Raw genomic sequence first — 132968 nt, forward strand, 5'->3', positions numbered from 1 at the left:
ATCCCAAAATTATAAAATTATTTTTCTAGTTCTTTTGATTTTTGTTTAAATTAAATTTCTAAGCTAATTAGAATTTCATATTCTGTTTATTAATTCCGTTAAAAAATTTATTATTCTTGGGGTGCCTGGGTGCCTCAGTCAGTTAAGCGTCTGTCTTTGGCTCAGGTCATGATCTCACGATCAATGAGTTTGAGCCCCGCGTTGGGCTCTGTGCTAACAGTTCAGAGCCTGGAGTCTTCTTCAGATTCCGTGTCCCCCTCTCTCTCTGCTCATCCCCGACTCGTGCTCTGTCTCTCTCTGTCTTTCAGAAATGAATAAATGTTAAAATTTTTTTTTAAGTTTTTAAATAAAATTTATTTAATTTTTAAAAATTTATTCTTTTNTTAAAAAAAAAATTTATTCTTTTTCTAGGTAAACTGGCATCTGATATAGAAATAATGCTAATTTTGTGATTCTTCTCCATTATTTTTGTCTGTAATCTTACTGTATAGTCTAGCACAGATAGGACAGTTTTGAATGATAACAATGAGTAATCATCCTTATTTTTAATTTTTAATGGCAGTGTCTTGTTCTAGTGTTAAGGTTTTATGTACTTCAGTGAACACTATTTATTGGGTTCAGGATGTTTTCTTCTCATATTAAAACAGTTAAGTGAAATAGTTATCACACCAGAAGAGTAAATGATAAAAAAAAATATGTGAGGGGCACCTGGGTGGCTCAGTCGATTAAGTGTCTGACTTTGGCTCAGGTCATGATCTTGCGGTTAGTGAATTCGAGCCCCCTGTTGGGCTCTGTGCTGACAGCTCAGAGCCTGGAGCCTGCTTTGGATTCTGTGTCTTCCTCTCCCTCTCTCTGACTCTTCCCTGCTTTCACTCTGTCTCTCTCAAAAATAAACAAACATTAAAAAAAATATTGAAATACAATTCTAAAAGGTAGAATGGAAATGATACCTGAAGATAGATTGTAATAATTAGCTGATGGGGCTGCTGAAAGTTTTAACATTCATTTAGTCTTGTATATATTCAGAATCAATGAGTTTGAGTACAATAAGAAAAACATAGATGTTACAGAGGCTGTGAAGGCTGAGAAATACTGGGACACCACGTGCACATGTCCAAATGAGTTTCACAGGGTAAATACTGAAGCTGATATGCACTTGGTTGGAGATAAAAACCCTTCTAGAAGGCAGGATGCCAGTTTACCAATAAAAACAAATATATTCTTAGCACTGTTTCAAGTAATGTTCATTTTGTCGAAGGTTAGAATTATCGGATAAGTCTGTTGTGTTGTGAATATACTCTTCTTGAATATATGCAGTGAATATGATTGTAGTTCGATGAATGTATTCTTAATGAATCTATTGATATTCATTAAGTTTTAAACTGAGCTCAAAATTTTCCAGTATAGGTTAAGAGTACAGGCCATGAATATGAATATATGCTGATGAAAATATGAATATAGTCTTAGTGAATATATTGATATTCATTAAATTTTAAACCAAGTTCAAAAATGCCCCAATATGGTCAAGAACATAGCTCATGAATGTGAATATAAACTATGAAATGTTCATGAATATATTGATATTCATTAATTTTAAACTACATTAAAACGTTTCCCAATAGGGCAAAGAAGAATATATTCATGAATATATTTATGAGGATATATTCATGAATATAATCATAAAGAATATATTCACATCTATTGAATATATTCATGAAGAATATATTTATAAGAAACTCAACCACTCTACAACTCTGCTTTTTGCAAATTAAATGGTTCTCAAAATGCTTTGAAGCAAATTCTGAAATTTCACTGAAATATTGAAAAAGTGAGAATATAAATTTGATATATTCAATTTAATTGATCTATTTATGAATTGGCTGCTAGTGAATGGTTTTGGCAAATTAATTTAGAGCCCTCTGTTTCAACATGAAGTGGACCATTATATATTACAGCATCGTTCTGGGAAAATCAAGACAAGAAAGAGAGAGAACTGAAAACAGCTGGGCTATCTTAGTACTCAGAAATTGTTTTGTGACATTAAAGAAATGATGGTCCCTCTTACAAGGGAGGCCTTCAAATCCTATATAAACTGTAAGGAGCAGAGTACTCCGGTAAATGAGTTTAATATGCCAGGCAGTGAATGTAGCCAGACACTGTTATTTTAGCTTTTGGTTTATTTCTCTTGGATTCACATTCATGAAGTTGTACAGTTTAGTAATAAAGAATGGGTTTTTAGGGTTGAACTACTTATGAGACTTTGAGTCTTTTTTTTAAATTGAAGTGTAAATTACATACAGTAAAATGCACATTTTTTTTTTTTACAAATAGTTTATTGTCAAATTAGTTTCCACATAACACCCAGTGCTCATCTCCACAAGTGCCCTCCTCCATGCCCATCCCCCCTCCCCCCCACATCCATCAGTCCTCAGTTTTTGTCAGCATTCAAGAGTCTCTCATGGTTTGCCTCTCTCCCTTTCCCCCACCATTCCCCCCTTCTTCTCCCCCTTGTTCCTCAGTTAAGTTCCTCCTAATCCTCCTATACGTGCAAACATATGATATTTGTCCTTCTCTGCCTTAAAATGCACACATCTTAAGTGTATAGAGTGGTAAATTCTTACATATGTATACAACTATGTAAATATTGTCAACTAAAATGTGGAACACTTCCTTCACCCTAGAAAGTTTCCTTGTGCCCCTTTCTAGTCCATTTTTACTGTGCACAGATAACCACTGTGCTGACTCTTGTCATTCTAGACTGTTTTGTCTGTCCTTAAAATTCATATACTGGGGGAGAAAATTCATATACCTGGAATATATAGTAAGTATTCTGATGTGCCTTGCTTCTTTCACTGACCATATTTCTTTTTTTTCTTTAAATGAGAGTACATTTATTTTTTCTAGGAGTATTTTACAGAAAATTTTTTATAAAGATGTTAAATAATCATAATGGAAAATACAGTATTTTACTAGTTTTTATTCTGGGGAATGGAAGTTCATTTTATCCCAATATTTTCTTCAGGAGTAGACTTTGTTTTTATTTCAATGAGTTCTTCTACTCGAGCCAAAACACTTTCAATCAAATCAAATGTGAAAAGAGCTGAATGTAGAACCTTAAGCTGCATTTCAGGTGGCATATTAGGGATCTCTTCTCCACCTACCGTTACAGAGCAAAGATCTTTAGATTTCTGGACAACTTGGCTATTTTCTTGGCTATTTTTAATTTCTGCTTCATAATGTGCGTTTGACATATTAAGTCCTGTATGGAGTGGCTTTAAGAAATTATTCTCAATCTTTCCAAGTTCTGTCCATAATCCAGTTTGATTGTCTTTTTCATTATCTTTGATAACCAAGTATCTCAATAAATTTAATGAAGCCATTATTATCCTATCTGAGTTTTGGAGTAAATCTGTCTCAGCACCCTCTGGGAGAAAGAATACCAAATCTAGAAGTGAAATCAGCTGTGGGCCTGTAAACCATTTGTTGTTATGTGTTTTCTTTAATGATACATCAATTTGATTTTTGATATTTTGAATAATGAAAGCCTCCACACCTGAATGATTACTTGTATTCAATAAGCACATAAATAATGTATATTTGCCTTGTGAATCCAACTTGTTAATATACAGCTGAAGCATAGCTAAACTCTTTTTCCTCAGTGTCTCAATGGGGCAAAGTGTCATTACTTTGACTAAACCCTGAGGTAGAATAAGAAAGCTCTTGATTTCTAAGTAGTGGTGAAATAGACTGTTGTCTTCTATTCTCAATAAACCATTCTCCAACAGATCCACTCCTTTGGAGAAAATGGACTCTTCTGTTCTTTGCAAAAAGACTTCAATATGCCCCATATTAAATTGCAATAGGTACGATGGGCTTAAGACCATTGGAAGCTGATCGATACTGATGCCCTGTACAAATACTAAATAGGCCAGAGAAGCCATAGAGTCTGCTGTTTGTCTTCTTCTTCCTCAAATTCAAGATAATCCCATGTCTTCTTTTTCCTTCCATGATTAAAAATCATTTTGGGGAAAGGATGTCCAATTGCTGATAAAAAACCTATTATTTCAGATGCAAAACATCTTAAAGGATCATCTCCAGCTTCTTTAGACTGCTCAAAGAATTGTGCTGTCAGCAAAGGGCATTTCAAGCTTTTGAAACAAAATTTCAGTAATTCATCCTTTAACTTTTCATTTTCACTTTCCACTGAATTTTCTTTTTTTTTAATTTTTTTTTATTATTTTTTTAATGTTTTATTTTATTTCTAAGAGAGAGAGAGAGAGACAGCATGAGCAGGGGAGGGTCAGAGAGAGAGGGAGTCACAGACTGAAACAGGCTCCAGGCTCTGAGCTGGCAGTCAGCACAGAGCCCGTCGCGGGGCCCGAACCCACGAACCGCGAGATCATGACCTAAGCGAAAGTCGGACGCTTAACCGACTAAGCCACCCAGGCGCCCCTGAATTTTCTTTGTCATTAATGACTTCTTCCACAAAAGGCTTAGTGAATTCTGTTAAGGCCTTGCAACACTGACAGAGGCCATACTCATCTGTTTGTATTTGTTCTTTTGAGTGTGGAACAGGAAGGAGAGATAGCTGACTCCAAAGAGTGGACAGTGCTAATCCAACTGAATATGCCTTGTTGTTATGAAGTTTCTGAATCACTGTTTGTAATGGCTGAAGTAAAAGAAGAATAATCTGAGATATCTGTTTTCCAGAGGGCTCTTCAGTCAGTTCAAGCAAACCCAACAATAATTCCTTTGGATTACATAACTTTACCAATAAATCAAGCATCAGAAGATAATATTTTCTTTTCTCATCTTCCTTATTCCACAGAAGACATCGAACAACAGAACCAACAAGATTCCAGCCCATATTCTTGATGATGACCCTATTCTTTTCATTTTGAATAATTTCTAATAGCTGCTCTATATGCCCTTCATCTATGCATCTTTGACCCGCTAACTGAAACAGGCCAAAATCTTCTTCTTTAAAGTCTTGTTCTTCTAGGATTTGACATCTCTTTATTATGGATTGAAGTTCTTCCACGGCCATTCCTCTTTATTTTTCCTGGTTTTGATGCGGCCAGGCCTCTTGCCACTCTCAGCGCCCTCCTCACTGACCATATTTTTGAAGTTTATTCATTATAGTGGTGTGTATCAGTAGTATATTATTTTTTTATTGCTGTCCATTGTATAAATATACAACAAATCTTCAACCCATTTTTTATTTGGGGCTGTTTCCAGTTTTGGACTATTAGAAATAAGTCTACTAGTTGTATGCTTGTGCTTTTATACTCATTCTCAACATCTTTTTTAATGAAAAGATTATCAGTTGTAGTGTATTAAAAACCTAGTAGGTATTAAATAGCATATCTACTCTGCTTTGAGACAAATATGCTGGTTAAAATGAAAGTTTCAGGGACGCCTGGGTAGCCCAGTCAGTTGAGTGACTCTTGATCTCAGCTCAGGTTTTGATCTCAGGGTTGTGAATTCAAGCCCCCCGTTGGGCTCCATGCTAGGTGTGGAGACTACTTAAAATAGTATTAATAAAATGAAAGTTTTAGCAACAAAAACAAAATAATTATGAATATAACTTAAAGGATTGTCATCCTGATATTTATTAACAGATCTTAGTTTAGGTATGGACTGGAGAAGTTGGAATGGGTTTTTTTCAGAATGGGCTTTACAGGCCATTTAGGGGTCAGGATCTTTTTTTCTTAGTGAAGTTCCAGATACATGTTGGGTGCTTTACCATACCTTCTCATTTAATATTCACAGTAAATTAACAAATGGGTGCTGCTTACATTAGATTGCTGACACATTTAGGTTGTACCTGTCAGGCACAACTCTTTCTTTTGCTACAGGATAATTTAATAGTTTTCAAACCTGGAGCTAATGATACTCTGGAGTTTACTATTTCCTTTTGTTGAATTGATAGTATTGGGGGCTGAGGAGTTTAGCCTCTGTTACCATCTGCAAATTGAGAGAGCTTAAACTCAAAATGGGAGGGACACTGGGAATCACATGACTTGCTTTTTGAGTTTCTTACTTCATCTTTATGATTTGGTAGTTCATAAAGGAATGCTGAGGCTTCAGACAGTTTGGTATTCTGAGATCTCATAAATCAAGCATTCTTCATGGCCTGTATTCACTCTGAGTTGATTGAAGTTCTGGATAGCTTGAACACTGTTCACCCCGAGGCTTCCTGCCAGCAACAACTCAACCCATTTAATTAAACACACACACACACACACACACACACACACACACACGACAATCTTTTGGAAAACAGTATAATTAAAATCTCTTAACATTCCATGGGTATTCAGAAATAACCATCTATTTCACATATATATCTGAGTAAACAATTAACCATTAAATGTAAATAAATAGATACTGAGTGGGCTAGATCTTGTGAATACTTTGGTTATATAATGTCTTGCATGTGATATTGTTTAGTTTGTACAAAGAATTCTGTAAAATATGTACTCCTTTGGAGCACATGGGTAGCTCAGCTGGGTAAGTGTCTGACTCTTGGTTTGACTCTTGGTTTTAGCTCAGGTCATGATTTTGCGGTTCGTAGGTTCAGCCCCACATCAGACTCTGTGCAGACAGTGCAGAGCGTGCTTCGGATTCTCTCTGCCCCCCTCTCTCTGCCCCTCCCCTGCTTTCTCTGTCTTTCAAAATTAATGAACATTAAAAAAAAATCTTAAAATGCTTAACTCCTTTATTAATCACAAAATTGTGAGCTTCTTAAGATAAGTACCCATGTCTGATGTAGATTGGCTATGCAATAGCATTTAGTACAATTTATTGTATATAGAAGATACTTAATCTTTATATTTAAAAAAGAGAAGGAGACACAGAATCTGAAGCAGGCTCTAGGCTCTAAGCTGTCAGCACAGAGCCCAGTGTGGGGTCACAAACTGTAAGATCATGACTTGAGCCAAAGTTGGATGCTTAACCAACTGCCCCTATATTTTAAATGAATAAAATATATGAGACATCAATCATAGAAATACTTTCTTAGGATTGATTATCATAATATATGTAAGAGATGCCAGCTGAAATACCAAGCCATTGAAACATAGATTTTCCTACAACATATACATTTTCTCTGTGATGTTTGTGTTGCTATTTTGCCCATTAATTAGTTCAAGGAGGTAGGTGTGAACCGTTGTCTGTATCTCTACCGTCCTAATTAAAATGTCCTCTTTTCAATTTTGTATCCAGTCTTTTTGCACTAAGATCCTCCTTCCCTCAGTTCCATAGTATATTAGATTCATTTCTGAGCCCTTTTCTTATCTGTGTCCTTTTTTACTATAAAATGGAAGAAAGTATGTAGCAACTTGAAAAGTTTTTAAAATTTTATGTACTGTTAGACTTGAAGTGAATGTCAGATCTGAGAGGGTCCTGAGAGATCATTATTCAATCCCTTTATTTTACTGATGGAAGAACCTTAAATTACTTCTAATTACTTCTCACTATAACTCACCCTCCACTGTTTTATAATTGCTTGATTGTAAGCATTTCTAGCCAGACTTTAAACTCAGCGGGAATAGGGCTATATCTCCCTTATTTAATACTGCATCTCTGGCCTGAGCACAGTACTTGGAAGAGAATAGATATTCAGTTATTGGTGTTGAATAAATAAATAAATGAATCAAGCTTGGTGAAGGAACTTGAAGCTGCTCACAGCTGTTGAATCCCATTTCAGCACACTAAAAGTTGGACATTTGTAATCTACTCCACCATTCTGGAGAGTCAGGACTGGTGGAAATGATTAATTTCCTTAAGTGCATGCCAAACTCTATAATTTACACATTTCCACACATCGGCTTTCAGCATGCAGAGGACTTCTGTATAGAACAGCAGTTGACCAAAGAAACACCAGAGAATGTGCTGCCTCATTTTTGCCATAATATATAAGCTCATGCTTGATAACATATAAGCTCAGGAATGGCATATGTAGAAGGGACTATAACAAATACCGTCTGTTTCAGTCTCCTGATTTCTCATTTCCAGTATAGTTCAGGCTCTTTAGCATGGCCTTTATAACTCTGTGCTGTTCCACCCTATTTTTCTTACTTCGTATCCTGTTACTTTCTTTAACCCATTCTGTTCTCAAGCAAATGAAAATGTTTGCTATTTTCTGTACACCCTGAGCTTCCCAATTTCTTGTATTCTTCCAACATTGTTTTCTTCCTTTAATTCCCACACTATTCTGTATATCCTGATCCTGGCCATTTGATCCACAAGTATTTATTGAGACCTCATTATGTGCCACGTGCTGGGTTAGGAGCTGAGAGTTTAATGATTGATAAAATTATAAGCCTTGTGGTCAAGGAGTTAACACCCTAGTGGAGGTGGACGTTTATGTAGGGTAACATAGGATCCCAGGGGAGCAAATGGAGTGGCACCTAAGTGACTTTTGGGGGAAGTGTTGAAAAAATGACTAAATCAGTGGTTCGCAAATAGAGGTGGGGTAGAGGGAAGCATTTGACAATCTCAAGACATTTTTGGTTGTTACAGCTTGAGAGAGAAGAGTGTGCTACTGGCATCTGGTGGGTAGAGGCCAGGAATATTGCAAAATATGCTATGCACAAGATCATCCCCCAAAGAGAGAGTTATCCAGCCCCAAATGCTGAGGGATGAGAATCCCCTAAATCAAGTTGAAAAGATTGAAGGGGGAATTGAAATACCATAGTTTGGGGAACTAGAATGAGTTTATTAACATGGTTGGAGCTGAGATTTTGAATGGGAAGAAACCAAGTTTGAGAAGTAAGCTTCACTGGCAGGGTCTAGGTCAAGAGGCCTCAAAAGCCATGTTGAGAAGTTGGGACATCTTCTCTTCAGACTTGCTAGAATGGTTTTTTTCAGCCAAAGTGCCCTGCCATTCTAGGAATTCTTAACTCTTGGTAACCCATTTATTAAGGAGTCATTAATGAAGCTATGTAAAGCAGTTCCTTGTTAGCTGGGTATACTGAAGGGGGATGTATGTATGTATTTAAATTCAAGTTAGTTAACATTTAAATTCAAGTTAGGGTAGTATTTTCAGGAGTACAACCCAGGGATTCATCACTTCAATATGACACTCAGTGTTCATCCCATCAAGTGCCCTCCTCAGTGCCCATCACCCATTTAGCCTTTCCCTCCACCCGCCTCCCCTCCACCAACCCTCAGTTTGTTCTTTGTATTTAAGAGTCTCTTATGGTTTGTCTCCCTCTCTGTTTTTATCTTATTTTTCCTTCTCTTCCCTTATGTTCATCTGTTGTTTCTTAAATTCCACATATGAGTGAAATCATATATTTGTCTTTCTTTGGCTTATTTCGCTTAGCATAATACAATCTAGTTCCAGCCACATTGTTGCAAATGGCAAGATTTCATTCTTTTTGATCACGGAGTAATAGTCCCTTCTGTGTGTGTGTATATGTATGTATGTGGTTGTGTATACACACATATATACATACAAGTCCCTTGTGTGTGTGTATATATATACACAACATACATAAATACAGGTCCCTTGTATATATATATGTAAATGTATATATACATACATACCACATCTTCTTTATTCATTCATCAGTTGGTGGACATTTGGGCTTTCCATAATTTAGCTGTTGTTGATAGTGCTGCTACAAACGTTGGGGTGCATGTGACGCTTTGAATCAGCATTTTTGTATCCTTTGGGTAAATACCTAGTAGTGCATTTGCTTGGTTGTAGGATTGTTCTTTTTTATTTATTTCTGAGAGAGAGAGAGACAGCGTGAGCAGGGGAAGGTCAGAGAGAGGGAGGTACAGAATCTGAAGCAGGTTCCAGGCTCTGAGCTAGCTGTCAGCACAGAGCCCAACGCAGGGCTCGAACCCACGAACTGTGAGATCATGACCTGAGCCAAAGTCGGATGCTTAACCAACTGAGCCACCGAGGTGCCCCAGGGTTGTTCTATTTTTAACTTATTGAGGAACCTCCATACCATTTTCCAGAGTGGCTGCACCAGTTTGCATTCCCACCAATAGTGCAAAAGTGTGCCCCTTTCTCTGCATCCTCGCCAACATCTGTTATTTCCTGAGTTGTTCATTTTTACCCACTCTGAGTGGTGTGAGGTGGTACCTCATTGTGGTTTTGATTTCTATTTCCCTGATGATGAGTGATTTTGAGCATCTTTTCATGGATGTCTTATTTGGAAAAGTCTCTATTCATGTCTTCTGCCCATTTCTTCACTGGATTATTTGTTTTTTTGGGTGAGTTTAATAAGTTCTTTATAGATTTTGGATACTAACCCTTTATCCAATATGTCATTTGCAAATATCTTCTCCCATTTCACCAGATGCCTTTTAGTTCTGTTGTTTCCTTTGCTGTGCTTTTTATCTTGATTATGTCCCACTAGTTACTTTTTGCTTTTATTTCTCTTGCCTCCAGAGACCTGTCTAGTAAGAAATTGCTGCAGCCAAGGTCAAAGTGGTTGCTGCCTGTTTTCTCTTGGAGGATTTTGATGGTTTCCTGTCTCACATGTAGGTCTTTCATCCATTTTGAGTTTATTTTTGTGTATGAAAGTGGTCCACCTTCATTCTTCTGCATGTGGCTGTTCAGTTTTCCCAGTACTATTTGCTGAAGAGACTGTCTTTTTTTCCATTTGATACTCTTTCCTGTTTTGTCAAGGATTAGTTGGCCATACATTTGTGGATCCATTTCTGGGTTCTCTATTCTGTTCCATTGATCTGTGTGTCTACTTTAGTGCCAGCGCCATACTGTCTTGATGATTATAGCTTTGTAATACAGTTTACAGTCTGGAATTGTGGTACCTCCAGCTTTGGTTTCCTTTTTCAGGATTGCTTTGGCTCTTCAGCGCCATCTCTGGTTCCATACAAATTTTGTTCTAGCTCTGTGAAGAATGCTGGTATTGCTTATTTTTTAAGTTTATTCATTTTTGAGAGAGAGAGAGAATGAGGGAGGGAGGGAGGGAGGGAGGATGGGTGCATGTACACGAGCCGATGAGGGGCAGAGAGAGGGGTCGGGGGACAGAGGATCCAAAGAGGGCTCTGAGCTGACAACAGAGAGCTCAACCTGGGGCTCAAATTCACAGACCGTGAGATCATGACCTGAGCCAAAGTTGGACACTTCACTGACTGAGGCACCAGGCACCCCTGCTGGTATATTTGATAGGGATTGCATTGTAGTATACACTGCTTTGAATAGTATAGACATTTTAACAATATTTGTTCTTCCATTCCATGAGCATGGAATGTTTCTTCATTTCTTTGTGTCTTCTTCAATTTCTTTCATAAGCTTTCTATAGTTTTCAGCTTTTACCTCTTTTACCTCTTTGGTTAGGTTTATTCCTGGCGTCTTATGGTTTTTGGTGCAGTTGTAAATAGGATTGATTCCTTAGTTTCTTCTCTTTCTGCTGCTTCATTATTGGTGTATAGAAATGCAACTGATTCTGTACATTGATTTTATATCCTGCTACCTTGCTGAATTCATGTATCAGTTCTAGTAGGTTTTTTTGTGGGATCTTCAGGGTGTTAGATGTAGAGTATTCTGTCACCTGTGAAGAGGGAAAGTTTGACTTCTTCCTTGCTAATTTGTATGTGAAGGGCATTTAAAGTGAACCCTACTTACAGTAGGGAAAAAAATTTATAGTAGCTAGTGACGGGACTTGATTGGGGCTCTGTATTGGGAGTCCCCAAGACTATCCTAGGCATAATGATTTGCTGGCAGAACTCACAGAAAAAAAAGAAAGCTGTTACAGTTAGAGTTTATTACAGTGAAAGAATATAGATGAAAACCAGCCAGGGGGGAAGGCAGGTGGGTGAAATCCAGGAGAAACAGGAGTAACATTTCAAGTATGCCTTCCCAGGGGAGTCACATAAAGACACACTTAATTCTTTCAGCCACCTGTGTGACAGAACCTGTAAAATATTGCTAGCCAAGGAAACTCAACCAAACCATGGTGTTTAGGGTTTCTGTTGATAGTCACACAAGCACTGCAGTTTACCTGGTCTCCAACCCTCTTCCAACCACACTGATTCAATGTGACTCAAGGCCTTGGACATATAAAAATACCTTTAACAGGTAAGATAGCCATGAATTTAGAGGCTGTTTCTTAGGAGCTGGTCATGGGGAGTTCTCTTTTCTTTGAATGTGCTGAGGTTGAGCTCCCCTAACCTGCTGAATTAACCCTTTACTGCATGGGCTTTTTAAATTTATTTTTAGGTTAAGGAAATGAAAAATTGTGGTAAAATATACATAACATAAAACTTTACCATTTTAACCATTTGTAAGTGCACAGTTCAGTGGCGTTTAGTATATGCATATTGCAAATTGTACAACCATCACAACTATCCATCTCCAGAACTTTTTCATCATCACACACTGAAAACTTAATATACCTATTAAACAATAACTCTCCATCCCATTCTCCCCCACCCCCAGGTTACTACTATTCAACTTTCTGTCTCTTTGAATTTGGCTTTCCAGATAACTCATGTAAGTGAAATCATACAGTATTCTTTTGTGTTTGGCTTATTTCACTTAGCATAATGTTTTCAAGGTTCATACACATTGTAGCATGTTGTATTAGAATTTTATTATTTTTTAACACTGATACTATGCAGGCTTCAACTTGAAAACATGACCTGAAATTTTTTATAGTTTTTTTTTTTTTTTTAATCTTGTATTTAGGGACATCTGCGTGGCTCAGTAGGTTAAGTGTCTGACTTCGGCTCTGGTCATGATCTCGTAGTCTGTGAGTTGAGCCTCACATCAGGCTCTGTGCTGACAGCTCAGCCTGGAGCCTGCTTCAGATTCTGTGTCTCCCTCTCTCTCTGCCCCTCCCCTGGTCATGCTCTGCCTCTCTGTCAAAAATAATTGACAAAATTTTTTTTAAAATCTTAAATTTAACAAAATTTCTATAATTGATGCTCTGTGCTAATCTTTAGAATGAATAAGAAGAGGCTTGAGAATTCATTTTGGGAACGTGGATTTTTTGATGACATTAGAAAAGAGCAGAATATAATACCCTTCACCAATTTCATTTCATTCAACCAGGTCAGGAAGAAGGATGTTTTTGCAGAATTGTTTTTTGCCTTCTTCAGTTTTCCTAAGGGCCTCTCTTAGTTCTTGGAGGTTTAATCCATTCTTTTTTGAAGTATTTATTCTATCATCTTTGAAAATTCTTTAAATTTGCTAACTGGTCTAAGTCTGGTAGACATTAATTTGTTAAAATGGATTTGTTTTGATTATGGCAGTTCTCTAGTATTTTTCGACAACTTGTTCAAATCCTGTGTTTTTGGAAAACTTTATAATTTCATTTTACATTCATCCTCCTTTTATGTGGTCAGGTGTTTGTGGCATCCAAAAAATCAGGGAGTAGTGTAAACAGGTTCCCAGAAATAGACACTAGTATTTGGGTGGAGGGGAGGAGAGGAGTTTGAGTGGAAACTGTCAGCTCAGTTGGTGAATATTTTGGTACATGACATCTTTTGTTGTTCACAGTGTCATGATTATAGGCTCATGGTTAATGAGCATTTGGTAGTGAGGATTCGTGTATTTTATCTATGGGGAGTAGTAAGTGTTGATAATCTGTTAGAGAATTTAATTTAGTTCACTCCCTTATTTAGGGCCTGAAGTGACTGAAACATGGTTCAAAACGTGGTTCTCAAACGGAGATTCTCATATTGGCTTCAAGACAGTCACCAAACACTTGATAAAACCAGACTCTCAAACCTAGCCACTTGGTTAGTGAATCAGAATCTCTAGAGTTGAGCTAAGTAAGAAACAGGGCCTACATTTTCTAACAGGAAATCTGGTCATTTCAGTACACAGCTTGATTTGGGAACCACTATTGCAGTGACTCTCTGGTTATGCATTGACTCTCAGTCAACGGAGTCAAGGTTCGACTCATCTTTTAAAGCCCAAATGAGAAGCACCTGGGTGGCTCAGTCGGTTAAGCATCCAACTTCAGCTCAGGTCATGCTCTCTCAGTTCATGAGTTGGGCCTTCCATTAGGCTCTGTGCTGACAGCTCAGAACCTGGAGCCTGCTTCAGAATCTGTGTCTCCCTCTCTGTCTTCCCCTCTCCTGCTTGCGCTCTGTCTGTCTCTCTGTCTCTCTCTCTTTCTCTCTCTCTCTCTCTCTCTCTCAAAAGTAGATAAACAATGTTTTTAAAGCCAAGTGAAATATCAACTATACTAAAATCTGTGAAGACCCTCAAAACAAAAAAAGAAGACTTAAGAAGAATCAGAAAAAAAAAAAATCTGGAAGAAGGGAAGAAAGAGAGATCAGATTATCCAGAAATTTAATTAGTGCTGAGCATCTAATGCATGCTAAAGAAAAGTCCTCTCCGTATCCTCCATCCCCCCAAAATTAGTAGATGAGTTTCCCCCAGAAGAACAAAATATTCTCTCAAATATTGGAACAGCAAGACTTGGTTTGGAGGTAGTAGTTGTGGTTGGTGGTACCATCTTCCTGGTGCAAAGCATCTACTTAGAGCTCACCTCCAGACAGCATTCTGAAGGAATGTTTCATTAAGAGTGAGTGAACTCATTTATAGTTTTGGTTACCATGGGCAGTCCTGAGATCCCATGAGCAGAGGCTGAACAAGTAAGGAGTTAAGGAACAAATAAGACTGAGATATTGTACCACACCAAGTGTGTGTTCATCCTCTTACTTCATAGGTAAGAAGGATTTTAAATGATACAGTATTAATTATAAAATAGATAAATAGGTTTGTAAATCAGAATATAAACTATAAAAATATATGGGAAAGTAAGGACATTTTTGTGCTTTTGCAAAGGGACTGTAATATTCCACCAAACCATATCAATTTTTTAGTTCCTTTGCATTTTTGAGGGAAATAGTCTCATTCCCTCCTTCTTGTATGTTTTCTAAAACAAATGCTCTGGCCCCAAATTATAGGTTTTAGTCGTATTACCAGTGTCCTGAAATTTAAGCCATTTTGATATCTATTCAGGATTTCTAAAATATTTCACTTCATGAGCAACACTAGGTTATTCACATTCCTAACCCATGTCACTAACTTATCATCTCATCTGGAACAATTATACCACTTGGAGTACTTACCATGCTTATTCCTAAAAATGAGAGTCAGAGTGGAGGACTATTAATATGATATATACATGGTAGCTTTAAAATTTTATCCCCATAAGAATATATTTCACAATAATAAGAAAGACCTGCCTTCCCTTTTACTGAGAATCAGTAAAGATAAAAGAATTAATTTATATATTCTGTAATTGTATCCATATATAAGAATTATATAATTGTTATCCATGTTTATTAACTTATTAGTACCTTTAAAATGTTAATTTAAGGTGTATCCGCTATGCATAAAGTACATCTCTGTCTGAATGTTTCATTTTTTTCTACAAGCTTTAGAAGTGTAGCAATAGTATAAACAAGATGGCTTTGTAAAACCTAGTAATTTTGGAAACCAGTGGCCAGAGATGAATTCTTATAATTGAACCTGCCCTGTAGATTCCTCTGCATAGAAATGTGAGGACATACTGGAATCAAAGGTAACTTGCGGGATTTGGACTTAAGCAGCTGAGGAGGTGGTAATTAGCCATTTATTAGGATATTAATTTGGATATTAATTGTCAGGATATGTACCTGATAAGCAGATTCTTAGGGGTGACTGAAAACATCATCTAGTGAGACAGTAATATGAGAAGACTGCCAGGACCACCAATAAACTCTAGTTTTAAAGGCAAAAAGAAGATGGTGAGCCCTGGCATAGGAAACTGAAAAATAGCAGTGTGTGATGGAAGCTAAGGAAAGAGACGATTTCAAGTGAGGCAGAGAACATCTGTTTAAACTGCTGAGAAACCAACAGAACAGAACTTGAGGGGGCCGCTTGGGTGGCTCAGTCAGTTAAGCGTCCGACTTCGGCTCAGGTCATGATCTCATAGCTCTTGGGCTCGAGCCCTGCGTCAGGCTCTGCTGACAGCTAGCTCAGAGCCTAGAGCCTGTTTCAGATTCTGTGTCTCCCTCTCTCTCTGACCCTCCCCTGCTCACGCTGTCTCTCTCTCTCTCTCAGAAATAAATAAAAAATGTTAAAAAAAAAAAAAGAGAGAGAGAGAGAGAACTTGAGGAGTATCAGCTGAAGTTCTTGATGTGGTTATTGGTGATGTTGGTTAGAGAAGTTCCAGTGGAGAATGGAGTGGTATGCGTATTTTCACACTGTTTTCTGAAATCTGGGGTTAGCCCACCTTCAGTTTATTTACTGAGGTGGGGCTGTATTTCCAGCAGCATCTAGGATACAGTCTTCATTATGAGACACTGCTACTCCTGTCTTGGAAAATTCTATCAGGAGAATGAAGGTATGTAATTTTAAGGTAGCTAAAAATGTTAACATCAGTCACTTTGAAATAGAATTTTCAGTTTTTCCATTAACTATACTTCTTTGGGTGGGCTATAAAGCATGAACCATACTATCAAATCATGTTCATTGATTGGAAAACCACTTTAAAATGTGATTGAATAATATTACTAGTCAGTGCATATGGAACAGTTTATATGAATGGAATGCCACTAATTTTAATCCTTTTCTAATGGTATTTACTACAAACTTCTGCTTGGTATAAACTATAGACATTTAAAACATGAATAATTGGGAGTTATTAAGAATTCTGAGGTATTATGGGTATTTTGTTGCACTGATATTTTTGAAAGCATTTTTGATATATCAGTATCAAATTATTCACTAAGATTAAGGTGTTCATTTTCCATGACAGTAGAAATTTTGTTAAAAATTATTTTTCAAATGAATTTTTTTTTTTTTTTTTTGGCAAATGCCCATGACATAAACATATATTTCAAGTTAAGATTTCTACTGGATCAGTTTCTTAAAGAGACGGTGAGCAGCATTTGTTAGAAGAGTGGGGTGGATGGGGCAAGTAGCACTTCAGAGAGTTACATCTTTTATCCTGGCCTCTGGGTGGGGTGCTAGAATGTTTCAGAATGGTTGTTCAGGGTGAGTACATATAATGTAATTTCAGAACCTTTCTGAGTCGCTTTGCTTGTACTTATTATTCTACTTGGAAGTTTCTTCTCCCCTTCTACCCTTTCCACCCCTTCCATCTGTGAATTCCTAGTAATTTTTCAGCTCTTTGCTTTTTTTTTTTTTTTTTTAATTTCTAGGAGAGAGAGAGACAGCGTGAGCAGGGGAGGGTCAGAGAGAGAGGGAGTCACAGACTGAAACAGGCTCCAGGCTCTGAGCTGGCAGTCAGCACAGAGCCCGATGAAGGGCTCGAACCCACAAACCGCGAGATCATGACCTAAGCGAAAGTTGGACGCTTAACCGACTAAGCCACCCAGGCGCCCCAGCTCTTAGCTTAAATACTTTCTCAGAGGCTTTCTCTGATACCCCAGAATAGAACAAATCTCTAGTTTTATGCTCTCTTAGCACTCAGTGGATTGTTTTTGCAGAATTTTTGTGAAAATTGCAACAGAATTATTTCTTGTGTAATTAGCTGTTTGTCCCATCCCACCCCATCCCACCTGCCTCCTTCAGTTCCATATAGACATAGATCATGGCTGACTTGTTCATGACAGTATTCTAGTGCTTAGGGGCGTTAATGTCATTCCATATTTGTTGAAAGAAAGGGTGCCACTGAAAAGACCATATGATTTCTCTTAAAAGAAACTCTGGGACCAAAGTTTTAAGGTGGCTACACAATAGGTCCTGTGGCTGGTCTAAGGCCTATTTACATGATTCCCAGGGATGTCTGGGTAGCTAGGCCTTGTTCTGTTACGCTGCTCTAAACTTAGTGTGTACTTGTTTTTTTTTTTTTAAATATTTTTATTTATTTCTAGGAGAGAGAGAGAGACAGCGTGAGCAAGGGAGGGTCAGAGAGAGAGGGAGACGCAGACTCTGAAACAGGCTCCAGGCTGTGAGCTGGCAGTCAGCACAGAGCCCGACGCGGGGCTCGAACCCACGAACCGCGAGATCATGACCTAAGCGAAAGTCGGTCGCTTAACCGACTAAGCCACCCAGGCGCCCCAGTGTGTACTTTGATGAATCTTTCTAAGTCTAAGGAGTCTGAGAAAGTTAAAGGAGAACCTAATTCTTTACTGAGTACTCGTTCCTTCATAAGTGTACTATGCCAAGTTGTATGTTATATTGTAGACCATCGAAATGGGGAAAAGAGTCTAATTTTGGTGAACAATTATCAAGTGATTATTCTAAGCATTTTACTGTATGAATTAATTTAATCCTTAAAGTAACACTATGAGGTTGGGATTATTCCTAGAATAATTTTACAGATTAGCAAACTAAGTTGCAAAGAGGTAATGTAACTTGCCCAAGGTCACTCTGCAAATGGCAGAGTTAGGATATAAGTTTAAGTTCTGTCTAGATGTCTAGCAGTGGAGTCCCATGCACTGTCCCATCTTACGTGGAAGTGGTCCCTTATACACATCCAGAATAGTCTGTTCAGTTTTATGCATATTAAGATAGGGCTTGGGGGAAAGCAGTTGAGTTTGTAGAAAGTTTCATGTGACCTTCATCTAATCAGACTTATCTGTAACTCTACCAGTGAGGCCCTTTTGGAAGAGTCAGACACTTTTACCTTTTACCTTTACCAGTCAGTGGAGAATGTTGCTAATACTCTGTTCTCTGCCTGATTGACCCAGTTTCCTTCTGTAGCCATCCTCTTATAAATCTTCTTTTGATTTACCAAGTCTCATCTCTCAGGTAACCTGAACATTGACACTTGCCAAATGGTGTCTGTGCCATCACAGTTTAAGTTCATCATTTCATTCTCTTTCATCTTAATTTCTTATCTAAATGGTCAGAGAAATAGAAACATAGGGAGAAAATTGTCACTGATGAGATACAGGAAGGTTAGCCATGAATTGGCAAGGCAACATGCCTCTTTCTTCTCCCCAGTAACCCCCATTCAGATCTGAGAAAACCCCCAAACTCAAGGAGTTCAGAGTTCATGGAGCTATTGTTAGTGTTATTTTGTATATGCAGTTTTTATTTTCTATGATCGTACAGAAATGTTCATAGCTATTTTGTGTTTACAGTGCATCATTTCTTTTTTTAAAATTTATATCCAAGTTAGTTAGCATATAGTGCAGTAATGATTTCATGAGTAGAATCCAGTGATTCATCCCCTACATATAAAACCTAGTGCTCGTCCCAACAAGTGTCCTCCTGGATGCCCCTTGCCCATTTAGCCCATCCCTCCACCCAAAACCGCTCCGGCAACCCTCAGTTTGTTCTCTGTATTTAAGAGTCTCTTCTGTTTTGTCCTTCTCCCTGTTTTTATATTATTTTTGTTTCTCTTCTGTTCACTTGTTTTGTATCTTAAATTCCACATATGAGTGAAGTCATATGATATTTCTCTTTCTCTGATTATTCACTTAGTGTAATACACTCTAGTTACATCCATGTAGTTGGAGATGGCAAGATTTCATTCTTCTTGTTTGCTGAGCAATACTCTATTGTGTGTATATATACACAATAGAATAATTTTATAGATTAGCAAACTAAGGTGCAAAGAGGTAATATAANTACTTTGGCTATTGTTGATAATGCTGCTATAACCATTGGTTTACATGTGCTTCTTTGAAACAGCACAGCTGTATCCTTTGGATAAATACCTAGTAGACAATTGTTGGATTGTAGGGTGGTTCTATTTTTTGAGGAACTTCAGTACTGTTTTCCAGAGTGGCTGCACCTGTTTGCATTCCCACCAGCAGTGCAAAACGGTTCCTCTTTCTCCACATCTTTGCCAGCATCTGTCATTGCCTGAGTTGTTCATTTTAGCCATTCTGGCTGGTTTGGGGTTGTATCTCATTGTGGTTTTGATTTGTATTTCTCTCATGATGAGCCATGTTGAGCATTTTTTCATGTACCTGTTAGCCATCTGGATGTCTTCTTTGGAAAAGTGTCTGTTGCCCATTTCTTCACTGGATTATTTGTTTTTTGCATGTTGAGTTTGAAAAGTTCTTTATAGTTTTTGGATACTATCAATTTATCTGATATGTCATTTGCAAATATCTTCTCCCATTCTTTTGGTTACCTTTTAGTTTTGCTGATTGTTTCCTTATATCATTTCTTTTATCAGTCTCTTTATACTCATCTATGTATCCAACTATGGGTGTTAAAGCACCTCAAAGTAACATGACAAAAATCAGACCTTTTCTCAGTGGCCAAGTCAGAATCTATAACTTCTTTCTTCTTCTTACCACCCTTATTCAATCTTTCATCTTCTACCTCTTACTTGATTTTCAAATCTGTCCCCTTCTTTCCATCCTTCTGATACTATCCAAGGCAGGTTACCATTATCTTACCTGAATTGCTGCATTGTCTTTCCTAACTGGATTCCTCCTTATAGTCTCTTTTTTAAAAATTTTTAACATTAATTTATCATCAAGAAACAGAGAGAGACAGAGCATGAGCAGGGGAGGAGCAGAGAGAAGGGGAGACACAGAATCTGAAGCAGGCTCCAAGCTCTGAGCTATCAGCACAGAGCCTGACATGGGGCTCAAACCCAACAAACTGCTAGATCATGACCTGAGCTGAGTCGGATACTTAACCGACTGAGCTACCCAGATGCCCCTCCTGCTTGTAGTCTTGATCTCTTCAACTATAATCAGGATGATGATTCTACAGTTAATTCCTTGTTTACAACCATGTAATACTTTTAAGTTATCTCTGTAATAAAGTCAAGTCATTTACATGATCTATAAGACCAACATGATCTAGCCCCTGCCTACTTTTTCAGACATAATCCCTACTCCAGAAGTAGAATTAGCCATTGTCCCTGTATATGGAACTTCTCTTGTACCACACTCAATTAATTGACTCACGTATTAGTAAACTCTAAGTTTCTTGAAGCCAGGAACTCTGGTCTTATTTCTCTTCATTTTTGGAATGCCTTACACAATGTATATTAGGTTTCCTAGGACTGCCCGACAAGTACCACAACCAAGTGGCTTAAAACAACAAAAATGAGAGGGTGTCTGGGTGACTCAGTCGGTTAATCATCTTACTCAATATCAGTTCAGGTCACGATCTTGCCTTGGTGAGATGAAGCCCCACGCCAGGCTGAGCTCGCACTGTCTCACTTTCTCAAAATTAATGAACTTTAAAACAACAGAAACAAAAACAAAAATGTATTGTTTCATAGTTCAGTCTAGAATTCCTAAATCAAGATGTTGACAAAACCATGTTCCTTTGAAACCTATAGGGGAATCCTTCCTTCCTCTTCCTAGCTTCTAGTAGTTTTCTGTCAACCTTTGGTGTTCCTTGGCTTGCAGCTGTCTAACTCCATTCCATCTGTGCTGTCACATTGCTTTCTTCCTGCATCTGTCTTCACATGGCTGTCTACTTATGACCAGTCATGATGGATTAGGGGCCCTGTTTACATCCATATGACTTCATGGAAACTTAACCAATTATAGCTGCAATTATAGATTATTTTTTAAAAATATTTATTTATTTTGAGAGAGAAAGGTATGGAGATAGAGGGAGAGATGGGGAGGAGCAGAGAGAGAGGGAGAGAGAGAATCCCAAGCAGGCTCCATGCTGTCAGTGCAGAGCACGATGCGGGGATTGAACTCATGAACTGTGAAATTATGACCTGAGCCAAAATCAAGAGTCAAATGCTTAACCAACTGGGCACCCCTGTAAGTTACTTTATGGGTAACATGGGTAACATGCTGAGGTACTGGGATTTAGGACTAAAACATATTTTTAGAACAGGTTTATAACACAGTATTTAGCATATAATAGGTACTTAATGTTTACAGAATTTAAATATAAATATAAATGAAATACATGTTATATATTCATGGCATAGAATTAAAACTTTTTTATATTATGATTTTTTAAATTTACTAGATACAGAGCATCTTTTAGATTTGTCTATTTCCAAAAATTGCGTCATGGAGCATGGTACTTACAACACTTGAAAATTAATAAATATATTAAAGTAAAAGCAAATATTATGTAATTTGAGTTCTTTATATTTTATATTTAAATTTTTTTTAATGTTTGTTTATTTTTTTAGAGAGAGAGGGGCAGACAGAGTGCGATCCAGGCAGGCATAGAGAGAGAGAGATACACATAGAATCTGAAGCAGACTAAGAGTCAGCCTGTGCTGACAGCTCAGAGCCTGACACGGGGCTCGAATCCACGAACCATGAGATCATGACCTGAGCTGAAGTTGGACCCTTAACCGACTGAGCCACCCAGGTGCCCCTGAATTCTTTATTTGCAAGCTCACATTTTGAAAAACACCTATTTGAGAGACAGAGAATCTGAAGCAGACTCTGTGCTGTCAGTGAAAAGCCCGATGTGGGGCTCAAACCCACAAACTGTGATATCATGACCAGAGCCAAAGTCAATGTTCAACCTACTGAGCCACCCAGGCGCCTCTGTAAGCTCACTTTTAGTGTTTGTACTAGTTTAGGTAACTTACATATACATTTTTTTCAACAATAGTTGGGTCTTACATTTTGGAAAGCACATTTTAGGCCTCAAGAGGAATAAATATCCTTTCCCTGTCCTTTCCCTGTGGTTTTAAAGTAGTATCTTTCTGCATATTATTATGCATTAGTGTTGGAATTTTTGTCCTCAGACATTTTTTGGTAAAATTCCAGTTGTTTGAATATTTTCCATGTGTAGCAATTATTATAAATTATATCCTTTAATGAAAATATGGGGAATTATGATTACATGATCTACTTTTAGAGTCTAAGAGTTGTAGTTAATGGAAAAATAAAAAAAATAAAAAAATAAAAAAGGAAGTATATGTCATTCTCCGTAAGTAAGAAAAACATAGAGGGGCGTCTGGGTGGTTCAGTCAGTTAAGCATCCGACTTTGGCTCAGGTCATGATCTCACAGTTTGTGGGTTAGAGCCCCGTGTTGGGCTCTGTGCTGACAGTTAGCTCAGAGCCTGGAGCCTGTTTCAGATTCTGTGTCTCCCTCTCTCTCTGACCCTCCCCTGCTCACGCTGTCTCTCTCTCTGTCTCAGAAATAAATAAAAACATTAAAAGAAAAGAAAAGAAAAACATAGGAACCTTATCTTTGGCTTTTTTAGGAGCTGTATTTCCTGTGTTTCATTTTATTTTCTTTTGTTTCTGGCTTTGTTCATTACTGGTCTGTTAGTTGGGACATCATCAGTGCTTTTTAGACCATACCCACGTTTCCTTAGATAGCATTGAAAATTACATAGGGGATCTCCTGAAAGAGGGTAGGAGTGTTGAGTGTGCTTAATTGTGATGAGTATCTTCTCCATTCCCGGATTATGTATATTCCATTAGCAATTGATGGAGTCAGTTTATCAAATTTTTTATGGCTCTTGCTTTTTGCAACTTAACAAACCTGTGCTTACCCCAAGGTCACAAAGATATTATCCTGTGATTTCTTCTGAAATTTTTTTAGTTTCAGGTTTTAGATTTAGGTTTAAGGTTCATTTTGAGTTAATTTTTTAACGTTTATTTTTGAGAGAGAGAGAGAGACAGAGACAGACAGTGTGAGTGGGGAAGGGGCAGAGAGAGAAAGAGAGACACAGAATCTGAAGCAAGCTTCAGGCTCTAAACTGTCAGCACAGAGCCAGACATGGGGCATGAACCCACAAATCACGAGATCATGACATGAGCTGAGCCACCCAGGTGCTCCCATTTTGAGTTGATTTTTATGTGTGATTTAACTTAAGGTTTTGTTTTCTTTTTGTTTTCAGTGACTATCCAACTGATTTAGCATCATTTGTTGAAAATTTTTTCCTTTCCTATTGAATTGCTTTTGCCTTTGCCGAAAATCAATTAACCAAATACATGTGGGTCTGTTTCTGAACACCCATTCTGTTCCATTGATGTATGTGTCTATTTTTTTGTAAGGATCCCATGATCTTGATTACTATAGCTTGAAATTATTCTGAGCCTCAAAATCAGGTATGGTGAGTCCTCCAACTTTATTATTATTTAAAGATTTTGCTTTGGTTATTCTAGATCCTTTGCGTTTTCATATAAATTTTAGAATCACCTATTTCTTTTCTTTTTTTTTTTTTTTTAAATGTTTTATTTATTTCTAGGAGAGAGAGAGACAGCGTGAGCAGGGGAGGGTCAGAGAGAGAGGGAGTCACAGACTCTGAAACAGGCTCCAGGCTCTGAGCTGGCAGTCAGCACAGAGCCCGACGCGGGGCTCGAACCCACGAACCATGAGATCATGACCTAAGCGAAAGTCGGACGCTTAACCGACTAAGCCACCCAGGCGCCCCTAGAATCACCTATTTCTTCTTAAAAAGCCAACTGGAATGTTGATTGGAATTGCATTGAATAGATACATCAGCTGATGATAATACCAACCTGTGGATTGTCTTTCAATCCGCAAATATGGTATTTATTTGTATTTATTTATGTCACATTTAATTTCTCTCAGCAGTGTTTTGTTGTTTTTAGTTATAGAAGTCTTGGACAATTTTGTTATTATTCCTAGGCATTTAATACTTTTGGCACTACCATAAATAGAATTTTTTAAAATTTAATTTTCTAATATTTTGTTGTTAGTATATAGAAAACAATTGATTTTTAAAACTATTAATCTTGTATCTCATTACTTTGCTAATAAATTCATTTATGAGTTCTAGCAGTTTTATGAATTCTCTGGAATTTTCTACATAAACAGCAGTATCATCTACATGTAAAACAGTTTTATTTCTGTTCTAATTTTTCTACCTTTTATTTCTCTTTATTACATTGTTTCAGTGGCTCTGACCTCTAGTATGATGTTGAATAAAAGTGATGCAAGTGAGCATTTAGAATCCTGATCTTGGGAGAAGACGATTCAGCCTTTTACATTAAGTAATATTTACTATAGATTTTTTATAGCTATCCTTTTTATGAGTTTGAGGGAATTTCTACTATTATTAGCTTACTAAGAGATGTTTGGGTTTTTTGGTTTTGTTCTTGGTGGTTTTTGTTTGTTTTTTAGAGAGAGAGTGTGAGTTAAGGAGAGGGGCAGAGGAAGAGAGAGAGAATCTTAAGCAGGCTCTATGCTCAGTGCAGAGCTTAACATGGGGCTCGATCCCACGACCCTGGGATCATGACCTGAGCTGAAATCAACAGTTGGACGCTCAGCTGACTGAGCCACCCAGATGTCCCTAAGCATTTTTAATTGTAAATGAATATTTAATTTTGTCATATGCTTTGTCTGCATCTTTTGAGATGATCATTTGGATTTTTTTTCTTCTGTGGACTATTAATATGTTGAATTATATTGAATGAGTTTTGAATGTTTAGCCAACCTTGCATTCCTGGGATAAGTCTTACTTGGTCAGGATGTATTACCCATTTTATATATTGGATTCATTTTGGTAAACTTTTTTTGTATAAAATAAGGGTCTTTATCTGTAATTTTCATTACAGTATCTTTGTCAGGTATTGGTATTAGGGTTACGCTATTTTCCTCAGACAAGTTGGGTAGTGCTCCCTTCTCCTATTTTTTGAAAATATTTGCATAAATTTGATATTATTTCTTCCTTAAATGTGTGATAGAATTTACCAGTGAAATATTTCTTTTGGAGAAGATTTTTTTTTTTAACATTCAACTTCTTTTATAGATACGTGACTACTAAGATTTTCTGTTTTTTCCTTGTGTCAATTTTGTCATCTATCAGCAATTGACATTTAGTGGTATTCAGACAACAGCAACACCAAATCCTTTGAAAGGTTCAGAATCTTATAAAGAGAGAAATCAAAAGGGCTGTGGGCAGATTGTTGCAACTGAAGTGAGGTGAAAGCCAACTCAACGTTCACTGCTATTTGGCTGGTATTCACGTTTACAAAAATGACATAATCTTTTCATATCCTTTTTTTTTAAAACTATAAAGAAATTTTTCTCAAACTTTTGAAAGAAAAATATTTTCATGGACTGTCTTTATGTCCAGTGCTGCCTTAAGTCATTTTTGTCATAATGTTAATTAAATATATATAAACATAAAATTTATAGTTCTGAGACAGTTATATACCAAAACAATCATACAGATTCAACCAAAGTTAAACTATAAAACCAACATAAACTCAAATTAACATTAGTGTGATAGGGAACCAGATTTGAGACAATATCTTTCTACTATTACAATGTCAGAAGCAGTGTAGTATGTTAATTTTAAGAGCATAGGCTCTGGAGAAAGACCAAAGTTCACACTTTGCTCTACTACTACTTTGTTCAGTGACTTAATTTGCTCATTCATCAAATGAGGGTAATAATTTACTTAATTTATTAGGGTTATAGTTAGGATTATTGGTATGTCAAGTCTTAAACAGTACCTGGTAATTAATAATATTGAATAAATATTAGCTGTAATAATAGTTTTATATTCTACTGAAACCTTAATGATCAATATTGGATGTAATAGTAGAAAGTCTGACTCTATGTTTAATGGGTTTCTGATTTTGACATTAATAGTATGAATCCTAATATATAGAATGTATGAATCCTAATATATAGAATGTTTGCTTGCCTAAGTTAACATACAGTGTGGTGATAATAACTTTATAGCTTTTTTTTTGCTAATTTGGGATAACAAATCTCATACTTAACCTAAACCCTGCTAGTCAGGACTCCTTGAGTTTGTTTTTAATCAAGTGTCATGTGATAACTCTGTGAAGCTGTGTGCCTAATCCAATCATAGCCCATATCAAATATGGGAAAATACTATCTGAAATTATTTTTAATTCTTGAAAATGTAGAAAAAGCATTATTTTTCAGCGTAGAGCTTATCAGACTGTTGAAAGAAATCAGTAGGTTCTAGAAAGGATTTACTTTTAGCGGCTTGGAAATACCTTAATTGTCTTATTATTGATTCTGTTTTTATTAATTTTAGACTATATTGCAGCATATTGACAGCTATTCCTTGTCAGCTTGGACTCAATCCATTTAATTACCCTAAATATCAGCTAATTATGCTCTTATAACTACATTGGTTAACATTGGTTGCCTAGCTGTGAAATATATTAATAGTGGTACTAGAAAAATATTTTCATTTTATGATACTCAAGAAAGTTTAAGAGCCTCTTCATGAGATTGCTAGTGAATTTCAGAATGTAATAAAAGTGACTTGTGATTACTGCCTATTGATTCTTAAAAGTTGGTTATTATTATGGAATTAAGTGGATAAGCTTTTAACAAAATTTGAATTTTATCTACATTGTCTTTTATTATAATTTTTTTTTTCTGGCTTGTGGGACCTTCATTAAGGGTACTGTTTTACTACTGTAGCTTTTACCTGAACAGTAAGTTCTTTGGAGTTCTGTATGCTTATACAATTTTGTGTTTGGATTCTGCCACATTTTTACCTATTTGAACTGTAACAATATCTTTATTCAAATATTCTGCCATAATGTATATTTTTTTTCTATGTATATATATATTTATTTCAACATTTCTTTCTATGAACATAGATATTTATTAGTGTCATTACCCTGTGACACTTAAAGTGCTATATCACTTTACCATCACATACGCCATTTTCATGATGTCAAATCACAATCCCTTTCCTTTGAAAATTATTAATGCAAAAGAGAAGTAAACAGGCCTCCCAACAAATTTGTAGTTAAGTCATGTCACTTTAGGTGATTATGGACAATAATGTGAGTATCGATGCAAAGGCAACACTCAGATATAAGGTGATTATTTAGATGACTCATAATATGCTTAAAATAATAATTTTTTATAGAATTAAAATAAGACAGTTATGAATATTTTGGAATAGAATTATAGACCTCCCAAGAATTTATTTGTGGAGTCCAGTCTGAGAAACAATTGTCCTGCAGCATGGTTCAGAGAAATTAAAGGATTCTCCTCTGAAGGCTCCAAAACCCAGAGATGAATGTTATTTTTTTGTATGTCAGGTAGTAGTTGAGTTCAGCTGTATGTAATCAAATAGTCCAACAACAATGGGTTAAGTAAGATAAGGTGCTTATCTTTCCTTAAGTAATAAAGAATTCTAGATAGTTCAGAGTTGATGCCATGACTTCATGATGTCCTCAAGGACAAGCTTGATGGCTATTCTCTCCCATTTCTAAGTTCTTAATTTAATGCTCCCAATATGGCCTTTGGAGATCCAGCTATCATGTCCTTGTTCCAGGCGGGAAGAAAGAGGACAAAGGGCAAAAGAAAAAAGGCAAAAATCGGACAAGTCTGTTTTTCAGAAGGCTTTCCCAAACCCCGCTCAGTGACTTTTTTTTTTCTTTAACATATTATTGGCCAGAACCGTGTCATATGACAATTCCTATTTCAAGGGAAGCTGAGAAATATGTTTTAGGTGAGCATATTGCTGCCCCAACAAATTGGGACTTTCTCTAAGGAAAATGAGAGAATGGATACTGGGTAGGCAAATAGTCTCTCTCATACCAATTAAATATATATATTAAGAAACTAGAAAAACAAAAATAAAAATCCTCAGTATTTCTTGCTTTTTTTTTTAAATAAATGTTTTTATTTATTTTTGAGAGAGCACATGAGCAGAGAGAGGGGGATAGAGGATCCAAAGTGGACTCCATGCTGACAGCAGCGAGCCCAATGTGGGACTTGAACTCATGAACCATGAGATCATGAGCTGAGCCAAAATTGGATGCTCAACCAACTGAACTACTACCCAGGTGCCCCTTTCTTTCTTTTTTTAAATTAAGTTTTTAATTTAATTTTTTAAAAAAATTTTTTTTAATGTTTTATTTATTTCTAGGAGAGAGAGAGAGACAGCGTGAGCAGGGGAGGGTCAGAGAGAGAGGGAGTCACAGACTCTGAAACAGGCTCCAGGCTCTGAGCTGGCAGTCAGCACAGAGCCCGACGCGGGGCTCGAACCCATGAACCGTGAGATCATGACCTGAGCGAAAGTCGGATGCTTAACCGACTAAGCCACTCAGGCGCCCCAAGTTTTTAATTTTAAGTCCAACTAGTTAACGGAGTGTTATATTAGTGTTATGTGTACAAGATAGTGATTTAGCAATTTTGTGCATTACTTAGTGCTCTTCGTGATAATTGTAGCAGTCTTTCTCTTTTATCTGCATTTTTAAAGTTATATGAAACAAATATAAATAAAAAAGTCCCTAAATTCCTAAAGTATGAAGGGAATCTAAAGATCATATAATCCTGACATTTTAGCTTAGAGGTAATCTGTGATTTGTTTGAGGCCACAGACATCAGTTCCAGGACTAGACTTGAAGTTCCTAAGTCATACACCAATAATTGCTTTTACTCTGCTGCTTTTTAAAATCTGGTTGCTTATGTATTAGTCTTCCATACACTAGACAGCTATGGTTTGGTTATACCACTGGCGAGAAAATCCTCTATTCCCTTCAATGATTAAAATAAAAATGATAGGAGGAAACTTCATGTTTCTTACTTGAGGGTCTTAAAATTTTTTTTAATGTTTATTTAGAGTGTGAAAAAGAGCTCAAGAAAACGGCAGGAGCAGAGAGAGAGGAGAGAATCCCAGGTAGACTCTGCACTATCATTACAGAACCTGATGTGGGGCTTGAACTCCACAAACTGTGAGATCATGACCTGAGCCAAAATTAAGAGTCGGATGCTTCACCGACTGAGCCACTTAGGCGCCCCCTTATTTGAAGGTCATATATGTTTACTTTGTTAAGCGTTGATGGCATTGCCAACATTTATATATTTATTCGTTCATCCTTCATTCATTCACTTATCATTAATAATAGATTAAAAGGTCTCAAAAACAGGAGTGTATAGTATTAATATCTGTATCCCCAAGTAGGCCCTCATTGATGAATGAAAAATTATAGCCTCTTATACTAAAATTTTAAAAATAAATAAAAATTTAAAAAGTTATAGTTCCTGTCCTCAGGTCATTCTCAGTCAAGTTTGGGAAACACACAAGAATGTCAATGATAACAGTACAGAGATAACTCAGGAGGTGATGGAAGTACAAGCGAAAAGAATTGGAATAAATTTCTGAGGCTGGAAGAAGGTCTGGAAAGATTTCAGTAGGAAGTGGTCTCAAGTTCAGTTTTGAAAGGATTTTCCAGATGAATAAAGGGCTGTATATCAAGCCAAAGAACAAGTGTTTAGAGGCCTAGTGGGGGGTGACAAACTTTAGAGAAGAGGAGACCATAAAAAATGTGGGGAAATCCCATACTAGTAGGAAATGAGGTTTGAGGGATTGACTGTGGTCATGACCACATCAAGAAGCCTCATAACATGTGAAAGGTTTTACTTTACCTAACTCTACTGATGAGGGGACATGGAGATTCAAGTGTGCCCTTTTGTATGACCACCTGACTTTGTTACCTCAGTGCAGAGTCCACCTACACTGAGGCACCACTTGTCACTCACAGCTACAGATGAACAGGACTGACTAACCACACAAGATCCTTGTTCTTCCTTCTCCACGCCCCCCATCCCAGTTCTTCCCAGAATCTCCCTTTTGGCAGAAATTTACTTGACCTTTCTAATCACATGCCCCATTTTACTTTTCTTCCCCATTATGTTGTCCTCACTCTTAACCCACCCAAAGACCCATAACAAGTGATTCCATTTGAAATCTGTCCAATAAAGAATGGTTTACTCCTATTTGGTAGTTGGTTATCCTAGGGTGCCCAGGAAGCTCAGATGGTGGAATACACCAAACACATCTTTTACCTCTAAATTGTGAGACGAAAGGCAAGTATTTCAGGAATTTCAGGCAGCAAGGAGGCAGAAAGACTGCTCCTAAGATTTGGTTAGAGTCCTGGCACCTGGCCCACCCATCTTTGCTTCTGGTCTACAGATTGCCTGCACCCCAGACCTCAGTAGGCACACTCTAGTGGCTCTCCTCCCAGTCCATTCTCCCTTCTCTGCTAGACTTTTTTTTCTTTAATTTTTTTTTTTTTATTTTTGAGAGTCAGAGAGAGACATCGCGAGCAGGGGAGGGTCAGAGAGAGAGGGAGATATAGACTCTGAAACAGGCTCCAGGCTCTGAGCTAGCTGTCAGCACAGAGGCTGATGCGGGACTCGAACCCACGAACTGTGAGATCATGACCTGAGCCAAAGTCAGACGCTTAACCGACTGAGCCACCCAGGCGACCCTCTGCTAGATTTTTCTTCTGCACTTCCACACTTGATTCTTTCCTCGGACTCTCAGTTGAATCATTTGCTTTCTGGTGCCCTGGAGAGAATCTGGGACTCATTCTAGAAGGGATCTAAGCCTTTGTTGGTTCTGCCATCAGTAATGAAGTTTCTGATAGCAGAGGATAAAGTTGGAAGTGCATCTTCTTGGTTAATAAATAATGCACACATTTTACTCTTAAGGGGCTGACTAAACCTCTCTTTGTGACTTTGGAAGTAAAATGTATCATGAAAAAGCTCACCTCTTTTTTATTTTTGAATTGTTTTTTTTCTTTCCCATGTTTTTCTTATGCAAATATTACTTTTTATGCAGATATTACTATAACATTGAAGGAAACTAACAAAAGTCTTCTTGTCTCACAGCCATGAGGCATCAACTGTTCTTTACTTTTCCCTGTATTCTTTTCCATTCCCTGCCCATGTGCAGCAATATTAACTTATTAAATTTTTGAAGTGCATTTCTTTTTTATGCCACGTGATCATAGTTCAAGGATATTGAAATAATGGAGATATGGGAATATCTTGGGTAATAATGGCTTCTTATTTTGATTATTTCCCTTTAGGAAAGACACTGCTGATCCTGTAACATGGAGGATTGCCTTCATACCTCATCTGAGAATCTGTCCAAATTGGTCAGCTGGGCCCACAGCCATGGGACCATTTGCAGCCTCATTCCAAACCTGAAACACTTACTTTCAGAAGGTTCCCATGGGAACCTCACAGCAATGTGGGGCTGTAGTGCTGGCCATGCTTATCACTGGCCACTCACAGCTACTTGCAGAGCTGGGTCCCAAGAAAGGGTCTGTTTCCAGGATAACAGAAGTTTTAACTCCGATAGTCCCAGTATAATTGGAGTCCCCTCCGAGACACAAACTAGCCCTGTTGAAAGGTACCCTGGGAGACCAGTGAAAGCGAAGCTAGACTGTAATCGGACCAGAGACTCTTGTGACTTCTCTTATTGTAGTGAGCCCTCTGAACTGGATGAAGCTGTTGAAGAGTATGAAGATGAAAACACCCTGTTTGACATGGTTTGTGAGTCCTCTGTTACAGATGAGGATAGTGACTTTGAACCCCAAACCCAAAGGCCTCAAAGCATTGCTCGAAAAAGGCCTGGAATAGTTCCATCTTCTCTCCATTCCAGCTCCCAGGCTCAAATGGTTGATGAATGCAGCAATGATGTCATCATTAAGAAAATCAAACAAGAGATTCCTGAAGATTATTACATTGTGGCGAATGCAGAGCTGACTGGAGGGGTAGACGGACCAGCCCTGTCATTGACGCAGATGGCAAAACCCAAGCCTCAGACTCATGCTGGTCCCTCTTGTGTAGGGTCTGCTAAGCTGATTCCCCATGTAACATCTGCCATCAGCACAGAGCTAGACCCACATGGTGTGTCTGCATCCCCCTCTGTGATGTCCAGACCGATCGTCCAGAAGACTGCCAGGGTATCTCTGGCTTCACCAAACAGAGGACCTCCCAGTGCCCATGGCACCAACCAGCAGGTGGCCATGCAGATGCCTGTGAGCACATCCCATCCTAACAAACAGATCAGCATCCCTTTGTCTGCCCTGCAGCTGCCTGGACAGGATGACCAAATTGCTTCTGAAGAGTTCCTGCCCCATCTGCCCAGCCAGGTCTCCTCCTGTGAGATAGCTCTTTCTCCCTCAGTTAACACAGAGCCAGAAGTGAGCTCCAGTCAGCAGCAGCCCCCAGTCGCTCCAACCATAACCACTGAGGCCACAGTACAGTGCATACCAGGTATGGCACATGAGGTGACAGAGAGTCCCTCATCCATGTACATCAGAGAATTCTGCGCCGTCAGCACTTATGAAACCATTAGCTCGGTCTGCTAGAATTCAGGCCTTTATTATTTTCAGAAAGATAGAACTAATGAAATACATTACATTCAAGTGTTACTCTAAAGGAAATTCATCTGAATTAAGGCCATCCATCTGGTCAGTGTACCTCAGGGCTGAGAGGACAGCTATAGGATTGTGCTGTTGATATTGCATGGCTAGATTTAAGGTTCATATCTGATCCTAAGCTGAACTTTATATAGTAAAGTTATCTTTGAAAAAAATTTTATTGTCTCCTATCAGTATCAAGGTATTTGATTACTGTTTGAAGCCAAAATGATGTTGGGTTAGGCATATGATGACAATAGAACTGGTGCTTTTCCTTTATTATTTATTTGTCTGAACCATCTTGGCATTTCTGTTCATTTTAGTTGGTGTGGAAGTTTAGAACAAGGTTTTTTAAAAAGTAATCAATAATTCTAGAAGAAGTATTTTATCTTTTATCTCAAAATTTAAGGTAACTTGCATTCCTGGAATAGGTGGGCCTAACTCAATGAATGAGAGGAGAGGGAAATGATCTTATGAGGTCTCTATCTGTAATTCTGATGTTCTGTAATTCTCACGTTCAGTACTTATTTAATCTGGGCTATTATTATATAAAGGGGGCTTGGGTGTCATGCATTTGGGTCCATTATTTGAATCTATTAAGCCAGAAGCAGAAACCTGGGCAAGGATGAAGAGACATACAGAACAGAGAGTAGAGAAAGCAGAAATGTGTGGCACATTTTGGTTTCATTTTAATCCCTCTCAAGGAAGTCCTGCATTTTGGGAAGAGTTTCCTAGAAGCCTGTGGTACCTGTCCCTTTACCCAATTTATGATTTTCCTCAGATAGTCACGGTATTATTAATAAAATGCACAATGAAAATATTCATATCCTAACTCAGAATTATGTTTTTCAGTTTACTCATTTTTCCTTCTTTTTAACATAACAGTTTTATCGAGATATGATTCACATACCATAAAGTATACTCTTTTAAAGTATATAGTCCAGTGGCTTCCAGTATATTTACAGAGTTGTGCAGCCATCACCACTATATAATTCAAAACCCTGTTGTCACCACAGAAAGGAGCCCATACTTAGCAGTCTCTCTTTCCCTCTTCCCAACCCATCAACCACTGATCTACTTTATGTCTCTATGGATTTGCCTTTTGTGCTCACTTCATGTAAATGTAATCATATCGTGTGGCCTTTTGTGACTGCCTTCTTGCACTTAGCTACTTTTTTAAGTGTTAATTTATGTTGTAGCATGTATCAGGGTTTCTTTTTGTTGCTAAATAATATTTCATTATATGGATATCCATATTTTGTTTTTCCTTTCATCAGTTGGTGGACATTTAGGTTGTTTTTCCTTTTTGGCTGTCATGAGTAATACTGTTAATAACATTCATATACAAGTTTTTGTGTGAACGTATGATTTCATTTCACTTGGGCACCTACCTAGAAGTGGAATTGTTGGGTGTATTGTATGCTTAAATTTTTGAGGAGGTGCCAAACTATTTCCCCAAGTACCTCTGCCATTTTACAATTACTAGCAATGTAAAAAGATTCCTGTTCCTTAACATGCTCACCAATACATGTTATTTTCCATTTAAGAAAATATTTATCCTATTAGATGCATGAAATAGTATCTCATTGTGGTTTTGATTTTTATTATCCTAATGACTAGTGGTGTTAATTGAACTCTTAAAAGTTTTACTTCAGTCATTTAATAACAATATGGTCTTTTAGCTAATCCTGGCATAATTTGGACACATTATTTTTATTAATCTGGTGAAAGTCTTTGTACTAGGTAGGAAATCTGACTCTTGATGCATATAGGATATAAGTAGTAGTACTTTTTCCCTTAAATAGTTGTATCTAGTTTATTTATTTGTATCCCCCCCCCCCCGTTTTTATNATAGAAGACTTGGCTTGACAGATTTTTCTGCATTTCCACTTAATTTATATTTGAGGGTAGAATTCAGAACTGTATTTTGCACAGGGGTCCAGTATACCAAAACAGCTTAGTAATAAGACTGTTGTATTATACATCCTTCCATGAACTTACCCAGCATCCTTCCACTAATGTACTGCAGTTTAGTAATTCTATTGTATTATCCCTTCCACTAACTGACCCCAGATTTTCTTCCATCTATCTGCCTAATGGCTAGGGAATGAGACGTCAAGGCTCTTTACTAAAGACAATATGAATATCTTATTATATAATTGTTTTTGAAAAGAAATTCAACCTATTTGAAAAAAATATTTTAATCTATTTATTTTTATGTAGATTACATTCTCTTCCTTCTCTTAATGAAATTGTATTTTTTATAAAAGCTATAAAAAGCAGGTATGGCAAAGTACAGCACATAACTAATATGATTGTAAACTGTGATTTAGCTTAACTCTGCAAGGAGAATTGGTTTGGCTTGGAATTGAACCTTTAAGAAAAACAGTATGAAGAACTGGTAATGAGAATTTTCTAAGGAATCATTTTGATGTTTTTTTAATCCATTGTTCTTTGGAAGGATATTATATTGCTAAGATATCATTAGCTTTAAAGAAACACTATTTGTACTGGAAACCTCACTGGAACAAATAAAAATCTGACGTTTTTCTTTTGTGAGAGTTCTATAAATATAGTTAACTTAAATTTACCTTTGTTCTATAGAGCCCAAATTTGGCTCTGTGCTCTAACATTTTATTTATTTATTTTGCATATTTATTATAGTGGGTAGTCTTTATTCTAAAGATAGATTTTTTTTTTAAATTTAGAAATCAGCACATCCAAATGCATGTGAATGATTATGTACAGATGGACCTTAGTTAATATATATAAGTGTACTTGGAACTAAGCAAGGAAGAAAGCTTTTGAAAAGAACTTGCTGTAAGCAAAATCAGGTACTCTTCTTAAAACGGATGTTGTATTAGCTGGAGTCCTTATCAGATCGTTATAGAAATACTGCATATCTTTGAATAATATTTTTAAAATAAATAATCTGACAAATGACTCTTAGTCAACCAAAAACAAAGAGAAGTTGTTTCATTTTTTTAGTTTTACTGATGCCATTTAAATTGTATTCTCGTAGTGTAAAGTCATCCTTATTTATGTTCAAAATTAAACTCTCAAGATGTTAATCAGGGTATGGATAAAATTATTTTCATACCGACCCTGTTCTACTATTCAATCCAAATCTTAGCAAACAGTAAATGAGGGAAGAGGGTCTATATTATTAAAAGAATTATTCACTATCTCCCAGAGGCTTAGTTTCCATTACATTTTGAGGTTTTTAAATGTAAATTTGGGGCATTTGTCATCAATTTAAATCTCTATTTCACTGTGAATTGGGTTTTTTGTGCATATTTCTCAAATATACACACATACACATGACACACATACTTTATGATTTTGTACAAGGACCCCTTTTATTTTTCTTTTGAAAATTCACATCTTGGGGCACATGGAGGGGCTCAGTTGGTTAGGCGTCTGGCTCTTGATTTCGTCTCAGGTCATGATGTCACATTTCCTGAGTTCAGGCCCTGCATTGGGCTCTGTGCTGACAATTTGGAGCCTGCTTGGGATTCTCTGTCTCTCTGTCTCTGTCTCTCTCTCTGTCTGCTCCTCTCCTGCTCACTCCTTCTCTCAAAAATAAATAAATAAACATTAAAAAAAAGAAAATATACATCTTTAGTTTTTCTAATAAATTATGGGTGTTCTCTATATATTAGAAATATTAACTCAGTCTACTTTAAAAAAATTTTTTTTTTTTTTTAGTTATTTCAGAAGGTAGCTGTGCTCACCACTATACCACCAATGCTNAATATGAATGCATCCCAAGCAGGCTCTATGCTATCAGCACAGAGCCTGATGCAGGGCTTGAACTGAGGAACTGCGAGATTATGACCTGAGCCAGAACTAAGACTTGGAGGCTTAACTGAGTCACCCAGGCACCTCTCTCATAGTCTGTTTTGTACATTGGAAATACATTTCTCTCCTTACCATTAAAGTAATTTTAGTGTAATTAAAGTAATTTTGTTGATGGCATTTTTTGAGATGGATTTTCTTAATTTTTGTGAGGGTTATTCTTTTCAGCCTTTATTTAGTTATCATCTTTTCTGCCTTTGGTTATTTTGCTAAGGAAGTCCTTTCCCTCCCTTGAATCAGATAACTACCTATATTTTCCTCTTTTTTGGTCCCCTGCACTCCCATCCTGTCTCCTTTTTTTTTTTTTTTTTTACCTTTAACTCTGTATTTAGAATATATTTTGGATTGGAACCTCACTTCATTATTTTTGCAGATAGTTAGGTGTTTCAGCATCATTTATTAAATAATTCCCATTTGCTACTGAATTGATTTATATATCACATTTTTGTTTATAATTGGGTCTGTTTTAGATTTTCAATTCTGTTGTTATTGATCTCTTTTCCTTCTAATTTTTTTATTATTTGATTATATCTTTTTTTAAAAAAGATTTAAAAAAAATAATCTCTGCACCTAACACAGGGCATGAACTTAAAACCCCAAGATCAAGGAGTCACTTACTACACCAATTGAACTAGCTGGGTGCCCCACTATTTGGTTATATCTTATATGAAATGAAATGCATTCATAGGAAAAGAAGAGTATAATTTAAAATATTTAATAGAATAGTTTTTGAAACCTACTCATGTAAAATCAAGTTTAGTATGTTTTTTGTTTTTTAGTTTAGTTTTTTTTTTTTTTTTTTTTTTTTTTTGAGAGAGCATGAGTAGGGGAGAGACACAGAGGGAGAAAGAGAGAATCCCAAGCAGGCTCCACACTCAGTGCAGAACCCAACTCAGGGCCCGATCCCATGGCGGGATGGTGACCTGAATCGAAACCAAGAGTCCCGACGCTTAACTGAGCCATCCAGGTACCCCAAGTTTAGTAAGCTTTTGAAATTGATTAACTGACTGAGCCACCCAGGTGCCCCTGAGCACTTAAGTTTTTTTATAATATGGGCAGATAGGAGGAGATATTTATATATGTCATTCAAGGACAGGATATACTAGAACAGTATTCTAATATAAAGGGTAGAAACATATATGAATATGTATGCTTGTGTGTCTGTATATGCATATGTATACATACATATCCATGATACTTTATATATTTCCTTATTCCACAAAACATAATATGCCTCTTCTTGCAAGATAGAACAAGATTAAATATGTTTTCTTAGCCACAGCCTTTTCTGTGCCTTCCTGCAGGAAAACCTGAGACATAAATTCTGAAAGATAAGAGAGGGAGAGTAAAAATTCAGGCTCAGTTTATGCCATCATTTCCCTCCTTATCACAGGATGCTTATATGAGGATACGTCAGGCAATGCTGGGCATTGAGATAGTAGTGCCTGGCCATTCAGAGTTTGGAATCAGACATGCCTAGCTTGATTCCCAGCCCTACTTCCTGCTGGCCTTGTGAACTTAGCTAAGTCATTTCATTTTCCTGAGACTGTTTTCTCATTTGTAAAGTAATAATAATGCCTATCTTGTAGGATTGTTTGAGGACCAAATGCAAAAATATAGGTAAAGAGAATACCTGACATATAATAAACATTCAACAAGTAAGTTTCTCCCATTACTAATATTTTTATTTTCTTTTTTTAATTTTTTTTTAATGTTTTATTTATTTCTAGGAGAGAGAGAGACAGCGCGAGCAGGGGAGGGTCAGAGAGAGAGGGAGTCACAGACTGAAACAGGCTCCAGGCTCTGAGCTGGCAGTCAGCACAGAGCCCGACGCGGGGCTCGAACCCACGAACCGCGAGATCATGACCCAAGCGAAAGTCGGACGCTTAACCGACTAAGCCACCCAGGCGCCCCTAATATTTTTATTTTCACTATCATCACCATTGTTACCATTATTAGTCCGTGTTCAATACTCTTTAAGTAGTCAGGTACATTCTGATCTTATGCATTTACATCCATTCATATACTAAAAACTGTTCCATGGACCAGTATCATCAACATCAGCTGGAAATTTAGTAGGAATGCAGAGTCTCAGGTCCTACCCCAGACCCAAGGAATCAGAATTTGCATTTTAATAAGATCTCCACATAACTTGTATGCACATTGAAGCTTGAGAAGCAGTGATATAGGGAATGCAGGACCCATATTATGGGGCACATTATTATTGCATCCAGCCACTCAGTAACTGAACACTCATCTTGTGTGAGAGAATTCCCTCCTTTGTGCATCTGCATTTCTCATTGGAGAGGCCAAAAACTTGGTTTCCAAGTTTGTATTTCAGTGAGGGCACAGTCTTGTGACCTTAGGCTTTGTCAGTCAGATGCACTCACACCAGATTCTAATCGGAAGTACCTAGAAGAATCTATACTGCAAATGCAAATCTTACCATTTCTAGAGTAGCAGGAGCAGCATCCCTGCAGTGGTTTCAACCCTAGAGGCCATTGGAGTTTGGTGGCTTCATGACCTCTACCAGAGCAAATCTGTGGTGGCTCAGGACATTATTTGTGGATTCCTCCAAACCTGATTTACTGGTATTTTAGGAAATTCTGTGGCCCTTATTAAATTCTTTTCTGCCTAAGCTCACTAGATTGGGCTTCCATTGTTCTAAACAGAGAATCTGGAGGAATATATATAACCTCTAAACGTAGGAAAGGTTGAATGAAAAATAATTTTCTTTTTGTCACTAGGTTTGTATTTTCAGCTAGAATTAATGGCATCCCTTTGGTAAGTAACCACTGATACCAGGATGACCTGTATTGTATGGTATCTTGCTGTATAACTTGTAAAATCCATAGGATGGTAAAGGTAGAGATAGCTTCTCCTCACACCAAATCTTCCCTTCCTTTCCAGTGGGAATTTTTGCTGAAATGTGTCCCTTGTTGGGGAGTGGTTGGAAGCACAGGTTAACATATTCCCTAAACCTAGAATAAGGGAAGGGGATACTTAGTACCTTGCTTTCAGCAAGGGCAGTTCTGGGAAATGAGAGAAATCGCAGTTGGAACTTTTTTTTTTTAATATTTTTATTTCTAGGAGAGAGAGAGAGAGAGACAGCGTGAGCAAGGGAGGGTCAGAGAGAGAGGGAGACACAGACTCTGAAATAGGCTCCAGGCTCTGAGCTGGCAGTCAGCACAGTTCGAACCCACGAACTGCGAGATCATGACCCAAGCGAAATTCGGACCCTTAACCGACTAAGCCACCCAGGCACCCCAGGAACTTCTTACCATTATGTTAAATATTGGTTAAAAGTTAATTTTGAATTACTAGTTTCTTCTTAGGTATACCTTTTTCCACACTAATTCACATGATACTATTCCCTGAAATGATCTATTTTATTTCTTTACCTTTTCTTAAGTTGATGCCTCTGACAAAGGGATTGAACACCAAAATCACCTGGAGGTAGCCCAAATAAGGAGGATTAAGAAAATCTGGACATTGATTTTTTTTTTTATTGCTTCATATATTTCATTTCTTCTTATCCTCCATTTCTTTTTCTCCTTGTATAATTTTGCCCTTGAGTTGCCATTGGTAGTGGTGGTAATGTCAAAAGTTTTATGAGATCTGGTGAAGAGGAGTGAGCTTTATTTCATTAGATTTCTGAGAGGAAAGTTAATGAACTAGATACTTACTAATTTATTATGCTCTTCATGCAGTTCCTTTCTCTCTAGTGCCAGGGCCTCACACATAACATTGGTGTGGTCATTGTATTGTTAATTTCTTGACCATGGGCATATATCTTAGGGAAAAATTACGTACCTTAGTGCGGAGTTTCTGGGGCTCATTGCTTGATGCTAGCAACATCAGCTAAGAAGCAAGAACCTTGTTTAATTCCTCTACTCACCTAATTGGACAATGAAAAAAATCAGGCCCCTTTAATGTGTTACTGAACACTGTGAACCCTTTCTGATCTGTCCCATCAGCCACCCTTCCCTTAGCCTTTTAGATGCCACCTTCCACCCCTCTGCTGAGTATCACAAAGTCTCATTGTTTCTCCACTTGTAGATCATCAGCTCTTGATTTTCCTACTCGAGTGTCATAGGATCACTTCTTCTCTAAGTGTTGGAAAGCACTTCCTCCCCACCTGATCAAAGGGCAGTTCTCAGAGTGGAGCTGTAGGGGTTGTTTAGGTTTTATCACACCTAGTAGAAAGCTTATAACAATGAGTTTTAAGGATCTAGGGATGGTAGTCTTTAGCCCCTGGCTGGTAAGCACTCCGCTCCTTCCTGCAATATAGTTCTTAGAAAAGAGAAAAGACTTGGTTTTAAATTAGTAGTTTCTAGTTTTATTTTCTACAGTGGCAGTAGAGGAGATATGTGTGGGGATATGTGATGAAGTACAATCATTCTGTTAAAAAAATTGTATTTTCGTGTCTTTTCAAAGTATGTAGGTTTTTACAAAGATAGTTTTACTAACGCAGTAATGAAAACCCATTATAACTTACATTGCATACAATATATAACTTACATGCATCTTATAAAGCTATAATAATTCAAATGGAATAATCTGGCAGAAAGATAGACAAGTAGAGCAGTGGTACAGGATAGAGAGCCTAGAAACCCACCTACACATCAATAGGAACTGTATGTGAAAGAGATAGCATCTCAAATTAGTGGGAAAAGGATGGACCAGTCAGTGAATAGTATTGGACATTTTGTCACGTATGTGGAACAAAATAAAATTAGGTCCTCACCTCACATCAGACATAAAAATGAATTTTATTTAAAGATCTAAACGTGGAATTATAAACCTATCTAAAAGAAATCTTGCAAAATAGTCTTGATGTTGGGAAGAGAGTTTAAAACATGGCACAGAAAAGGCACAAACCCTAAAGGAAAAAATTGGAAATGCTGACAACTTTAAAGTAAAAGTCTTAGCTGAGACAAGGGATATCATAAACAAAGTTAAAAAAAAAAAAAAGATAAGCAACCATTTGTGGGATGAGTTTAATGCACATCACCAAAAATATTCATACATATGATACATGTAAAGAACTGCCACAAATCAGTAGGAAAAAGGTCAAATATCCAGTAGGGAAATGAGAAAAGGAATTGAAGAAGCACTTCTAATAAGAGGAAACCCTTATGCAGTTAGTAAACATGAAAAATGCTCAGCCTCACTGGTAATCAAAGGGACACAAGACAACAACAAGGTACCATTAGAAAGGCAAAAATTATTAATTTTAACTATCCCATGTGTTGTTGAAAGTATGGAAAAATGGGAACATGGTTTTGGGAATATAAATTAGTACGACCATTTTAGAGAACAATTTGTAATATTTAATAAAATTTAAAATATGCATAGCACCCAACCTAGGAATTCAATTATCTAGGTATTTGCCCTAGAGAAATGTCCATAGATAGATAGACAGACAAAGAGAAGGAGAGAGGGATGTACAGGAGTGTACATTGCAGCTTTGTGATAACAAGTTAAAAAAATGTTGAGAATGTCACTGTCAAGAGAGAAATAAATTATATATATATATATTTTTAATATTTTTATTTATTTCTAGGANCCCAGGCGCCCCAAATTATATATATTTCAATGGAATATATGCACCAGCCAGATCTGCATTTACTAATGTAGATAAATCTTGAAAACACAGTTGCAGTAATAGAGTACCATACCTTTTAAAAGAAAATCCAGGTAGTAAAATACATTGTTCTTATGCACAGCCCCCCACATTAATTAGGAAACATGGAAGGAGATACCACAAATGATAATGGTTGCCTTTGAGGAGGAAGAGGAACGAGAAATGAACTGTATCTGAAACACGTTCTTTTAATCATGTAAAAAATATGACAAAATAATAACGTATTAAATCTGAATGACAGAAACATGAATTGTGTTATATCAGAGGCAACGTAAGTGCTGTGCTTAATTATGGAAATCCAGACACACAACTGCCTGGATTCATTTTCCAGCTCTGCCACTCCTTTTCTGAGTGAGTTTGGCAAGTTAGTTAAATTCTCTGGCTTCATTTTTTCATCTGTAAAATGAAGAAAATAGTGTATTTATTCTATAGAGTTGACACAAGGATTACATTAATCCATACAAAGCCCTCTGATTCATGGTAAGCATACTTTACTGTTACTCTGTTATTCTTTTCTGTATATTTAAAATGTGGTTACTTTTAAAAAAAATGTTCCTTTATTTATTTTGAGAGAGAGAGCATGAGTAGGGAAGGGACAGAGTGAGGGAGAGAGAGCATCCCAAACAGGTTCCAAACTAACAGAAGAGCTGTCTCTTGAACTAAGAGATCATGACCTGGGTCGAAATCAAGAGTTGGACAATTAACCAGCTGAGCCACCAGGTGCCTCTAAAACATGATTCCTTTCTATTTGTTTGTTTGTTTATTATTTTAATGTTTTTTGAGAGAGACAGACAGAGAGCATGAGTTGGGGAGGGGCAGTAAAGCAGGCTCCAGGCCCTGAGCTGTCAGCACAGAGCCCGATATGGGTTTCAAACCCATGAACCCTGAGATCATGACCTGAACTGAAGTTGGCCACTTAACCAATTGAGCCACCCAGGTGTCCCAAACATGATTACTTTTTAAATGTAGGTTATGATGGGCACCTGGGTGGCTCAGTCAGTTAAGTGACTTTGGCTCAGGTTGTGATCTCACGGTTTGTGGGTTCAAGCCCTGTGTCAGGCTCTGTGCTGACAGCTTAGAGCCTGGAGCCTGCTTCGGATTCTGTGTCTCCTCCTCTCTCTGACCCTCCCCTGCTCACGCTGTCTATCTCTCAGAAATAAATAAACCATTTAAAAAAAAAATAAATGTAGATTATGAAACATAAATAAAATTGTGGAATATTTATGAGATGAGAGCATTATGACATTATTATTGTTATTACAGAATATAGAAGTTTTTTTGGTAAGAAAGCAAATTTGACTTAACATTATTTTATAGTTTACTTGTTTATAGATAAGAGTTTGGGGATTATTCTTACAAATTTCAACACTATGGCTTCCCTCCTATGATTATAATGGGATGCTGTCATGGGGAACTTTTTCAAGTTCTGCTAGAATATGCAAACAGCAACCAAAAAACACCCCTAGATGGTCTCTATTATCTATTAGCACTTTTATTTCCAAAGTAACACTGCCCAACTTCCATGAAATAAGAGGTTGTTTCCATTATTTTACTGATGAGAAATGAGGCACAAAGAAACCAGGTGATTTGCTTAGTTATGGTGGGAGAAACTTGGTCTCCTGCTTGTTAACTAAGAGGCATTGAGTCACTGCTAGGTACCTACCTCTGCTTGTCCTTGTAGAGAAATAGCCTAAACCTCCAAATGCTCCTTCTTCCCCTTTTTTCATTTTCAGGTCATGCCTATCACTTACCCAAAGTTTAGGTTGCCAGGGTACATCTTAAAGATATCTATTTTCTCTGAGAATCATTTTTAAAAGGACCCAGGGTTTAAATAGAATAAATAGAAATAGGTTATAAATCGTTCATAGAAGGATTCACTGTCCCAGGAGTCGGGAGACATGTGTCTTGGTCTCTTCTTCTGCTAAGCATCTGGCCAAGTCACTTGCCCTTGAGTTTATCAAACATTTTTTTTAAGATCAACTATATGACAGAAGTGATGAGAATACAAAGATGAATGTCAGATTCCCAGCACCCACAATAGCATTGTTTAGAGAGGGAGGCCAATAAAGCAACAACTTGAGTTCCAAATGTATAGAAAGAGGTATATGAAATGTAGTAAACACATGAGGAGCAGTTTACTCAGCCTTATGGGACACAGGAAAGAGTATTTCAGGTAAACAGAACAAATGAGCAAAAACATTCGGCCATGAACATTTGCAGATTACTTATGGAAGCGTGGATTTGAGTGTGGCTGGAGAGTGGATTTCTAAGGGGTCAGGAGAGTTGCTGCTGAAGGCTGGAGCCTTCCATGAAGGGCTGTACGTGTGATGTCACAAATGTCCTATGCAAAACAGAGGGGCACAATTCTTTGTCTTACATCATACTGATAGCAGTGGGGAAGTAGAGGCTGGGACACAAGAGCTATTTTACAGGGTGATACAGTGATTCCAGTGGGAGATGGCAGTAAAGTGCTCATGAGACAACAATGCAGGCATTGGAGAGGAGGAGACAGCGATTGATGCTTCAGGAATTAAAACTACAGACCTTGATTACTCTGCGTATTTAGCCTCTTGAGATTTCTGTTGCTACCCTCATATTCTCTATCTGAAGGCACAGCACTGTTTGGGATAACACCAAAAATATTGGGATATTTCAGGACCCAGATATTTACAGTGAAGGCATAATTCTGTATATGTAGGATAAAACACTGTTTGGAGTTCTGAAGCGTGCTATGGCATTCATTCATTCATCCATTCATTCGACAAATACCCATTGGAAGGCTATAAATTGCCAAGTTCAGTTTGGGTACATTAGTATACCAACATTCAGGGCAAAAATGTGGTTCCCTTTGTCATACTGCCCACAGTCTAATTGAAGAGAGACATCCTATACTTGCCCTCTCAAAACATCCTCAATTAAGAACAAAAAAGTTTAAAATATTTTCTGAACCAAGATGCTATTCAACTTTAAATGACTTTGTAAGACTGAATCAGTTACCTTTAGATAATACATTTGTGAAGGCTGTTTCTAGAATGATATATGGTTAAATGTGGTTAAATGAACAATTAAACCACTATGGTAAGTGAAAGGTGAGTTTTAGCTGGAAATTAAAAGTGTGGAGGCTACAGACAACCCTTTCCATATCATTTGTTTGAAATACTTTATACTTAACTAATCTAACATGAGCCTAGTTATATTAAAATTGTAATATTGCTTATTTTTGCATTCAACTAGTGACCTATCTTTAAGAATTAAAAGTATAATTATTTACTAGTTTTCCAAAAGGCAAAATAAAAAATCAACCTAATGGCTTTCTGTTGTACAAATGCATAATGTTCTGAGAAATTTACTTTTATCAGCTTTTCTCTAGTGCTTACACAAACTTTTAAAATGTCATTTGTCTTAATATTTTACAAGAAAATCTTCCCAGTTGGCTTTTTACTTTTCTAAACTAAAGGCTTTTTTATTATACCAATGAAATAAGAGCTCTTATTTAATGTTCACCCAGATATAACAGACTTCCAGATATGCAAAATGTATCCAAATACGCCAGACTAGCAAATAACTATAAACATCAGCGTGTAATTTGTTTCAGTGAATTTAGATTTGACTGGGGCTGCTAGAAAGTTCAGAATCAAAGAGCCATAGATCTTGACTTTCTAGTCTTGGTATCCATTCCTAGTAGTCTAAAGAGATGAAATAATGTACGACTTCTGAGCAAACAAGTCAGTGTCAGAGCACTGAAGTCTTCGCTTTAGTGTCCCAGGATTGAAACATCTTCCTCATTTGTTTTCCTCAAGGAAGCAGCAGCCTCTGACCTTTCCTTAAGATTTTGCTACCTCACCATCTTGGGTCTCAGCAGGAATGGGCAGAGTACAGGTGATGCCCTGCATCGTAGGCCTAGCAATAACTTCTCTTTCAGTCTAGATCTCATTTTTGTAACTGATGGCTTGTGTTCCCAAGAGTGTATTAGAACCACAAGAAGTACTTATATGTAATGTTGTAAAAGTGATAAATTATGCTTCCATGGCTACAAGGTGATTTTAAGCTTTATTTTAGTTGAGAAGAGTGATCAAATTTATAATCAAGTAAATCTGATTTAATGATTAATGTACCTTAGTTACTTATTGTCTTCAGTTATGATACACATAGCTGCATCTTCAGTACTGCCCTAATATCTGCAGGATTGCTTTTTTAGGCAAAACAATTTTCTTGCCATTTTCAATTTTCTGTATTTTTATCAAAGTATTACATGTATGTGGCAATCAGTAAGATAATATTGTTAAACATAAACAGACTCTCACCTCAGAGCTCATCACCTCATAATCCCACTCTTCAAGAGTAATTTCATTTGAGCCAATTCTATTTTCAGTTCTTTCCCAAATTCTAAACAAGTTGTTTATACTTCTGTTTCTTCATTTATCAGCTTGAGAAAATATCTACACACTCATTACGAATGATGAGAATTTAACTCATTTTCATGAACCTTTCCATCTTTTATTTTTAGGCTATTAAAATCCTCAAGTACCCCATAGAAGAATAAAAGTAATGAAAAAGGAGATACATATGCTTTCTCAACCTAAGACTGAAGATATTAGTGTCTTCTATACTTCCTTCAACCATCTCACCTCCCTTCTAATCATCTTCTTAACCTGACCAAGTTGTCAGTATTGTTTCATCGTCTTTGGTGGCCATAACTGAGTCTTTCCTGCTTTATCCTTAAGTTGACTCTTCAACATTAAAAACGAGTAGCACCATTCAGGTCGCCTGGGTGGCTCAGTTGGTTAAGTATCCAACTTCAGCTCAGGTCATGATCTCACGGTTCATGGGTTCCAGCCCTGCTTGGGGCTCTGTGCTGACAGCTCAGAGCCTGGAGCCTGCTTTGGATTCTGTCTCCTTCTCTCTCTGCCCCTCCTCCACTCCCACTCTGTGTGTCTTTTTCTCTCAAAAATAAACAAACATTGAAAAATTTTAAAAAACAATAGCACCATTTATGTTATTTTGACAGTATAAATATTATTCGTTGTTATTAGTGTTCTAAAATAGAATCTCTTCATCCTGATGAATTTCACCACCTCTGGGACACTGAAACGAGGATGTTCCTAACAGTTCTTGTATGGATAAGCGACCTAATCAGTGTAAAGGGCTTACTTAAGTATGTAACCACATTATTATTATTATTATTATTATTACTGTATTTGTTGCATTTGAAATGTCATTGGTTGTAAAAATGTACCATTATTTTATATTCCACAAAGAAAGAAAAAGCATGCTACCAATTAAACTATAGTTCCCAGAATTGTGAGACAAATTTCATAGATACTAAAATGTAGAAGTGCGTCTTACAATCAGTGAAATATATTATTCTAGTTTTGGGGGGTTTGTGTTTCTTAAAATTTTGGGTATCATTTCTTGACAGAAGAACAGTTTGCTGTTATAGCTGTTTGATCCTCCCAAGATTTCCATTTTCCATTCCGTCTTCCTGCTGCAGTTTGGAGTAATCGATTTAACAAGCCTGAGAGAACCCTCCCACCCTGAGGATTCTCTAGGTTTTATCCTCTGATTCCTAGATTTCACTTGTCCCCTTTATTTTTCTTATTTTGCTGGACTCCATCAAATAATTTCCCAAGAATGGATAGGTGGGAAGTATACTTTTAAGTCTTTAAACTGATAAAAATTCCATTCCTCTGATAGGAATTTTATTATTATTTATTAATGTTTTATTTATTTCTGAGAGAGAGACAGACAGAGTGAGCAGGGGAGGGTCAGAGAGAGGGGGAGACACAGAATCTGAAGCAGGCTCCAGGCTCTGAGCTAGCTGTCAGCACAGAGCCCGATGCGGGGCTCAAACCCAAGAGCCATGAGATCATGACCTGAGCCGAAGTCGGACCCTTGACTGACTGAGCCACCCAGGCGCCCTTGATAGGAATTTTAAAACTTTCTTTGTACTTGTTCCTTTCACAAGGATTATAGTTATAGTAATCTCTCAAATCTCTCAGCATTTTTATTACAAGCTTAAAAATATATCTTCTGTACTTGAATTATCTTTTCCTTTAGTTTTTCTGTTCTTTTCTTTTTTTGTTTTTCCATCCTTCTCTTAATTGCTGCCAGTTTTCTTCTGATGCCTAGTCAAATAGTTCACATTTAAGAACACAGGACAGGAATCTGGTGTTGGTTTCTTCTGCAGTTGTGTAAATAGATTTGCTTACTTTGGGCCTTTTCCTGAGTGAAAAGTATGTGAGATGTATTGATTGGCAGAACTCTGGTTATAGAGAGCGGATGGAGAGCTGGTGCTTGGTCAGCAGGCCTCCAAAGATGAGTCTCAGTCACCAGCACCCACACTGCAGGCCATGCCTTCCCACATGATTGGGTTCAATTCCTTAGCAAAGTTTTGTCTGTTTTCTGTTTTGTTTTTGTTTTGGAAAGGGGTGTGGGTGGAGCAGCTAGAAGATTAGGGAGCCCAGTTTTCAGCTCCATTTCTCACTGTCCCATTCCCTTGCCAGTTGTCCCTAAGCCTAGAGCCTCTCTGAGGTTTCAACAGTGTGATTGGCCTCCTCCTTGGATGCAGCCTTTGTGTGTTCTAGGCCCTCATGACTGCATGTGGTCACCTTGGAGCTATTAAAAATAGTTTGTTTCTTGTTGCTTTAAAAATTATTTGACTTTTATCATTTTGATTATAATAGATCTTGGAATAACCTTTGAGTTGATCTTGTTGTCCTTTGAGCTTTCTGTATCTGGATATCCGTATATCTCCCAAGATTTGGGAAATTTTCAACTAATATTCTTTAAATATCTTTGTTAAAAATGTTTATTTTTAAGAGAGAATGTGGGGAGGGGCAGAGAGGAGGAGACACAGAATCTGAAGCAGGCTCCAGACTCTGAGTTGTCAGCACAGAGCCCAACGCAGGGCTTGAACTCACAAGATCATGACCTGAGCTGAAGTCGGATGTTCAACTGACTCAGCCATGCAAGGGCGCCATCAACTATTTCTTTAAATAACCTTTCTGCCCCTTTCTCTCTCCTCCTTCTGGAACTCCCACAATGCAAATGTTCATTCACTTGAGGATATCCCATAATTCACATAGGCTTTTTTTTTTTCCCACTGTTTTCTTTTTGTTCTTCTGACTGGCTGATATCAAATAATCTGTCAAGGTCACTGATTCTTCTGCATGATCAAGTGTGTTGGACGCTCTCTATTGAACTTTTCACTTTTGTTGTCACATTCTTCAGCTCCTAGATTTCTGATTGGTTCTTTTTCATGCTTATATTTCATTAAACTTTTCCTTTTATTCATGCTTTGTTTCCTTGGTTTTGTTTAGTTGTTTGTGTTGTCTTACATTTTGTTGCGTTTGTTTTTTTTTTTAATTTTTTAATGTTTATTTATTTTTGAGAGAGAGAGAGAGAGAGACAGAGTGTGAGTGGGGGAGAGGCAGAGAGAGAGGGAGACAGAAATCTAAGCAGGCTCCAGGCTCTGAGCTGTTAGCACAGACCCTGAGATGGTGACCTGAGCTGAAGTTGGATTCTTAACCAACAGGCGCCCCTCTTTTAGTTTCTTTAAGATGGTTATCTTGAATGTTTTGTCATGCAGATTATAGATTTGTTTATGTTTTTGTGTCTGATCTTAGTTGTTACTCTTAGAAAATCTCATGTTTGCCTGGACTCAGACATTGAGATAAAAGCTCTCAAAGAGGACAGCCTCTGTCTTTTGGCAACCTGTTCCTGGTGTTTTACTTTGGCCTCCATTCTCTTGGCCAAAAGTTTAGCATATTCTGCAGCCTCTTCCTTATTTTTCTTAGTACACTGTTTCTTAAAAGCAGTATGCTGACGTTTGTGTTGGAGGATGCATGAAGTAACAAGATGCTGAGTCTTGGGCACTTTGGTTCCAGGTTTCTTACCTTTGTTTAGGGTCTTTCTCACAAAATACTGGGGGACATCATCTTCTTTAGAGAGATTGAAAAGTTTATAGATCCCGCTCTTTTGGGCCCCAGGTAACAAGGCATAATAATATCACTGAGTCCAGGAATGTCCTTCTCCCCTTTTTTTTTTTACAGTGATCAAGTGGAGAACACTGAGATTGGCATTCACAATGTAACCCCAAACAGATATGCACTTTTTTTTCTCCAGTTCTCCTTGGTCTGTAGCAGGAATACCCTTGACTCAGTAGCAGGCGGACACAGCCATCGGTCAGAACACCTGCTTCATGGGGAAGCCTTGTTTGTCATTGCCACCACTGATTTCGACCACGTAACCCTTCCATTCCTCACCTAGGGCATCAGCAGCAACTTCTGTGACCATATGCTTCTCATAAAAGGTATGAAGCTTGCGTTCATTGTCTACTTCAATGAGTTCTTGGCAGCCAGTAGCTAGACAAAAGATGTTCAGCCTCATCGTGAAGCAGCCTCCTAACTCCAAGGTACCACATAAAAAGAGCTAGATCTCTGTTTTTTTGAGATTAGTTATGGGAGCTTGATTTGTTTCCATTGGTCCCTTTATTAATTTCTTTGTCATGTTTGGGTGGTTCTTCCTGATCCTGTAGCCTTACATAGTTGTCTGTACATTTGAAGTAACATCTCTTCCAGTTTTTACAGACTGGCTTTAGCAGGTAAAGATCTTTTCCTATTCCTTGCGCTGATGGGATTACCCCTGGAGTCACAGTCATGCTGGGCTGGACAGTTAGGAGGCTGTTGCTGGGTTACAGTCGGGTTGCAGTTGGTATTCTTGTTACTAGTGGCTCAGGTGAGTGTGGGTCTTATTTTGTCCCTGGCTAGGCAGCACTGTTTCCATACCTGGCGTGGTAGGGTAGTGCTAGACAGAGGTCCATTTTAGGATCCACGGTTAGGTCTTCAGACAGTGGCCCTATTAACTTAGTGTACAGACAGTTGTAGTTCCCATCAGGCCTCTGAAAAGGCTCCTACCTAGTCACTGGATGGGTCCTTAGATTGGCAGGACTGACCCTTGACCATAGCCTAGAAGGCTGTAACTGATCCACAGCACTGTTTCTGGTTCCACAGTCAAGGTTGAGGTCTGCAGACCTGACTGTGGAGGCACAAATGGATGTGTCTCCCGCCAGGTCCCTGGGTAGGCTACATTATTCCCTGTGTGTGGCTAAAGGAGCCAGAGCTGAGTATAGGGTCCTTTCAGGACCTGTGGGGGTGCCGACAGGTATTTCCCACAGGTTCCCTCCATCAGCAGTAGTACATATAGACTGGCTGAGAGGCTGGAGCTGAGTATTGGGCCCTTTCTGAATCTCTGGGCTTGCAGAGGGGGAGTATGTCCTGCTGGGGTTCTGCACTCTCAGGACTGCTGGCAGACTGTGGTTCTGAGGGGGTTAGAGTGAAATTGTGTCCTTTCAGGATCTTCATGGTTGCCAACATTGGTATCTGCTACCAGGTACTAAGGTCTTTGGACCTGCCAGACTGCTGGACCCTTTTGGAATTTCTAGTAGTACAATTAGGAGTGCCTCCTGTCAGGTCCTATGTCTCCCACCCGGTTCCAAAACCCACAAAGGCACTTTTGTCCATGAATGGATGCCAAATTATTGTTTATAGGAGTGATATGAGTCACGGATGTCTTCAGATATCTTACTGAAATCACCCCTAAAAACTTAAAAAAAAAAATAAGTGTTGCTTAATTTTCCACCTGTTAACTTCATTTGGCAGAAAAAAAGAATCCTTATTATCCAAGAATGTGCTGTTGCTGCTGTGAATTTGACTTTAGTGTTTGGTACATATTCGTTAAAAATAATGCCTGAAATTATATTTTACATAATATTTTTAGTGTCTAGAGTATATTGAGATTTACGTTACAGGTCACTAATGTTTTAACACCTTTATACTGTTATAATAACTGCTGCTAAATTATTACTCTGTGTAATGAAAAGCAGCTGTCTCATCAGTAAGAAAAAACTTTGCATTTTGCTCATACTTAGAAATGGGTAATAGAAAGCTAATCCATGTAGAAAAATAATTTAATTTTTATTTTATAATGAAGTTTTCAAAAATATGTTTCGTTTTTACCCACTGACCCAATTAGAGAAATTAGCATTTTCCTGTCCATTAAATTATTACTTCTTCGGTGGAATTTAATGAATATTTATAGACTAACCCAGAAAAAAAAGGAGATAATTTATTAGGGTTTTCTGCATTTCTATTTTTATGTGTTATCTGTTTTCCTGTGCATTATGTGCATACATCATTTGTTTCAAGTTGATTAATAATTTCTTTGTGTTTTTTACTTTATTATACATTTTCAGTAAAAGATGCCTTTACATTTTGAGCCTTACTAATTAAGATATGCAGTCCTATAAATTGAATGTAAATTTAAAGGAAGACCTGGTTTCTAATCAGAATTTCTTATAACTGTTTCTATTGTGGCATACATTTTATTTCTTCAGTTCATCAGATGTCACCTAATTTAGTGTGCTCGTTTGTTTTGTATATGTGCTGCCGAAGCGAGCAGTTGTTTGTTTTGGAGTCACTGAAGCCATAGAATTTTCGCAAAATCATGAAAAGTGCTTTTCAGATACTCACTTCTGACTGAGATAGTGATAAGCTGTTAACAAATGGTGATTTTTTTCATAGGTAGGGTCATATTTTGTTAGCTCTCTTTGATTACTACATGTGGAATAGCAATAAAAATAGCCAATACTTATAGGGTGCTTATTATTTCACTAATTGCTTGTGGTAACTCTGTTCTCACAACTCTATGAAGTCAGGACTATAATTAACTCCATTTTACAGATGAAGAAGCTAAGGCAAGAAAGGTTGAACTTGCTGAAGGTCACACAGTAAGAGGGTGAGAGAGCTGGGATTCTGACCTAGTCAGTCTGGTTCATGCTGTTAATCACCAGAGTCACTGGCCATGGTGATGCTTCTCTTGCGTGTTTCAGCAGTCCTCACTCTTAGCACTTAGAAGTCCCTCTAGGACGTGCACCAACTTTCCTTCAGTTTTCTTTATTTCTCCAGAAACTTCATTGCCCAAACTTCTGCTTTTACTCTCCCTTGTCTAGTCGCAATCTCCCATCTGCTTTTATTGTCTAATTGTCTCCATTAGGAGGGGATGAAAATCAAAGTTTATCCAAAGGAAGAGATATACAGGCATCCATAAAACAATGCCTATCATGCTGAGGTGCTGGATGTATTTTTGTTGAGTGTTAAAATAAATAATGCTAATACTAAAATTTCTAGAAAGAGATAACTTTCATTTCTTCTGCTTTCTTTCGGGAAAACTCAAACTGTTGTGTGAACAGTTTGAATAGAGGCAAGAATAGACATAGGGAATTTGTGTATCATCACCGGGTAATAAATCCAATACCAAATTCCTATTCAGGTCTTAAAATCTATAATTTCAGATGATCAAAGGAAATATGTAAGAAATAGTAACTTAACCAGGCATTACTGTATTAACAGTAGTTTTTCTCTTAAACATAAGACAGAGCATTATTTCCAGAGAAAAATAAAAATGCATCACAAAAGGAAACTGAAGTATACAGTTACGATAGAATAGACTAAACTCTTGGTAATTGAAGAAAAATAGTTGTAATTAAACTTTTAAATCAGAAGGATATACACCAAAATATATATAGTGGCCACCTTTGGGTGATGGATTTATGGACAGTTTTTCTTTTTTTCTCTATACCTTTATTTTCTGGGGAAAATTTTTTATCTTAAACCCTGGGGCACCTGAGTGGCTCAGTTCGTTAAGCGACCAGCTTCAGTTCAGGTCATGATCTCGCTCGTGGTTCATGGTTCGAGCCCTATGTCGGGCTCTGTGCTGACAGCTCAGAGCCTGGAACCTGCTTTGGATTCTGTGTCTCCCTCTCTCTCGCCCCTTACCCCCACTCGCACTCCGTCTCTCTCTCTCAAAAATAAACCTTAAAAAAATTTTTTAAGTACTACTTCCATGATAAAACTAATAAAATTATTTTTATTTAGAGGAAATATACATAAAATAACCTTGTCCTCATGTGAATACTCTTTAAGTCATCTAATTTTTAAACTTCAGATATTTCTAAATTTAAGCAAAGCATATTTAAGGATATTTAAACTCACCAAGGTGAAATGTAGTCAGGCTGAATTTCTGAACTGAGCAAGGAGTTATTTTTACTTTTGAAAATGATTTAATAGCCAATAAAATTTTACTTAAAAATCATGAAAGAACATACATAGGCTGATGAAATAATGCCTGTTTAACAGCGTTATGTGCTGTGTACTAATAGAGTCGTCGTAGACTAAACCGAAAAGGAAAGTCCCATGTGTAAAGCTGTGACTTCATGATCGAAACTAGAAAATGGGGGGCACCTGGGTGGCTCACTGCTTAGGTCTCCAGCTCAGGTCGTGATCTCAGTTTGTGGGTTCGAACCTCACTTTGGACTCTGCTGACAGCATGGGGCCTGCTTTGGATTCTCTGTCTCCATCTCTGCCCCTCTCCCACCCGCTCTTTCTCTCAAAAATAAATAAAACATTTTTTTAAAAACTGGAAACTATAATGTCACATCAGTAATGAATCCCTGTCTCTCCTACAACTGCCTTAAGTCCAGAAAAGTAAGAACTCAAAAACAAGATTCTTTTGGGAAATTGTCTATGATGTTTTGTATATGAAAGTCTGATGGCAGCAGCTCCCTGTATATTTTATGTATTACACCAGCTGCAGGTATTTCAGACCCATCAGAAGGTCCTCCTGATTCAATATCTCTGGCAGTATAATAAAAAAAAGTGGAGGAGAAATCTCTGCAGTCTCTAATAAGCAGTATATCAGTGAATACTGTCAGATTCTGTAGAAAATTCCACAACATGATTTATTACATTAATTACAGTCATGTGGGTTTCATGCTGCTAAGCCTGAAAATGCAGCCACATTCTACAGTTGATTTAAGAATATATTTTGGCCAAGACAAAAGGGGTCCTTATTGTGATTAATATAGTACAATATTTATTCTCTTGTTCTACTCCTTTTTTGCCTTTAGAATGCTTAATTTCTGTGACTTGAAATTAAGTTTGAGATTGAGAAGTTTCATCTAGTTTTCATTCATTTCTGTCATCTGGTCTCCTTTTTGTGTCATCTTGGTTTTTAAAAAAATTTTTTTTTATGTCTTTATTTTATTTTGAGAGACAGCAAGCGGGGGAGGGTCAGAGAGAGAGGGAGACACAGAATCTGAAGCAGGCTCCAGGCTCTGAGCCGTAAGCACAAAGCCCGATACAGGGCTTGAACCCATGGACTGTGGGATCATGACCTGGGCTGAAGTCGGATGCTTAACCAACTGAGCTACCTAGGTGCCCCGTTGTGTCGTCTTTATTATTACTGAATATTTCTGTCCTCTATATGTGAAGCCTGTTTGAATTAACTCCCTTTTGAGCAAATGTGGATAGCCCACAGCTGTCCCTAGCTAGCAGTGCTGACGCCAAGGCTTCTTAGGCTACACCTGCTCTTTTTGAGGGGAAGGAGCAATTGAGGAGAAATCCTCATTTTCTTAATGCAAAGGAAGCAGAATTCTTAGGGAATTCCATAGTTTTACCCTTGTTTAGTGCTGTAGTGAATTCATATAATCGTATAATCTCTTCTTCAGTGACACAGTAAGCTTGTCACATCACAGGATTCTAGGTGATGTGAAATGGAAGGTGTCCTAAGAGCTGTTTTAGATACAGATATTAATTCTGATTGCTTACGTATGTCTGTGACAGAATATATTCACTTATACACAGATGCCTAACACTGGTGACCGTTATAGATGCAACTTGGGAGAATTAAATATTAGCTACAAATTAAAACATCAGTAGAGGAGAAACTCTGGTGAAGTAAGATTTAGTAGGTTGGAATACATTTGAAAAAAATTTTTTTAAGTTTATTCATTTTTGAGAGACAGAGTACAGTCAGGGGTGGGGCAGAGAGAGAGAGAGGGAGACCAGAATCTGAAGTAGACCCCAGGCTCTGAGCTCCCAGCACAGAGCCTGCACAGGGCTTGAACTTAAGAGCTGTGAGATCATGACTTGAGCCAAAGTCAGATGCTTAACCGACTGAGCCACCCGGGTGCCCCAGTTAGAACACATTTCTAAGCAGTGATGTTTTTAAAGAGTTGAACTAGATGATTTATGTACCCAGTGCTGAGCTAAGTGGTTTATTTTTCTGTCTTATTCAAATAACTTTCATACAACTCTTAAGAGATAGATGAAACTATTACACCCATTTTACAGCTGATGAAACTGAAACTCAAAAGACTTACAGGGGTTCACATAGCTGGTTAGCATTAGAGCTGGGACTTGAACCCAGCCATTCCTACTGGCAGTGCTGCAGCCATTAACAAGTTGCTGCAGCATATCAAGTGCCTTGAAAGGGACCAAATAAGATTAGATTTGAAAAATTAGTTTTGGCAATTAGGGAACAGTGTTGAATTTAATAATTTCACAAAAGTTACAAAAGAAGAAGTTTGAATCCAGTGGACTTAAGAGGGAAATAATCGTTTAACTCACTCATTATTTTGTCAAGTAAAAATACTAGTTATCTTGTATGATATTTGATAGTATTTTTGACAGAAGCAGAAATCACTTAAACATTTATTATGTATTTATTTAAGAAGCCATTGTTTTGCCAGGGGAATAAAAATTTTCAGATCAGAAAATCTTTTCTCGCAGCAGGGAAGCAAGTGCTGGGCCAGGCTTGGGCTAAGGTTCACTGAAGAAAGAAGATTTTCTAGGCCTTGTAAGGGAAGAGAGAGAGGAGGCACTGTTTCTCAAAGCATGGCCTTTTGGACCACACCTATATTAGAATCATCTGAGAACTTGTTAAAAATGTAGACTCCTGCATGCTATGAGCCATTTATCAATTCCTCATTGGGAGACATTTGCAATGTCTCCTTTACACATACAGTATCTTACTCCACCATCCAATGCACACAGTTCCTCAGCCTGATTCATAGATAGAGAGGCAGCAGTGACTATGCATGGAAAAAAAAAAAAGGTGAGTGAGTTCATTCATTCTTTCTTTCTTTCTTTCTTTCTTTGCCTTTACTTGTTTAATAAGTGCTATTATTTTTTGTACTGTATTTTATTTCTAAATTTTTTAAGGAGAAAAATTTCCAGAAGCTCTAGAGTCACATAACATACAACTGAGAACAATGAACAGAAGACTGATGTTTATTTAAGTGATTTCTGCTTCAGTGAAAAATACTATCAAAAATCATACTGAACTGATTCATACCATTGTTCTAAATTATCGTGCTTTTGAATATGTATGTAAGAAATGTGTTTTACTCTATTGGAAAAGATTAACTGAGCATTAAAATAGTTTGCTGGGCAGAAAGCTGAAATAACATACAAGTCTGGCTTCAATTAGTGATGTTAACAATCCTACAACATAGCCTGTGTTTTAAAGTTGTAGGAGAAAGCATAAAAATATACAAGGAGTTGAATGTTTAAAGGAGAAAGAAGACAGTAACTTTTAATACATTTTATGGTAGTTATAAGATGATCTCAATTTATTTTCCACTTTTTTTTTTTTTTTGAAGATTTTATTTTTAAATACTCTCTACACCCAATGTGGGGCTCAAACTCACAACCCTGAGATCAGGAGTCATGTGCTCCACTGACTGAGCCAGCCAGGTGCCCCTTTTTTCCACTTTTAAAGTGAATACAGGGGCATCTGGCTGGCTCAGTTGGTTAAGTAGCTGACTTTGGCTCAGGTCATGATCTTGCTTTATGTGAGTTTGAGCCCTGTGTCGGGCTCTGTGCTGACAGCTCAGAGCCTGGAGCCTGCTTCAGATGCTGTGTCTCCCTCTCTCTCTGCCTCTCCCCTGCTCATGCTCTCTCTGTCTCTCAATACTGAATAAAAGTTTTTAAAAAATAAGTAAATAAATGAAGTAAATGCAGCTCACTTTTTTTTTTCCAGTAAATTATAGGAGTTAGGAGCTATTGCTGTTTTCAAAAATGAAATATAAATGTTAGCAAATATGATTTTTATAACACTTGACAAATAAAATTGGCCTATTTCCTGATTACCAATTAGGGCATTTTTAAAGTTAAAACCAAGATTATTTTCCTTGAACATATGAAAGAACCCTAAAAAAATTTAATTTCTTTCAAAGGAATACATATGTAGAAGAAGTAAGTACCTAAAGCAAACATCATCATGTCAGTATAATCTTTTCTTAAATTGAAGGTCAGAACTAGGGGGAGGGAGTTATCCCTTGATTTTACGGACATATTAATTGTAATAAGGACTTTTGTTAAAGTATTTTTTTCTTATCCTGATAGTAATATAAAGATATTGTCTTATAGCAGTTTGTGATAGGTCTTTTTTATTTGTTTGTTTTTGTTTAGTAAGCTCTATGCCCAATGTGGGCTTGACACCGAGACCCCGAGATCAAGAGTCAGATGCTCTTCCAACTGAGTCAGCCAGCCCATCCTTATGTGATAGGTCCCTTTATCCAAAGGAACTAGCCCTGAGAAAAGCTTCCAATCTCCTTGTAATAAGCTATTTTGTATAGTTATTATAGATGTTCATACCACCACCTGACTTGACCACAAGAGACTCTCTGAAGAGGCTTAATGAAGGATAAGGTGACTATGAGATTCTGATCGTGAGCCCCAGAATTTAATTTTATACCACTGACTTTTCTTTTTTTTTTTTAATGTTTTATTTATTTCTAGGAGAGAGAGAGAGAGAGACAGCATGAGCAGGGGAGGATCAGAGAGAGAGGGAGTCACAGACTGAAACAGGCTCCAGGCTCTGAGCTGGCAGTCAGCACAGAGCCCGACGCGGGGCCCGAACCCACGAACCGCGAGATCATGACCTAAGTGAAAGTCGGACGCTTAACCGACTAAGCCACCCAGGCGCCCCCATTGACTTTTGTTCTTAAATGCAGTCAGTATTGTTGGTCTAAAGTGGATTGTATAATTACCCACACTGTTAACTCAGTAACTTTCCTTTTAGCTTTGGTGTTAATTCAGTCAACAAATGTTTATTGAATGCTACTACTTCTCAAGTGCTTTTCCAGACCCTGTGAGTAAAGTAGAAAAGTCCCAGCTCTTACAGAGCTCACAGCCCACTGGGGAGAGACAGATGCTAAACAGGGTATCAAGTAAATATGTAGTATGTCAGATGGTGACAGATGTACAGAAAATAACACCTTCAGAGGAATTAAGAATGTCAGAAGTAGAGAAATATGTTGTTGATTCATTTTTAAAAAGCAGTTTCTTCAAATGTTTGGGATTTGGAGGTTCTTTGCACTTAGCATATTCAGTTTCCTCTCTTGCTGTATATATTTATAATGACTATATAAAGCACTCCATGTGGCTCTCCCACTGTTTAAGCTTTATATTCCCCACTGTAACCCTTCTCCTATAGAGACCAGGATCAGTGTTTCACTGTCCTTATGATAAGAAGCCAAACTCCCTCTCATATCATTCCCTTTGCACATGCAATTTCTTCCTGAAATGCTTTACCCTCCTGTTCTTCTTAATCAAATGGTACCCTTTCCCCATGGAACAGAGCTACAACATATCTTAAACTCTATTTGACTTCTCTTTTGTTTCTGAATTCCTATAGGACTGGGAGGCCATGCCGCAAACACACTACCTAATTGCACAGTGCCGTGTATGGTCATTTTAATTAATTTTACGTGTGTTAGTCATCTCTTCTAGCTTTGATGTAGTCTACATAATCATCAGGGACTTGCCTTTGACTCTACCCTCACAGGACTTCTTGAAATGCTAGGGAGGGAGCAGGGTGGGTACTCACAAATGTAGATTGATATTAATTCCCAATGCAGCCTCATAAAGATAAATCTACTCACCAGATTTCTTTTTACTTTTTTATTTTTCAAACTTGAAAATACAGTCTTATTTAATAAGCTCATGGACTTATCATTCACTGGTTTATAAAAAGAATTTGAACATCATTTCTTTATCAAGTGAAAAGACAAAATATTCTAATGAAAATAATTTAAATATCAAGAAATGTTTCTTACTGCTTCAGATGTATCGCTTTAATAAAATCACAAAAGCAATGTGATAGCTAAGCTTCTTTTTTGTTAAACTGAGTGCTACAGCAATAGAAGGAAATGGATCTGAATTTAAATCGAACATAAATCTCCTCAAATTAAATGAGAACACAAGATACTGCACTAATTATGTGTTTTTCCGTGCCATCTCCTAACAAGGGAGGAAATAATTGGATTAATGGGGCATGAAGACTATGTAAATAAGTACAGAAAGGCTGTGTGTGTAAAACTTTACTCAGGCTCTTTATAGGAGTTCCTAAGCCATTGCTGAGACTCTCTCTTGGGCTCTGTTCCAGGTCACAGATCTCTTGGAAGAAAGTAACCTAAAACTTTTCCATATCTTGGCTACATTTACAGAAGCCTCATTACAGGTTTTATAGAACCTGGCTAGATTTTATAGAACGACTTCTTCTTTTGAGAAGCTTAGAGTAAGTTTAAGTGGTAAATGTTAGACGGCTCTTGTGTATGGTACAGGCAAGAAGTAAGTAACCACATTCATTCAAAGAACCAAGGTCATCCATACCTTCTACCTGAAGAGTCTATTCACTCTTTCTGCTTAAAACCAAAGCCTACTTAAAAACAAGAGTTACTTGTATACTAGTGAGAACCAAGATCCCTAAAATAGTAGCCTAGCAGGGTACAGTATGGGTAGAAGGGAGCTAATATAAATTTATGAAAGTTATGGGGGAAAGGCAGACATTTTAAAAATGCATTTTTGAAGGCCACCCATGTCCAGAAGTTCTCCCTTTCCTACCATCCTCAAGTCAAAGCTTGAAACATTCAGTCATTAGAAATAGATGTGTAGGGGGCACCTGGGTGGCTCATTCCTTAAGCATCTGACTTTCTTTGGCTCAGGTCATGATCTCGCGGTTCGTGAGCTCGAGTCCCACATCGGGTAAGCTTGAGCCCCACTTCCAAGTGAGCATAAGCCCCACTTCCTCTCTCTCTCTCTCTCTCTCTCCCCCCCCTCCCCCTCTCCCTGCCCCTTGCTCACTTGTGCCCTGCCTCTCTCAAAGAAAAAATAAATATGTGTAGGATCTGTAGGTTTAAAATTCTTTTGGGCACCTGGCTGGCTTAGTCAGTGGAGCCTGTGACTCTTGATCTCAGGGTTGTAAGTTTCAGCCCCATGATACGTGTGGAGATTACTTAAAAATAAGATCTTTAAATAAAAAAATTTTAATAGTTCATATATTTATTCATTTTAGTCTTCATACTTTGGTAGCTCTGGAGTGCTGGAACATGTGCTGGGTATTCAGGATTCAGAGATGATAAATACATGAAAAATAATGTAATTAAGAGACCATAGAGACTATATAAATAAGTATAGAAAACCATTGCTTAAAAATTTTACTGAAACTGGGGGCGCCTCCCTGCCTCAGTCAGTGAAACGTGCAGCACTTGACCTTGGGTTTATAGGTTCGAGCCCCACATTGGTTGTGGAGATTACTTAAAATCTTTAAAAAATATATTTTTTTATTAAGACTGCCTCTAAGCATTCCTTTCTCCTCAAGGAGGTCACAACCTAACCGAGAGGTGTGAGCTGGAATAAAATAAATACGGCAGGATAATGGAAACATAATCCATTTTTCAGCTGGTGTCTCTTGGTCCTTTAAAATAAGATTAGCTCAAATCTCTATCCCACAGTTTTTACAAACTCGTAATTCCTTTCCTTTTGGGGGGTAGAGTGAGGGGGAAAGGTGAGGTGATGGTTGACTTGGATATTCCTCTTGTTTTCTCTGACTCTGACCTTCCACAGAGGTAGTTTAGGCATCATTCCACTGTCTGGGAGTGTTTTGCATCAGGTCAATTCAAATGTGCACTCAGCCCTACTTACACAAGGTAGAATTTATTAAAGATTTTCTTAGCATGGGAAGAGATAGGTCTGCAAACCTAAAGATAGGTTTATATCATAAGAGAACAGTGCAAACCTGACCATGTAGTTTTCTGACCAACTAGTTTTCTTAAGACAAAATACAAAATCATTAATAAGGCCTACAAGGCGTGGTGTGTTCTGACCCCCATGGGCTTTCAGACCTCCCCTCATCACTCTCCCTTTTTATTGCTCCAGGCACGCTGATATTCTTTCAGTTTCTCAAATTTAATTTCCATTGTGGGAACTTCTGGTGTGCTGTTCCCTCTGCTCTTCCTCCTTCTATAGTTTATGTGACTGGCTTCTCATTTTTAAGTCTCAACTAAAAGATCTTCTTAGAGAGTCCTTCATGGAACATCCATCCTTAAGTTGGTCATTTATTCTTCCTCACAATAACATTTTCTTCATTGTATTTATGTTGGTTTGTTTAAGGTTTCCTTATTTGTGTTACTGTCTGTTTTCATTCACTCTGTGGTAAATTCCACAAAAGCAGGGACTGTTTCCATTATACTCCTCCCTGTAGACTGAGCCTACTTAATTCCTAACATGTTTCAGTCACTCATTAAGTGTGCTTGAATGGAGTGAAGTGGTTCAGCAGGGATTGATGGATTCACTGTAGAAGAAGGAAGAGCAGTGTCAAGACTGGTGCTCAGCTTTCAAGCTTTGGCAAATGGTGAGTGAGTGGTGGAGGCACTGATTAGGTGGAAGAGCAGGTTTGTGGGAACAGAGCCAAAACTACATATAATGATTAGGCTGTTAGGAGCATTACGTTCATGGGAGCCATAGGGAACATGATTCTGATGCCTACTTATTCATTGTCTGCAAAACTGCATCTCTAATTGTTAAACACTTGATCTGCTTAGAAAACAGTAACTTGTACTTCTATGTTTTGGGCTGCTACCTTGTCTTCTGCATTCAGTTTACTAGGCCTTTGGGTTTTTATTTTTAAATAACAAATTTTAAAATTTGTTATTTAATCACAACTTCCTATATATAATAAGACCATTTTGCTTATCTCAGTGCATCCTTTCTTTTCCATCAATAACACTGACTCATTCAGCTTGCATGCTGAATGATATGAATACTTGAGGAAATTGAAAGTGATCTTTATAGAATCTTCCGTTTGTGTTGAAAACAATTTTATCATTAGCATTAAACAGTAGAACTACTTAGAATCCAAGTTCTACTTCTTACCACATACATTCAAATAAAATTTCACTACTAAGTTTTTGATGAATGACAAAATCTTGAGGAATGTAACTCTTCTTCATAGAGTAGATTTCATGTGATGAGAATGCATTCATTGAACATTTATGGGATCCCTGTTAAGTGCTAGACACCAGGTTAGGGGCTAAAAGTTGCAGCAGTCTCATTCATATGCAAAGAACTGGATCTGAATTCCAGCTTTTTTTTTTTTAAATCACTTCAAAATAAGAAACAGAAACAAACATTTTTCTTAGAGTACAAGTCTTCTGCTAGAACCACAGTGTACAAAGACTGCGAGAACCAGTGATCAGTTGGGGATTTGAACATGACACCACGAGACATGTGACTGTCGATCTCAGATGGAGGTGTGAGAACTCAGTTTTCCACCGAGGATGGTATATACTGAGCACTAAAATTAACAGTCACTTTTGAAGAACTGGTATGGAGTATTTGGGTTGGTCTTGAGAGCTTCCCTCAGCCCCGTTTGACACCAGAGAATAGAGGAGGCAGACTGTGTAAAGGAATACTTACATACTTGCCATCTTTGTGGGTGGTGGTCTGCCAGTGTAATAAGGCAGTGGAGATATACTTGAATTTGTGACTTGAAAGGGCACACTGTGTACCAGAAAAAAGATGGGTGGACAGTGATCAGCACTGAGATATAGCCTAGTACCTTACTACCCTTCACAGATAAAGAAATAATCATTTAGATATCCAGACCCCTGCCCAATAAAGCAATTAAGAGATCTATAAGGAAGAAAGACTATGCTGACCTTTGACTTTTCTTTGCTAGCATTGAATTCTAGATGATACTTGAGCAATGCTGCTATTGTCCAGGGTGTGTGGGAGGGGTGGGGAGTATGGGTGGAGAGTCTTGTACCTAGTCAAACTGTTGTTCATTTATAAAGACAATAAAATGCTTAAAGACATACTAAAAAATTCAAGACCTCAGGAAAATATTGTTTTCATAAATACTTTCTGATTAAACTGTTAGAGGACAAACTTTAGCTAACTGAAGGAGACTTGCAAAACACTGGTGGTAAGCATTGATTCTATATATTTAATTGCAAGATTGAGAACAAATGTGGAAGTTATTAAAAACAGAATTGTATAAATTATTTTATAAATATTTATAGTAAGTATCATAAGCCACAACAATGTATAAGTGTATGATTTTTCAAAAGTTGGGAGGGCACAAGAGAGAGAATGTGGGAAATGGTATAAACCAAGATTCAAAAGATATTGCTTAAAGCTACAAATTCAAGTAGGGTATTCAGATACTTGAAGATATAAAGGTAACACTAGAAGAACTAAACCAAACAGTAGAATAGAAGCTAACAATTATAAGGACTAAGAAATATAATGAAATTGAAAATAATTACTTGGAGGAAGAAATATATGGTATATTAATTTTGACATTGCTTGTAGTGGGGTATCAATAATGTATAAAAATAGAGGATTTGTGATATGCAAAGTTATCAAAATAATGATAACCACTAGAAAAATTAACAAGAGAACATAACATAAACTGGGAAAGGTTTTCTTTACTCCTAAGAGGAGATTCCTGGAATAGATGGTCACTTTTCAACCTCTGGCTGTTGTTATCCTGCTTGTGGATGAAGCCAACACAAGGAAGAGGGTTCAGCCAAAGAAAAAGAGGAGCTGAGCAAGAGCCCTGATACAACCGTAAAAACAGATCCTGACATATATTATGATCATAAGAACTAAGATTAAATGAAACAAATAGAAATGAGAAGATTAAGAGAATAGATCCTAAAAGTTCTCACCACGATCCTAAAAGTTCTCACCATGAGGAGAAATTTCTTTTCTTTTTATTGTATCTATATGAGATGATGGATTTTAACTAAACCTATTGTGGTAATCATTTCACTATATGTAATTCAAAACATTATGCTGTAATGTATAAACTTATACAGTGATATATATGTCAATTATTTCTCAATAAAACTGGGGAAAAGTCTATCCATTAATGTGTAGTGTACAAAATAAATATAATATTAAAACAAAGAAGTGAAATAAACTCAGTGTTGACTTTAAGAGTGGATCACAAACCAAAACCCAGTGATATCCTATGCACCTGTTGTCATCAAAGAATATATTCATTTCTGAAAATCAGTTTGCAAATGGCACACTAAAAAACGACAGAGCTTTTGAGGGAGACTGCTCAAAGTGTATGCAACTTTGAAATCAGATCACTAACCAGCCAAACTAATTCTAATAAAAATACTTCAGTAGTTTAAAAGACATGATAGACTTCTAATAAATAATGACATTCTTTAACAAATATAGGAATTTGCTGCAAAAATAAAAAGTTTTAAAAGTCCAGTTAGGTAAATAATGAGCCACAGTCACCACTATTATTAACAGCAGGATGACTCTCTAGAAAAATGTCAAGTTGGTGCCTACTTTCTTAGACCAAAATAAATTCAGATAATTAAATATTTAAAGAGTAAAAATGAAATTTTAATGAAATAAAGTGAAAATGGAAAATGAAATAAAAATGTTTTAGAAGAAAATATAAGAACTATTTTATAGCTTCATAGTGGGGAAAACATCTCTAAGTATACCACAAAATATAAAAAAACATTTAACAGAGAGATAACTTCAATACCATAAGTGTGTAATAGTCACAAATACAAAAGGTGAACTAGAAAAAAGTATATACTTCTACACATATGCATCATTATATAGCACAAAGAGCTAAATATAATGATGATAAGGTTAAGTAAATGATTTAATAAATATTTATAAGACTAAACATAAAAAGGACTAAATATAGTCCTAAATGTATCTGCAACTCCTATAAATCAATATAAAAAAAGAAAATGGTCAGAGGCCAAAAAAGAATCCACAGAAAGAGAATGAGAAAATATAGGAGGCATTTAATAAGTATTTGAAAGAAATAGTCAATCTACAGATGGATGTTCTAGTGAATGGCAAATCAAAATGTGAAAAGTAAAACTATAAAGCCCTTGGAAGAAATAGATCTTCCATTACTTTGGAATAAGCATGATTTGTTAAATAAGATGCAAAAAGCATGAAACACAAGAAAAAAAATTATATTTGGGCTATATTAGGATTCAGAACTCTTATTCATTAAAACACCATTAGGAAAGTGAAAAGGCAAGCCACAGATTTGAAGAAGATATTTACATTATGCGTATCTGATAAAGACTCAAACAGAATATGTTAAAACCTCTTACAAACAGTAAGAAAAAGGCAGACAATCCAGCAGAAAAATGACTTGAACAGGCATTCCACAAAGAATATTTAATAAACATAAAAAGAGATGTTCGACTTCATTAGTCATCAGGGAAATGAAAATTAAAACTACAATGCAGTACCACCCACCCCCAGCAGAATGGCTTAAATAAAAAAAGACTACTTAGTTGTTGCCGAAGATAAGGAGCGATCCGGAACTCTCACGTACTCAAGTTTGTAAAAGTAAATTGGTACAACCACTCTGGAAAATTGTCAGTATCTTTTAAAGCTGAACCTGTGATTTCCTCTGGCCCAGTAATTCCACTTCTAAGTAAACACCTGACATGATCATTTCATAGAATGTTCCATAAAAGTTTCATTGGAAATAGCCCCAAACTGAAAAAACTATCCAAATGCCCAATAGAATGGAAACAAAAATTGTGATATAGTACACAATGGAATGTTACACAGCAATGAGGGTAAATTATCTACAGCTACAAAACAATATGGATGAAACTCACAATGTTGAACGAAAGAAGCCAGATACAAAAGAGTTCATCCTCTAAGATTCCATTCATATTAGTTATAATAGTAGTCCAGCCAATTGTATTATGTTTCATCAGGATAGCTGTTATTCTTGATGGGAAGGAATAACTGGAAGAAGGGGCCTCGAGAAAGACCTCTGGGATGCTGGTGGTGTTCTTTTTCTTAGTCTGGATACTGGATTCAATTTGTGAAAATTAATTGCATGCACTTAATGACTAGTATACTTTATTGTATGTATGTTGTACCTAATAAAAAGCTTTTAAAAGGAAGTGGATCAGAAGTTTTTCTAAAACTAGAGATAAAAGATAAATGTAACAGTTTTATATTATTAATCTTTTCTGGTCTTACTTGATTGTATAATTAGGTGAAAAACTATGACTTGACTTTAAAGCCATTTACTTCCCCTTATTCATGCAAAATGAATGAGGGTTTCTCTACTCTTCCACCTCCTCTTATGGCACATTTCAGGCTATTAGGAAAATATTTTTTTAGTTTTATTTTTCTATAGCTACAATGGCTCTCAACTAAAAACTGAGACTGAGTAGAAAGAGGAGAAAGACTTGAAACAAAACTGGGCTGAGGATGTTGAAACAGTGCTAATGTGTCGGCCAGCTTTGTGTTAGCAGGCTGCTAAAAATGTGGATGGAGGAGATGGCAGAAGTGAGAGAGCTGACTGCCTCACCCAGGAAGTTTATAGATGAATGACTCCAGACACTTCCATAGTCTTCTTCACCAGTTCCTCTTACAGTATATACTGACCAAGGCTGCTTAATTAAGTCCAACAGACTTAAACTCTTTTACTCACATACCCCTCAAAAGAACTTTGAGAAAACTGTCCATTTAAAATGGAAAATGGAAACCCAAAGGTTTTCAACAGTCTATTTTTATAAAAAAGAGGCAGAAAATATTGAATATTTTATAAAGTGAAGATGAGGATTGACTGTAACTACAATTAATGTTTCATATATATGATAATAGTTATTAAGCATCTTATGAACAAAAGCATGCTGAATCTGAAAGAACTGGGTAGAGTTTTAAGCCTCTATCTTGAACATCCTGATAGTCCTGCAGAATATTCCATTTCCAGTGAAAAGAACTAACCTGACTAATTTATAACCCCTTCAGAAATCCTGAATACACCCAGTTCAGGCCCAAATATCCTCTTTCTGATGGCAGATTTCACCTATATCAGAATATGTATAAGAACAAAGAAGGACAAGGCACACTGTAGGTTTAATCTTCAATGTATAAGTTTTGTTTACTTCCTCAAAGTCTTTTGCACCCCAGAATATATGTACCATAGTAGACTGGGGATGGCAACATTTGCAAACTCAGTCTTCATCTCAGACAATAAGTTTTATAAAAGATTTCTGTGTGAAACTTGAGAAACTGGAAATTTTTTCCCTAAACTTGTCCATGACTGTTTATTTCTTAGAAAGTCTCTGAAGTTTGAAGACCACTGTGATAGATGTTTAAACAATTAGCCAAAATGAACAGATGTGCTGGCCCGTTTGGCTTTACATGTAAACAGCCAGGGAAGCCAGCATGGTAAAAGGTTACATGCAAAGTGTGCCTTCCATCTTTTTGAGGGAAAGATACACATCTTTATTGGTGATATATAAACAATTTAAACTGGAAGAAAATAGCATAATCAAAAGTTCAGCCTAACGAAGCATAAAATACACTTTTGTGTATTGAATTTTAGAAATATGATCCTTCAAAAATATGCCTATAAAAATATCTAATTAGCTAGCCTAGTGAATTGTAGCTCATTCTGTTTTATAAAGTTATGAGGATTTTGGCAATTATATGTTAGTCATTTTAAAATAACATACACATTCATAAATGTGTGTAGTTATACAAAAAGTGTATTTTATGAATAAAATTCAGTTTATTAGAATTTTTATTTTTATTATTGTTTTGGTGATTTACAACGACTTCCAATGAGCCACCTTACAAACTAAAATTTTCCTAAATAAGACAATCAGGGTAGACAAAATATTTTACCTCTATTCCATAGAATCAGAAATTACATTTTTATGTTGTTTTAAATTAAGCTTGATGCTTGCCTCTCAACAATCAGTAGGATAGCCCAGTTTTCTATTGTGTAGTTTCATTCTTAGAATTTTCTCTTTTTGAGTTACACCCATGTCCGGCATAATAGTGGTGATTTTTGACAAATGCTTTTATTGTTAATGTTGAGTCCAGATTTAAATTACATATTACTGAAAGGAAACCATTTAGATGATATCATTAAACTTAATTTAAAAAAAAAAAAAACGAGTAAAAATAGAGTAGGATTTCCATCATAAAACATAAACACTAGAACTTTATTTCTCAAGGGAGTTTCTCCCAAACCTCATCCTGAGTATGGATTCCTGCCAGCTGGGAATCTGCTGTTGATCAAGCATCCTGAGCAATCCTAAAGCACACTCAAGTGTGAGAACGGTACGCTAGAGCAACATCACTTCACCATGGATGATCCATAATGAGAAGAGGCATCGCAACTCTAGTTCTTGGTGGAAGAGTATAAATAATAAATAAAATTATTTGTCAAGAAATACATCCCTTTCCTTACATCTGGATTTTAGTAGCCTAATTCAAATTTCGTTGTCCTGTCTGTTACAGAGATAAAGTTTTATCTTTCATTTATTTAAAAAAATTTTTTAATGTTTATTTTTGAGAGAGAGAGAAAACATGAGCAAGGTAGGGGCAGAGAGAGAAGGGGAGACAGATTTCGAAGCAGGCTCCAGGCTCCCGAGCTGTCATCACAGAGCCCAGTTCAGGGCTCAAACTTGTGACCTGTGGGATCATGACCTGAGCCAAAATCCAAGGCTTAACCAACTGAGCCACCCAGGTGCCCCATCCTCATTAGTTTACAAAATATCAAATATGTTACCACTTATTACAAACTGCCCTGCAGTTACATATAGAATATAAGTTGTGTTTACCTAAATTGCCATAGAGTGTTGAATTAACTACTGCAGATAATCTGTTTAGTAACTTTTAAATGTAGATCTCTAGTGATCTAGTGATCTAGTTATCTTGATTATCCAACAAATTTGAATATTTTAGTTTAATTCAATAAAATGGAACCAGTACAGCCTCTGGTTTCACAAATGAAGTGATTCAAAATGAGTGTGTCAGCTTTAATGGGGCCCTTGCACACTGCAGTAGGGTGAATAGCACATTTTTTTCCCCTCACATTCTTTCTAAAACAAAGGTTGTCTCTCAACTCACTCTTCCCACACACTTTCATGCACAAAGGTTATGTGCCAGTGACACAAGAAGCTTATTTTGATTGTAATGGGCCATACTCTTGTCTAGTACATCATTTGTGAAACTGAAGTTGGCTATTATAATGCAACGGGTATGTAAATAACATTTGTAAGTGATCTCTATAAAATGGATTCCTTCTTTCCCTTTTCATTATAAGAGGAAACTTTATTTCAGAGTAGAAAGTGCATTGTCTGAACTCATCAACACCCTCTCTATCCCTCCCCTCCCCAATTTGTTGCAGACCAGGATGAAAGAGCAGCTGAGCTCAGCAGGGAGCAGAATGAGAAAACCATCCGGAGCACGCAGACTGCGCTCCGCAATTTCCGCGAGTTCCTCATCTCCAAGTATCCTTCTGAAACAAGAGAGATTTATGTCATCCCTTGCAAGGAGTTGGATGCCTACCTGGCCTCTTTCTTTGTGGATGCCAGGCAGAAGGATGGGTCCGAATATGAACCCAACAGCTTGGCCAATTATCAGTGTGGACTTGAGCGGTACCTAAAAGAACACAGGTATGGCTACAGTATTACCAGGGATAAGGAATTCAAGCGTTCCCAAGAGGCCCTGAAACAGAAGCAGATTGAACTCCGCTGCAAAGGAAAAGGAAATAAGCCGCACAAGTCCATGAAGCTCACCTTTGCTGATGAGCTCATTCTGCGGAAAAGGGGACTGCTGAGCCGCTATAATCCCGAGGGTCTTCTCAACCTTGTCTGGCTTAACAACACAAAAGCTTTTGGGCACTGCACAGGCTTCCATGGATCTACCTTGAAGTGGGGTGATATCCGGCTCCGGGTAACAGAAACGGGGCTGGAGTACTTGGAGTGGATGGGTCAAGACACTGGTGACCTGAATGCCAAAACCAAGAGAGGGGGGACGGACTCACGTGTGTATGCCACCCAGCATGCCCCACAGACCTGCCCCGTACAGGACTATAAGGAGTATGCCCAGCGGCGGCCTCCTGCCATGCGCTACGAGGATGCCCCTTTCTACCTGTCCATCAAGCCAGTGGTGAACTTGGCAGCCCTGCATTGGTACAACTGCCAAGCCCTCGGCAAGAACAAGCTGGCCAAGATGGTGAAGACCATGTGTGAGAAGGGCAACATCCCTGGCAGGAAGACCAACTTCAGTGTGTATCAGAGCTGCAGCACCTTGTCCGAGGCCCAGAGCAACCAGCTGGTGCTTATCTGTAACAATCTGAGCCAGCAGGCCGCACAGTCGGTGGCCGGGCACTCCAACAGTGGCAATTTCATCGTCTCTGCCTCCTATGACTCTTCCTCAGACACTGCTTGACCAGGTGGCCTGAACAAGACCCCAGCTTGGTTACTGTGTCCAGAGAAACTGTGATTATACACTGCTTCTCATTCCGTTTCCTCTGCCCTCAGTGTTAACTTTATAAAAATATAAATATATAATATATTTTTCTTTTTACAGATATGCCAATGGAGATAGTTTAGTATTGCTAACATAGTATTTATAGGCTTAACACAAATGTACTTGTGGGTGATTAAATGTAATTACTGTTACAGCCTCTACAAAACCATAGTGGTTCTCAGGCAACACAAAGTAGAGAAGGAATTCCGTTTTTTAAAAAACTGTCAGAAAAGTAACTGAAAGTCGTCAACACTTGTGTTCTCAATGCCTGCTTTTCCTTCCCACCCCACCTCTCATTTTGAGTCTAGTTAATAAATGGCTTTATTTTTTTAATTTTTAAAATTTTATATTAATCAGGAAGAAACAATGCTAACTCTACTGCTTACGTAGAATTGTTTTCAGTCAGTTCTAGAATATGAGAGTGTAAGCTCTACAAATTATTTACATACTTTTTTTAGCTGAATTAGAATTTTAGCTCCTGTGCCTCTTTTTTGGTAATGTCTGAAAAATCTGGATGTTTAGATAACATCTTTTCTTTTGAGGGCAATAAAGGTGCCATTCTTTTTGGAAGCTATATAATTTTTAAATAATATGCAAAGTCCAATATTTTGGCAAAAAAGACTGTTAATAGCTCTTTACTGTTGTGCTTGAACCTGGATAGAATTCTTTTTTTCCCTAAGAAATCAGTTTAAATGAAGTGTGATTTTCAGATTTACAGAACTACCAAAGCTTTGAAAATGTTCCCAAGCATTAGATTGTATATCAAACATAAAGAGAAGGTAGAGAATGGGAGAGTCTTATTAAAAATCTAGAAGCACTAGTCAGGACAACAAAAGATGACTACTCTTCAAAGCCCAGATCCCCTGAATTACTTATTTATAAGCATTAAACTTCGGTCTCTTTTCCCTAGGAGATTACTCGACTCTGTAGTTGAGATCAAAAGAATATTGACACTCATTTTGGGTAACAACATTTTGTTACCGGATTTAGCTGAAATCAAAGCATTCTTGAAAATGTACAGTTTCTTCTACAGTAAATATAAATTTATCTGCGATACCCTGCAATTATAATAATAATAATAATTTTGGTTAAACAACTCTTTGTGGTAGTTTTCCCAAGGTCTTTATTCTCAAGTCTTAAAGCCTGTGGTGTATTTTATTTAAGATCCTTCAATAACAACATAAATTTAGACATTAGGGCAACAGTGAAGTTGAGCTAGGTTCCTGTCCTGTATAATCATTAACACATAGACTATCTGAGTCTTAATTGCTTTGTTGGATTCTGTCGGGAAGTATTTGTTCTTCAAGGCAACCTCTTAGTTCACATTAGCTAGGAGGGTAGGTGATATTTTATGTGTTAGTTTATTGTACAACCAGGACAGGTTTCATTTTTATTTGCTTTGCTAAATCATCACAGAGGTGAGATTTCCCTTGGGTAGGTAGCTTTTTCTAACACTAAGTCGTAAACACATGAAGACTCATTCCTCTAGACAGTGATCTTACCTTTGCTTCAGGAGTAGAAAGTCTTCTGTGGACTTTTTGTGGTGGAGCCAACCTCATTTCGTGACTTTTCCTATATAGAGGCAACCAGAAATAAGAAGAAAGGGTGGAAGATATCTTGCTTTATTTTTTTTTTTGTATTAGTAATGATAACAGCCACCATTTTTTGAGCTAGTGTGTGTGCCAGCACTCTGTCAAGTGACTTACATGCATCATTTATGTAATAGTTACTAACTGTGTGAAAATTAGAAAATTCAGGTAAGCATAAAGAACACACTCATAAATCTGTGGGCCCGAATAACCACTGTTAATATTTTAGTAGATATTTCTTTAGACATTTCAATACATATATATTTATTTCTATAGACATCATCTTTCATCCTTTCAATCCTTGAAAAGTTTAGTTATTTTCATTGTATGTTGAGATCAAGATAAATCAGTTATAGTTAAAGAAATGGTACTGTCATCTGACTCCAGAGTTTTTTTCTGTTTATCGTCCTTAGTTCCAATTCAGAATCAGTTTCCAGTGTTTTGAGCCAGAAATGGGGACACAGTGTTTTCCCATCTCTCGAGGCTATCTGATTAGAAGGAATACTGAGTGACCTTTCGTGCTGGCACATTGTGTCCCCTAGTGCCTCCTCTTCTGTTCATTTTGAGCCACAGGGCCTCTTTCTCCCAATTCTCTTTACAAAACTTTCCTTATTCTATAACCTGGTTTGTAAGTGCAGAGGACAGCCTACTGTAAAAGAAAAAAAATTTTTAAACTTTTTTAAATGTTTATTTTTGAGAGAGAGAGAGAGACAGAGTACGAGTGGGGAGGGGAACAGGGAGACACAGAATCCGAAGCAAACTCCAGGCTCTGAGCTGTCAGCACAGAGCTGGATGTGGGGCTCAAACTCAAGAACTGCAAGATCATGACCTGAGCCAAAGCCAGAAATTTAACCAACTGAGCCACCCAGGCACCCCTAGAACTCTTTTAAAAATAAGGCTGTTCTTGATGGGTTACCTCTCATGTTTGAAAAAAAAAAAAAAAAAAGTTTTCTGTGAAACACTTAAAATGTAATTATGCATTTTATTTTTGCATTGACATATTTTTTAAAATTCTTAATATGTTTTTGACAGCAAAGTAGGTTTGTCACAAGGAAGAAGGGCAGTGAGGATGTACTGAGAAAGCATAACTAGGGAATTTTGCATTCCTATTTGTGTTGATTGAGGCACTGTAATGAAAATCTCTCTCCTATTTCATTCTATTGCATTTTCATTCGGAATAATACAAATTGAGAATGTGAATTACTTTATTTTTATTTTGCTTTGATAATTCAAACCAAATAGGAACATTGTGACATTTAGATTTAGAAAACTTTTCTGAAGAATGGCTTGGTAGTTTAGCTGAATTATAGTATCTTTTTGCGTTAATGAAATTATGAAAAATTATCTGCAACTACCTCTAAATTTTGTGTTTTTATATAAACAATAGTGAAGACATGCTATTGCCAGATGTCATTTTTATTGTTACTTTAACTTAGAAGAAGTTACGTTCACACCATGGCAGTGGTACATGCCGAAATATCATACATGTGCTTCCGTGAAGATTCAACAGTCCAGCAGGTGTTCACTGCAACTGAATGTGCTGCCTTTCCAGTCATCCTTGTGGTTCATACAAAAAAATAAAATAAAATCATATTTGCAAGGTTTACACTTTTAGGTTAGTGTAATGTCATGGAAGGAGTTCTCCAGGACACCTCACATGACTCTAGAAGTTTTGCACTGTCTACAACAAAAGTGTCAAACCCATCCGTCAGCTTTTGAGGGGAGATAGCTGCAAAATTCAATCTTTCTTCTATATTCATGTGAGTGACTTACTGTTGAAAACCATGGATGGTAGCAATTGTTTTTAAAACCATGTCTGAAAAGGTTAGAGATATTCAGGATGTTTATCCAACAGAGCTTATTCTTAAAATTCCATTTATTCTCCTAGCTAGTAGGGGTGGTCTGAATATGATTTGTAATATCCCAGCTACTTAAAATATTTATTTTCTAGATCTTTTCCCTGTGTTAAATTTTTCCTATGTCAATTGATTGTCCCCTATGTTAAATCACTTCCTAATGCATGAAAGAATAGTCTGAAATTTTTCTAGTGTAGATCAAGTCTCAGCTTTTTTCATTTAGATCATTATTAGCTGAAAGTTTCATCACATTAATTGGTCTAAATCATATGGCTTAGCTATAAGATGTCATGACATCAAATAACTTCACTGAGATGAGAATTTACAGCCATATCAACAAATATTTGAGCACTTATTGTCTAGACACTGGGAAGGGTACAAAGATGTATAAAACAGTTCCTCCCCTCAAAGGATTGATTTAAAAAAATACTGTAATAAAAGTTTCATTTCACTTTTGAGAGCTCACCAAAAAAGTCTCTGCTGATACTGTTTTGCATCATTTCCCTAATTTGTACTCATGTAGTTCATCCATTACTCAGTCACTGAATATGTTGGTTTGCTGTGGAATACATAACACTGCTTTGAGTATTTTGATGAGAATCTTCCTTAGACCCTGTTTTAAAATCAGTCCGAAGGCAGAGCCATTCCTGCACCATCCGTTGTGTTCACAAAGGGGCACACATGTAGAAGAATGTGCAGATTGTTATCAATGACTATCATTTACCAAGTACTTGCAGTGTGCCAGAGTAGTAGGTGTTTCTGTAAGCTGTTTCACTTAATTCTCACAATAGTCCTGAGGATAAGTAGGATTATTTCTCCTTCATAAATGAGGAAATCCACAGAAGTCAAATGTGTTCCCCATATCACAGCTCTTACATAAGAGCTGAAACCGGATCCAGATCCTATTAAGTTCTGTCCTTTTCTGCTGAAGCAGCTTGTTCACAAGGTGATTTGCTGTCCATCTGTGGACTCTCTGAAGTGATAAATTATACATGAAACCCCTGGTTTAATAAAATCATCAATATTCATTCAACTCCAAACTGAGAGCAGTGCCATCACCTGGCATGTTTATTAGTACAACATTGTTTAGGCCTCATTTTAAAAATTATTTTGATATAGAACATTTGGCAGTTTGTTTCTCCTCTGACCATGAATAGAGAGCAAAAGTCTGTATCACTTTTTAAAGGACTCTTAACTTTGTCATGGAAGTAAGTGTGTGTACAAGTAATTATATTTTTTTAAACTGTCATTTGTTTTTACACCCAAATAAACCAAAAACTCAATTTCAAGAGAGTTCCTCATAAATCAGACAGGGAAAGGGAAGGTTGGGCTCTTAAGCCCAAAAGCCAATATTGCCAGCCATCAGTTACTGAATATTGATTGCCAGTCTCCCAGGGAGTTTGATCTTGCCTTCAAATTTGGTGCCAGCAAATTAACAATATTTAATTTTTTTAATGTTTATTTATTTTTGAGAGAGAGAGAGACAACATGAGTTGGGGAGAGAGGGAGATACAGAATTTGAAGCAGGATGTGGGGCTCAAGCCCATGAGCGGTGAGATCATGACCTGAGCCAGTTGTACGCTCAATCAACTGAGCCCCCCCAAGTCCCCCAACAATATCTAATAGGAGAATTTGTTGTCAATATTTTGTTTTTGTTTTTTTTACCTATTGAGATTGTTTTTAGGGCATTTGGCTGGTTCAAGTCAGTTAAGCATGTGACTCTTGATCTCAGGGTAGTGAGTTCAAGCCCCACGTCGGGTGTGGAGCCTATTTAATAAATAAAGATTGTTTTTAACAAAATATTTGAAGAAAGATAACTATCCTTATGATTCTCAGAATTAGAGATAGACTGAAACCATTCAGATTTTCTCTAGTTTTGCTATATCCATAGTTCAATATATTAGAGACAAACACTTCTGGTTTTAATCAGGCTTCTTGTTGACTGGTTTTCTCTATCTATAGGAAAGGAATATTTTGATCTATATTTCTCTGACCAAAATAGTGCTATTTTAACTCTACTATATGATAAGGAAAATAAATTTCTAAGCCTAGAGAAGTCAAGAGGAGTGTATGGTAATTTATTGTAATAAGCTAATTTTTAAAAGGTTCATTTATGGAAAAAATGTTATAAATACTAAAGAATTAACAAGGTCTTTGTCAATTAGTTTAATAGATTTTTTCTCAAATAGAATTCCTTTATATCAGATCTTAGCATATCACCACATGATAAAGTACAGCTAGAGAGTTGCTTATGAAGAAATCCCCCATTGCCACCTTTGTTTGGCACCCTCAGTCGTTTTTTTGTTTTTCTTAATGCATGGTATTCAACATTGCTTCTCCCTGCTTAGATCTGGCTGAGATGAAGTGATTTTCACACTTGCATTTTCACAAGGCAAAGTGATGAAGACAGGATGATTTTAAGAGATCCTTGCCATAGAATATAATTGGGAAATAAATATACTCCATATTTCATCTTTTGGTGGTTAATGTATTTCTAATGATATAAAAACAGAAAAGGGAATGATATTGGCTAACTGCCAATGACTCTGATTTCACTTCTAATCAGAGAAAAGGAAGATAATAAAAATTTCTCATGCTTCATCCTATTTGTAAATCAATCAATTTGGCCTGCCTGAACTGAGGGAAACACCTAGGTTGGTATGGAAGATTGCATTATGTTTTAAAAAGACAACATTTTAATACATCTGAGTTGTTATGTAAACTATGACTTTGTTGAATTACACTCAGTCTTAATGAAGTCAGTCCTCATTTGATCAGAATATTAGGTCAGAATATTAATGTAAACCATCAGCTTTGCTGAATTATAATCGTAGAGGCTGACCAAGAGAACCTCTAGGCCAGTGCTTTTCAGCGCTGTGATGAATAGGAATCACCATGCCCTCTTGGGAATAGAGGAAAGGAGGGCAAGGCAGTAGAGATTGCAGCGGGGGTCCTCACCCAGATTCCTCATGCTCCCTATGCCCCGACTAGACTGAATGAACTCCTGCCTCCATGACACATCCTTCGCACGGGGACGCTGGAAAATAAGATTGGAAACCTCTAACCTAATCCACCCCACTTTCTTATAGAAGAGAGAAACAATAGATGAATGCCCAGATGTACACTCCTTATCAGAGCCAGAACTAGAACCTAAGCACCCTGACGTCCATAGATAAGAGTTCGGGGAAAGAAAATAACCCTACATTTCCACTGTGAAGGAGTATCCTTTTCTTGTTTTCAAAACTGTAATCCTTCCTTCTAAAAAGGAAACTGTGGTGTTGATGTTGTAGGTGCCTGAAGTTTCTGTTAGGAGTAGATTCAAGCTGCAGTTTCCAAATAGGCAATTTTTGCATGTGAATTGTCACTTTTCATTGTGTAGTGTTGTATCTTGATTTTAACAACTTCTCTTCTTGAAATTTGATGGCATAATCTCTAAACACAATCATTCGCCTTCTTTAACGAGCATCTCTCAGCTTACCCCATTCATATTTAGTTTTCATTTACAGAGGGAAAACAAGCTACAGTTTTCAAGTATATGAATTCCAATTACAGATTATGAACTAAAAAGTAATTTTTGTTTAGTGTCATGTTCGTTTGCATATCCAGCAACATCATATCTATATTATTAGTTTTGAATGCAGTCTCTGAAAGCCTTTTTTATTCTATGGAAAGGTTAAAATATCATCTTGAAAGTTTGAGACATATCTTCAGTCCAAAAGGTCAAATATGTCAACACAATTGAGATGTTTCTGAAGTGAATTTAGTTAAACATAGGGAAGAAACAGAAAATGGGAACTAATGGAAGACCTATAGCAGGAAGATGTAGAAATACAAAGTATTTGTAAATTCTCCTGATTATCCTGCTTGTTCTTCTAAAAAGGAATTCAAGCATAAATGAACATTTTTCACAAATTTTTATTTTACAAATTATATTTACCAGATTATAGTTGGAGGAAAAAAAGTGAAATTCTAGGACTTTTTTTTAAAGTACAGTGGAATTAATTGTCTTTTGAATGCAATGTTGAATTTTGCTACACTTCTAATGTTCTCCTTTGTATTACACTGGAATTAGAGAGTATTTTTACCATGGTACATCCATTTCAGAGAGCTTTGTAATGCTTTGGCATAATTTATTTATTTGTGATAAGTAGAATTAGGAAGACATCAGCAATATAGAACCTTAACAGTAATTGTGCATACTGTATTTAAGTGATTTTTATGTCTGTTTACTTTCTGTAATTACATTTTATAAATCAAGTAACTTAGTATACTTCCACTAGAAATTAATTTATAATGGATTATTTATACTGAATGAAGTAGCAGGTCCATTTTAGTATTAATCCACTCAGATTAACTTTATCTAGCTGAATTTTTATATCTACAATTCATTATATTACAACTTTTTAAATAACATTTATAACAAAAGAACTTTTGTTTTATAAAGTATTTGTTACAAAAAAAACCCCATCTTGCCAAAAACCATTACAATTTCTATGCATTGTGTAATATTCAGTGATGTCACTGTTGAGATTTGCATGTTGTTGTCGGTGCCCTTGCATATCTGTGTTTGTGGTGTTTATGTGGGATTGTTAACCATTGCTGCTATCACTCATTGTAGCTAAACTGCAGAACTGTGCTAAGAGGCTGTGCCGGTCAACATTTGTATGTGTGACTTGTGAAAATATGTACTTAGTTGTTTAATATTTTGAGCCAGCACTTAGTGGCCTCTACAGAAGGAAACGTTGTAGCTATCTAGTGATGCCAACTTCAGCATCTTGTTTCACACGTGTAATTGCACGTCAGATTTTCTTCCATACTTTCCCCAACTCTTGGAAAGGAAATGTTTGCAAAATGAGAAAGCAAGAATTCTTAACTTTTCCCATACTCCTCCCACCTCAAATCTTTTTTTGTTCTTCGGATACTTGAACACCTTACAGAGAAATCCAATAGAATGCCAACACAGCAGCATAATGTACTTTTACTGGTTACTCTCTCCAGGTAAATGATGTAATAACAGGACTATGAGGTGCCTACATTATTTTTGTTGGTTACCATGGCTTATTGTCCGAACTGGATTTAATAAGAATATTTAGCTTTTCAAATGTATTAGCGACTGTGGAAACCTCAGAGTTCCCAAATAATTAACTTTTATATTCAGCATTCACATGGGCTTTGTAACATATTTGGCTGCCTTATAACCATCAGAATTTTTTCATGCCCACCTGTCTTTAGTTTTTCCTAATATTTCCATCTTGCATTAGTAATTCCAAACAAACCCTGCAATTCGAGAGAAAAGTATTTCAGTGGATGAATTCTATGTTTTGTTAAAATTCAACATAGGGGAAATATACATTTATACTCAAACTGGAAGGGAAACAGTCATAAAATGTTAAGAAAAGTAAGCTACGTCCTTAAGAGCATTTTAATACCAACATGTCAAAATTCCTTGCTTAGTGCAGGGTTTCATTCTGTCTGCTCAATGGGTTTATAATTATGAGATTCCTTTAATCTCCTGAATTATATAGAGGTTTTTTGTGTGACTGTCAGATGCATGGCAACAGCCAGTGCTTTATTTGGAAACATTGCTGCTGAAATTGCTGATTTAATTCTAAGAATATTAAAACGAATTCATCAAAGGCCCCTGCCACTCCTTTGCTTAAAGGAAAAGAAAGGCAGATTTTAATTGTGAGCCTTTTCTCCAGAACATGCTTTAAACATTTGCCCCTCAATGGAGGTGATAAAGCAATAAAAGGAAACTCAATTATGTATGTTCTAAAGAAGTTCTGTCTTTGTCCAGTGGCCTCCAGAGCAGCACTAAAGTATTTCTTGATTCCTGCATTGGGGGTTTTCAGGCAAGGCATTTATATGTAGAATTTCTTTTATATTTTGGACACCAAAGATTATGGCATGATATATCATGATGATTAATGGTTTCTATTAGATAGCTGTGGCATGTTTATTTGAATCCTGCTCTTGGATTTTTTTTACCCACTTTGGGTCTTCTTTATATTTTGTATGTCTGTCCTGAGGCTCTTATGCCCAGGGCAACTTTTTAATTAAATAATACATATGTATTTATTAGGTTTCTAATTTATAGAGTATGTTTCCACCATGACTTTAAACTTTTTTCACTGCTAAAATTAGACATAGATCTGCCAGATTAGTCCCATGGTGAGCAATAGTTTGTACCTTTTTCGTTGTAATCTGAAAATGTAACTGTAATCCCATAGGCCTGAAGCCTGGTAAGAGAATGACTGGAAGCATTTTGGATTCAACAGAATCACTTAAAAGACTCATTTATCTGTTAAGATAAGAACTTCGGTTGCTTATTAGAATGAATGCTGTATTCAACTTAAATAAGGTCTTCCTTGTGAAGATTTCTTTTATTCTACCACTTAGAAGTTAATTGGGAATAAAAAGATAGATTTCTCAGTTTATTCAGTGTAGTTTAACTCCAGACATTTATTTAAAACAGAAATATAGCCACCACAGCTAATACTTAGAAAAAATTTATGAAAAATGGTGCTGTTCTTTGAAGATACATTTATTTCCCAACCCCCCACCCCCATTTGGTAGATTGTCATTTTTGATATATTTCCTGGCCACTTGGCTTTTAGCTGACTTCCGTGAAAAAAGCACGTGTGCTTGATATTCACTCTAATAAGATTTTAAAATTCTTTTTAAAACTGCTGCAGTTATAAATTGCGAAAGAGGAGAAAGGTGAGTTGAAATGGAGGGAAATTTCTGTTAATATGTTAAAATGTGTGACTTTGATGCTCTTGGTTAATCCTCTGCCAGTTGATATTTGTATTACTATGATAGACCTTTTTGATAAGAATATACTGTTAGCTTCATTTTTATTTTGCTACTCACTGCATTTCACATTGCGATGTTTTCATCTTTATCAGCTCACTGTTTTTGCTTCATATTTGTCTGTGTACTTGTGCTCTAAATAAAATTCTAGTTTTATGTCCCAGCGGCTTATTCCATTGTGTGTATATTGGCCTCTAACGTCGTGTAATTTTCTATTGTTTTCAGTATTTGTTGGTACGGCCTAAAACCTATGGAAGTAAGAAAAAAAATCCAATAAAATCAGCTAATGAGCATCCGTGATGTCTCCGTAATGAGAGCATGCTTTAATCACAGTATTTTGTCTGTATTTGGATATGACCAGTCTTCCTTCACTTAATAAATGGTTTTCCGCAAAGCTGGCTGCTCTTTGTACCTACAGCAAATGTTTTTAAAAGCATAGCCACATTTTGGGGGAAAAAAACTGTCCTGGTCACTGTGCCTTAGGCCCCAGGAGATAGTCAGTGCATATCAGATGTTTCTAACCACTGAGGAGGGGAAATCTTGGAAAAGAGTTGTTTCTACTTGTGTATGCTCACACGCAGTCCAGAGGGTAGGGAAGACACTTTAGGACAGCTGAATTAATCCTATGCTTCCTGGAGCCCCAGGTCCAAAAACCCTAGTAATGAAACTGAAGTCTCCAGTGCAAACTCAGTCTGTGAGCTCTGTCAGACAGTTGTACATAAGTTATACCAAGCAAAGTAGACGTCAAGTTACAGACTTCCTCATTTTTAGGAAAATCTTTTTGCTCACAAACAATTCTCCATGTGCCATTTATTGCATTTAGCATATTTGATGATATTCTTTGAGCAGAATAGGAATGATTATTCAAAATGATTACAGCTGTTAACTTCAGACATCTTTGTTGTGTCACTAAAATTATTTAATAGATAAAAACATTAAAACACAAGAAAATATAATGTTCCTTAATACAGTCATTGGTTTTACCAAAATGCAAATGTATTTCTTTCATGTCTATGAATAATCCACGAGTCTTTACTCATAGAAAGCTGAATATTGTAAGAATGCCTGGGTGACTCAGTCATTGAGCATCCGACCTCAGATTAGGTCATGATCTCACAGTTTGTGGGTTTGAGTCCTGCATCAGGCTCTGGGCTGACAGCTCAGAGCCTGGAGCCTGCTGCAGATTCTGTGTCTCCATCTCTCTCTGCCCCTCTCCCACTCAGGCTCTGTCTCCCTCTCTCTCTCTCACTCTCAAAAATATATAAACATTAAAAAAATTTTTAATAAAAAAAGAAAGCTGAATATTGCAAATAGAAGCAACAGCTATATTTTTGTGTGATAGTATTTTAAATTGTATTAAAGTTACTTTATAATTAGTTGTAACTTAGTTTATGTTTTCCTGTTACTTCAAGAAACAAGGAACTCAGCTTTAAACTTGATTACAAGTTAATATATTTAAAATGGGACAAATTAGGGGCGCCTGGGTCGCTTAGTGGGTTAAGGGTCCAACTTCAGCTCAGGTCATGATCTCACAGTCTGTGGGTTCAAACCCCGCATCAAGCTCTGTGCTGACAGCTTGGAGCCTGGAGCCTGCGTCGGATTCTGTGTGCCCCTCTCTTTCTGCCCCTCCCCCACTTGCACTCTCTCTCTCTCTCTGTGTCTCTCAAAAATAAACATTAAAAAAAATTTAATGCAATAAAATGGGACAAATTTTATTTCCCCAATAGAGGACTGCTATTAGAATTCAAATTGAGGGGCGCCTGGGTGGCTTAGTCGGTTAAGCGTCCGACTTTAGCTTAGGTCATGATCTTGCGGTTCGTGGGTTCGGGCCCCGCATCGGGCTCTGTGCTGACTGCCAGCTCAGAGCCTGGAGCCTGTTTCAGAGTCTGTATCTCCCTCTCTCTCTGACCCTCCCCTGCTCACGCTGTCTCTCTCTCTCTCCTAAAAATAAATAAAAATATTTAAAAAAAAAAAAAGAATTCAAATTGAGTAATATTTAGCCTACAACTCAGAAAATATTTTCTTAAAATTTTTTAATTAATTCATAATTTTTTCTGAAAAGATATCAAAAAAACTAAAATGGCTCATATGTACAAAATACTTGGTGATACAGCATCTGAAAATATGTTGAAAGCAAACATTGAATTTGGTGGCAAGCATCCTCAGACCAAACTATTGTTTTTTAAAAGAGCATATTTTCTTTATTACAATTTATAATGCTTTTAAGATGTGGAGGCAATAAATAAATACTCATTGTGAGCAATTTGACAAATACTGATAAATAAAATAGGAAATAAAAATCACAGGAATTTTACTACCCATAAAAATAACTTAACATTTTGGTGTTTTATTTTACATCTTATGCTTAGATGTCCTTCAGAAATTGTAGTAAAAAAACATTGTAGTCAAACTGTATTTACTGTTTTGTACATTTGGAAAAGATCTTTATTTAGCCTTTGATTTTTAAAAACATTTTACTTTTTTTTTTTTTTTGAGAGAGAGCGCGCAAGCAGGGGAGGGGCAGAGAGAGAGGGAGACACAAAATATGAAGCAGGCTCCAGGCTGTCCTGGCATGGATCTTGAACCCACAGTGAGATCATGACCTGAGCTGAAACCAGATGCTCAACCAACTGAGCCACCCAGGTGCCCCAGACCATTAGCCTTTGAAAGTGTGATTATCATACAGCTACATAGCTTTCCATTGCATAATAGTACCAAAATTTAGTTTACAATGCTTTTGTTGGCTTGGATTTGTATCCAGTTTTTCCCTGTTGCATATTTGCCTTCAAGAACATCCTTAAGCATACATTTTTGTACATACCTATGATTCAATGTCTAGCATAAATTTCTATAAGAGGAATTCCTGGGTCAAATTAAAAACATTTATTTTTCCTGCATATACGTTTCCAAAATCCTAGTCATTTGTATAACTGGCAAATAATTATTCATACTATAAAGCTTAAAAGTCCCACAGAGCTACATACATACCAGTGTGATATGTATCCTTATCCTTACAAATTTTTTTCTAAACTAAGGCAAGTTCCCCCTATCTGAGTCAAAACTTAGATACGGACCTTTTTATATTTTTGCTAGTCTGATAAATGAAATACATCCTCTTTTGATTATAAGGTCTTATTATTATTAATGCTTTTGTTGTTTGTATTTCTTCTATGAATAATTGCCTGTCATATCCTAGGCACATTTTCTAGTGAGTTATCTTTTTCCAATTGATTTAAGGGAGATTTTCATATGTACTTTGTCACTTTATGTGTTATAAGTATTTTCTCCTGGTCTGTTTATTGTCTTTTAAAATTTATTCATTGCAGAACTTTTGAATTTTTATGTCATCCGATTTGTTAATCTACTTTTTATAGCTCTGGGCTGTATCATGCTGAGAAAGGCTTTTCTTACTCTCAAAATCATGAAAATTGTCTTTATGGAAAGAGTCTTTTGAAAAAAGATCCATTTGGAAATGCATTGTGTGTGGTATCAAATAGGAATATAATTTGCTTTTATTTTTGTTTTTCCAACTTAATAGCTTATTATCTCAATGCATTTATTGAAGAGTCCATCCTTTCCCCACCAATTCAAATTGGAGCCTTTTTTATTGACTCAATTTGCATATTTATACAGACTTCTGGACTTTCTTCTATAGCACTGATCTATTTGTCTTTACCAGAACTTAAACTATAAATTATTGCAGTGTTACAGTACATGTTTCTATCTGTCAGGGCAAAAGCTCCCAGTTATTATTTTCAAAATTTGCCTTCCTTTACTTATGCATTTACTCTCCTAGATAAACTTTAGAATCAACCTGACCAGTAATAACAAAGAAAGGGATTTTGATTGGAATTACACAACATCAAAAATTACTTGAAGAAATTAAACATCTTTACAATATTGAGCTTTCCCATCCAGGTACATGGTATGATTCTTCATTTATTAGGTTTATATATTTTTAATTTTGATTTTTTGAACGTTTTCTTATTGAATTTTATAGACATAAAAGTACACAAATAATGTACAGTTTGGTTAATTTTTATGAAGCAGGTATATTGCTATAACATAGAACATTACCTGAACCCAATAAAATTCCCTCATGTACCCTGCCTTAGTTACCTCCCTAAGATAACTACTATGTTAAGAGTCACTTTACCTGTTTTCATATTATGTAAGTAGACCATTTCATATACTCTGTTGTGTCTGGCCTCTTTTGTCTAACCTTGTGTTTGTGGGCTTCATCCATATTTTCCATGTTAGTTGATTCCAGTACTCATTCCTTGTCATTATTATATAATAATTCATTGTATAAATATTTTACAACTTAATATGTGTTCTATTGTTTATGGATTTAGGGATTATTCCATTTTGTGGCTTTCTCTTATTGTGCTTTTATGAACGCTCATATGCCTTTCAGTAAACATGTGCATATTTCTGTTGGGTATATACTCAGGTGTAGAATTGCTGGATCATAGAATATTTGTGTGTTCTGGGGCACCTGGGTAGCTCAGTTGGTTAAGTATCTGACTCTTGATTTCAGTATTCTACTTTTTTGAGTATATATGTTATTCTTTTTATAATTTCCTAGGACAGTTGATATCCAACCTTTCTTCTTTCCTGATCTCTGTATTCAACGCTATATCATTTCCTCTATAGATACTAACAATAAGTGCATCTCACAGCTTTGACATGTATATTATTATTATCATTCAGTTTGAAATATTTTCTAATTCCCATTGGTTTTTTTCTCTTCATCGGAGGTTTATTTAGAAGTATACTGTTGCTTAATTGTCAAAAGTTATCTTCTTATAATTGATTTATATTTTAATTCTGCTGATATTCTGAATGATTTGATCATTTGGAATGTTGAAATTTGCTTTAGGTCCTAGCATTTCTATTTTGGTAAAAGTGCCATGTATCTTTCAAAAGAATGTGTTTTCTGCAGTTGTTAGGTATGTAGCTCTTTGTGTATCAATTAAGTACAGTTTGATACTTGGCATTGTTTACATCTTCTATATCTATACTGTTTTCTGCATGTGCTTGTTCTGTTAGTTATGGAAGAGGATATATTAAAATGTTAGTTGTAGATTTGCCTATTTCTTTTTAAAATTCTTACAACTTTAGCTTTTTATATTTTCAGGCTATGTGATTAGATCCATAGAAATTTAGAATTGTTATATATCTTTCGGTTGAATTTTAGAACATTTCTCTTTAGGGGCGCCTGAGTGGCTCAGTCTGTTAAGTGTCTAACTCTTGATTTCGACTCCGGTCATGATCTCATGGTTCATGGGTATGAGTTCTGCGTTAGGCTCACACTGACAGTGTGTTGCTGGCTTGGGATTCTCTTTCTCCTTCTCTCTCTGCCTCCCAGCCACAGGTCTGCACTCTCCCACTTTCAAATAAGTAAACTTAAAAAAAATTCTCTTTATTTATAGGAATACTTCTTGCCTTAAAGATTGTTTTGTGTGATAATATAGCTATGCCAACCTTCTTTGTTGTTTACATGGTATATCTTTTTTCATCCTTTTGCTTTCAGGTTTCTACCCTATTTATTCCTGTGTGTAAGGACACATAGCTGAGTTTTGTTTATCCAGACTGACATCACTTATCTTTTAATTCAAATATCAATCCTGTAATAACTGATACTTTTAGGTGTAAATATATCCCAGGGGCACCTGGGTGGCTTAGTCAGTTAACCATCCAACTCTTGGTGTGAGCTTAGGTCATGATCTCACAGTTTGTGAGTTTGAGCCCTGCATCAGGTTCTGTGCTGACAATGCAGAGCCTGCTTGGGATTCTCTCTCCCCATCTCTCTGTCTCTCCCACTCCCCCCCCCAAAATAAATAAATAGTTAGATATAGATAAAAATAAAAAATAAACATATCCTACATTTTTTTTTTGCTTTGTCTTTTCTTTGTGCCTTGTTTTTAATTAAGCAAGTCTTTTTCATCCCATCTTCCTCCCATATCAACTTACACATTCTTTCAATATTGTAGTGGTTACCATGGAGATTAAAATATGCATCCTTGCACTGTTAAAGTCTACTTTAAATTAGTGTTTTCATCATTTTCTGGATAATGCAAAGACCTTTCAACACTAGCTCCAGTTACTCTCTTCTGTGCTATTGTAATGAATATTAATTCTCCATTCGTTTAAAGCCCCATAAGACACCATTAGTGTTATTTTAAACAACTATGTTCATTTAGATTCACCTACATATTCCATCTTTCCAGTGTTCTTTATTTTTTGCTGTATCAATGTGCTTCCATCCTGGGTCACTTCCTTTTCCTGGAAAATCTCCCTATGTTATTACTTACTACTTGACTGCTGATAACAAATACATTCATTATTTTGTATGACTTCCTCTGTATTTTACCTTTATTTTTGAAGGATGCTTTGCTTAGTATGAATTCTACACTTGCAGCAGTTTTCTTTCAGCATGTTAATCATCTGGCTTCTGGCTTCCATCGTATCAGCTGAAAAACCAAACAATCTGTTATTGCTCCACTGAAGGTAATTTGCACTTTTCCTCCAGTTTCTTTTAAGATTTTCTCCTTGTGTTTCCTCTGCTCAACTTGTAACACCCTGCACTGGACCATCCTGCCAACCACAGGTCCCTTTCTCCCTCCACTCAAACCCTGACATCCTGTGCTGGGAAGCCCTCTTGCATGGAAAGCTCTCATCACACTTCTTGGGCTGTGATAACTGGCACCAGGCCACTCCCATGCAGGAAAGCCTTACTCACTCCAGTAAGACTCTGACTTTTCACATAGGGCTTCTTCCCATATCTCCCACTGCTGTGTGGGTGTCCTCAGTCTGCTCAGACAGTCACACCACTACCCCTGAATGAGCTGTTTTATTTCTTCTGAGTTCAGGATCTGTTGTCTCCCCGCGGAAACATATTTCTTGCCCCAGTTTCCTGTACCCCTCACTGGGCAGTTCTATGCAGATGTCCTCTTTACCGTTCAGGCTTCATGCCTCACTGTAAGCCACCACAGCCCCTTCAGCACACACATACTCCAGTACAGATGTCTACTTTGCTCTGCCCCACCAACAGCTTTGAATCTGAGTAGTTCAGGAGGAAAATGGAAACAGAAGAAGGGAAGAGGAAGAAGAGAAAGAAGGGAGAGGATTCTGTAAGTTCCATTTTGTTAATAGATTCTAATGCTCTAGTAAAATTTTCCTACCTTTGCCTTATTTTCTTGAACATATTAAAATTACTTGAAAGTCCGTGTCTGACAACTCCCATAATCTGGATAATCATGTCTGAGTTTTCTCTTGTTTTTCATTTATTTGGTCTTATTTTATAGCATGTCTGTTAACTTGTTATCAATGATGGCCATTGTGTATGAAAGCTCATTGACGATGTTATCCTTCCTCCAGAGAGGATTTCAATTTCTGCTAGCTAGTAAATAAGGTAGCAGATCACCTTAATCCAGTTGACACTGTTCTTCAGATCTTCCTTGACTTACAGTGAGTTTATATCTTGATAAACCCATCATAAGTTGAAAATGTTTTAGGTTGAAAACACATTTAATATGCCTAACCTACTGAACATCTCTGCCTAGCCTAACCTTCCATGTGCTCAGAACACTGACATTAGCCTACAGTTGGGCAAAATCATCTAATGCAAAGCCTATTTTATAATAAAATGTTGAATAGCTCATGTAACTTACTGAATACTGTACTGAAAATGAAAAACAGAATGGTTGTGTGGGTACAGAATGTTATGAAAGTATCAGTTGTTTACCCTTCTCGTGTGGTTGACTGGATGTTGTAGCTGGCCACTACTGCCCAGCACTGTGAGAGAGCATCCAACCACATATTGCTTAACCCAGGTAAAGATCAAAATTCAAATTTTTAAGAACAGTTTCTACCGAATGCCTATCACTTTTGCATCATTGTAAAGTCAAACAATCGTTAAATCAGGGACCATCTATATTTCGTTTCTCTTATTCTTACAGTTAACCCCTTCCTGGGTCTCAAATGAAAGCCTGTATTGTTACCAAGTCTTCTATGCCTTAGAAGGCCCTGGATTACTATTGTTGACTCCTCAGTGCCGTGAGGTTTCCTCTTAGTGACTTCTCCTTTCTACTTGGTTTCTTTGCATCTTGCCCCTGTGTGTTTAGTTTAGGAGTCACCAGTTTCTAGAAGGAAAATTCCATGCAGAGTGTTGGCTCACTTTTCCATAGTTCCCTCCCTCCAGGATCTCCGACTCTCGACTACTGGCTGCTTGTTAGCCCTGTACTTGAATATGTGTGTGCTTGTTTCACTGGGATTGCTGTAGACTTCAGGCTGCTTGTTTCTGTTTGGGTTCTATGACCTGCATTGCAACCCTTCAGATGACTGAAGAGGAAAACATGATGATCAATGCAGAACTCCCCTCTGTGCATTTCCCTTCTCACCAGGATGTTTGCTCTTTGAGTTCCAGTTACTGTGGTTGTTTTCCAGGGCATTGTATCTAGCTTTATTCCCATCAGGAAAGATAGTGTAATACCAGCTGCTTCATGATAGCCCTAAGTGGAAGTCCTCCTGCCATCATTTTTGAGTTTTCATTCTTTTGTTAACTTGTTCTGATGCTGTGTCTTTCATGATTGAAAATGCCTTCATTTTGCCCTAGTGCTTGAATGATACTTAAGATAGGTAATAGAATTATTCATTTCATAGTCTTTTTCCCTCACAACTCTGAGAAGATAGAGTCATTATATTGTAGCATGTGGTGTCACAGATTCGAAATCTGAGTCTTGTTACTATGTTAGTGTCTTCCCCCCTCCTTACTAGAAAGAACATAGAATTTTCTTTTTGTTCATAGACCTGGGAAATTTCACTAAGATATGTTTATATATGTATCTTCTTCAGTATGTCTGTTTGACAGTTCATGAGCCTTAACATCCTAAAGATTAAAATCTCTTTGATTAATGGAACTTTTCATATATTATTTCTTTGACTATTTATTGTATTCTGTCTTTTCAATTTTTTTCTTTTGAACTCTTATCAGATGGATTTTGAATCTCCTGCATCAGTCAGTCTCCCATCCCTCTTACCCCACCCTCATCATTTAAAAGCTGTTAGGATTTTGTTTGCCCTTCAGGGAAAATTCCTTCCATGTCATTAATCTGTCTTTTAGCTGTGTTTATTCAAATACAAATAGCTCTTCTATCAACTATTGTTTAAGTATGTTTTTGTCAATCATTTTCAATTTCTACAGTCTTTTTTTGTTCTCCTATTTTTCCTTTTCCAATGAAAGCTGTCCTTGTTTTAAGGATGCATTGCGCTCTGTGGTCTATGTAATGATACATTTGTGATCTTTTAAACTTTTTATTTGATTTTCTGAGTTAACACTGTGGGAGAATAAGAATGTCGATTTGCTTGATCTGCCTGGGAAACTTAGTAACTTTCATGCTATTGGTTTTCCCCAGTTGCCAAGTAATGCTTGTGTGCTCACATTTAAAAATGAAAGTCTAGATGCATCATTGCTGCTAGCTCACCGGAATTTCCTTAGACGTTGCTAAAGGGTCCTGTTTGATACATCTGGATAGAGTTCACTTTTTTTTTAAATATTTTTATTTATTTCTAGGAGAGAGAGAGAGACAGCGTGAGCAGGGGAGGGTCAGAGAGAGAGAGAGTCACAGACTGAAATAGGCTCCAGGCTCCGAGCTGGCAGTCAGCATAGAGCCCGACGCGGGGCTTGAACCCACGAACCGCGAGATCATGACCTAAGCGAAAGTCGGACACCTAACCGACTAAGCCACCCAGGCGCCCCTGGATAGAGTTTACTTTTGCCAGTAATAGTTGAGCACAGGGTTTTGCAAATAAGCTTCACCCAGGTGTAATGAATGAGTGGACAAAGAAGCCCCAGGAATACGCTTCCCTTCAGGGTATATAAACTGAAAGCAACCTGGGAAGCCGGGAGCTTGCAAATGCAGACACTGGGAAGGTGTTACCTATGACAGAGCATGCATTCGGGGCATTTTTTTGCCTTTTTTGCAGCTGCTTTTGGTTTTTCCTTCCCTGTGTCCAGTGGGGCTGCCTAGGTTTCCTGAGGCAATGCCCCTTCTCTCTCTGACTCTGAGGGTAGTTTTTCATAACAGTTTCCCTCACTTTACACACTGTGCTTGCCAACACCTATGCTGTACATGATGTATGTGGTAGCCACGCATCAAGAACCAGGGTAATTGTTCAAATCTGACCATCCTTAGAGTGAGTACCTGACACCATCGATGGGGCCACTCCCCCTTCGATGTCCAGCTCTTCCCAACTTTGAGCTTGGAGTTTGCCTGTTCTCCAATGGAAGGAGAATTCAAATCCTTCTTTAGTGGTCCCCTCTTTGTCCCATATTCAGTTATAAGTTCTTACTTTTGTTTGTTTCTCCATCAGTACAGTCTCGTAAAAATGTCCTCAGCACCATAGCTTTCCCACTTCTACTCAGAATTTTCAAAGAACAGTTTATTAAGTAAATTTAATTTCATCTTTAAATACTCTAATGAAAGAACCGTATATGTCATTTAATCATTTTCACACAGTTTATTTCCCTTTAGGTAAGCAGAAGAGCATTCTTTACCAGTTTCTCTATGTACTAGGATTCTGTTTTCCTATATTTTCAGTATACAGTCTCTGTCCAAAGATAGAAATGAAGTTATTTAAAGCTATGTAATTTTTTTTATGTAATAATTAAACTTAAGCCTCATATCTTACAGTGTTACTTTTTTCTATTCCTATACTGTACTGAAATGATGGGGACTGGGCTGTGTTGCAAATATATCCTGTTTGTGGTTATTTAAAAAAATAAATAAATAGGGGTACCTGGGTGGCTCCATCAGTTAAGTGTCCCAACTTCAGCTCAGGTCATGATCTTGCGGTTCATGAGTTTGAGCCCCACATCCGGCCATGTGTTGATAGCTCAGAGCCTGGAGGATGCTTCAGATTCTGTGTCTCCCTTTCTCTCTGCCGTTCCCCTACTTGCACTCTATCTCTCAAAAATAGATAAACACTAAAAAATAAACAAACATAGTGAAACTGTAGTGGTTGTGTAAATAATTCAGACTTAGTTCTCACTAAAGGCTAATTCAGTTAAATGTTGGGGGTGAGCATATACTGTTCATAAGTGGCTAATATCTAAATTGTATTCCATACTGAGAACTTTATTTGTGTAATACCTGCTGCCTTTGCTGTGGCAGCCAGGACACAGAGTCAGTGGGAGCCAGGCCCACACCCTAGCTCCAGCACTTGCTAACTCTATGACTTGGGACAGCCCAGTGCCTGGCACAGAGAGGACACCTTGGTAAATATTGGATGAGTGATGTATGAAGTTACTAAATGTATGAGGTAATTCAGTTTCCTTATCTGTAAAATAAGTATAGCAACACAACTGCTTAGTGATTACAGATTGTTTATATACCTCTTGGCATATAGTAAGCTTTCAACTAATACTGGATGTAGTAATAATAAATTTTATACAAGAATTATTTCATTAATATCAAGCAAGGCCCAATATGAGTGACCTCAGTTTATGAAGGTGGTGAGAAGAATATGCTTATGACTCAGTCACTTTGGATAGCATTTTTAGCATTATTTCTTCCTCTCTTGCTAAAAGCATCTATTAAAGTAGATTGTGTGTTCAGCAGTTCAACAGCAAACTTAAGAGTGAAGAACACAGTCTCAAGGAACAGTACAAACCAACTGGAGATCTTCTGGACACAATTATATCCCAGTTCTAAGGAATAAAAAAGTAAATGTAAGACACATACTGAGAGAATAAGGGAGTTGGGTTCATGTGAGGAAAGTTATGTAGAAGTGAGCTTGGAATTAGAAATGGGAAAAAATACAGTAATTGGCCCAAAGACCATGGGGAGATTTCTCAGCTTCAGGTGAGGAGGTTGGTGTGGTGTCCTGGGCCCAAGTGGATGCTGGTGATAACAGGAGCTGGTGGTTGCAGGTCCTCCGTGGGAGCACTGAAAGGTGAGGTGAGTTAGGCAAAGTGGAACCCATTTGCAGATCACCTTGGTAATAGCACTAACTTTCCATTTTACTGTTTCTCAGCCTCTTAGTGCCTTGTTTGAACATAGAAACATTCCAAAGAGGATCAGAACCATTAGATAAATTACAGGTTGGCATTGCTTTCATTTTAAGGTGGTCTACCTTGATTTTTTTCTATCCAAAGACAACAGTTTAAATAATTTAAGTTTGGTTTTATTAGATCACAGGGTATAAAGAAAGGTCTAATGGTTGTGGACTTAATTATCTCTTTGGTAGCCAACAATTAAGGTGGACACTTTGAAGAAGACCAGTGTTCATCTGACATAGTTTGACCGTTGCAGTTTATAATCTGTTCCTTCTCCTCTGAGATGCTGTGAGGCCTTCTGGCAGTTCTCCCTTCTTTTCCATAAAATTATTCTCACTTTACCTTCCCTTCTGGTTCTAAGGTAGCTGATGGATTGTGGAGTCAGGGTTTAAATATCTCTTTGTTCATTTGTGAAAAGAATTAAAGAAATATGCCAACACCATTTAATTCAAGGCTGTCCAGGAGAGCACATAAGACACTCTCTTACAGAGAAATAACATCTCTGCATACACTGAGGGTCAAGAGAAAGGATGCGTAACTTGCCTTCCCTTATTTCCTTCTAATTTTTGTTGTTGTTGTTGTTCATATGAATACCTTGTTTTTCCAGTGAAAATTTTAGATAGAAGATTGTTTTTCTGCATTTTTTTTCCTTCTGTTATTGGAACACTGGCATTGGTGCATCAGTTGATATATGGCAAAAATACTGGGGTCAAATGCAAGTTTATTGCATTAATTCCATTCTAGAAATATTGATCCCTACTTTATTTATTCTAATATATGTATACTTAATAGAAATTTAATTTTTTAAAGTGTTGTCTCATAGGAGATTTCTGTTATTTAACATGATTCCAAGATGTAATTCTCTAAAGAAAGGAATGGCAAATTATTTTAATGCCTTTTATTGTTTTTGTTTCTAGCCTATTCTACTAAGCTCAACAAATTTCCTGTATTTAATATTAACGATGACTTGAATGATCTGTGTACCAGTGCAGTAAGCCCAAATACTACCAAAGCCACGCGATATGCCCTGAATGTGTGGAGGTATTGGTGCATGACCAACGGGCTCAAAGATCACACGGACATCACCAAGGTAAGAAACTCTTGAGTCTACTTCTTTCAGCCAACTTCACAGCTTCTGAGTGCCAGACATTGTGTTAAGCATTGTGGGGAACACCAAAGTGTTGCTTTTTGCTTAAGGAAACTTTGGAAGAACATGAAATCGAAAGAAAAATATACACAGTGCAAAGCAGAATTTTATAAGTGTTCTGTGAGTTTACAGATCAGAGATGCCAAAAATTCAGATGGATAAATTAATTTCAGTCTGATGAGACTAGTGAGATAGTTAAAGCTGTGTTTTGAAGGAGAGTTAGAATTTCACTAGAATTGGATGAAGAAGAATCTTCTAGGCTGAGTGACATAAGAAAGAATAAGATTTGGAGGGTAGACATACTTGCCTGCCTTGGAGACTTTCTATATGGGGAGACTGGACTATAAAACTAGATTCTGATAAACCTTTAAATGCCAAACTAAGATCTTATGAATATTGGGAAGCCGTTGAAGTTTTGTTTTATTTTTGTTTGTAAGGAGTAGTTTATCTGAATGATTATTACAGTGGCAGCTGGAAAGGGACTGTCACAATAGGGAAAGGTGACTGTAAGATCTAAAGGGTTAGCCTAAAGGGAAATCACTGAAGTTTTCTTAACAGGGAATAACATAATGAAAGAGATATTTGGGAAAAATTAATTGGAAGTGATTAGCAAAAATTTATTTAGTATTCTTGGTCCTCAATTTCTCCAGTTGTAAAATGAGCTCTTAAAATCTCTTCCAACTTGAAATGTTTGTGAATGGAAGGAAACATTCTTGGGCATATAGAGATAGAACAGAAAGGCGTGGTTTGATTTGGGTATACTGAGTCTAAATCAGACAGATGTCCAAATGGGCATGTCCAATTCCCAGTTGGGAATGTGGGACTTAAAACATGGGAGAAAAAGGGGCACCTGGCTGGCTCAGTCAGTAGAGTATGTGACTCTTGATCTTGGGGTCATAAATTCAAGCTCCACGTTGGGCTTACTTAAAAAAAAGTTTATATTGTGATGAGCACTGGGTGTTATATGGAAACCAACTTGACAATAAACTATAAAAGAAAAAAATAATTTATATTTATATATACCTACACACACAAGCAAGTATGGGAGAGATGTGAAAGCTGGAAGTATAGATTTAAAGGTCTTGCACGTAGAGGTCATATCTGAAGCCCAAGGCAAGTACATCTCCAAGTTCAGGTGTTGTGTTTAGGGCACCAGCAATAGATGAAATAAGAAATCCAGGCTTCTATTTCTTTATTTTTTTAATGTTTATTTACTTATTTTTGAGAGAAGGGAAGAGAGCAAGATTGTGTATGCATAGGGGACGGGCAGAGAGAGAGAACTCCAAGCAGGCTCCATGCTGTCAGTGCAGACCTCAGTGTGAGGCTCCATCTCACAAACCACGAGATCATGACCTGAGCTGAAACGAAGAGTCGGTCGGTTAACTGACTGAACCACTCAGGCGCCCCTTGAGGTTTCTGTGCCTGACAACGTGGGGCTATAGATCCTGTGAGTGGCCTTTCTGCTCTACTTGCAAAAGGAAAGGAAACATCCACAGTATGTGTGTGCGCACGCACACACACACCCACACACACATACACACACCAGCTGAAACTGGAACAGTGAGCAGGAGAACATATGAAAGGCAGGGTCCTCCCTGAGGACATAGATTGATAACATTATCAAGGAAGGGAAGAGACAGATAGATGCACTGAAGAATCCTGGATTTAGGAGAGGATACTAAAAGGAGCTGTAAGAGGCTCTAGGCTCTCGATTTGGCTCCTCACAGAGTCATATGCTAATAATTTTTGAAGTGAAACACCCAAAAGGTAGGGGCTTACTTTTTTTGCAGATTAAAGTCAACTAAATATGTGTTCATTAAAAAAGGAGGGGTGTGCGCCTGGGTGGCTCTGTTAAGCAACCAACTTCTTCTCAGGGCATGATCTCACAGTTCATGGGTTTGAGCTCCGCAATGGGCTCTATGCTGACAGCAGAGAGCCTGCTTTAGGTCCTTTGGCTCCTTCTCTTTTTGCCACCCCCTCTCTTGCACTATCTCTGTCAAAAATTTAATAAACATTAATGGGCACCTGGGTGGCTAAGTTGGTTAAGCATCTGACTTCAGCTCAGGTCGTGATCTCACGGTCTGTGAGTTCAAGCCCTGCTTCCGGCTCTGTGCTGACAGCTCAGAGCCTGGAACCTGCTTCAGATTCTGTGTCTCCCTCTCTTTGCCACACCCCCCTCAAAAATAAAAATGTAAAAAAAAATTAATAAACATACAAAAAACAAAAACACCAGCCACTCAAGGAAATAGATCACCATGAGTGAGGTTGCATAGACACAGCAAACAATAGATTTAGATACCAAGAACTTGAGATAGTAGATTATAGACTAATATATATGAAATATTTACAGAAATGATAAGAATTATAAAAATGAGCAAGCAACAACATACTTATCAAAATAATTTAGCAGATTTGGAAATAACAAAAAATTTCCACTTGGGGACATAACGAGGCCCAAAATTACCCTTCTGGTATAACAACTAGAAAACTGAGCACAATATGTGCAACAGATAGCAACAAAGCCTTTAGAGACAGGTAACATAGGAGAGTACTGAGAAAGGTCTTGTATCAGATGTTAATAGTTAGCTGGAGGCCAACTTCTGCTCTAATCCCACCCAGCAAATCTTCAAAGCTAGACCCAGGTGCATGACAAGGTGCTAGCATCACTAATAATCAGGGAAATGAAAATCAAAAACCACACTGAGATACCACCTCACACCTGTCAGAATGGCTACTATCAAAAAGACAAGAAATAACAAGTGTTAGTGAAGAATGTGGAAAGGGAACCCTTGTGCTTTATTGGTGGTAATGTAAATTAGTGTAACCACTATGGGAAACAGAATAGAGGTTCCTCAAAACATTAAAAATAGAATTACCATATGATCCAGCAATTCCACTTTTGGGTATTTGTCTCAAAAACAAAAAGATCTATGCACCCTCATGTTCATTGCACCATTATTTACAATAGCCAAAACATGGAAGCAACCTAAGTGTCCATCAATGGAGGAATGGATTAAAAAAAAAAATATGATGCATATATACACAGTGGAATATTATTCACCTATAAAAAAGAAGGGAATCTTGCCATTTCCAACAACATGAATGGACCTCGAGGGCATTATGCTAGGTGAGGTAAGTCAGACAGAGAAGGACAAATGCCATAAGATCTCACTTATATGTGGAATCTTGAAACAAAACAAAATAATAACAATCACAAAAGCCAAACTGAACTCATAGACAAATAGAAAAGATTGTGGTTGCTGAAGGGGAGGGGAAGGGGCATTGGGAAGGAGAGTAAAATGGGTAAAGGTGGTCAGAAGGTTCAAACTTCCAGTTATAAAATAAATAAGTCATGGGAATGTGATATACAATTTGGTGATGATAGTTGATAATACTGTATTGTATATTTGAAAGTCGCTAAGAGAGTAGATCTTAAAAGTTCCCCCACACAATACAAAAAATTTAACTATGTGTGATGATCGATGTTAACTAGTCTATGGTAATCATTTTTCAGTATATACAAATATTAAATCATTGTGTTGTACATCTGAAACTAATGTAGTGTTATATGTCATTTGTATCTCAATTTTTTAAGTAAAAAAAAAAAGTCAAGACATAGAAGGATTGAATGATCTTCAAGTAACTTAACTGTGTCCCAGAACAAAGCTTAAGAATATTTATAGGAACATAAAAATATCTAGAAATAAAGTAATAAAATTCACAATGTCTATCATCTAAACAAAAATTATCAGACCTTCAAAGAAGCAAGAACATATCCCTTAAAAGAATGAATCAATCAAAACCAACCCAGATCTAACACACATTTTAGAATTAGCAGACAAGACATTAAAGTTATCTTAAAGAAGATAAACAAATGGCCAATGAGCACATGAAAAAACACTCAACTTCATTAGACATCAAGGGAACACAAATCAAAACCACATGAAATTCCACTTCACATTCAATAGAAGACTACAATAATAATAATTTTGTAAAAAGATAATAACAAGTGTTGGTGCAGATGTAGAGAAATTGGAACTCTCTTACACTTCTGGTGGGAATATAAAATGATGTAGCTGCTTTGGAAATAGTCTGGCATTTCCCCAAAAGTTTTGAACGTATAGTTACTCTTTCACCCAGCAATTCCACTCCTATGCATATATCCAGAAAATTAAAAACATGTATCCATAAAAAAATCTGAGTTCTAGCACCACATTGGGCATATTTGCTGTAGTCTTATTCACAATAGCCAAAACATAGAAACAACCCAAATGGTATGATCAGATGAATAGATAAAATGTGGCATATCCATATAATGGAATATTACTTGGCAATAAAGATAAATGAAGTACTGACAGATGCTTACAGCATGAATGAACCTAGAAAATGTTATACTAAGTGAAATAAGTCATAAACAAAAGGACAAGTATGTGTTATTCCATTTATGTAAGATATCTAGAAGAGGCAAGGTCGTAAAGACAGAAGGTCTGATAGAGGTTACCCTGGGCTGAGGGAGGAGAAAATGTGGAATTAATGTTGAATGAGTACAGTTTGGAATGATGATGAAGTTCTGGAAATTAATAGTGGGAGTGATTGTGCAAGGTTATAAATGTACTCAATGCCAATGAATTGTATATTTATAGATGATTAAGATAGTAAATTATATATGTTTTACCATAATAAAAACATAAATCAGTACAAATGTACCTACTTTACCTTTATTAATAATTTTAAAATTCACCTGTTCTCACAGACCCCTTAACAATTTCTTCATCCCTACTAAACTTTTCTAGGCTTGAGGGTCTTGTCTTTCAAACTTAGTGAAGTCACTACAAAGACAGTTGTCTGTTACTTGGAACCTTTACATTCCCATGCAGGAATCCCTGAAAAGAACCTAATTTCTCCACACTTTCTAAGGATTAGATACATTTTGCAACCCAAGTGAAGAAAATGTCCCATCTGCCCCATAGAATGTACCTTATCACTACTGCACTAGTATTTCTTAGTCTGCCCTGTGTTACCGAGAGGAATAATGGGTGAGAAAGAAGATGTATTTCAGTCTTCTGTAATCTATTCACATGGGTCACTCAAAATAAACATTTTTAATAATAACTTCTTAGGAAAGAGGCCAATATCTCAGAGGATTAGCCAGTATTTAGTAAAAAGAAGGAATTATGGCATTCAAATCTGTATTCTTTAATCTTACCTTCTTGGTCTTATACATATAAGCACCATGCATGTATGCATATGCATGGGAGAGGGGCAGAGAGAGGGGCAGAAAGAATCCCAAGCAACGCAGAGCCCGACACAGTGATCAAACCCACAAACTGTGAGATCATGACCTGAGTTGAAATCAAGAGTCAGATGCTCAATCGATTAAGCCACTGAGGCACCCCAAGATATTTTTAATCTAGATGTGTCTTTAAAGATAGAGAGAGCTGACAGCAGACAAGGTAGGTAACAGCTCTTTTTTTTTTTTAATTTTTTTTTTTTTTTTAATGTTTTATTTATTTCTGAGAGAGACAGACAGCATGAGCAGGGGAGGGTCAGAGAGAGGGAGACACAGAATCTGAAACAGGCTCCAGGCTCTGAGCTGTCAGCACAGAGCCCGATGTGGGGCTCAAACCCACGAACTGTGAGGTCATGACCTGAGCCGAAGTCGGACGCCCAACCCACTGAGCCACCCAGGCGCCCCGGTAGGTAACAGCTCATGATCATGATTTGGTAGCTGGTAAGCCTCAAATTTAGTTGTTTGTTCAAGGGAGAAAGCAAGGAGTCAAATTAGACTTCAGAATATCATCTAAATAATTGAGGTGTACCCTCCAGTCTCACTCTGTTGCCTACTTTGTGACTTTCACGTAGTGTTTTTCATACAAATTATTTTCACAGGTGTGATCTGATCATCCCTGACCAATCTCCCTCAAGGTTACTATCTCAGTGACCTAGACTCACTTGTTGGAAAATAGAGCATCTTGAAGTTCCACACCTATCTTTCTTTCTGAATAAAGTAAAATTTGGTAACTGCAAGAATGAAGCCATTTTTGTTGTCAGCAATGGTTAATTCAAGATTCATTTTATTTTCCTAGAAGAGTGCTTATAGTTCATAAGCATTTCTCCACTTTTTTCATCCTCCTAGATAAGATTATCCACAGAGGGATTTGAGACATTTCCCAAAAATAACTCTTGGTTGGCTAGTCTTATAACTCTTTCAAGTGTAAAGGATTACTGTGTAGTTCTGGAACTTTGGGATTTACCATGAAAGTCAGATTTTTCTTATTCTGTTCTTTCTGGGGTCATCTGCCCCATGACCATGCTCTTACTTCTCTTTGGTCATTTTGACATCAAGGAAACCAAGTTTATAATCCATGGCAAATTTTGACATGGTATATCTATGCAGAGTTATTAATGAAGAAAAATAGTTTCATGCGATGTCTTTTTATTTTTTTATTTTTTTAAAATATTTTTATTTATTTCTAGGAGAGAGAGAGAGAGAGACAGCGTGAGCAGGGGAGGGTCAGAGAGAGAGGGAGATACAGACTCTGAAATAGGCTCCAGGCTCTGAGCTGGCAGTCAGCACAGAGCCCGACGCGGGGCTCGAACCCACAAACCGCGAGATCATGACCCAAGCGAAAGTCAGACACTTAACCGACTAAGCCACCCAGGCGCCCCATGCGATGTCTTTTTAACAAATTTAAGACCTGGTAACCGGGACAAATAACCACCAATCAAAATTCAGTCTGAGAAAACTAAGGAGGCAGCCAACGTGGGACAGAATGAATGGTTTCTTATGCGCAAACAATATAAATTGTGTGACTTGATATGTCTCCAGGAATTGCTTTTGCAGTGGTTTTACTTTGAAATCTGTGGTATTCTATATAAGTCAAGAAAAATATTCTGCATCTTAAGTAGTTTGGCTCTCCTGACTACAAGGTAAATTCATTGACTTAACCATGTTTATCAGTTCACTGTGGACCACTGATGTATTGCAAGCCTTCTGCTCTGTGTTGAAGACCCAGTCATGTATAAGATGTTGTTCTTGCCTTCAGGGAGCTCTCAGTCCATTTTGAGAGGCAGACATATAAATAGATAAGAAGCTCTGCAATATGGAGAAGGCCATAATAAGTGTTGTGGGATCCTAGGTGAGAGAATAACTTTGCTTAGGGAAGCTGGAAAAACCTTTATGTAGACAGCATAATTTGAGTTAGACCTGAAGTAATGAATAGATATTTTCCAAATAGAGAAAGTTAGAAGAAAAAAGCATTCTGGGCATAGGAAGTAGATGTGCAAAGACTTAGAGGCATAAGAGCACCTGGTGGTTCCTGTGAATGGCACAGATTTTAGTGAGGCTGGAAAGTAAAGTACAAGGAGAACAGCAGATTAGGTTAGAGAAATAGTGTGTGTACGAGTTCATGATAGCTGCATAACAAACCACCCAGAAGCTTAGTGGCTTAAAGCAACATTCATTTTATTTGCTCATGATTCTATGGGTTGTTCTCAGGTAGGTGGTTCTTCTACTGGTCTCACTTGGGGTATCTATCGCGTGGGTGCAGGGTACTGGATGGGAGACAACTTGTCTCTGCTTCACATGTTCCCATGGTCCAACTGGGCTTCCTCACTTGGTAATATCATGTACTAAGATGATGAAAGCACAGCCTGTTAGAACCTATAAGGCCAGAGCACATGAAACCATCATCTCTTGAGGCCTAAGTTTGGAATTCACACATTGTTACTTCTGCCACGTTCTTTAGTCAAGATAAGTCATGGCTAGCCCAGATTCCAAGGATGGGAAAACAGATTCCACCCCTTGATGGAAGGAGCAGCATTCCAGAGGGGTGTGGGAGGGGAGGAGTTGTGGCTGTCTTTGCAAACAATGTACCAGAGGGTGAAAGCAAATTATAAAGACTGGCTTACAAGGTGAACAGTTTGAAATTCATTCTGAGGGCAACAGGAAGCTAGCAGAGGTTGATTTGTTTGTTGCCATATTTTGTCTTATTTTAAGTACTACAGGAAAAAGATATTCTGCTCAACATCCCTTATTAAGGAGCCATTCCTCTCTTCCAGTCCTGATGGTTACTGAAGAAGCCATCATGTTAGTACAGCGGCCTACCTTTTGGTTGGTTGTTTGGATCAGGAGTGGACCAACCAGAATCTTTTCTTTAGATTTTTTGTTGTTGAAAACGAGAGTTGGAACACTGCCAGTACCTGAAGCTGTAAGATGCAACTTAGGGGGTGCTGAGGGGTTATGTGGTAAGCTGTGTAAAGAAAGCTGCTCTGCACAGAGAAGCAGAGATGGGAGAAGAGCCCTGATGGTCTTGGAGTCTGCTAATGCTCACATCCCTGCATAGGCTTGTTCAAATTTGGTTTATCTCTTGCAACCAAAGGAATCCCAACTAATACAAAGAGAGGTTAAAACACGCAAGTAGGGAGTTGCAACTGACAACATAAAAATCTGAAACCAGTTGAGTTTGGGAGTCATGGTTGTTTTAACTGGTTTTTACTGGTATGTAAGAAAGCTGTTGGTTTTCATATTTTGCATATAGCTACCCCACTGATAGCTTTTCAGCTGAATCTCTTGGAATTTCCTAGACCAACAATCAGATAATCAGAAAACAATTATATTTTATCATCTTTCTTTAGTATATACACATATGCATACATACGTGTGTATGTGTCATATTTTTTCTTGTCTTGCCTGGTTGGCTAGAACCTCCAGAACAGTGTTATATCACTGTAATTATATTCAGCAAGTCCATCCTATTCCTGATGTTATAAAAAAAATTCTAACATTTACATCTTAGGTATAATTTTTATAGTTCTGGTCTGTAAAATACTCTTCATCATAGTAAGAGGATTGGATTTTTTTCTTCCAATCTAAATTTAATTCAAATTCTTAAAAATTTCAAATGGATATCATACCTTCAAGTCATTTTTCAGTGCTCAGCAAGTCCATGTTACTTTCTCTATGAGTAAGTCAATGATATTAACCTATTTATTAAGATCAAATCATCCTTACACTCTGCAACAGTCCCTACTTGTCTTGGTGTAGTATTGCTTTCCTGCAGTTCTGAATCTGATTTGATAATATAGGCAGCCCTTGTTTTCCGCGGCACCATGTTAATTGCTGTTCGTGCATATCAGAGCTGTGTATTGGAGCCTTGTTCTCACTTTGCACGCTTCTAACATGCAGACGCCTTATTTAACGTGGCACTGTGCAAAACAAACATTGTCTGTTTACATTTATATTTGTATGCTTTTTTATATATATCTGCTAGACTTGGATTGGAGAAAAATGAAGAACCTTTCTTTTTCTTATGCTCCAAAACTGTTTAAATACAAAAGCTGAATAGACTCCATAAAGCCATCTCCTTCGGAGTGATATACATCTCTGATGATCATTCACTCTCTTTTGGGGGCTCTTCAGATCTTTTACCTCTTACTGAACCAACTTTGGTAATTTACATTTTGCTAGAAAATTATTCAGGTTACCCAGATTTTCAAGTTAATATGTACAAAGTATATAACGTTCTTTCATATTACTGATTCATTTTCTATAGTTACTGTTTTTCGCATTCCTAATGTTGTTTAAATGTATATTTCCTTTCTTCTTTCTTTCTCTTTCTTTCTGTCAGAACCACTAGAAGTTTGTCAAAGTAAGTCTCTTCAAAGATTACATATTTTCAGTTTTTTAAAAATTTTATTTCTGAGACAGAGAGAGAGCATGAACAGGGGAGGGTCAGAGAGAGAGAGAGATACAGAATCTGAAACAGGCTCCAGGCTATGAGCTAGCTGTCAGCACAGAGCCCGACAGCTCGAACCCACAAACCGTGAGATCATGACCTGAGCCGAAGTCGGACGCTTAACTGAATGAGCCACTCAGATGCCCCCATATTTTCAATTTTTTAAAAAATTTATTTTTGAGAGAGAGTAAGCGAGCATGGAAGTGGGAGAGGGGCAGAGAAAGAGAGGGACAGAGGATCCAAAGTCTGCTCGATGCTGACAGCAGAGAGCCTGATGTGGGCTTGAACCCATGAACCATGAGATCATGACCTGAGCTCAGTGGGTTAACCAACTAAGCCACCCAGGCACCCCATATTTTCATTTCTTAAACTGTTAAAAAAATTTATTTAAGTAATCTCTACACTCAACATGGAGCTCAAACTCATGACCTGGAGATCAAGAGTTGAATGCTCTTCCAACTGAGCCTGCAAGGCACCCCTACATATTTTCACTTTTTAATCTATCCCAATTTATATCTTTTCTAGTTCATTGATTTATGTTTTATTTTTTATTGATTCACACTATTGTTTTAAGATTTTTTAAAGTTTATTTATTTTTGAGAGTGAGCAAGCAGGGGAGGGGCAGAGAGAGAGGGAAAGAGAATCCCAAGCAGGCTCTGAGCTGATGGTGCAGAGGCTCAGTCCCATGAACCATGAGATTATGACTGGAGCCAAAATCAAGAGTCAGAGGCTTAACGGACTGAACCACCCAGGTGCCCCATGATTCACTCTATTGTTTTTTCATCTGGTTTACTTTCTCTAGCTTTTTGAGCTAAATATTCAGTTTGCTTATTTTCAAGACAATTTTCTAACAAAGTTATTCAAGAGTATAATGTTATGAGAGTGTATTTAGAAAATATCATGCGTTTTGATATGGAATGTTTTTAGTTTGGTTCATTTTAAATCTCTAGCTCAGTTCTTATTTTCTCTTTGACCCACAGGCTATTAGAAGAATGAATGTTACCTGTATAGTTTCTACTTTTATTATTTAAAAAAAAATTTTTATGTTTTATTTATTTTGGAGAGAGAGAGAGATCAACGAGTGGGAGAAGAGCAGAGAGAGAGAGAGAGAAAGAGAGACACAGAATCAAAAGGAGGCTCCAGGCTCTGAGCTGTCAACACAGAGCCCGATGCAGGGCTCGAACCTACCAGCTGCGAGATCATGACCTGAGCTGAAGTTGGATGCCCAACTGACTGAGCCAGCCAGGCGCCCCCAGTTTCTACTTTTAAAAAGTTTTCTGTTGGAGACTTTTTATCTTAGGATGTGTATATGGCCTGAAATGACTATGAGCAAAGTCTGGTTTTCTCTGTCTAGCTCCTCCTTGAAAATAAAGCTCTCTCACTGGCCAGGCTTCCTTTTCCTCCCACTACATCCAACTGAGAAGCCCTCTCTAATTGTCAGTGCAGTCATTAAGCTTTTCATATTTTTTGAAAAGGCATGGATATTGCAACCCTATGGGTCATTAAGCCAGTGATCTTTCCGGACCTATTCAGATATATTCAAGTGAGAAACCAAGGTCATTAACTTGCTCTGCAACCCAGACATGCCCATCGCCTTTCCCTAATGGCATGGTGTTTAGTGCCAGCAGAACCCAATTATATGCACAGATTTTGAGGAAATTAATGCTGGATGATTCAGAGTTTGCAAATTAAGTTCACAAATTCTTCAGAGAGAATGGTTGAATTTTCCCAAAGGAGAGAGAAGGAATGATTTGCTAGAAAAGAGAAGAAAGGGGGCGCCTGGCTGGCTTAGTCGGTTAAGCGTCCGACTTTCGCTTGGGTCATGATCTCGCGGTTCGTGGGTTCGAGCCCCGCGTCGGGCTCTGTGCTGACTGCCAGCTCAGAGCCTGGAGCCTATTTCGGAGTCTGTGTCTCCCTCTCTCTCTCTGACCCTCCCCTACTCACGCTGTCTCTCTCTCGCCCTCTCCTAGAAATAAATAAAAATATATAAAAAAAATAAAAAATTAAAAATTAAAAAAAAAAGAAAAGAGAAGAAAGGGCTTCTGGAGAAGAAAGGGCTTCCAGAGAGGAACAAAATAGTGAAAGTTACAAGGGCGAATAATAGTAACTAGTATGCATATGAATATTTATGTATGTACACGTGTATATATGTTTTTCACTGTTGACAAACCCTTTCACAGACTCTATTTAAGCATTACAGTAATCCTTTGAATAGGTCTTGAGTATTATGTCCCATTTTGCTGCTTGAAGCATTTAGGTTCCAAATGTGGAACCGAGATCTTCTGCTTGAAGTTCTTTCACTGCCTCATGCTGAGGAGTCAGCCCTCTTGAGGCCACAAAGTGTCTTGTCCACAGCACAGCCCCTGGTGAGGATCAGGAGAAGAAAGGGGTCTGGTTCTTTGGGTGTCCCCAAATGTGTAACCTCAGTGTTTGTCTCATTTGAGATCCCCGCGGCGAAGCTGAACGAGCTGCTCGAGAATTTTTATGTCACCGTTAAGAAGAGTGACGGCTCCGACTTCCTGGCCACCTCGCTGCACGCCATCCGCCGGGGCCTGGACCGCATCCTGAAGAATGCAGGTGTGGGCTTTTCCATCACCAGCAGCACCTTCAGCTCTTCCACCAAGAAACTCAAGGAGAAGCTGTGGGTGCTGAGCAAGGCAGGGATGTCAGGTGCTCGTTCTCGAAATATTGTCTACTTCTCTCTTTCTGATGAGGAGGAGATGTGGCAAGCAGGGTGTCTAGGGGATGACAGCCCCATTACTCTCTTGTCCACTGTGGTCAAGTACAACAGCCAATACCTGAACATGCGGACACTGCAGGAGCATGCAGATCTGATGTATGGTGACATTGAGCTGCTCAAAGACCCACAAAACCAGCCCTATTTTGCCCGGACAGACAGTGTCAAGCGGGAGAGCCGGAGCAATTCCACTAGAGTATGTCATGGGAAAATCTACCATGAGCATTCCAGGGGACACAAACAGTGCCCTTACTGCCTCCTCTACAAGTACATGTACATCCACCGGCCACCCACCCAAATGGAGGCCAAGTCCCCTTTCTACCTTACAGCCAGGAAGGAGGCCACAGACATGGGCAGCGTATGGTATGAGGAGCAGAGGATGGGACTGCGCTCTCTTCGGGGAATTGTCCCAAACTTAGCCAAGAAGGTCAAACTGGAAAACTGTGAGAACTTCACCTTTGTCTCATTTACTCAGGTCTCCAGGAGGCTTGGCTCCCACAGTTGCTGTCAGTGAGTCTTCTCTGGGTCCAGGCCACTGCCCTGCTTACCCTGATGGGCAGGAGCTCCCTCCAGCAGCTCCAAGGCAGCAGGGGACGATTGTGATGTCAAAATCAGGCTGGTCTCTGTCAGTGTGACCTGCTGTTTCTTTGACTTTGGGTTTGTTTGTTTGTTTGTTTGTTTTTTAACTGAAAGTAGATGAGTCTGGCATTTTATCTAAATGTGTGTCACCTTTGTTAAATTATAGAATCTAACACAATGTATAATTGTTACATACACAAGAGTGGAGGAAGTTCATTTTTTCTAGTGCCTTGTTAGCACAGATTTTTCTCAAAAAAAAAAAAAAGAAAAAAAGGAGACTGTTTAAGTAGTCATTAAAAACCTCCCAGTAGCCTAGTAGCTTTAGAATGTTATGAAGACTATATATACTTCGTTGAATTACACTCACAATAAGGAACTGGAAGGAGAGAGGCAGACATGTTAACTATTTCCAGGAGAAAAATTACACTCGACACTCCTCTCTCTATTTTGTTGATGGATGACTTGGTTCTGCAGAGCAAGCAGCTTTGGCTGCTAGAAGCTTGGGGGGGCTGCACTCAGTAGTGCTGATAAAGAGAGGTGGGGGCTACCCTCCCTGCTGTCAGCACAGGGAACAACTTGATCCCGGCATCAACAGAGACAGTTTTAATTTTATGGAAAAAGATTAATGCACCAGAAGATGTTTATGAGAGCAAGGTTTCCGGTGAACTAGATGGTTTGTACCATGAGGGAATTTCCAGTAGTGAAAAGAAAAAAAAAAAAAAAAGTAGCTTGGGAAAGCAATCTGTGATCAAAATAAGAAAACCTCCTGAAGCAGAAGTGCCTACGTTTTATTTCTCAGTATCACGTGAAAGCTATTTTCATCTGATTGTTTTTTTGGAATTGTTTTTAATCTGTTCTTTGTGTCTGTCATACAGTTGTTCTGTCAGCATCTAGCACGGGATCTGTAAAACGACTAACGGTAATTTTTCGGCTTAACCAGGAAAATCCAACAAAGCAAGCGGCGAAGAAAACCCCAAAATGTGTTTATTAAAGAGCTTTGAAATATGTTTGTCAAAGTATGACTTTCTCAGCCACAGTAGATGTCATCATTTGAGGTTGGCACCACTGCTTGGGACGTGATGACGTGGGCAGCCTACCAGGTAAGCAGGCTCAGCATCGTGGACGTAGTCGTAAAAACCAGAGCACGATGACAGAATGTTAATGCAGTTTGAAATTATTTCACTCAAGTAAACGTCAACCTGACCACATGCTGCTGAAACATCAGCAGAATTTTCTAATAACTACTCTGAATGATAAGTGAAAAAGGAGCCCAAAGAGTGGTAATTAAGAATAATAATTTCCAGAAATCTTTATTTTGTATTTGAGGAGAGACTGCTGCAGCTTTATACCAGTATGCTCCTGCGTGTGCTTTCTAATCCAAAATTAAAATTCCAATATAAGTTCATTTTGCCAGACTCCTAAAATCAGTCCTCTTTCTTTTCCAAAACATTATTTTAGTATTTATTCTAATTAATCGTTCTTAAATATCATTCACCAGTCATTGAAATACGTACTACTTCCTTTACCGGAAAAGACTCAGCCAATGCTGCCTTAAGGTTTAATGTTTTTCCCTTTTTAGTTAAACTGCACATTTACAATTTTGTTTACTAGTTGATCTTTCCTGAATATGGGTTCACTGGGGTATGTCTCCGTGTATATAAATAACAGGCAATACTGAATAATCAGTGTTATGACTTGATATTGCATATTGTTCTGTTGTGATTTTCTATAGTGATTGAAGGGTTTTGCTTAAAAAGAGACACAAAACATTAGGTATAGTTTTCTTTAGTTTGCTAAACACCCAAAGGTTGTTCTGTTTGTGGAAAGCAGATGGTCGTATTTTCTGTCAGTTCTGCACCTAAACAGAAACCCGTGTGAACTATTGGGCAGACAGAGCCTGCAGCCCAATTGAATAAAACCTCCATCTTTATTTTAAATAGAATTGAGATGTCGTCGCCATTAGGAATCACTAGGATCATTTCAGATTTTAACATTTCCATAAGCAGCAATAACTGACCCAGAGGTTGTCATCTTTCTGTTGAGAGTGGCTTTTCATCAGCTGAATAACCACCTCTGCCTCACATTTGTTGCTTGTCACTATTTGATATGTTTTAAATCCCCAAAGTTCTGAAGTGAATGATTCTAATAAAAAAATCAGGAGGTGGAATCTTCAGTGCTATCTGATGGAATGAAAGAATTGTATCTCAGCATCCTAAATGCCATGCATTACATGCCTCCCTTGGGGAGCACAAAAGTGAGAAAGAAAACACATTTATCAAGCACTCCTCTGTGCTACCCATTGTACTAGGTGCTTTGTTATGTATTTGTGTTAGGGGTGTGTGTGTGTGTGTGTGTGTGTGTGTGTGTGTGTGTGTGTGTAACATATACTTTAAATTTATATGTGGTAACACCTGGTAGACCTGCTGAAATGGCAGAGCACCTGTTCCTTTATATGGCCATGTCCATCCTCAAAGGATCTGAAGTGGGGGCAGAGTAGCTAGTTCTCTTTGGCATTCTGCCTTTCCAGCCAGCTCTAAGTCATGCCCACTGGGAACACCATGATTTTCTACTCTTGCCTAAGCCAGAAGAAAGGAGAATCCCAAAAGAAGGAAGGGGGTGGAAATTAAGGGCATTTTCTCCACTTAGCTATTTTACTCAAAAGTGGGAATGAAGAGCAGGAATTCACAAGCTCACCTAAGCACAGTTGTCTCTGGCTCTGCATCAGGAACTGTGGGGCTGCAGATATTACGGAGAGAGTACCTGTGGAGTGCTTCGGACGAACTCTTGCCCACAGCATCTGCTGCATCTGCTCTTAATTGAGCCCTGCTTGCTTGGTACCTCCTCTCCAGAGTCTAGCAGTTTTCCCCTTTGTAGTTTATTCCAGCAGAGATGATAGGGGGTCAGCTTGAAGGGTATGAGCCCATTAAACATAAAGGGTTTAATACAGCACTAGGCACATAGGAAGCATGCAGTATATGTTAGCTATTTTAGCTACAATTTTGGGAATGATAATATTCAACTAATCTGCATTACATCAATTATTTCTTCCATTGTGGAGATTCTCCCTCCTTTAAACTGTTAAACTTGAAGAGGAAGCCAAACCTGATAATCTGGTCACATTTATACCCATAAATTCTACCTCCAACACAGCCCAGCCCTGATACCTCAGCTGTAAGCAGAAACTTGTGAAGAATGGAGATGCCTTAAGAGGCTTTATGAAAAAGCTTTTGCATTGTTTAGTGTGTTTGCAAAGGGGAGTAATATGGAAGAACCTAACCAAAGTTGTAAAAGAAATGGCCTCCGTGGCTGTGTGGCATTTTCCAGCTCTGCATGGATTATATGCTGTATTAGTCTGCCCTAACTGATAAATGGTGTTTGAAGAAATGTGAAATTCTATTACTTTGATTTTTATTTAAATTCGACCTTATTAAAAGCATCAAGCACTATACCACTCTCTCAGCGTGTTCATAGACCATCATTGGGAGAATCTGGACAAAATAACCTTCATTTAGAAGCTGGAGCCCTTTTCTGTAGTAAGAAGAGGACTTGCTTGGGAGCTCCTTCACTGCTCACTTGGCAATTCTGGTCTCACTTCTATCAACTATAATAAAGTGGGATTGTTGGAACGGATCATCTCCAACATGAATACAATTCCTCAAGCTCATATAGTTAGGAAGTGGCAAAACTTGGAAGCAAGATTCCCAATTCCTCAAGATCATATAGTGAATCTCCTAAATTTTAAGAAGTTTCTCACTGTACCAGAACACTTTCTTCTGGAATAACAGTTTTCTTGAATTTTCATTTTTCACAACTTCTAAAATTATTTTTTCCTATTTCTAGGCAACAAAATATTGATTGCTTTTCTTAGTCTAGGCTAATGCTGGCCACATTTTAGTTACTTAAAGTAAACAGGATGTTTAAATATTGTGCTTATCAACATGCATCACTCTGTTGCTTTCACTGAAATCTGGATTGCTAAACCTTGTTGAGCTAGTAACCTGTTACCTTTAGGCACCAATAAATGCAGATTACGAAGACCTCAGAGTTACCTCATTTTCTCTATGTGAGCTCCAGTTTCATCTAAGTTAAGGCCCATGCACATTTAGAAACAGATAGCAAACAGTCCTGAACAGAAGAAAATATTAAAAGTTTCAAATTCACATATATCTTTAAATGTTTTTGCTTTGGGATTGAATGTTTAATGCTCTGTATCAGGAGAAAAACATTCACTTATATTTAGTCAGTGTTCTTACAAATCTTTTTTGTTTTTCCCCCCATATAAATTAATCACCTTAGCAAAATTATGAGTGGAGGGAAGAGATTGCGGGTGACGTGTGGCCGAAATCCCTTTGTGAGAGAAGAGGCCATGTGGGCATGTGGGTGATTAACTTATCTCTGGGAATTCCTATGTGTTCTGTGTCCATGACTCCTGACATCACCTAATTTTCCAAAATTCGTTTGAGGGAGGCTGCCCCTCCTTCTGGCAAAGTTTGCCTATTATTATGATGATTTTGAGTGCTTCCAGTTCTTTACAATCCAAGGAATCCAGAGTTGCTTCTCATGTTTAGTTGTTGATCAGAATCAGATTTCTATGCTCAATTAAAGTGCTTTATTATTTATCTAATGCAGTTCATATAGAAGTTAATAATTTCAGGAAATATTTATTAAAAAAAAAGATCACTGGGTTATATTGGATGCATATTGCTTACATTACTATTAAGAGCATTTATATAAACCCCCATTGAGATGAGATTGGGCTCCTAAATATTTTATGGTCAATATAACTGATATGATTAATTTGTATTTAACTATAGTTATTGTTATGGTTCAAATAAGTTTCTAGGCTCAAATAAGTTTCTAGAAGGTTCACATTTGACTAACATTATGGTAAGTGCTTCCTCCCAGCTGCCTCATATTCTCATATAGCCTCACACCAGCTCTGCAAGGTAGGTCTAATTATTCCCATGATACTTATTGAGAAACCAAGGCTCAGAGAAATTAAGTAAATTTCCCTAATTCTCACAGAGCTAATAAGGAAAACTTAAGTTTAAACCCAGGTCTTCTGACCACAAATCCAGTGCTCAATCCATTAGAGAAAACTTCCTTCTTTGGGGACACAGAGGTCCACTTATCACAGAACTTTTAAAAAATTAAACATAATTTCTGTTTGTTTGGGAATACTTCATTTCCCCAGGCATACTGTGGCATAGCTTGTATGTACTCTCTTAGTAATCTGTTGGTCATTAGTATGATTCAATAGTTTCTGGGAGGCGTGATGGTTTTCTGTGAACTTTCTACATATTGAAAAGTTTCTGTCTTTATCCAATAAATAACTTGTATTACCTATTATCTAACCCAAAGGGTAGATGATCATGCCAATTTATTCTAATAAAAGTCCAGTAGTTTACTTACTGCACTTGTTTTGACACTGTTATCACTGAATAAAATATAAAGAACTACCTAACCTATGTCACAATTATATGCTCATGTTTTTTACTTTTGCTTTTTAATTTTGGTGTCAAAGGATTTTTATAATCCTTAGGGTTAAGCACCCTCATAGCAAAATATACTTACCTTAGTCATTTGTCTTGTATTCTTCTTTCCTTTATTAGGGCATTTTTATTTTCTCGTTTGAGACTTAAAAAACAATAGGTTATAAGTACCTCTGAGATCATGTAGTCAAATTCCCTCATTTTACCAATAAAGAAATTGAAACCCAGAGATATTTACTGGGCCATCCAAGATCAGCAAGACAGTAATTAGATTCAGGACTAGAAAATTAATCCAGATCTCTTTCCTCCATACATAGCTGGGAAGATAGGGATTTTTAAAAATTAATTATTGAACTACATCTTGCTGTCAGAAGCCTCCATTGAGCTCCTAACTTCCCAAAGAAATACTCATAATGACCTCAAAGAAGGCCAAAGCTCAGTTCTAGAATCTAGAAGGAATTGGTACAATTTATGAGGCATCTAGTGGTGGACAAAGCAAAATCTTCCAGGTTGTAGCTCAGTACTTTTTCTGGCTTCATGTCATGAAATGGACACACTGTGAATTTAAAAATTTGAAAGATATCTAGTAACTCATTGTCTTCACCAACCACATCCAGCCTCCTTGCTCAAGATCAGATCTCCCAAGCCAGAGAAATAACTGACTGATCCTTCCTCTTGACCAGGAGGCAGACCATGAAGGTTCTCAATTGCTCCACCCTTCTCCCTGTCCCACCGCCTCTTCATCTAGTTCACAACTCCAAACCCTCAGCTAAAATGTGAGCAGAAATCAGAAAGATCTCTTAGAGGCATGGTGCATTCTGCGAAAAAAAAATGTCCTTTAGGTGAAGACAGATACAACTAAGTAGCAGAACATGCAAATACTATGATTTTTCACGTATAGTATTGGTTCAGAGAACCAGGAAACCAGGAAACAGGAAGGAAAAGGATGCCACTTCAATAGAAAAGAATTAAACTTGAAATTGGACTTGGAAGCATGTACATCTCCTTACCCACCACCACATATATCCACAAAATAGAGTTGACAGACACTCATGTGGACAACACAGCCAAGAGTAAGTTCTGCATCTGGGCAGAGAGGACCATATGTAAGGATGAGTATAGAGAAAAAAACAAATCAGTGTATATATACATATAAAAAATGACTGAACCAAGTAAAATAAACAGCTTCCAAAAGCATTTGAAAATGAAAGTGGTCTCCTATAAGATACAAGAAAATTGTAGGCCTCTTCTTGTTGTAACTGAACAGAATTGCTTCTGTGCAGCAAGTTATGTCAGAATGGGACTGGGTTCAGAGAAAAAGGTGATAGAATAAAATGAAAAAGAAGAGAGCTTAGAAGGATTTCAAGGAAGCTAAAACACATCAGATCCGCACTGGAAGCAGAAAAGAACACGACTGAGCTTGGAAACACGTAAATCAATAATACGAAGGACAGACTTGAGATTTTCTTCCTTTGGCATTCCAGGCCAAAAATAAAATAAAATAAAACCAAAGAGACCGGTACCTAAGCACATTCTGGCAAAAATGTTAAACTACCAAGGACAGAGAATGAAGAATCCTGCAGGCATATCCAGCCAGAAAGTCACCAGTTGCCTCTCAGAAAACAAAAGAGCTTTCTGGCTTCAGCCTTTTATTCTATAGCATCAAATGCCAGGAAACAATAGGGAATTTTGAGGAGAAACATTGTGGAATTTTGGAATTTGATCCACATTAAGATACAGAAAGGATTTTTAGTTATGACAAGCATTCAGGAAATAAACCATCTATGTACTATTCTAACCTACACAGTTTGGTTTAAAAAAAAGCAATTTTTCTTAATATAATTTCAAGGGACTCTGGAGTATTAAATATCAGATCATTTACCCACCAGAAGAAGGAAATATATGCTTTTAAATAGGTAATATGGCTAGAAGCCACATATCTGAAAGTGCCCTAGGTCCTCACATGAATGGGCTTCCCTAATGCAAGAAAATATACTTGAAAATAATTACCATTTGACAGCATTGTGTTTCTTCATTTTTATTACTGAAGTAATGCACTGTTCATTCCAGTATAAATAGAAAATTCAGATACATTCCTCACAGATAAAATTTAAATGGCCCTCAATTTCCTTTGCTACCACTTAAAGCACTATTCTTCGAGAGTCCTTTGCTTCCAAGTCAGAAAAGGGGTCCCCACCTCTGTTTTGGGGTCTGAGAGCCTGGACTAGAGCTTGTGGAGGCCATCCATGTACTTGTCCCCTCTCCTCAAATTCAGAACGAACAGGTGCCAAATTAGAAAATTACAGACTCTATATCTGTGTCTTAAAATGAGACTAGGGAAAACGAACCTTGTTTTAGAATATAAGAAGGGTCCAGTTGCAACAGCAGGAACCGGCAAGGCAGTGAGACTGATGTCTTTAGCTGTACATGAAGTTTTACATTCAGGTATTAAGGAAATAGAAGCATTAAAAAAAAAACCCACCAAACTAATTAATTACTTCTGGAGTCTACTGTCAAGGTGAGAACTGAAGCTGGGTTGTTTGGTTTGGTTTTTCATTCGCTTGCACTGGAAGGACTTGAAAAGACCCAGGAATGTTGAGTATCATTTGGCCTTACTGCTCAGTTCCTTCCTGGCAGTATAAAGGTTTAACTGTGCCCTAAGTTTCCTTGCAGTTTATACTCTAAATTAAATTTTCAACACAACCAGCATGTTTGCTTTAAATTTAGCAATAGAATAGTTAATAGGTTGCTTTGCATTTGCTTGGTTTTTCATTCTGAAGCACAGCAAACCTCTTCCAGATGGAGAGAGTCTCTTCTGGATAGGTTCCAAGCGTAACCTTTTCCCGGGTCCCCTGTTGCTTGGCTGTGACTGACAAAAGTCTGTTCACTGTTAACTGCTTAGATGAGAAACACAGTGCTTTCATTTAAAATTTTAAATATTTTCTATGTGGCTGTATGTTCCAAATGATAGCAACAAAGCTGTGTCCTAATGTTTTCACTATTCTGGATGTGTTTTTCTTTTCTTAGTATAGAGGAGGGTATCCATCATTTCTTAACACTGGAAACGTCATCCTGAATAATATAAGAAATGGTCAGTAACTTGGATGATTTTAATGTACCGCTTTTCAACTTTTTCTTTCTTCCCTCCCACCCCGATGTCTGCACATGTACACACATACGCATGTGCACGCAGGGAAAGCGTGTGTGGCATCTGTCTTCTGTCACAGAATGTCAGAGGGGGAGGGATTTTCCTGTTCATCTAGTCCAGCCCTCTAGTTGATAGTCTATTAAGTCTGTTAACAATTTGCAAGGTTCTGGGTTTGGTTTGGTTTTGCTTTAAGTTGTTGTTTGGTTTATGTATGTGCAGCTTGACTGTTTACCCCAGATTTTTGAAAATAAAAAAAAATTAATGTATATTTTATGTCTGTTTCATTAAGATAACTTAGTTGTTGAAACTTAATCAGCTGTATGTATGGTTTCCGAATGTTTTTCATGTTCCTAGAAGTAGTGTTCTTTGTAGTTTGCAATGTAAGGACATTTTGAGCCGTCCTTTGCCCATATGCTGTGCGCCTGAGCTAATGCTCTGAGTGACATTCTTCTGGCTGAACTTCTGTCTGGTTCACCAATTTGGATTTCTTCACTGGGCAGCTGGGAGCCCAATTGTGGGGGACCCATTTGGAAAGCCCTTGTAGGTGACAATATACTGACCATTATATATGCCTCAGATTAATGTTTTTCTGCTCTCTAAATTATTATTTTTGGTTTGGGGAGAGTATATTTAATCCTGAATACCTTTAAAATAGACATCTGTAGCTCTAAATCATTCCTGAGAAATGGACATCTGAGAAATCTTTCCAAATGGATGTCATGGTGATAAGAGTGAAAAGATGAGCTGTTTTCACTGAGAATTATTGACCCTCAGGCGCAATGACTCTCTTCTCATTATCCTACTTAGAGCAATGACTTTTTTTAAAGTTTTTATTTTGTGTGTGTGTATATATATATAGAGAGAGAGAGACAGAGACAGACAGAGAGAGCGTGTGCGAGCAGGGAAAGGACAGAGAGGGAGAGAGAGAATCCAACCAGGATCCACACTGCCAGCATAGAGCCTGACGCAGGGCTCCATCTCCCAAACTGTGAGACCATGACCTGAGCCTAGATCAAGAGTGAGATGTTTAACTGACTGAGTCACCCAAGCACCCCAGAGCAATGATTTTTTTAAAATTTTACATTTCCGGGCTAGTTTAAAAATGTAATGGAAGCTATAGACTATTTTCTCAGGAAAATGCATATATGCATGTAGCATTTTACACACATAAACCCAGGTTTAAATACTCCTGCATTCAGTTTTTTTTTTAAGAGCTGCCTTTTTGAGATGTAGTCTAAAAGATGTAAGGACTTACTTCAACATAATCCAGAGGGTTAGAGTTGGTGGCAATGTAGACAATACACAAATTGGCTTAGAGTAGATCATAGTTAAAGCAAATCAAGCAGTACGTGAGAGTTTGTTATACCGACATTCTTTTGCATATGCTTGAAATTTTCTATAAGGACGAGTTTAAAACAGCAACAAGCTCCTGTACTGGAGATTCTACTAACCTCCTCACAGATCTCATAGAATCGCAGAATCTTCCAGCTGAGAGGAAGGCCCTGAGGAGAGAGGAGAGTAAGGATANACCTGAAGTTGATTTTCAGGCGAGAATGCTGGGCTGGAGCAGGAAAGACAAGAACCAGTGACATATGAATTGTTAACTGTTAACATGACCTCATTTGCACCTACCAGATGGGAACACATTTTGTTCTCTCCCTTTAATGCAGAGAGTAGATCTGTGGAACCCTTGGGGCTGATTCTGGCAGCCTCCAGAGAGCTGTAGTTGTGATGTACAGATAGAGATGTGTTCCGCTCGTGCCGAAGGGCCGTGAAGATTCGCACGCCGGGCCCAGAGGTCCAAGGGCTGGGACAGCACCTGGCTTTCTGGCCTCAAAGACAAACCTCCTCAGGGGTCGTCACGGAAACCAGGTGCTTATGGAGACCTTGAAAGGACCAGAGAAGGTGCAGGCAAGCCCCAGCAAGGGATGCGGTCTGTGGGTCAGTGCAGCAGTGGCCTGGTGTGCCCTTCCTCACTTAGGTGTCAAGATGTGATTTTCCAATTCCTGGAGGACTTGTGACCCCGTCCATTTGACTCATTCAGTCTGTTCCGTCTCCTTTTAATTGCCCTCTCCCGGATTAGGACCCGGGGTCCCAGAGGTATATGCTCCGTCTTCCTTCCCCAGTACACTTCCTTTTCCTTTTCTCCCTTTCTGTTTCCCTGGCTCAGTTCTCCCTCTGCTTAGGAGCATTTTCACTACCGTTTGTGCTGGTAAGACAGCAGGGACAGACATTAAAGATACTAAACAAGATATATTTCAGCAATAAACAAGATTCTTGTATTTCTCATGGGATCCCAAAGAAATAATGATGAGAAATAAAAATTCCTGCTGGAGTATTTACAATGTACTCAGCTGCTGAAATGTTCAAAATGCAATCAAGGAAGTAATTTAGCACATTTCTAATACATTTAACTCTGGTCATAATGTTTAAGAGTTTGGCCAAATTTTAAAAACCCAGTGAATCTTTTAAGACATTACTAAGGAATCTAACCCCCATAATAACAAATGCATTTTTGACAGTTAATAGTTAATACTGTATTTGTGGTTTGTTGTTATTGTCTGTCCCTAGGATCATGGCCCAGAATTGGAAGGATGCAGTCTGACCTCCCTGTAGGCAGGGAGCCGGTGCGATCCAGATGTTTCCTTTTGTGCTGTATTCTCAGGACGTGTATGGACTATGTTGGGCCCACTGTCACATATTTCTTTTGCTCTCTCATGATTTCGTGGTGCAAGTCCCCAGCCAGGATACTGTTTCTCAGATGTCTGTCATTCATCTACCTCCTTCACAATTTTTGCGATAGCTGAGTCCACTCAGTCTTTTATTTGCTACTTTCTTTAAATGAATTCATTTGTTACTTGAATTTATTTTAAAGCAAATAATAATAATAACTTTCTTTTAAGCAGGGTTTCTCAAGTCAGACCAGTCAGGTTCAAATTCCAGCCCTGCTTCTTACTAGTTCTGTGACCTTGGGCAAGATATTTGACCTCTCTGGGCTTCAATTTCTTCATTTTTAAAAGGGAGACAACAATATCTATCTTATAAGGATGTGGTGAGGATTAAATAAGAATATTAATATATATGATGAAGCACTTAGAGCAATGCTTGCTACAAACTAACTGTCAAAACATAAGTAACTGTCAGCTATGCTTATTATTTATATTATAACATAAATGCTGTATTCCTTGAAATAAACAGATAAATATTGCAATTTAAAATATTTGTCAATATAAATTCCAAGAATGATCTCTGTCATCACCAGTGACACAATAACCACATTTTAGGAAATAGCTTGACACCCCCTAACCCCTGCCACCCCATCCTTTCTGAGATTATCTTCTCGTTGATTTCCATGAGAATTTAAGGTGTCGTGGTCTCCTGGTTTTTCTGGTGTGTCTTTAGAGTCTTTCTCAGCTCCTCATCCCTTGACTCTCTCATTTATACTGCTTCAATCTTGTATATTCTCTCAGAGCAATTTCATCCACTCCCATGGGCTTAGCATAAGGAGACCTACAATATCTAAACCTTTCTTAACTGGGGTCCTTCCTCTGAACCACAGAATGCAGAAAATGACTTGAGTGCCTATCTTCTCAGTTGGAGAACTGAGAGCTACATTAAGTACTCTGCTCTGTACATACAACAGTTAAAATCATTCCTAAGAAACAAGGTATAGATGCAGGGATGAGATGTGAATTCATTCCAGACAATGGGTGTCTTAGGGCATTATGGTTCACTTCCCTAGTGAAACTCTTGAGAAAGGCTCCTCAACCCCATGTCCCCACTCTATATTTCTTCCTAAGGAAATGGCACCTGTATCCACCTTGCTGCCCAAGCCAGAAGCCTGAAAGTCATTCTAGGGTCTCAGTCCTCCCGCTCCCCAATCCTCTGTCATCCCCTATAATCATTTTCCACTAGTGGATCCTTCTATCTACCTTAATATCCTTTGAATCTCTTCCCTTCCCATTCTCGCTGCCACCAGCTTGGTCAGTGCATACCACTTTGTCCTGTGATTATTTAAAAGCGACCTGAGTGGTTTCCTTGCTCCCACCAATCTACCTTCCACTGGTTCCCGGGAAAATCTCACTAAATACATATCGTATTCTATCTTTTCCCCTTGAATGGCTCTCCAAAGCCTTTCTGATAAGCTCCAACCCCTCCACATGGATTTCTGGCTGATGTTGTTTCAGCATTCCACCCCTCCCTCTGCCATCATGCCTGCTTCCTGGTCACCTTCTGCCTGGATGCCCTCTCTCTTCTCCCCACTCCTCTGCCATCACTCTCTTATTTTGTAAAATTCTTACAAAACTCTTCTTCTCCAGTTCTCATCTGGCATGCTGTACATGTGAGCTCCTCTGAGAAGCAGCGAGTCCTCTTGGCTTCTGCTGCCTCAGAAGTTGGCAGTGTTGAACAGAACCTACAAGCCAATCAGTGTCACTCTGCACCGTCTCCTGTTCCCAAGGAGCCAACTCTACTCCAAGGGAGCAGTTTTGCATCTGTGAGCATGTGACCCACAACGTGGCTAAACTGGGAGATGGGTTCTTGAATGAAGGTCTGTGCCTTCATCCCCATTCATGGGGTTGGAGGGTGGTGCCTCAGTTCATGGCTGCTCAGAGCCTGTACTTCTACTGTTGGGTGTTCTCCTAAGATAACATGAGTTAATAGCTCAGTTATGAAAAATGACGTGCTGGCACACACTCCTGTTTTCTTAGCAAACCTTTGGCTGCCAGCTTTGCTGTATTTGCTACAATATTGCTCCGAGTCTCCTGGGAGACTCCCAGTAGTAATCACATCTGTGGCACTGAGGTTTCCCAAAGGCTGCACTGGAGAGACATCCAAAGAGGGATAGCAGCTACATTACTTTTGATCAAAGGGCTTAACCTAGCACTTATGACTGGGCTTCAGGCAGTCTAGGAACCCCCTAAAATTACAGGTGCAGCGTTTTGTACATATCATTTGCAGAGGGTCCACTGCTGAGGACCGAGATGCCAGTGTTCCCTTTGGATGATCGACTTTTTTTTTCTTTATTCATTAAACTATTTGAATGCTTGCCATGCTGTATCAGGCAAGCACCGTCCTAAGCACTAGGGACAGGGGACAAAAACACACATAAAGCATCTGCCCTCACGACACTTACATTCTAGTGGGAAAGGCAGAAAATAAACAAGATAAGAAAGTAAATTACATTCTATGTTAGAAGGTGCTAAGAGCCACAAAGAAAAATAAAGCAAGGTTGTACTGGGAAGGGAGATGACATTTTAAATAGAGTGGTCAAAGAAGGCTTCATTGAAAAGATGACATTTAAGCCAAGACTGGAGGCTGTTGAGGGAGCAAGCTCTGTGGTATAAGGAAGAAGAGCGTGCCAGGCAGAGGGCACAGCAAGTGCAAAGGTCCCAGGGTATCCCAGGGTCCCAGAGGTATCCAGAGGACTCTCTCTTCAAAGTTGCTTTTGCTTGACATTAAGGCAGACAGCAGGGGCTAAGCATCATTTTCACCTTCCGGAAGAGTGGAAGGGCTGAGCATCTTGGGTCAAACCATTTTTTGTTTGATGGACCAGGCTGGTTTTCCTAACCAAAGACGCACAGAACGAGGATGGCTCTGGATCAGGAACTGACATTCATTACCATCCAGACCTGATGGTTCTCCAGTGGGGAGGAACTACATAGAATTTGGCTCAAGTTCCAATTGTCATTTGGCCACTGGCCATTTTCAATAGATAGCTTCTCAGTAGAAGTTTAGTAACTCCAAGGGGGAAGGAGAAAGAGTACGTTAAGATGCTGCAAGGGGAAAAAAACTTCACTTTGTTTTCAGCCAAGTTCTTTTTGTTCCAAGAACTAAACTCACCTGACAATATTTTGTGTATTTGTAGTCCACTATAAAGATTCACTACTCTTACTGGTAGTGAAATGGAAATTGATTAGAGAAGGAAAACGATCCTACTTATATTTTTAAAAATTTATTGTGGCAAAATATACATAACAAAGTAACCATTTTAAGTGTTAAAGTTCAGTGACATTAAGCACATGCACACTATCTGCAGCCATCACAACTGTCCACTCCCAGCACTTCTTCATTCTCTGCTCTGCAACTCTGTACCTATCAAACAATATCTCATCACTACCCCTGCCTCCCAGCCCGCTGGTAACCACTGTTTGATTTTCTGTATCTATGAATTTGACTACTCTAGGAACCTCATCTAAGTGGAATCATACAACATTTGTTCTTTTGTGTCTGGCTTATTTCACTTAGCATACTGGCTTCAAGGTTCATGTATGTTGTGGCATGTACCAGAATTTCATTCTTTTTAAAGGCTAAATACTATTCTATTGTATGGAAATACCACATGGTCATTATATTAATACACACACACACACATTTCCTTTTACACATGTAGAAAGACACTCTTCTGGTATCATCCTCAAAGGTTAGAACCTGTCTTTCCCATAAGCCCAGCAAATCTCTTCTGGAGTCTGATTTGGGCAACATGTCCAGTGCCGAACCAATTCCTGTGGTCTGTGAAATGCAGTGTGCTGTACACATTGCCTGGAGCGGCTTGGAGTGTGTGGGGAAGGCCCACTCCTGCTGCTTGGGGCAGTCAGCTTCCCCTGAGGCATGTAGAGAAGGCTATTGTAGAGAAGGGGCATGCCCAATAAAAATTTGGATATTGTTGGGAAGGGGAAAAGGAAAGATTAATGCCACAATTACCAAGATATCTACTTCATTACTCGCTGAGCTGCTGTGAAGATTAAGTGAATACGGTGTGAGGTTGCCTTGCTTTTTCTTTCTTTCTTTCTTTAAAGTTTTTTTTTTTTTTTTTTTTTTTTTTTTAGGTGGGCAGCAGAGAGAGAGAATGCCAAGCAGGCTCCATGCTGTTAGCACAGAGCCCAACAAGGCACTTGATCTCAGGAGACATGAAATCATGACCTGAGCCAAAATCAAGAGTCACACTTAACTGAGCCATCCAGGTGCCCTGGCTTTTTCTTTCATAGACATTCTTAGATGTGGAGATTTAGGAATTGGTGAGAGAAGAATGCTAGATAATGGAAAGTGAGCAAAAAGAAATTTGGGGGAAGGGTACAAGAACTAAATGGAAAAGAGAGCTGGTGTTGAGATGTGGTTGTGAACAGAAGACCTGGGTCTGAAATCTCAATAGAAATTAAGAGTAATATTCTGGTGTTTCTCACAAGGTCCCCTTTGCCACAAGCTGGCTGAGGAGGACCTAACTGGTTCATCTCCATACCTACCTACACTCAAAAATGCTCCACAGCTCTCAGTGTGCGCCAGGCTGGAGGTATTTGCCTCACCCTGGAATTCAAGACTCTCCAGAGGATGCATCCAGCCTATCTTTGGCCTCATTTCTTGTTGCTGTTGTGTGTGTGTGTTTTTAAGAGTTCAGGTTTTTGGGGCACCTGGCTGGCTCAGTTGAAGGTACATGTGACTCTTGACCTCATTATGAGTACAAGGCCTGCCTTGGGAATAGAGATAACTTAAATCGATAAATAATTTTAAAATGTTTAGACTCCTCTAATTCTTCTTTGCTCCATTTCCTTCTCCTCAACTGGGGCAGCAGTGGTGGAGGGAGCAGGACCCCCTGCTGGTGCAGCCGCTGCTGGGGTGGGTCCACCAGCCCCTACGTTGCAGATGAGGCTCCCGATGTAGACAGTAGGCAGGGCCTTTGCATGCAAGCCTGGCCAGAAGGGTTCAGCATTTGCATCGGCTGCTTTAATGAGGGCATTGATCGCATCTTCAGTGACTGTCACCTCATGGTTGTGCAGCATGAGGGCCGAGTAGATGCAGGTGAGCTGAGGTGGAGGCCACGGTGCTGGCATGTGCTGCTGGCATGGTGCTAGTTGCTGGATGAAGTGAGGGCCTCACTCCAATGCGGCCTTTGCTTCCTCGAAGACTGGAGCACTTTAGTGCCTTTAGCCTCATTTCTTATTGCAGGATACAAATTTATCCACATCTATCCATACAAGTCCAGCCAAATTGGACTTCTGCTATTTCACAATGGCCCCTATGCCTTCTCTGCCTTTGTGCAGGCTTTTCCTTTGCTTTCACTGTTGCTCTCCTATCTTTCCTGGCTGAGATTCTCTTCTCTCAAAAGCTAAGTTCAAATGTGGGGCGCCTGGGTGGCTTAGTCGGTTAAGCGTCCGACTTTCGCTTAGGTCATGATCTCACGGTTCGTGGGTTCGGGCCCCGCGTCGGGCTCTGTGCTGACTCCCAGCTCAGATCCTGGAGCCTGTTTCATTCTGTGACTCCCTCTCTCTCTGACCCTCCCCTTCTCACGCTGTCTCTCTCTCTCTCTCTCCAAGAAATAAAAACATTAAAAAAAATAAAAGAACTTTAAAAAAAAAGCTAAGTTCAAATGCTTATTCTCTTTTGTTTTAAAGATGTATTTATTTAAGAAATCTCTACACCCAACGTGGGGCTCGAATTCAACCTCGAGATCCAGAGTCACATGTTGCACTGATGGAGCCAACCAGAAGCCTGCCCCTCCCAATGTAGGATTCACTGGTCCAGCCAGGCTCATCCTCTCCTCGCTAATAAGGTGTGATCTGAAAGTTCACACCTATTAGTGTACTTGTCTCACCCATGCTAGACCATCAGGTCTATTTTACAGGGTGGTGAATTTCTCCTCTTCCTCCTATGTTCATTCTTTATTGATCGTCAAAAAAAATCATGTCCCCGGTGCATACAGAGGTGAAGAACAGCATTCAGTAAACACTGGCTGAGCAGATGCTGAAACAGGACTCGTGATGGCTGATGGATGCTAGTGGTGGGGCCGACCTGCACCGACGACTTGATGTGCTCTAGGTTGACTTTCTATTCTCAGTGTGACCATGTTCACCAAGACCCTTGCCTCTTTAGGCCTTTCACTCGAGAAAGGTTGAGTTCCTACTGCCAAAGTGAAGCAAAGAACTGAGACAACTTGAGACATTTTAGAGATTGTTCAGGGGAAACCAAATTTGTCTTTGAAATCAGTGAGTCTTTTCAGTTTTTATTCCAGAATCACACAAAGCACTATCATCTGACTTGCTGAGCAGTGGCTTTCAAGACTTTTTCTTGTGGTGACTCACAGTGGGGAAACAAAAAAAAAAAAAGAAAAAAAATACCTTCTCCCTCACAACCCAGGTCATATATATTCATGCATTCCTTCAATAAGCAGGTACAGGTCACCTACTATATGCCAAAAACTAAACAGAATACAGTAGTGAACAAAGTGGGGGGGAAGGAAACACAAATCCTCACCTCAAAGACCTTACATACTGGTACAACACACAACAAACCAAACAAGCAAAATACACACACACAGAAACAAAAGATCCGTGGAACAAAATCTCCTGTTACCACATGCCGTGCACTCTCATGCTTTCTATTTTATTTTTCAAAAAAGAAAAAAGGCGGGTCACACCCCATGAAGCCATTCAGTTGGCTTCTCAATTTAGTTTATAGGTTGAGGCTTGCACTCTGAAAAGTACTGGTCTAGACGATTTATGAAGTAAGCAGAGCGGGTGCCGTTCCTATTCTATAGGCGAGACAGAGACACATGCCAACAGACGTTGAGTGAGTTACCCCAATTCACGGCTGGGGGGAAGCAGTGTTGAAGCCTCCCCTCCGGCTTCCGACCGGCCCCCGCCCTTCCCAGTATCATCTGCAGCCTTCCCAGTGGTCTTACCTCCTACTTCTCTCGGATTATAAAATCCTGACCTTTGCCCGGAGCAGCTCTTCCTGCCCTTCCAGGTAAAATCGCACCAGTACTCCTAGGCCTGTCTAGATTGCTACGTGTTCTTAGTGCCTCTTTTACGGTACACTGCCCTCTGGCTTCCTTTATCATTTCTGCTGTGCACAACAGGCTCCCCTCCACTGGGACCTCCTTCAGAGCAGGCCTCCTCCCCCCTCCCCCAATACTACAATGTTTTACAGGGTGCGTATTAACAAATACATACGGAATGGAACTGAGTTTGCAAGTGATTCCCAGAAGGGGGCAAGGAAGTGCTTACTAGCCAGGACTGCAGGATTTAGCAACATCTATTTAAAAGGCTAAGACTGTGGGGCGCCTGGGTGGCTTAGTTGGTTGTGCATCTGACTTCAGGTCAGGTCATGATCTCACAGTTTGTGGGCAAGCCCTGGTTCGTGGGTTCAAGCCCCACACCAGGCTACCAGGCTCACTCCTGTGAGCATGGAGCCTTCTTTGGATCCTCTGTACCCTCCTCTCTGCTTCTACCTCGCTCATGTGCTCAAGAAGGAAAAAAGGAAAGGAAAGGAAAAGGAAAAGGAAAGGAAAGGAAAGGAAGGAAAGAAAGAAAGAAAGAAAGAAGGCTAAGAGACTAGAAAAGATACCACTGCAAAAAAGATCTCTTTACCTAGAAGTCACACACTAGGTAGAGGCTTCAACAGTATAAAAAGTATACAATCCAAATGTTTCATCTTCTTAGCATTAGTAGATAGACTTAGAACCATGCCAGTGGGTTGTGGGTGGCACAGAACAGAAACTGTCAGAACAATTCAAGAAAATGAGGGCCACAGTAGAAGTCCCAAGGAAGAGTTGGACGGGCCTGAAGTGGGACAGGAGCCAGAGGCCCCTGGGAGATCCTTAGCAGCAGGGAGTAAGGGCACCTTCACTGTAGCAGTGACCATTACAATGGCAGCAGCCACCACCTCACCCAAATGCAGAAAAGCAGTTCAAATTCTCAAGACTCTAAACGGCACAGCCAAGTCTAGAATTGTCCCCTCCTGCTTTAGTTAGTTTGGGTTAACATAGGGCTATGCAATTGTTGCAAATATCTAGGGAAGGAGGGAAAGAAACCCTTTGGAAAGAGGGACGAACTTCGATTAAATACTGACCCAAACTGGAATTTTAAGTCTCAATTCCTACCACCAGAGACGATGGGGACTCAAGGCTAATATGAGGTCAATTACAAGTAGTTATAAAATAGTGTATCTGTGATATAGCATAAAATATAATTTCAATCCTATTAAAAGTTTAAAAAAAAAAAAAAAGGGATGCCTGGGTGGCTCAGTTGGTTAAGTGTCCGACTTCAGCTCAGGTCATGATCTCACAGTTTGTGGGTTCAAGCCCCGCATCGGGCTCTGTGCTAATAGCCAGCTCAGAGCCTGGAGCCTGTTTCAGATTCTGTGTCTCCCTCTCTCTCTGACCCTCCCCTGCTCACGCTGTCTCTCTCTGACTCTCAAAAATAAAAATAAATAAATAAAAAACATTAAAAAAATGTAGATTTTAGCTAAATGACCTCTAAGTTTCATGGACATAGAAATCTATGAATTTATACACACACACACACGTGTACATATACATATGTACACACATATACACCTATACACATGTGTATATGTACACACACACACACACATATATATACACATTTGTGTGTGTGTGTATAATGAAAATTGTATTCTCCTACCCATGGTTTTCAGACTTTGTTCTGAATTAAAGATTCTAATTCTGTAAGACTGGAGTAAGGTAGGAGGCACTGCCTTTTTAAACAGGCACCCCAGATTATGAAACATAATAATCTTTTATTATCTATCCATTAAAGATGTGTTATATTGCTTAACCTAACTCCTTAAAGTAATTAAAAAGGGGTTTGACTTGCATACATTTTTAATTGTAACAAAAATGGACGATAAAAAGCAGGCACACCATACATGTAGTAACACTAAATAATAAGAGCATGTACAAATTTTAAAACCCTGTTTCTTATCACTGATTTTAATAGCATTTAGTCACATAATTTCTAGTGGCATAGGTTTACAAAAGATGTTTAAGACTTGTTGGTAACTTAGTCTTATCTGAGATTTTCTTTGAAAATGGAAAATAGAGGAGATAGTCATGAGTTAAAGATTTCAGAGGATGACATGTTGACTATAAACACAAAAGGTACACTGATAGCAATTCTATAAACAGCAAATATAAATGTAACTTATTTAAGCCCATTGGTTCACATTTTTAAAAGCACCCTCATTTTTTTTTAAAGTACTATAAATGGTTCATGAAAGCCTATTGCAGACAATGATATATCCAGTCCACCTAATTGGGGGTGGGGGATGAATGTATGCGACCATCCGATCCAGAGTCTGATTTGGAGCTAAAACCAAAGTGTTTTGTGTGACAAAACAGTGACAAGGAGCATCATCAGTTCCTCAAGGAGAACAGTTCCCAAAGCTCGCATCCTCCTGGTGACCCTCCTCTTCTGCTTTGACTTACACATACCTTTCTTTTAAAGAAGCAAAAAGTATAAAAGTTCACCAAAAGTCTGTAAGTCATAGTCTGTATAGCACTAAATGATAGTAGCTTTGGCATTTGATATTATCATTGCTTTTGCTACAAATATTTTCTTCACTCTGGGTCAAGGCGAGGTAAGACGGGAAGAATGAGATTCCCAAATGCAGAGTCTTGAGTTATGAAGTATCCAGATGAATGTGCATGTGCATGCTGGGGGAGAGTATAAAAAAAAGGAAAAAAAGGCAATTAAGCTATTAAAAGTCACAATTTTTCAACCAAGACATTAAAATTACTTATCCTTGAGACAAAATTTATTTTAAAAATCAGTTCTACTGCTGCTGATTTTGTTTAAATACATGAGAGATGGAGAGTATAATAAAGAATTCATAGAAGCTGCACCAGGCACTCATTTATCAGACCCACTCTCTCCTCTGTGATTCCCTAAAGTCAATAGTGAGTCAAAGACATGTATTACTTTGTTCCTTGGAGCAGGAAAAACTAGCAACAAAGATCCCAAAGATCGACTCTTGATCAACAAAGCTCAGCTTGACAAAAAAAGGGCAGTAGTTGGGAAGGGAGAGGGGTGGGGAAGGGAGCCAATTACTGGTGATTGAGACACCATCATTTTTGGAGAGAATGTTGGAAGTAACAGAAAACCACCAGTGACCTCCCTCTGTCACTAGAGAAAGGAAGACTTTTTAGGTTGCCTGAAGTGAGATGATCTGTCTCTTCAAATTCTGAAATTCCAAGGTTTAAAAGCATAGGTAATGGTGGCTTGTTCAAGGTCTCAGAGTGTTAAACTATCCAAGATCACTGAAACACTAAAACTGTTTATTATTACTATGAAGAACAGTATTTTTATGAACTGACGGATTATCACGTTCCTATGGTCAGGGTTAGTTTTTAAACATTTCCTGCACATCAGGTATGCTGACCATTAAAAAAAAGAATCCAAACAGCAGTAAACCAGGGATGTAACGGCGTGACAAATTAAAAAAAAAAATGTATGTACCATTAAACCAGGGAGTTCGACTTCTAAGATCATTCTATCCATCCAGATATCCTAAACCCTTTTGTACACAAGCAATCCCTTGCCAGGTATGACACAGAATCAATCATGGCCGCGTCAAAACCATAAAAGATACTTTCATTACCGCTGTATCGGTCCTTCAAATCCTTTGAGCACGACTGAACATCAGAAAACCATTGCAATTATGTGTGCAACGCTTTTATTGATACTGCGCCACTGAAATACAAAATAGGAATTGCGCTAGATTCCCAGACCCAGGAAGTCTCCAACGAGACAAGAAGGTCAGTTACACTTTGCTCACCTGCAAAGCTGCCTTTTGTTGGGCCGCAATATGCTGCTGCTCGGCGTGATCCCGGAAGTCCTTATTAAGAGAGGGCCTCGAGAGTGCAATGCTACAACGGGAATCTTAGTTATTTGGCTGTTTAAAGTAGAGACTTCCTTACTTCTGAACCACAGTCTTCCTTATGCATTCTTTGCAGGGATAAAAAAGGCCTTCCAGAGTAAGTCTGTTTTTCCTTCTCCCACTGCCGACATTAATTTATATGAAGAAAGCCTATGTTATTTACTAGGGCTTCAAATTACTTTTTTTTTTTTTGGTGATTTTTTGGGGATGATTTATGATCCCCTACTTTCAAACAGATTGAGGTACTCCAGTCTATCATAAAGTTACACTTCTGATGAAAACAGAAGAACTGAATGTTTCAAGCAGAAGGTACAGCCCATGTAAAGCCCAGGGTGAAAGACCTTGACATGTCTGAAGGAATGAAGAGTTCAATAGGACTGGACGTCAGGACCGAAAAGGGGTGAAGTGGGTTGGCAAAAAATGACGCTGGGGAGTAAGGCAGGTGCCCAAATATGAAAAGCCTTGTGAAATACATTAAGAAATGTAGAGCTTATCCTAACAGTAAAGGGAGACCCCAAGAGTATTAGAAGCAGAGACGTGACATGACCACCGGTACCACATGATGGCTCCGAAGGACCAGCACTATGGCAGACAGGGCTGGTCCCCTCAACAACTGATTGCCTCCCCATTTCCTTGGTGGTGGAACACAAATCTGTTATCGGTGGTCCCATGCTTCAGGTCCGGCCAGGCCCATCCCTCGGGGTGAACTCTGATTGGTGTAAGACAGTGCCATTCCCCTTACTGGTTTCTGGCTTAGGCAAGAGAAAGATAACACAATTCTGGGCAATTAGACTTGATGGGTAGTCTGCAGGAAGGCTTCTGAGAACATTCTCCACACTCTTACAAAAGGAACACAGGGGAGGAACCTTCTAGCTTTTGCCTCTATAGGTGGCTCAGTGTAGAGGTGAGGCCAAGGCTATTGCAATCATATTTTGACCATTTGGGAGCTGCTGACCCACAGAGAAAGGTGCAGAGGAAAGCCAGACGGAAGCCAGAGCACTGCTGACACCGTTGGGCCACTGACCGTTGGGCCACTGCATGACACCACTCTGGACCCCCCCTGCTCTTCACATTCCTGGTTAACGTACTTCCTAATGGACATGCCCATTTTCTTGGTTTTTGGTTACTTCCAGATGAAAGCATCCTAACTGACACAACTGATAAATGTATTCAGGAAGATATAACAACAGGAAATCCAGTGAGGAAGCAGCTATAGTAATTGAGGCAAGGAATGAGAGTGGCCAGGACCAGTAGCGATGAAGAAAAATAGATTTGAGACACGTTTCAAGTATAAACATAAGAGGATGGGATATGCTTGGAGATGGAAATGAAAGGATAATAATAATAAATGAAGGGCACACTTATGACTCTGAGAACTAGCAGATCTGTACCATCCATTGAGACAAGAAGCCTAAGACTATTAAGTGGCTAGTTAGAGGCACAAAGGTAAGAAGAGTTCAGCTTGGGCCATACGAAGTTAGAAATGCCTGAACGACACCAGAGCGGAGGTATCCAGGAGGCGGTTTGGGACCTGGGAGAGAGAGAACTAGATAAAAGTTATCAGCACATAAATAACAGGCTGTGAGGGTGGATGTAGCTGTCCGGTGGAAAAGATGTGAGAAGACTGGGAAACTGGATGTAGAACTGAACTCTGAGGAGCACGGACGTTCACGAGACAGGCAGTGGCGAAATGTCTACAAAAGAAATGAAGACAGTGGGACACGGAGTGAATGGAAGCCAAGGAAAGAGAGTCTTTGAAGAAGGAGGGAGTGATCAGTGGTGTCAAATAATGTTAACATGTCTCATAAGAGAAGGCCTCTGACCTACCGGATTTATCCACAATGAAGGTGCAAGTGGCTTTAGGGCAGCACCTCTTCTCGGGAAAGGGGGAGAGGGGCCCTCAAGACAGAGTGGAGGGTGCTGAGGAGTCAAGATAAGGACAGACAGCACTTGTAAGGACAGGGGAAGGTTGGGTGGTGGCTTAAATGGGCTAATCCGAAGGAAGAGATGTAAGAGGGCAGAAACCGAACACAACAAGGATCACCAAGCTACCTAAATTTTACCTGCTTTACAGAATGCTTAAAAACTGGGGTGTGACAGGGGCGCCTGGGTGGCTTAGTCGGTTAAGCGTCCGACTTTCGCT

General features: G+C 38.1%; 3 protein-coding genes, 1 long non-coding RNA gene and 1 pseudogene across 6 annotated transcripts in view; 1 reads left to right on the top strand and 4 right to left on the bottom strand.

The window, feature by feature from the left end:
* Positions 1-2962: 2962 nt before the first annotated feature.
* On the bottom strand, positions 2963-5093 carry LOC144236187 (glomulin-like). Its single transcript, XM_077769795.1, is given in 3 exon segments — positions 2963-3949; positions 3952-4212; positions 4435-5093. Coding segments are annotated over 3 exon segments (1827 nt in total). The 5' UTR covers positions 5048-5093; the 3' UTR covers positions 2963-2996.
* Positions 5094-12462: 7369 nt separating this feature from the next.
* On the top strand, positions 12463-109519 carry KIAA1958 (KIAA1958 ortholog). The gene is made up of 5 exons (XM_077769875.1): positions 12463-12481; positions 31667-32861; positions 70869-70952; positions 95232-95404; positions 107643-109519. The coding sequence occupies exons 2-5, from the start codon at positions 31691-31693 to the stop codon at positions 108447-108449; spliced, it is 2235 nt and encodes a 744-aa protein (XP_077626001.1). The 5' UTR covers positions 12463-12481; positions 31667-31690; the 3' UTR covers positions 108450-109519.
* On the bottom strand, positions 50157-50900 carry LOC144236206 (small ribosomal subunit protein eS6 pseudogene; annotated as a pseudogene).
* On the bottom strand, positions 102910-108529 carry LOC144236242 (uncharacterized). Its single transcript, XR_013336464.1, has 2 exons — positions 108392-108529; positions 102910-103124 (listed from the first exon to the last, which is right to left on the bottom strand). It is a non-coding gene; the product is annotated as an uncharacterized LOC144236242 (long non-coding RNA).
* A 19331-nt stretch (positions 109520-128850) lies between the features above and the next one.
* INIP (INTS3 and NABP interacting protein) overlaps positions 128851-132968 on the bottom strand; it is a 19742-nt gene continuing 15624 nt past the window's right edge. For 2 of the 3 annotated variants that reach the window (XM_077769876.1, XM_077769879.1), the window contains exons 4-5: positions 130724-130814; positions 128851-129602 (exon numbers count right to left, since the gene is read on the bottom strand). In XM_077769876.1, the coding sequence (XP_077626002.1) occupies positions 129507-129602; positions 130724-130814 (187 nt within the window). In that variant the 3' untranslated portion in view covers positions 128851-129506. Of the gene's footprint in view, positions 129603-130546; positions 130639-130723; positions 130815-132968 lie in introns of all 3 variants that reach the window. The other variant, XM_077769877.1, reaches the window with a different exon arrangement.

The sequence above is a fragment of the Crocuta crocuta genome, unplaced genomic scaffold (genome assembly GCF_008692635.1).
Source record: "Crocuta crocuta isolate KB4526 unplaced genomic scaffold, BGI_CrCroc_1.0 scaffold95, whole genome shotgun sequence".
Lineage (NCBI taxonomy): Eukaryota > Metazoa > Chordata > Mammalia > Carnivora > Hyaenidae > Crocuta > Crocuta crocuta.

Coding starts and splice junctions, on each gene's coding strand:
- KIAA1958 (XM_077769875.1), top strand. CDS start 31,691: ATGGAGGATTGCCTTCATACCTCATCTGAGAATCTGTCCAAATTGGTC. Junction 32,862..70,868: donor CACAGTACAGTGCATACCAG/GTATGGCACATG, acceptor AATTTGTTGCAG/ACCAGGATGAAAGAGCAGCT. Junction 70,953..95,231: donor GACTGCGCTCCGCAATTTCC/GCGAGTTCCTCA, acceptor TTTTGTTTCTAG/CCTATTCTACTAAGCTCAAC.